The sequence below is a fragment of the Ctenopharyngodon idella genome, chromosome 23 (assembly GCF_019924925.1).
Source record: "Ctenopharyngodon idella isolate HZGC_01 chromosome 23, HZGC01, whole genome shotgun sequence".
Taxonomy (NCBI): Eukaryota; Metazoa; Chordata; class Actinopteri; order Cypriniformes; family Xenocyprididae; genus Ctenopharyngodon; species Ctenopharyngodon idella.
The window spans coordinates 10,471,910-10,616,088 of NC_067242.1; the positions used below are offsets into that span (position 1 = coordinate 10,471,910).

Here is a 144,179-nt window from a genome sequence, read left to right on the forward strand (position 1 = left end):
TCATGTGATTACACTGTAAAACCTAGCAGTTGTTCTAACTAATCTTTTTTAGTAAACTTTATTTAATGTCCAAGAATTTGTTGAACTTGCTTAAAACAATTTAGTAATCTTTCCTGTTTGCATGCTATGCTTTGTTACTCAGAAAATCCAAGTAAAAATTACTTGACTGGTTTGAGTACCATTTCGTCAAGCAAACAAAAAAAAAGAAAGGAAAAAAGGGCGGGGCAAAATGTTTTTAAGGCGGGGCAATTCTTAATAGACTTTTCACTTATTTCCTCCACTTCTGCAGTTATCTTTTTTTAGCTGCATTCACTCATTTTCTTAAAGTGATCTTGAATGTTAAATTATCAATACAACTAAAACGTTTGGGATAACGTCAGGTAAGTTGACCATAAATTCATGTTGATTTCCTAAAATTTCTTCTCACTGTTTTAGTGATTGGCGTTTCCTTTGGTTGTGCACTTGGAACTTCACCTATATTATTATAACTCTCTTCTAGTTGATTCCAATTGATTTCCAAATGGGAAATTACAGATATTTGTGGTTTCAAATGAAAAGACATATTAAATAAATTATATTACTTTTTAAAATCAATCTAACACTAAACCAATAACTGACTTAGACTTTGTGTTGAATTTTATTTTATTAGATCATATCACTATAACATATCATAAACACTTTTAAGGGGGTTGATTCCTCTCTAGTTGAGCCCATGCTTTGCAATCAACTTTGCTCGAGTCACACACAGACATCAACATTCAGCATGCAAAACACAACAATGTTGTTTTTTTTTAATTAATAAGACCATTACAATTTTATTTGCTGTCATTGTTGGGGTAATACTGACACAGGACAGCAAATAAAATTGTAAAATAAAGCCACAAACAGTAAAACAAAGCAATTACTTTATTTGTGCCACAATGCACTCTGGGAATACACTTCCTCAGATCACAGATAGAATTAAGTTGACAAAACTTAAATGGTTTAAGTAAGATCAACTTAATACAATTAAGTAAAGCTTACTTAACTGAATTAAGGCAACGAGTTTGCACAATTGAATTAAGTAAACTGAACAAATTTGTTTTTATGGTGTACAGTGGTTTAACCTTAAGCGACGAGAATACTTTTTGTGCACCAAAAAAACAAAATAACTTTATTCAACAATATCTAGTGATGGCCGATTTCAAAACACTGCTTCATGAAGCTTCAAAGCTTTATGAATTTTTTGTTTTGAATCAGTGGTTCGGAGCGAATATCAAACTGCCAAAGTCACGTGATTTCAGTAAATGAGGCTCCGTTATGTCATAAGTGTTTCAAAATTTCAATGGTTCATCACTGGGGGGCGTGACCTTGGCAGTTTGATACACGCTCCGAACCACTGATTCCAATCAAAAGATTTGTAAAGTTTCGAAGCTTCATGAAGCAGTGTTTTAAAATTGCCCATCACTAGATATTGTTGAATAAAGTCGTTATTTTTTATTTTATTTTTTTTGGCACACAAAAAGTATTCTCGTCACTTCATAACATTAAGGTTGAACCACTGTAGTCACATAAACTGTTTTAAATGTGTCTTTATCTGGGCATCTGAAAGCGTTAATTATCTTGCTAGCAATGCAGGCCTCACTGAGCCATCAGATTTTATTAAAAAAAAAGCTTAATTTGCATTTCGAAGATGAACGAAGGTCTTACAGGTGTGGAACGACATGAGGGTGAGTAATTAATGACAGAATTTTCATTTTTGTGTGAACCTACCCTTTAAGGTGAAGCACTGAAATTACTAACAGGAAATAAATAAAAATTTAAGCCACCTGTTTGTGAAGTACAAATCTGAAAAAATTCAGTGTGTCACCACGCCTTGAGGTAACTTTCAGAATGTGCATTTATTTCCCTCTATCAGACCAGCACTGCAGGCAATGCTTTGAGATTTCTTTTTTATTACAAATTGAGTCAGCATCCATAAACCTTCACATCCTCCCAGAGCAAAACATCAGCAGGATAGTCTGAGTATTTTTATTAATGATGAAAGATTGTGAAGCATTTCTTACTGTCTCTGCAGAAATTGCCAGGGGTGCAGGACAGTAACTGCTCGATTAAATGGTTGTATTTTCATAGACGCATCTAAGCTTTATGATCACCAGATCACTGTCTAGAGTCCTTAACGGATATGAGAAGAGGTTTCAGGTTTGTGATGCAGAAATAAGAGCCTGGATAAATCAAATGCGAGAGAAGAAATATAAAAAGACACCACAGGCGAAAGTAAACTTTTTGATGCACTGTTCACATTTATCATGTAACACAAGACTTCACACAAAAGTAGCTTTAATTTCAGCTCTCCTCATCTATCATTTTTTATAATTAAGTACATTCAGCTATGTTGAAACCTATAAGTCTGCTACATTTTAAGACCCTAGAAACCAAACCAAAATAGTGAGCAACTGAAACGTGCTTCATCTGCCTTGGTTTGAATTTGTGGGGAAAAATTCACATCGAAGCGTCTTTTACAACCAATGCAATAGCACTCCAGGGCATCTGTGTGATTATCTCTCAGTTTCATAAACCATTTCTCTAAACTCATAGAGTTTTTATTGTGTGTTTATTACTTTTAAGACAAATGCGTTGCTTTCTTTCACCATGGGAACATGAGTCCTGCAAATAATGCATTTCTTTCAGGCAATGACATTTCAGCAGCCCTTTGAAGAAGTGATCATGCATGTGTCCATTTTTCAGCAACAGACAGTCTTTGTAGTCCTTTGTAACATCAACTTTGGCTAAAGCCGTGTGGTCCATCAGGTTACAATTCTGTTCTGATTTTGGACCATTTTTAGTCACTGACAAGTCACCTTGTTTCTTTTTCCTTCATTACTGTTGAGACTTTGATCCTCCAACGATCAGATTTCGCTGAATGACAGAGCGGAACATTGAGCTAAAAGTGCCCAGCTGTATTTATTCAAATATCCATTTTCTCAGTGCTTTTGGGCTCAGTGGGGCTGTCAGTGCTAATTTTTAGGCCATGTTTGTTTAGGTTTATCTGAGGTTTGTCTCTGGGTGTGCGTATATACAGTATGTGTGTGGTGTATCTCAGGTGTGTGTGTGTTGTGTGCTAACTGAACTCTTCTGTTGTGTAAGTAAGCCAACCTGTTGTGAAACGCTCTGGCACTGATGCTCCCAAACCCTGCCAGTTCCACTAGGCACCAAACCAGCACCAGAGCCCATTACAGAAGCAGTGGAGTCATCCTGACCCCACCTATTTTGCCCTGCCCACTCTGCCACAGAAGATAAAACACGATGGCTCTGTTCCAAAACCTATAAGCTGCCTACTGCCTATAGGCAACATCCTAACAGCATGCTTACTGAAATGGATTCTCATAAGTAACTAATTTCGAATGCTTTACTTTTGGGGGTAACGCATTATAAGTACTGCGAGTTATGTAATCAGATTACTTTTTTCAAGTAACTAGTAAAGTAACACATTAATTTTAAATTTACAGCAAAATATCTGAGTTTCTTTTACAAATAAGTACCGCAAGTTACTTTTTTTCCCATGTATTGACTGACACCTCTCCTATCCCCATGTTGAGAGAAATCAAAAGCAAGCGCAGAGGCATTGTGTGCGCTGTGTAAACATGATGGTTATTGTAGTTCTAGACTTAGTTATTGTTCTAGACAAGGGCCTTTACATTTGCCAAAAATATATATTTTTTGTTTATTATTATTGAAAAACAAACAAGCAAGCCAAGCCCAAGCCCAGAAAAAAGTAACCCAAAAGTAACGTAACACATTACTTTCCATAAAAAGTAACCAAGTAATCCAATTAGTTACTTTTTTAGGAAGTAACACAATATTGCAACGCATTACTTTTAGAATTAACTTCTAACTCTGGTTCTACTTAGTTGTGTTCCTTATACAAAGTGCACAACTGGGTTGTTATTTCAGTTAGTATTGTTGTTTTGCTAAGCAAACAATGCAAAACTCTAAAGGCCCATTCACACCGAGAACGATAACTATAAATATAACGATAAAGATATAGTTCTAAAAATCGTTCTAAATTTAAAAGAATAGTAGAGGCCACACCACAGCTATAACGATGATACTGATATCGTTGGGATCATTTTCAGAACGATTTTTTTTCCAGCTGCTGAACGATGAAACACTGACAGCCAATCAGAATCCATTCTAATTTAAGAGCTCGCGCATTTAAAATGGCAGACGACATTTTGGAGAAGTTAATCGCCGAGGTCCAGAAAAAGCCACCACTGTTTGAAAAGTCAAACCCCCTTTTCAAGGATACATTAAAGAAAATGGATATGGAAAATAATCGGTCATACCCCTGGAATAAATGGTGAGAAGTATGAACGATTATGCCAGGCTAGCAAACAGAGTAAATAAAATTACCTCAGGTATCCAAAGCTAGTTTCGACAACATTGTCTAGCTTCCTTTAAAGTTGCAGTGAAATAGGCTAGGCGCTGTTTTTATTCCACTCTATTGACTTCGTCAGCTAAATTCACGGTTAGATTAGAAAGATTGCACTAGCTATTCACTCGAAATATAGCATGCCGAGGACATCTGCTGGTTAAAGCCGTGTAAATACAACAAGAACAGCAAAAAAATGAACACGCTTTGAAACTGCAGCGCGTGAGCTTACAGTAAACAGATTGCTGTCGTTCGTTGGTGAGGACGCAAATATATTGTTTTAGTTATATTTATAGTTATCTAATATATATATATATATATATATATATATATAAAAACATAATTTCGGTTTCATTTTTCTTTCTACAATATGCCTGAAAGTCATGAGATTAATCACAACTAAAGTTGTTCTATTGACAGACACCATAAACCAGCCAATCTGATTGGAACTTGCGATTTCAGACAGAGCTTGCCATTTTTGCGTGCAACATGAGTCAGAGAACGGACTGTGGGCGGTCCGTGGGTATGCCGTCTGAGGCTAAGACTAGCCAAACATTGACCCCTTGGTCATATCAGCGAGTGCAACATAAACAAAAAGTACCACTACCTCCCATTGTCTCATATCTTATACATTCACACACTCCTACATGTTCACAAAATTTGCTCGGATCACTAGTCAGGCTGACCTGTAACCCTGAAAGTAGGCTACTGCTTAAAATGTACATATGATGTAATGAAAACATTGTGTTTTTTTTTTTTTTTCAGAGACACCTCTCTCCTGCCAGGCACAAGAAGCACAGAGTTTTCCTTGTGTGGTTCGTATGTGGTTTGTGCTGAACTAAAACTCCATCTGGACAGCAAAGGCTCAGTGTGGGTGGAGCTTTTAGCATGAGATGTGTTAGGACAGCAGCAGTGGACTCTGAGTACAGACTGCAGTGGGAGTAGATGAGTGCCATTTCTGATTAATTTCTGAGTAATACTTAGACATCTGATAACACACACATACGCATTCACAACAACAACAATAACAGAACGAAGTGGCATAAACTCACATCCAAAATCATTATGTCTCATGGGAAGACGTGAAATGCTTAAAAAGTGGAGCAAAACAGTAAACAAACAAACAATAGAGATAAAAATAAAGAATACATAAAGAATTTAAGGATTTTGATTCCTTAACGATCCCATTTATGATACTTCTGGTAGCTACTTTTAATATATAATTTCAATAATACATTTTTAGTATAATGTGGAAACATATTTCATTTATTATTTAATTTTATGAATTCTAACTGATAAAACTCATAATGTGGAACTCATTGTTCTCAAATGAACAATCAGTCAATTAATATAATGTTTTAACTAGCCTACAACATTTGTACATTGTAAACTAGCCTACATTGTGTTGGATTCCTGAAAATGAACCGTTTCGTAAGAATCATTTGTATGGAAATCGAACTAAACTGGTCATGCTGTATGTTTTTGATTCACTATAAAGAATCAGTTTATAAGAGTCATCAGATCGGGAATCAGATTACACTAGCTGTGCTGAATGTTTTTAAAAATAACCGACCCATAAGAGTAATTCGTTCGGGAATCCAACTGTCCCAATGTTATCCCGCATGTCTGTTAAGTCCACAAGACCATAGGGTGCTCCATTTGTTATTTTAGGTTTCAGAAGGGTGTTTGCGAGCACCCCCTTTGTGGTCAATATCCGCCCTCGATGCTTTTGCCGAGCCCTCAGCAAGAATTCCACCCGGCGTTATGTGCGGACTTGTAGGAAGATCACGAGTGTTTAATGGGTTAGTTCACCCAAAAATGAAAATTCTGTCTTTAATTACTCATCCTCATGTCGTTCCACACCCATAAGACGTTTTTTCATCTCCGGAACACAAATTAAGATAATTTTGATAAAATCCGATGGCTCAGTGAGGCCTTCTTTGCCTGCAAGATAATTAACACTTTCAGATGCCCAGAAAAGTACTAAAGACATATTTAAAACAGTTCATGTGACTACAGTGGTTCAACCTTAATGTTATGAAGCGACGAGAATACTTTTTGGGTGCCAGAAAAACAAAAATAACAACTTTATTCAACAATATCTAGTGATGGGCGATTTCAAAACACTGCTTCATGAAGCTTCGAAGCTTTATGAATCTTTTGTTTCAAATCAGTGGTTCGGAGCGTGTATCAAATTGCCAAAGTCACGCATCCCAGTGGTGAACCATTGAAATTTCGAAACACTTATGACATAACGGAGCCTCATTTACTGAAGTCACGTGACTTTGGTAGTTTGATATACGCTCCGAACCACTGATTCGAAACAAACGATTCATAAAGCTTCAGGAAACAGTGTTTTGAAATCGCCCATCACAAGATGTTGTTGAATAAATACGTTTTTTGGCCGCACAAAATGTATTCTCGTCACATGAACTGTTTTAAATATGTTTATAGTAGCTTTCAGGGCATCTGAAAGTGTTAATTATTAATGACAGAATTTTCATCTTTGGGTGAACAAACCCTTTAAGTTGCCATTTGAGACCTTGTTTTGATTCACTAAAATGAACTGACTCATAAAAACCATTCACTTGTGAATCACACAACTTTGACTCTGTCGATTTTATACGGTATTCAGTCAGCATTGGTGGAAGAATGCACGTATAAGAATCAAACTTAAAAAAAGGTAAAACACAAACAACATATTAGTGATACCCATACGCTAAGTGTTGCAAGGCAAAAAAGTTTAATGGCCACGAATGGCGAAAAATGGTGTAGTTACCAGGCTAACGGGGTCATACAAACCAGCCAAACCTTGACAACATGAGAGTGAGTAAATAAAGACACTAAACTAAACTATCAACTATCTTTATCATCTTTTAGCGCATAAAAGAGTAGAAATAATATTTATGTGTTTATCCATATCTTCAATGCCTTACAGCAGTTATAAAAGGGCATAAAGTCTATACAACACAGTCCACATGGCAAAACATGTGGTTATATGACTCACAATGGAAGTTCCTCAGGGAACACAGAAGATAGAGGGGTGAGCGATAACATTTATATCATATTTCCCCCTCACTCCGAACAATCCAATTATTACCTCTTGCTCACCACTCATAACCATATTAGAGTGAGTTGTCATGGCAATGGAGATTTCCAATCAGCTCTCTCACATTTCTTGTCACATGGTAGATGACGATATTAAAGGGCAGAATTTATCACCGGGGGTTCTCCAAATCTCATCTGAGATTCAATCACGAGAGCAACAATAGCTTAATATTCTGTTTCATCTGGCTATGTCCCAGAATCCTCCGGGTCACCATTAGCGGGTAGACTGTGCACATTAATGGACCTGTCATACGTTATTTTTAATGAACCCACTGACATTTTTGGTTATGTATGCTTCTAACAGGGGAACCCAAGGCTAGTTATCGCACTTTTTACTCCAGTGAACACCAATGGGGCATGTTGTCACAGTGGAAAAACTAAAAGGTAACATACAAAAGCAGTTTTGTCCAACAAATATTGTTATAATTAATAAATTGTATACATTTACAACATGATATCATTAATCCCTTCCACATGAGAGATTTACCGTCTACCTGACATTGTGTTGAATCCTTTTATTAAAAATCTCATGTGACACTGTGTGCCAGGATTTGTAGTTATATCACTGATGCTGTAATCATCACCAAACAGATATGGCATTAAACAATCCTGCGCTGTGGAAATCTCCAGTAGAGACAGGTTTGCCTCTTGAATCCCGTATAATCCTGCAACCTGTCTGTGTTTATGTAAGAGAGCTGAAATACCTCCCCAAATATCTTCCTCGTGTGCGCACACGGGAACTGGCATCCCTCAGGTCGCATGGCTCAGTCATGCTGCTTCCAGGCCATAATGAGCCTCGCTGAGATGTGAACTGTGACAACAGCCCAAACCATTCCATTTCTCATGGGTGAAAGACAGCCTGGATGTAATACCAGATCTTTCTTGATGGTGTCTGTGGTCTTTCGGGACAAAAAATGAAATAAATAAATTAAATAAATCAAGTTTGAAAGATGTTTGCTACCATGAAATCATGGACAAACCCACCAGCGGCAAAATGACGATGAGAACCCATAGAAAGTTATTTCAGTTTTTTCTCCTGTTGCGGATTTTAAATTTTTGTTGTCTTGGACTCAGATAAGATGATGACCATTTGCAAGCGACCCCCTTCCTAAAATAAAGGCAGCTACTGTGTATAATTTAATGTGTAATGAAACATTTATACTGTGAAAAATATAAAAAATGTGTAAAATATTAGATTTTTTTTTACCCACCACTAAATACTTACAGATAACCTAAAACATAAAAAGAAACATAAAAATATTAACAGTCAATAGAATAAAATATTATCTTAAAATGTTATCTTAAAGGATTAGTTCACTAAAGAATTAAAATTTCCTGATAATTTACTCACCCCCATGTCATCCAAGATGTTCATGTCTTTCTTTTTTTAGTTGAAAAGAAATTAAGGTTTCTGAGGAAAACATTCCAGGATTTTTCTCCATATAGTGAACTTCAACAGTTACCAATGGGTTGAAGGTCCAAATTGCAGTTTCAATGGAGCTTCAAAGGGCTCTACATGATCGGTCACCTTGATTTTGCCAAGTAAGACATGTTCCTGGATCAACATATTTTGTTGATCCTGGAACAACATTCCTATCCGAAAATTTAGTCCCAACCCCTAAACCTAACCCTACCCATAACTTATCCCTAAAATTATAGTTAAATAACACTGTTGTGGAAGCATCTAACCCAGGTTGTAAGCCTAAACTTGACATAAACGTCCCTCAAATCTGATTGGTTGATTGGAATGTTGTTCCAGGATCAACAAAGATGTTGATCCAGGAACATGTTGTACTTGGCGAAATCACGTTCACCCTACAGGATCCCAGCTGAAGAATAAGGGTCTTATCCAGCGAAACGATCTGTCATTTTCTAAAAAAGAATAAAAATGATATACTTTTTAGCCACTAATCTTGCACTAGCTCCGCGATATGCCACGCACTACGTAATCATCGTAAATTGGAAAAGTCACGTGACGTAGGCGGAAGTACCGAGCAACGCGAGTGAACGTGCAAAGACTAAGTTAAACGGCCGTTAAAAAAAAAAGAAGGTAAACCACGATGTCAGACGATTTTGAAGTTGGAGTAGAAAATTAGATGGTAGCTGTTGGTAGCCGTTGAAGTCCACTATATGGAGAAAAATCCTGGAATGTTTTCCTTAAAAAACCATAATTTCTTTTCGACTGAAGAAAGAAACACATGAACAACTTGGATGACATGGGGGTGAGTAAATTATCAGGAAATTTTAATTCTGAAGTGAACTAATTATTTAAATTGGAGTAGCAATGTCATAAATAAATATCTTGTATTGACAATGCAAGAGGTGAGCACTCTGTAAAGTCTCCTCCAGCATATCCCAAAGACTTTCAATGAATTTAAGGTCTGGACTCGGAGGTGCCAATTAATGTGAAAATGATTCTTCATGCTCCTTCCCAACCATTCTTTCACAATTTGAGCCTGATAAATCTTGACATTGTCATCTTGGAATATGGCCATGATGTGTCTTCCTACATGAAAAGCTACACACTCCATCAGTTAGGGTTAGAAGAACTGTTGCCAAACATCTAACATCATAGAAACATAATGATCACTGCAATAATGATCCAATCATAGACTCTTAAGCATTTGCCTATTTAAATCCAAACAGTGACTTTTTTGGGGGTCGAGCAGTGTATTAGTATATATACAGGTGCTGGTCATATAATTAGAATATCATCAAAAAGTTCATTTTTTTATTATAAATTATTTTTAAAAATGAAACTTTCATATATTCTAGATTCCCTACATGTAAAGTAAAACATTTCAAAAGTTTTTTTTTTTAAATTTTGATGATTAGAGCGTACAGCTCATGAAAGTCCAAAATCCAGTATTTCAAAATATTAGAATATTTCCTAAGATCAATCAAAAAATGGATTTGCAAAACAGAAAAGTTCAAGTTCTTTAAAGTATGTTCTTTTGTGCACTCAATACTTGATCGGCAGGACATATTACAGCAAATGACTTGCTCCTAGCACAAATTACAGCATCAGTGAAGTGTGGCATGGAAGTGATCAGCCTGTGGCACTGCTGAGGCACTATTGAGCCTTCAGATCATCTGTATATTGTTGGATCGACTGTTTCTCATCTTTCTCTTGAAAATATCCCATAGATTCAGGTCAGGCATATTGGCTGGCCAGTAAAGCACAGTAATATCATGCTCAGCAAACCACTTGGAAGTGGTTTTTGCACTGTGGGCAGGTGCTAAAGTCCTGCTGGAAAAGGAAATCAGCATCTCCATAAAGCTTGTCAGCAGATGTAAGCATAAAGTGCTCCAAAATCTCCTGGAAGATGGCTGCATTGACTCTGCACTTGATAAAACACAATGGACCAACACCAGCAGACGTCACGGCCCCCCCAAATCATTATTGACTTCAGAAACTTCACACTAGACTTCAAGCAGCTTGGATTCTGTGCCTCTCCAGTCTTCCTTCAGACTCTAGGACCATGATTTCAACATGAAATGCAAAATTTACTTTTATCTGAAAAGAGGACTTTCGACCACTGTTCACTGTCCAGTTCTTTTTCTCCTTAGCCCAGGTAAGATGCTTCTGACGTTGTCTCTGGTTCAGAAGTGGCTTGGTAGTCCTTTTCCTGAAGATGTCTGAGTGTGGTGACTCTTGATGCGCTGACTCCGGCTTCATTCTACTCATTGTGAAGCTCTCCCAAGTGTTTGAATTGGCTTTACTTGACAGTATTGTCAAGCTTGCGGTCATCCCTGTTGCTTGTGCACCTTTGCCTACCCAATTTCTTCCTTCCAGTCAACTTTTCATTTAATATGCTTTGATATACACTCTGTAAACAGCCACCCCATTCAGTAATGACCTTCTGTGACTTACTCTCTTTGTGGAGGGTGTCAATGATTGTCTCCTGGACCATTGCCAAGTCAGCAGTCTTCCCCATTAGTGTGGTTTCAAAGAACAAAAGATACCTGGAATTTATACTGTAGGGATGGTCATTTAATGAAACTCAAATGTAAATATTCTAATATTTTGAGATACTGGATTTTGGACTTTCATGAGCTGTATGCTCTAATCAACAAATTTAAAAAAAAAAACTTTTGAAATGTTTTACTTTACATGTAGGGAATCTAGAATATATGAAAGTTTCAATTTTTAAAATAATTTACAATAAAAAAATGAACTTTTTCACGATATTCTAATTATATGACCAGCACCTGTATGTCAATCAAGATCTCAAGATCTTCCAAAACCAAATTACATGAGCTTTAATTTTATTGTGTACTCTTACCATATCTCAGGAATTGTCTCAAATGTGTCTCATCTAAGACAAAGATAAAGTGAAATGCTTAAATGAAACAAACTAAGAATACCATTAAGATATAGTTAACTATAAAAGAGCAATCTCTGAGCAATAACATCTTACTTTGCTCATTGATGATTCATATACAGTAGTCAGACAGATATGACATCATTCTTCTCATTTGATAACGTACAACAGTAAACTCCTTTATTTCTCTATTGAGCATGACAAACAATACATCAATACACTCTGTAAAAACAACAGCATAAGTGTGGGAGTAGTTGGCTTCAAGCTGAAGTTTAGATCTCAGTAACGATCTGGGCTGGGCACGAATTGTCCAGCTCACAAAACCAGAACTAGGTCAACCTGATACACTTTTACTTTAAAGTTGCATGAAAAGTATGTGAAAAACAATGCAGTATATTTTTGAATCCAATCCAGTTTATGTTCTTTTTCCACCTATTCCACACAAAAGCTTATTGTTTGTGCACTGTTACTGTAAGCAGTTTATTTGTTCAATTGCAGATCAAATTTCTGCATAAATTCTTTATCCTGCAACTGTATATTTTGACTTTGAGAACTGTTCATTTTTTTAAGCACTGCTAACAGAGATTTTGTAATAATCCAGTTGAGTTCTGCTGGATTTTGAATGCAAACATGAAACTCTGACTGAATTATTGATCAGCGAGGATAGATTCTGCAAACACGCAAGTCAGACTGTCCATCACACCTTCTCTCGCTTGATTTCCTCTCCACTCAAATCAGGTATCATAAGTTATGACACTAATGTACAGTATAATCACATTGGTTGCCATTAAATGGTGACTTGTGATTTACAAGACCGGGTGTTTCAGTTCAATATCCATGTAGCTGTAATGTAACAAGCTCGCTCTACTTATTAAAAGCCTGAGTTTGCAAACATTGCTAGGCTATTGAGTCTGCAGACCATATTTAAGCTGTAATCACTCAGCAATTTAAAGGAAAAGGCCAACTCATTTTAACATTTTAAAGTTTGCACCAAGTATTTTTCAACTTGAAAAATGTTTTACACTTGAATAAATTCATAAACTTTTCCCAAAAAGTCCATTTGTCCTGAAAAAATTATTTTCTTTCTTCTGAAACTGCAAGTTTAAAGGTGAAGTTTATAATTTCTGCAACACCAAATGGAATTTCAATAAAGAAATAAATGCTAATTTCCATACCAAACAGTCTTATATAGTTCGGAGATGGAAAAAGATAGCAGGAAAAATATAGCTGAATATGGAAGGTGGTCTGGCGGAAGCTAGATATTTTACTTTATAACTTGTTAAATATGGATATTTTTCTTACACAAACGCATTGCTTTGCTTTAGAAGGCCTTTATTAACCCCCCAGAGCCGTGTGGAGTACGTTTATGATGGATGGATGCACTTTCTTGAGCTTCAAACTCATTGGCCCCGTTCACTGCCATTATAAAGCTTGGACGCGTCAGAATATTTATTAATATAACTCCGGTTGTGTTCATCAGAAAGAAGAAAGTCATATACACCTAGGATGGCTTGAGGGTGAGTAAATCTTGGGGTAATTTTCATTTTAAAGTGAACCAATCCTTTAAGAACACTTCTATATAAGGTTCTATATATAACCTTTTCTTTTAAAAGTGTAGAGAGGCTATCCCCTGGGCCACAGCGGGAAAATGTGTGTCATCCTTTGTCCTGTTTTCAACAGCTCTGATTACGCATTTAACATTTAAAACGATGGCACGCACTTGATATTTCAGCCAAACCCACCATGGCACTTCCAGCAGGATCCTGACAGGCCCGGGGACAATGCGTCTCATTACCCTCACTTACCCCAGCAGGAGGGCATCTTCCCCCTCACAGATGGTTCAGGGACCTGGACGACGTCCACAAGCACCAGAATGGCCGAGGCAGTGTCAGCTTCCGGAACTCTGACCATCCGTCTTTTGACGTCTGTGGTCATGTCAACAAACCACGCTCTCCCACGGACATATGCATAGCGACACATGGATACATCCCGCACAAACACACTCAAACCCGTTTCAACAACAGATGACAGACACCCTATAGACCGCGGCTGATTTCTTGGCCGGATGTCATGTGCGACCCCGCTTGCATGCTTAATCACATTATGTAAATATCGTGTTTGTCGTGCTATTGTGCACGTTCGCTGGTATTAGGTTGTTTTTATGCTCCATCTGTCCTCTAAAGTCGCCCTATCACCACAGCTGGACTTAAAACCAGACTTTCATGGAAAAAACCCAGACATTTTTTCAGCCAATTTAAACCAGAGGCTGTATTGTGATTTCAAGGGAGGACATTATCTCCACACTGATGTTTAAGGCACCCGTACTGGAGCCGTGAGTGAGTCCTGGCTTTTTTAAGCGTCTGTAAGGTCTGACCTCAATCTCACCCTGAGGTCTCACTGCATTTTATAACTGTCAGCGAGTCTGTGCCATTGCTGGATCTACATAAGTCTCTGACGAAATTACATGCTTCTAAACCTTAAGCCTGCCTGCCATCATTTAAAAAAAATACTGTTTTTGGTGAACTTTTGAACGGCGACAGACAGACAGACAGATTTTCTATAGCATAAACACATTGTTTTTAAGCTTGATGCTAGAGATGCACCGATACTAAATTTCTCTGCCGATACCGATAGCCGATTATTCAAAATGATATCGGCCGATATCGATACTTTGGGGTTTTTTTTTAAGGAAAAAAAAAATCTCTCCCAAATAATGTTGCAAACTATACAGGGAACCCTCTTATTTGGTACACTACAATATTAGAGGTTACAATTAACAGCAGAGGTATTATATTCAGCTGCTATTTATTTTCAGATATAATAATTACACTCAAATAAAAACTGAAATGTATAAAACTTAGTATCACATAAGGTAGTTTTCATAAGCACTTGTCTTCATGGCAAATTTGCACAAACATATAATTAACAGTAAATAAGCTCCTCTCTAGTGTATTTTTTATATGTAGATAGCTAAGGAACTGTGAACATTGGAAAACATTCCTGAGGTAAAAGTGACATGATGTGACATATTGTTCACAAGCTGTTTTATTGACGTCTTTCCGCGGTTGAAACACAAATAAAGTGATTACATGAGACATGATACATTCTGGTAAGTTGTACAATATATTTCAACATACCTTTGATGTTCATTCATGTTTTTCGAGATATAACTTGTATTGAAGAGGAAGAAAAGACTCGCGCTCCGAGCTGCCGCCGAGGCATTACAGCGATCTAACACGTCACATTTAAGAGTGTCAAAACGCCATTTATTGTTAGAATTTCATGATAAAATGGACAGAATTTGTAATTTAATTCGTATCAGAAGTAATAAAGCACAAATCTATTTGCGATTATTGGATGGGAGGCGCTACAAATAATATTTGATGTAGGGGAAAAAACGCAGACCTGGCAACCCTGGCTTGAACTACGGGTGATTCTTAGGGTCAAAAAGAGCCTGCTTTAACGTCATTATTTTTAAACTGTTAATGCGTTAAAATTAAACATAAGAGTGATTTTCTTCACACACAGTATGTATGAGTTGCAGTCTGAACTTGTCTTTCCGCACCCTTTTGATTGACAGGATATAAAAGGCGCTGATCATCGGCAGTTTTTAAAAAAAATGGCAGATAGTGATAATAATAGCTTTTATCGGCCGATACAGATTGTTAGCCGATACATCGGTGCATCTCTACTTGATGCTCATGGCTGTGGATGCTTAAAAAACAGCAAAATGCACAATGGATTGCAGGTCAGTGATATACTCAATGATATGGAAAAGCAAACAACAATATATACAGATTTTTAGACACTTTATAATGTCTAGAGTAAAAATCAAATTTTTTCTGATGCATGCCTCTAAGAAAAAGGAGTGTAAATGGTGATTACAAGAGACCTACAGAGGAAAAAAAGCTGGAAAGAGGGAGAGAGAAAAAAAGAATAGGATGGCGAGAGAGGGAGAGAGTGAGGCATGATAGGTCGCCAGGAGAAGTGGCCAAATGCTTAACCCACAAATGTGAAGCCTGAATCTGTTCAAAGCATTTTTGGCTGGTCTGTGAAGGAAGCAGGAGCGTTTTGAACCAGGCAGCCAAAGAGGAGCTTTCTGAATGGGGGGAGGAGATGCAGTTACAACATTAGAAGTGATATTGAGAAGGAAGGTATTACGGGGCAGCAGTACCAACAGGAACCACAAAGTCTTCAATCTCTCTCTGAGAAGTACAGCGCAAGAGAGCGAGAGAGACTACAAACAGAATGAGAGATGGTCAGAGAAAGAGGCACAGATGGTTGCTGAAATGTGTGAGTGCTCTAGTTTAGGATGCCATTATTATTACGTGTCAACGATTAATTCCAGAATTGAAATTATGGCACCTGCTCATTTCTCTTTCTCCAACACAACTGCCTAGCAAGCGTAAAACACTTCCACGGCTTTGCATATTGGTTGCAGTTGTAGTACAGTAGGCAACATTGTGGAACATTTAAAAAAACATTCTATAAACAGCTAAAACCAACATACAACCAAATGTTTTAGAAGTGCAAATAGATACCTGGTTGGATTTGCTTTGGTTGTTTCAAAACGTCAGTATAAAATACTCAAACATATATTCAAAAATATACAAACTACAATGTTTCTGGAATATTTTATTTAGGTTTTAATGTATTCTATATGTTTCAAGAACATAGTAATATCAAAATACAACCAAGCCATCACCGATCAGGCATAACATTATGACCACTGACAGGTGAAGTGAAGAACACTGATTATCTCTTCATCACGGCACCTGTTAGTGGGTGGGATATATTAGGCAGCAAGTGAACATTTTGTCTGCAAAGTTGGTGTGTTAGAAGCAGGAAAAAATGGGCAAGCGTAAGGATTTGAGCGAGTTTGACAAGGGATAAATTGTGATGGCTAGATGATTTGGTCAGAGCATCTCCAAAACTGCAGCTCATGTGGGGTGTTCCCGGTCTGCAGTGTTCAGTATCTATCAAAAGTGGTCCAAGGAAGGAACAGTGGTGAACTGGCAACAGGGTCATGGGCGTCCAAGGCTCATTGATGCACGTGGGGAGCGATGTTGGATCGGACCACACGGGCCAGCCAGACGAGCTACTGTAGCTCAAATTGCTTAAGAAGTTAATGCTGGTTCTGATAGAAAGGTGTCAGAATACACAGCGCATCACAGTTTGTTGCGTATGGGGCTGCATAGCTGCAGACCAGTCAGGGTCCCAATGCTGACTCCTGTCCACCGCCAAAAGCGCCAACAGTGGGCACGTGAGCATCAGAACTGGACCACGGAGTAATGGAAGAAGGTGGCCTGGTCTGATGAATCACGTTTTCTTTTACATCACGTGGTTGGCCTGGTACATCGCTTATCTGGGGAACACATGGCACCAGGATGCACTATGGGAAGAAGGCAAGCTGGCGGAGGCAGTGTGATGCTTTAGGCAATGTTCTGCTGGGAAACCTTGGGTCCTGCCTGTTACTTTGACACATACCACCTACCTAAGCATTGTTGCAGACCCTTTCATGGAAACGGTATTCCCTGATGGCTGTGGCCTCTTTCAGCAGGATAATGCGCCCTGCCACAAAGCAAAAATGGTTCAGGAATGGTTTGAGGAGCACAACAACGAGTTTGAGGTGTTGACTTGACCTCCAAATCAACACCTCCAAACAAGTCCGATCCATGGAGGCTCAACCTTGCAACTTACAGGACTTAAAGGATCTGCTGCTAACATCTTGGTGCCAGATACCACAGCACACCTTCAGGGGTCTAGTGAAGTCCATGCCTCGATGGGTCAGGGCTGTTTTGGCAGCAAAAGGGGGACCAACACAATATTAGGAAGGTGGTCATAATGTTATAATATATACATTTGTAAGATAACATTATGGCAACATTATCACAACTTCAAATAAATGTTTTTACAACATGTTATGCTTGCTGGGTGAGTTCTCAGTTTACCTCAAAAGACCTTTTGCACGACAGATTTGATGAGCACGACATGTTCGTCTTCATTGGCTGATCTCCACTCATGTGGCTGAAATGTGACGGTTACATGGGCTGTCCAACAGTGAGAGTCATTGGCAGAGTTTATGGATTTGAAAACTAAATCAACAGAGCAATTATCTTCTGAACAGCTAAACCCTAAATCAAAAGCAGCACACACACACACAAAAAAAACCCAAAACCCTTTTATTAACCCAAAAGCATGCTGTTGTTGCACTTTACAGTTTAGACTAACAATGCAAAAGTGTTATGAGTATTTGCCACGTGGTTGTCATACAGTGTTCAGAATGGTATTTAATATTATACCTGCATGATTTGAGGTGATGCTACACTTAAAAAGCACCATGTTTTGGCAGAAAGCTGTTATTGGTAAGTGGAAACCCGCCATATTCCCTGTGGTCGGTGACGTGTAAGATCAACAGTTGTAGTTTCACAGATGTTAGTGGTGCATGCCCATCTCGTCTGTCTGTTTACAGAGAATAGCTGATTCCCTGCAGACCCATGCAAATTGAAACCTCATCAGATGTCCATGGCCGTACCCTGCTGCTCTGCTTTTTTCCATCGCATTTGCTTCTAAGTAGAAAATCATTGATCTGCGACATTTAATCTGATTTTCTTTTCTTTTTCACCCTTGATGTGCATGTTCACACTGAGATGGAGATGGGCTTGTTTTGCGCTCATATCTTAGGAATGTTCCTTGTTAAAGAGGAACACACACTTGACACATTGCAAAGGGTTAGCTCACCCAAAAATGAAAATAATGTAATTTATTACTCATGTCGTTCTACACCCGTAAGTCCTTAATTTACACTTTCAAACGCTTAGAAAGGTACTAAAAACATATTTAAAACAGTTCATGTGAGTACAGTGGTTCAATCTTAATATTATAAAGCGACGAGAATACTTTTTGTGCGCAAAGAAAAACAAAATAACGACTTTTCAACAATATCTAGTGATGGGCGATTTGAAAACACAGCTTCGAATCTTTTGTTCCGAATCAGTGATTCGGATCGCGTGTCAAACTGCTGAAATCAAGTGACTTTGGCGCTCTGAATCACTGAATCAAAACAAAAGATTCGAAGCAATGTTTTGAAATCGCTAGCTCACATCACTTGATATTGTTGAAAAGTCGTTATTTTGTTTTTTTGGCGCACAAAAAGTACTCTCATCGCTTCCTAACATTAAAGTTGAACCACTGTAGTCACATGAACTGTTTTAAATATGTTTTTAGTACCTTTCTGTGTACTGAAAGTGTAAATTAACTTGCTGGCAATAGAGGCCTTACTGAGCCATCGGATTTCATCAAAAATATTTTAATTTGTGTTCCGAAGATGAACATATGTGTTACGGGTGTAGAGCGACATGAGGGTGAGTAATAAATTACATAATTTTCATTTTTGAGTGAACTAACCCTTTAAGAATAAATGGTCAAGCAAATAATAAATGTATCAAAGTTTGTACTCTTCAGGATCTGGATTGCTCAGTCAGAGAAGGCTGAATATTGGAACTGACAACTTGGTAAAAACAAAATAAACAACTGAAGACCTGATGTACATTAAAAGTGGGGAAATTGTGATGTCCCATTCTTTGTATGCTGTAAGAAAACACGAGAGATGCCCTCTAGTGGACCTGAACGGTACACTGCATGTTAAAAGGCATCCAAGGAAGGGAAGCCAAGATGTATTGTAAACACAAAACTATAAATCTAAACATTATGTACTATACTGTATATCTAACATATAGCCTATAGAATTTACCATATATAGAATATAAATAGCCCCTTTCTCTGAATGTAACTAATATATATATATATATATAAAGTTAATAAAAATATACATATATGTCTATTATTAATTTTAGTTACTGCTACTGCTACTGCTACTACTACTACTACTACTACTAAAATATGATTAATAAAATAAATATTATTATTATTAATAATAAATATTAGCAGTACACTACAGTAGCTGTTATTTACTCCAGTTTGGTGTTGGGTTTCTGATCTAGGATTCCGTGACGTTGCTCTCCGTGGGTTCTCCGCTGAGGTGGGATTCAGAGCGGAGCTCAGCGCGCATGCTCAGAAGGGAGAGGTATGGTTGAAAACTCGCAGTCCATCGCGCTGAGCAGAAGAGGAGCAGCACAACTAAATGTGACTTATCTGAGCATCATCATCACATCTGCGCCTCCGGGGGAGAACAAAGACGAGACGAACTCTAAAGGAGCAAACAACGCGACCCGAGCCTCCCGGAGTGATATGATATTATTATTATTATATCTCTCGACGTGACGACTGTTTGTCTGCCTCTAATGTTTCCAACCCACTGAGACCAGAGGGATTTATTCCTTCTTTTGTTCTTTGCTTTTTTATTGACTATTAATAAAAGCAGCCAAAACGAATAAATACGGGTCATTATGGTTTTGTTAACACTGAATAATAGAAGAGGGTTGAATTGCTTGTGCGCGCAGTTCTTGCTGTGGATTTTATGTGCTGTGGACGGTGAGGAGCAGCAATTCAGTGTGGAGGTAAGAGATCCACAAGAGGAGATGATGCTGATGTCCTTCACATCTCTATGTACATAACAAACCCTGCGCTGGATTGAATATTTTGCATGAGAACTACTATGCAATTTAGCAGTTCAAGCTTTGCACGTTAATCTCCCCATAACACATCAATTCAAAGTTTATTAAAATGACAACAACACTAGTCGACAGTACGCAGCAGGAATGGATTATCTTGTTATTTCTGAGACTTGTTGGTGAATGTTTCCTATAATAGATGACTACAAGACCGAAGCAACTTAATTTAAACATATTAATGAAATCAGTATGTTAAAATATGCTAATATATAATGAGGAGTCTAAATTAGTGTGCATGTTACAGTAAGTTGTGAAGCAAATACACTTTTGTAATGCATTAGATTTACACATGACATGCATAACTTATATTCTGTTGCTACTTCAATCTACAGCTAATTTATTCAGAAACATAGTGAAGTGCTTGTTTAGTTGCACCTCTTGACTTATTGTGTGGCACACTTCCATAATTCCAGTCCTGAAGCTTGTTTATTCTCTTTTTCTGCTGCTCTGGACACACAAAAACACACATACATTGAGGTTTGTTCTATTGCCACAATCTGATTCACGAAAGGGCGGAATAAATCAACTCGACATGACTTGATATCCGGCCAGTAACCAAAAGAAGTCAACCTGTCATTACAGCCTAAATATTGTAACGGTAAACATGCTGTTACAGTTCAACTTTTCACTTTTATTAGAAATGCAGCAAAGAAAGCTTTCGCCTTTGAAACGTGCCAACATTATAAAAGTCCGCTGTGAATTTACAGTCGGTCAGAAGTTATGTTCAAATGAGACAGCTGTTTGTGTTGTTTGGAATAGTGAAGTGTGTTCAGGGCAAAGTTTTTCTCCATAGCTTATAATGACTCAAGCGCTGGATGGTGTTGCAGAGGCAGACCGCCTGTTTATGAGCTTGACAGTTGTGTCAGATGCCCTTTATGTCTTTAAGGAGCCTAAAATCTGTGGTAAAGCAAACAATGGCTTGAGACGCCTTAGATTTTCATCCCTGACAACTGTTATTCTTTCTGTCTCTCGGAAGATTGCTATTTTAGACCCTTTGAGATTAGAGGGTTTCTCAGGACAGTAGCAATTCTGTAACATTTTACAGTTCTGTGTACTTTGAAGTCTCCAGTCAGCATGTATTTAAGCATACCATCATATGAATTAGTATTTTGAGATAACTAAATGAGAAATCAAATCAACTCCGTACAAAGTTCTTTACTGGATTGACTTTGATTTCTTCTTTATTGATTCCTTCTTTAATGGCATCTGTGGTTCCATGAAGAACATTTAACATCCATGGAACCTTTCAAATGCGCAAAAGGATCTTAAAAATAAAGGAGGTTTTCACAGCGATGCCATAGAAGAACCACTTTTTGGTTTCCCAAAGAACCTTTCAGTGAACAGTTCCTAGAAGAACCATTTAAGAACCTTTTGTGAAGTGTAAAAATTCCATGGATGTTAAAGGTTCTTCATGGAACCATTGATGCCAGTAAAGAATCTTTTATTTTTTAAAGTGTAAAAGTGTTCTTCAGATTCAAACTAAGAAATGGTTCTTTTAAGAACTGTTCCCTCAAAGTTGTATTGTAGTACTCGAGACCTGTCTTGGTCTTAAAACGGGTCTTAAGACCATTTTTTGAAGGTCTTGTCTTGATCTCGACCGAATTTGGTCTCGGTCTTGTCTTGGTCTCAGACTAAAAGGACTCAGGATTTTATTTCAAGACCAGTCAAGACCACAACTGCGGGGATATCGCTAAATTGCCATTGCATTGTCTTTGTTAACATCATTAATTTGATTGGATGTAAAACCTCCTGCTTCAAATGCAATCAATAACTTATTTCTAATTTCATTTATTTTGTGCCGGGACAGAAATCAACAAGGGATTGCGTCAAAAATGTCACCAAAATTAATACAAATGCCCACAAAATTCAAGATACAACTGCAAAAAAGTACTTGTATAAGATTTTGATATTTATATTATAACATATGATATAATTAAGCAATATCACAAGAAAGAGGGCTGTTTTCACAAATATAAGCACAATTGCAAACGTGATATTGATTCTTTACAAATGTTCAATAAACAAAATTTTATTTTTAAAACATTAATCTCAACATTATTTATGCATTTGTAATTGTGAGGAGTGCTAGGTCTTGGTCTTGACTCGGCCTCGACTTGCCTTGGTCTTGGTCTCAACCCCCCAAAGTCTTGGTCTTGTCTTGGTCTCGGTTTAGGTGGTCTTGACTACAACACTACCTCAAAGGTTCTTTTTGGGAACCCAAATGGTTCTCATATGGCATCATTGAAAATGACAAAAAAGAAACCTTTATTTCTGAAAGAGAGTAAGGGATAGTTCACTCAAAAATCATTTACTAACCCTCAAACACACCCCAAATCTGCAGAAAATGTCTCATACAATGAAAGTCAATGGGTTCCAATGTTGTTTGGACCCCAACATTCTTCAAAATATATTCTTTTGCATTCTGCAGAGTTTGGAATGACATTAGGTTGAGTAAATAGGGGCTTTCACACTGGAGGAACCTTTTCATAGTTCCTAGAACTATTGGCTGAAGTACCCGGATTTTGCGGTGTTCGCACCGCAGGAACTAGGAACGATTTTAGTTCTAGGAGCTCCTTTTGGGGGAAATAAATTAGCTCTGAACCAGCACTATAGGAACTATCGGTGACATGAATGTACGTTGATTGGTCGACCGCATGTCAAACACCGGCACCCGGCACTTTTAAAAAGCCGTGTAAACATATTTACTTCACAAACAAGGAAAACAGTGATAACAGCATTTGCCGGTTTTCTGCATTGTTGTGTTCTTTTCTCCACCTCGATACTGAAAGTTGTCATAGGAGATTTCATCTCTTAGCCCCACTTTTTGCTCTTTCAGTTACGTAAATTATGCGTTTACATTCCATCTCCCTTATCACAAAACCAGCGATACACAACAAACACAGCTCAGATCACGGCGTCTTCCATCCATCGGTTTTTAGCGTTTGTAAATGCCGTGCGTAATGACACTGCTGTCGGACGCTTCACATTTCCTATTCCCGGTGCGAATGCAACCAGGTACATGGCCCGGGGGAGAAATTAGTTCTCGGGGAACTATCCTAGTGGCTAGTTCCTAGAACTGAGTTCCTAGAACTATTCGTTGCAAAAGCCCCTAATGATGACAGAGCTTTCATTTTAAGGTGAACTGTCTCTTTAAGAAAGCATTGTGTGATTCAAACAAACATTGAATCTGCCAGGGTAAAAAAAAACATAGAACAGACAGACAGAATGCATTTTCCACTTGTCTGATGTTATAAACGGACACTGATGTAAAAACATTGAAGTTTATTGGCGCGGTTTGGCTTGTATGCTCTGCTGGTGTGGCAGTGGCAGAGGTTTATATTGGTAGCTTCCCGAGCACACACACAAATACAGTGGCTTTTAGAGGGATAAGATGTGTTTCTGTCTTTCTAAATGACAGATCTGTGCGTTAGCCAGAGTTTAACCTAAATCTGTCCAGGTTTTGATGGCAGAGCATCGGTCGGCTGACATTATGACCGTCTCTGTGGGACTGAGGTCAGGAGCTGATTGGTCACTGGGCCACAGCATCATCTCAGTTTCCTGCCTGCTTGTATTCCACATGATTAACACTGTTTTACCAGACACATTTAACTAGTTTTATTGTGTTATGGTTCAATATCTATTCAAATGTACGATGTACACACTCCCAGTACAGTAGAAAAGGTCTCTCTCTCTCTCTCTTGCTTGCTCACTTTCGGTCTGTGTGTGTTTTGGAGAGAGACATTATTAATAGTGTGACAGACAGACAAAAGAGGGATTTAACTAGTGTGCGGCAAAGGCATTGAGGTGTGTTATAAAAGAAACCATTGACAAACTATTTGGTCTTTCAGAAAGCCAAATTATTAAGAGCTGACAATGGACATGTAATCTTTTCTTGGCTGTTCTCGCTCTCTCCATACGTATTGCTCTCTGGAGGTCTTTACAATGCTTTCAGTTAAAGAATGGCCTCCCAGAACCAGCCGAGAAGTTATCTCCCGGGGACACAACTGATTTATTTTTTAATTAAAAAGAAAGATTTATTAAATGGAAAAAGTTGTATTAATATAAATCGTTTGGATTATGGGGGCGTTATTTCATTCATTGTATAGATTTATGTCATCATGTGTCTTACGAAAATGCTGTAAAATAGCGCCAGAGCTGTCATTCTACAAAAAGTGACGCTGTGAACAAATAAAGCTCTGTCACACCTCTACAACAAAGCCGTATTCTCTGCAGAATGACATGTTTGGATGATGTTTGTCACTTCGTATAACATGATGTGTGTGTGAATAGAGTTCAGATAGAGTTCAGCCTCTGCCTTTCTATTGCAGTGTCTTTCATTTTGCTAAAGTTACGTTAAAAAAAGAGCGAATGTTATTTCTGCTGCCATGGTCACAGTGATTCACCCCAGAATACACTTGCATATGCACTGGATGTATAGGGTTGGGTGATATTTTTCAGCCTCTTGGTGATTTTCTATATATATATAGAAATAAAACGGTTAGTTCCTGTCCTTGATTCTGATTGGTCAATAGCTGTGTTTTATTCATGATAAAACACGGCTATGACCGCTTCACCCAACGGTTCTGTGTATCACTACACAACACCCTTAGCAACCACTCTTAGCAACGTAAACTGTATGTTCTCAATTGATATTGTTCATTGAAGCTTACTGTATTATGTAGAGTGTAGTGAGAAAGAGATTGAGTGAATGAGTTTATTACCTGCATTCAGATTTAGCATTTTCCTTCAGGTCAGTCCTATGTTCATAATAAAAAATCTGTTTAAATGTCTGCTGTATTATCCTGTCCTTTTAACAGTTAAGGGGTTTTCCCGTGACTGACAGTGCCATTTGTCAGTTGCGTCTTGTTCCGTGTTCACAACAATTCAGTCTTTTCAATGTAAAATTCTTCGCTACTGACTGACACACTCATAAAGACAGTCTTTGCCGCCATCTAATGGCGTAATAATGTAACTTCTGTTGCTGTTCACGGTCAGGGACTATTTTTTCCGGCGGAAGGAATGCTTTAGTGAAAGTTTACTTCATGAAAGTTGCATTGATACATATTTTTGGCTTTAATATTTGTATCGTGTGGTAACTGTTTTATGAAAGCAATAAGGTACTTACATATATATAATCACAATATTTATGTATTTGCTCTGAAGTGACCCAAAAATTACCATCTTTTTGACCATAAATTGCAATATTTACCTACAAATATTTTACTGAAACATTTTAATATATGAAAAACACTAAGCTGAGACTTTTTGAGTGACAAGTTATCGCAAATGAATTACTGATTTAAACTGATTCACATAGATAAATTGAACAAACTTAAATATTTAATATATTGTCTAGTAGTAATTGTATGCCACGACACCATTTTCAACTAAAAACAGAAAACGTTTTATGTGTTTTGGCCTAAAAACACAAACTTTTGAAAACAGTGCAAGTTTTTGTAAACGATAACGTTATCGTCTCCATGTAAACTACAAAAGCGCAAATTTGTGAAAACAGTCACGTCATGCGCATGTGTGTTACGCGTTCAGTCTATAGACGCGTAGTGTTTCTTTACAAAGTGACATCGGCAACTACTGGCCTAGCATGCACAATACAGCATTTTCAGTCATTTTCGCGGATCCGTGTGAACGGGGATCATTTTGACAGTGTTGTTGTCTACAAATGGAAAACGCAAAGGAAAAACTTTTACGTTTTTAGTACATCGTTGTTGTGTAAACGTACCCTTAAACTGTTTGTCATCTCAAATATTTCATTAATATTATATATATCACCCAAACCTATTTGTACATTGGGGTTGAACAATAAAATGCGGAGACATCCATGATGTACATGTAATGACACAAATAAAACGTTGAATTAGAGTTGAATCAATTCATTTAAGTGGACAGTTTGAACTGGTTTATGTTAATCAATTCTGACATTAATTAATTTTTCATCAAAAACACTATTAAAATACACATACCTACGAGTAAGGAATGCTTGTCATGAACTTCCATCAACATGAACATTTTTGAGTGATGACACAAACAAAACATTGAATTTGAGTTGAATTCATTCATTTAAATGGACAGTTTGAATTGATACATGTAAATGAATTGAACCAATTCTAATGCTAATGATTTTTTAACTAAAACACAATTAACACTCTCATACCGACAACTAACACATCTCAGACATTTCAAAAATATTAAGAATATCACCTAGCCCTAATAGTATGCCAGTGTTTTGGGATGAATAGGTCAGATTATAGGTCTATATTTAGATAATCTGTGTATCACATTATTCAGAGCCACGCTTTGGATTTTGTCACACTCAAACAAGCCACTTGCACATATAATACACACACATACTCTCATGCTCAGCTCTCAACGCAACACACAGCTTCAAAGAGAATACACAATGCGAAACTCATCCCATAAGCCCTTTGCTTTAACTTTATATGTGTACTAGAGGCATTGAGGTTGCGTCCTGCTGAGCGGCGAGTCCGTGAGGGCCCAGCTGCCTGGGTTCAGTTCTGTCTTTCTCACTGCCCGACAGATCCGATCACAAGAACCCTTTAAATAATAGAGCCATTTGACTTGGTCGGTTTTGTTCCAGAGTGCAACATTAAAGTCTCTTTTGATGGCTCATGAATGAACAGAAGCTCAAATGTTTATTAGATCGTCCCCTTCATCCTTCCAACTGTGTGTTTATACTTTTGCGGTGTTTATGAGCGGCACTTTCTGTCTTGAGGCCTTTTGAGGACATGAATAGATTGTTGACCTTTTATTAGCTCTTATATTTGTTAACAGTTGTTGCATTTATGTGTTTGCATGTTTGCATATGCATCAATGTGTGCATGCTTTCTATTCCTACATTGTGTCATCATGTGCATTTCCAGGAAAGATCGTAGTGCTCTGTGTTTCATGTCGCATGTTGCGTTCACACATGGTCTCTCTGATGTCAGTTTGGCTCTATACGGCGAGCAGATTTTCGCTGTGGAGGGGACGACACATCCGTCTGTTTATCTGTCAGAGTCTTGTGAGAACCAAAGCGCACCAGTACAACCCAAACACAGTCGCAAACCTAACGCGTGGTTCTGTCTGTATGCAATGCCTATTTCTAGCTTTCTTACTCCCCGGACGTTATTTTCTTTCTTTTCTGTCTCACTCATGCCGTCTCTTGCTGTTTTCCTTGGCGTAATGTTTGTGTGCCGAAAGAGACTGTTGCTCTTCAATCTTTAATGGCACGGGTGATTGCTGGTGTTGAACAGCCGCACATGACACTATCGGCCCTCTTGAGATGTTTGGGGTTTTCTATTGACACCGTAGGGACCTGGAAAAAATGTTCTTGCAGCTCAATCCAGTGATGACTTGATGCCAAGCTCTCTTCTACATAGCACAGACAATGACTACACTGTAAAAACTAACAGTGTGGTATTTCGACATGACTTGGCATTTGAAAATTACTTTTGTTGGTGTAACCGAAGGTAGCAGGTTAAAGGATTAGTTGACTTCAGAATTAAAATTTCCTGATAATTTACTCAGCCCCATGTCATCCAAGATGTTTATGTCTCTCTTTCTTCAGTCAAAAAGAAATTAAGGTTTATGAGGAAAACATTCCAGGATTTTTCTCCATATAGTGGAGAACGGGTTGAAGGTCCAAATTGCAGTTTCACTGCAGCTTCAAAGGGCTCTACACGATCCCAGACGAGGAATAACGGTCTTATCTAGCGAAACAATAGGTCAATTTTTTAAAAAATAAATAAAAATGTATATACTTTCTAACCACAAATGCTCATCTTGCACTAGTTCTGCGATGCACCACGCATTATAATCACATTGGAAAAGTGACTCATGACGTAGGCGGAAGTACCAAGCAAGTGTTTACAAAGCGAACATGCAAAGACTAAGTCAAACACATGCTTAGCATTTAGCACGCTAGAATGCGCCATTGCTAGTTATTCGTTTGGTAGCTAGCTAATACCCCGCTAGAAATTTTACGTTCCCAGAACATTCTCAGAACGTTCTTTTAAAGGTTGGGGGACGTTATTTAGTGGACCTTCAGGGAACATTCAGGACATTCTGGGAATGTTTATCGGACTATTATTATAGGACATTCTGTTAACTTCCGAAATGGTCTCTTTGTAAGGTTCTCGCGCGACCATAAAATAACCAAAATAGAACGTCCCCCTAATGTCATACCGGGAACGTTATTAAATGACCAACAGAGGACCATGTGGGAACGTTCTGTTAACGTCCCAAATGTCCTCTTTGTAATGTTCTCACGTGACCATAAAATAACCAAAATGGAACGTCCCCCTAAAGTCATATAAGGAACCTTGAACTGCAGCACTTTCATTACCAAAAGAGGACATTTTAGGAATGTACCTAATGTTCTGTAAAGGTTCGGTATTTCTGTCACCTTTAGAGAACTTTTAGGGAACGTTGCGCAAGGTCACGAGAACGTCGTCTTCTATGTGGGTACAACCTTATAACTCAGTCATATGACAAAATGATTGAAATTGAATGAATTAATTCTGTTAGGGAACTATTTCATGATGTTGAAATTATGTGAAGAAATTATGTTTGTTTATACATATACTCTTACGAAAATTAACCATGGTTTTATTACGAATAAAACCAAAAAAACATGGTTTTTGTAGTTATTCCATGGTAACCACGAACTAGCCATGGTTTTGCTACAAAAACTAGTTTAACTATGGTTTTGTTGTGGTTATACAAATGCCAAAAAAGCATAGTTTTACTATGACAAAAACATCGTTAATTTTCGTATATATAGGGAGAAATATGTTCTTTTAGATTTCATGAGGATCTGTTTGTCTGGAATACCCGAATGATTTACTACAAAATGTGCAGTACAACAGGAGCACACAGTGTGAAATACGGTTTTCCACAATGCACTGAACTTGACCTTCCATTTCAAGTGTGACGAATGAAATGGAAGCAAAGGCCACAATGGTAACATCTAATTCACATTTGTGACCATGGACCACAAAACCAGTCATAAGGGTCAATTTTTTTTTAAATTGAGATTTATACATCATCTGAAAGCTGAATAAATAAGCTTTCCATTGATGTATGGATTGTTAGGATAGGACAATATTTGAAAATCTGGAATCTGAGGGTGCAAAAGAATCAAAATATTTAGAAAATCGCCTTTAAGGTTGTCCAAATGAAGTCCTTAGCAATGCATATCCACTCACAAAAATACATTTTTGATATATTTACGGTAGGAAATTTACAAAATATCTTCATGGAACATGATCTTTACTTAATACCTTATGATTTTTGGCATAAAAGAAAAATCGATCATTTTGACCCTTACAATATGTATTTTTGGCTATTGCTACAAATATACCAGTGCGACTTATGACTGGTTTTGTGGTCCAGGGTCACATTTAATCAATCATTTAAAAAGTCAAAACATAAGACATTTCATACAAAATTGGATTAAAAATGCCACTCACTGATTAAACACGCAATATAATGAACAACAATTTAGCATACCACAAGATTTGTTGTCACATATACTATAAAATATTAGGCCATATACGGTACATACTGAGCAGTATGCTAGTATTCAATTCTGAACATGTAGCAACAGACACAAACCTCTCTCTGGAGGGAATGAACTGCGAATGAATGAAAATGTTTTGTTTGGAACTGGGTCGAGAGGTTAAAAGCGTGCTAGACCCGTTATAGAACCGTGGCATTCTCTGACATTTGGCCAAAACAGTCGGCAGCGGTTGATGGAGGGCATGAGACGGAGGGGGTAGCCATGGAGATCCCATGTGCGATATGACGGTTTGGTATGTGTCCGGATTAATAATTTAGTGCGTGTGAAAACGGATACCAGAGAGCGATAGCCCTTACCCACACACACTTACACTCACTTAAGCACAAGTGACGCAAGAGATCCGACGTGTCTGGTGTCACAGACAGCAGTTAAGCACCATTGTGTGAAAAGTTCCATTTTTAATATAAGCCACACTATGTGCTTAGTAGAAAAACACACATACATTTATGTATGTATAGAGGCAGCAAAACAGTTAAGGCGACTCGAATTGCATGCTGGGATGAAGGTTAAATCACGCATTAAAATGAATGAGCCTTGCAAAGCTTTCCAAACGCCTATAATCAAGTCTAATAATCTGGAAAAGCAACTAGCTTCACTAGGAATTGATAAAATAGTGACTGTTTTCACACAGGTTTCCTCAAACACTCCTCTTGTCTGCCATTGGTCACAATCCCACCCCAAACTCACCCCAATGGTTGAGCCAATGCTGCTGTTGCCGGGCTGGTCGGGGTGCTCAAACAAACAATATTTTGAAAGCGCCACAGAGCCAAACGTATACGATTTTTAACCTCTAAAGATGAACAAAGGATCTCAGGATGGAATCAGAAGTATTTCTGACTACCCAAACAACAGTCACTTATTTATCTGTAATCTATATTCCATCTGTACATGTTGCCATGGTCACATCCTCTCTCTGAGGATGTCTCATTGCTAATGAAGCGTTAGAACGGCCTTTAGGGTTCAGCTTTGATGTTTCTATGAGGCTAATTAGGCCTTGTTTGGCTTATTAGCTAGTGATCCATGAAACGCATCAGCTCTGAAAGTTCACTGGCGTGGTTCAGCAATCAGAGTGGAGTCAGGTCCACTCTGGCCTAAATCATATCATGTGTGAAGTTGGTTGACCTTTAGGAGTTCAACAATAGCTATGTTCCTGTGTTGTTATTGTTAATTTAAACGATTATCATTTATATCATTATTTTAGCTGAAATAAAACAAAATATAAATACACAAATTGATGGCTAAAAGTATAAAATAACAAATTGTACACAATCACAATAACATGATGATTAGTCACATGGCATTTACAGCTCAGGTGATTGGCTCAAAAAAAGTGCCTATGAGATATAGATATGGAAGCTTGTTTCCGCTACTGAATAAAAAATAAAAAAGGTAATTGCGACTTTTTATCTCACAGTTGACTATATGCAAGGTTACTTCCTGGTTGTCGTTAAGCCAGCTTGGGCATTTCCAGTGAACTGTTAGCTAATCATTCTGTACTCGTTGTACATTGACACAAAACCATCAGTGGTTGACTTTTTAATGTTGTATTCATATTTGAATGCAGTTATCACATTTACCTAATTTTCCAATAAACCAGTTTTATTGATTGCAATAAAGATGAAGCTATTTGGACCGTTTAAGAAATGCTGTGTCTGTAATTAGACACACACACAAATTTTTTTCCAGCACTTCAAATGTTATTTTTTAATGTGATGACCACAAACATTTTGTTCATCCTTCTGAGATTGTCCCCATTTGTAAAACCAAACATTTCAAAATGTAGGAAATCCAACATTTGATAGAAAACAATAAAAAAGACATTAATTACCACTGTAACCAGCAGGTGGCGGCAGAGTAGCATTTATTTGCATATATTAGCCATTTCCTGTAATAGTTTTTCACTTAGTTTCGCCTTGAAATAAAAATTAAACATTATAAAATGACTAGGTTTAAAAATACATTTTGTCAATGTGAAGTATGAAGTACTCACAAAATCTCATGAAAAACAATAACTTTTCTTGTGAATGAATTACACAGAAAGTGAGCACCGCGCTTTCCCTTTGAAGATGTCAGTCAGTGCAGCGCAAGCTCAATGATTTTGGCACACTTGTGAAAACTCACATTTTATTCAATGCATCTAACTGAAGTGCACAATAAATATTTAATTTTTGACGCTTTTTTTCACACGAAAGTGTGAAAGTGATGGTCGAATTGAGGAGGAACACTGAGGTACGTCTTTATTTATTTATTTATTTATGTCGTTTTACGTTTGAATGACTAAATTAATGCTATTCCTGACTGTTTAAGTGACTATATTCTGATTATAAACTAAGTATTACACTATTGATGCTCAACACACCAGCAAGTGACATTTCACCGGAAGTTTTCCAGCTGGCTTATATTATTGCAGAAGTTATAAAGAACGCTCCATGCATATAGTCAATTCTGACTTTTTCTCAAGCAATTGCGAGTTTACGTTTTGCAATTCTGACTTTTTTCTCAGAATTGCGTGATATAAACTTGCAATTTGAGTTATATAGGCCTAGTCAGAATTGCGATATATAAAGTCGCAATTGCGTGTTATAAAGTCAGAATTGCGTCATATAAACTCGCAATTGTGAGTTATAAAGTCAGAATTGAGTTATATAAAGTTGGAATTGCGTGTTATAAAGTCAGAATTGCGTTATAAAGTCGCAATTGCGTATTATAATAATAATTGCGAGATATAAATTCTGAGAAAAATACTTTTTTTCTCAAAATTGCGAGATATAAACTTTTTTTCTCGCAATTCCGACTTCTTTTCTTTCAATTGTGAGATATAAACTCGCAGTTTTGAGGAGAAAAAAGTCAGTCTTTCCCCCCGAATTTATATCCGGCAATTCTGAGGAAAAATGTCAGAATTGCGAGATGTAAACTCACAATTGTGAGAAAAAAAGTCAGAATTTTGAGATTATTAGTCACAATTATCTTTTAAATTGTTTTATTTCATGGCGGAAACAAGTTTCCGTACATACAAATCTGACGGCAAACGGTTCACATACTTCCAGAAAGTCCAGCAATAGCAGAGTAACTGTCATTGAGATGAATGGAAAGTCTTTCTCATTGACTAGTTTGCTATTCCAAACACAGCCATAATCATACATGACTGACATGAACACTGATGGGTTACGAGAAAAAAAAGAAGAAGAAAAAAAAAAACATTTAAAATAAACTGAGAACAACAGTTTCCAGCAAAAATAATAAACAGGGAATAAATGGGTTGGAAGATTTAATGGTATAGGTTAACGATCTGGGCTAATAACTGAAAGTTTGTAGGATTAAACCCCAAATTTGTCTTTCAGCAAGACACAAGCTTTAGTAGAAAATGTACAGTAAGGTGCTTTTGACAACAGCATCTGCCAACTAAATGAATGTCAATCTCACCAAAATATAGGATACCTGTAGGCCCAAAGCTCCTTGTTATTTGGCACAAAGTCCACATCCAAAGAGCCAACGTATCTTATGTCCTTGTTGTGGTTTTTAATGGCTCAAATCTTCTTGAAGCTGCACCAAATGTGCTAAGTTGTTCCAAATCCAAAACCACCTCAGAACACTCTCTCTCCCTCTAGAGGTCCCCTGGGGTAACAGTCCTCACAAAACCTCCTCCTGTCTTAAAGACACAGTAACTTAAAATAAATATGGCCAAATGCATAAGTCATACACCTTACCATATCACTGAATAATCTATAGCTGATCATTTCTCTACTAAAATAACATGAATATATCTGTCTTTACTGTATTAAATGTGTTTCTGCTCTGATATGAAGTGATTGGCAGAGAGGTGTAAGAAAACATTGACCTGCTGTGTGGAGCTCAGCTGTCTATCATGAGCAGATAAAAGAGGGCATATATCACAGGAAAACTGAAAGAATAAATCAGTTTAGACCAGTGAAGGATGAACCCTAAGAGCCAAACAAACATCTTGAATAATCCTTCTCTTTACCTTCATTCCTCCTGTGTTTCTTTTCCCTCACTAATTATATGACAAAGCAAATGCATAGTATGTGAATGTTTGAATGCCAGCTAGCATGCTATAAATCTTATATTCATTCAAGAGTGTGGTGTAGTACATTTTAGGACAAATCACATGATTTCGATATCGATAAATAAACCTTTTAAAACTTATTTTTCTCTAAACTTGTCTGTGGCCAGTTTGAAAACTCCTGCCCTATAGTAGACCACATAGGTCGGGAACATAAAGTCAACCAAAGACTATAGATATAGAAAGCTGGTTCACTGCTATTAGTTATGAATGGGAGAAACTGCAACGCGCAAAATGGTGGAATACGTTGCGCTTTCTAAGTAAAAGAGCCAATCGCTGATTGGTAAAGTCATTGCGTCACTGCAGCTGCCGTTAAAAGCTCCGGTTCCTGAGACTCGCACTTAGGACTACACATGTGCATTCCCAGACAGCAACATAGTGTGGCCCAGAACCGGCCCACATCTGGTACATGTGGATTACACACGGACCAGATGTGGGCCGGATCTGGGCCGACACTATGTTGCTGTCAAGATTGGCATCATCTAGCCTAAAAAATAAGCTTTTTAACGTTATTTGAGCGTAAGAAAAAACATTTATGGGACAGTTCATGTCAGATTTTCTTGCTGACTTGAAATATGTTATTTAATTGTGAATTCAGCAAGCAGTTTTTGAGATGTCAGAATTCCCCCATTCAAATAGATAGGTCTTGGTCTTGGATGCCCGAAATAGCTGCCCGGAGGCATTGCAAATATGGCCGCAGAGTAAACAGATTTTCCTTGAAAGGGACTTTAATGTCAGCCCAAATTAGCTATTTAGCCATTGTTTAAATGTGAAGTTTGTAATTTATGCTCCACTTCTGGCAACAGAATTGCACAAGTAATGATTTCAAACAAGTTTCCATTGGTTTGGACAAACAAATAATCCCACAACACTGGTTAAGCCAATGTTGTTATACCTAAACCAGTCAAGCCTTTCAAACAAACAGATTGCAATTCCGGTTGGTGCCAGAAATGGCACACTTCACTTTTAAGGTTACTGGTGCAAATAATACAGCCTTGCCAATACTTAACGCAATAATGCCCCATACCTCCCACAGATTAAATTGAGGTTCACTGTGTTTATTTATACTCGTGGTTTTTGCCAGGATTTGAGGTCTTTTGCAACCTTTGGGGTTTGTTTGAGGTTTTGAAACAAAGCCTGAAAATAGTTTGTCATTCTTTTTTCTGGAAAAATGTCCCTCAGCACGCTAAACAAATAGAGGAATGTGAAGTGTTGGGGTAGACGCTGGGCAGCAATAGCTGTGTTGCGTTGTGCAATCAAATAATAGCACCTCTGCACAATGCCACCCACGAAAACGTGATACATTTGCTGCTCTGGTTTTGTTTCCTCAGTCACTTCAGGTCTGTGCATTATGCAACACCTCATCACATATGTGTCTGTGAACCTGAACTACCATAGATCCCCATGGATCCCGATCCAACATCAAATTAGGTTATGATTTTTATTCATGAAGTCAGACTTTCAGTGCCAAATGCCTGTGCCAGGTAAAAGCATGATTCCTGTGCAGGGGAAAACATCTGAAGATAACAGATCACTGTTTAGCTAACAGCATGCTGTGAGTGAATGCAAATACAGGATATATTAGCAGAGTGTTACACTTTCCTGGCCAGACATGCCATCAGCCAGGGGTGAAGGTCAACCAGTAGGCAGAGGGAATTATGTGAGGAAATTCTGAATGTGATCGTCTAGTTGGCCGGTCTCTATGTGTTTTACTGTACATATTTTAGCTGACCCCTAGATCATATCTAGAGGAACATTTAAATGCTTAGATGTTGCTCTTTCATATCTCAGTAGATCTAATGGAATTCTCCATTCAAGTATCAACATTGTCAGATGTTTCTACTAAAATTTCTTTGTAGAGAGAAAAAACAGAAACAAATGAGACAGTTGCTGACATTCAGTAAGATTAAACTTGAAATTTGATGAGAAATGTTTGCGTTTATATTGAAATAGTTCTGATTGCAGACTTAAATCTGAGCACAGTTTGAGACATTGTTGAGATCTTTTCTGAAACTCTAAACACATTTACTAGGGTGAATGTTGTTATTGTTAACTAAAACTAAGATTATTTAAAAAAAAAAATGTTTTCAGTAATTGAAATAAAACTGATATAAAATATAAATATTAGATCACAAACCTTAATAAAAATTACAAATATTGCCTTGGCAGCTAACTTGAATTAAATAAGTTGAAGTACCAAAATTACTAAAACCGAAATAAAAATGATTTAAAGCTATACAGAAATATTTTTTAAAAAATAATAAAAATGACAAAATCACATTAAAAAGTACCAAAACTTAAAGGGTTAGTTCACCAAAAAATGAAAATTCTGTCATTAATTACTCATCCTCATGTCGTTCCACACCCGTAAGACCTTCGTTCATCTTCGGAACACAAATTAAGATATTTTTCATAAAATCCGATGGCTCAGTGAGGCCTCCATTGACAGCAAGATAATTAACACTTTCAGATGCCCAGAAAAGTACTAAAAACATATTTAAAACAGTTCATGTGAGTACAGTGGTTCTACCTTAATATCATAAAGTGACGAGAATATTTTTTGCGTGCCAAAAAAACAAAATAACGACTTTTCAACAATATCTTGTGATGGTCGATTTCAAAACACTGCTTCAAATCTTTTGTTTCAAATCAGTGGTTCAGAGCGCCAGAGTCACATGATTTCAGCAGTTTGACACGTGATTCAAAACAAAAGATTCGTAAAGCTTCGAAGCAGTGTTTTGAAATCGTTCATATAAATGAACGATTCATCTGTTCATCATATAAAGCGATCGAGTCTCTTCAGAAAATTTGGACTAAACCGCTCAATTCATTCATTTGGATTAGTTTTATGATCTCTTTATGAACTTTTTAAAGCGTCAAAATGATAGTCATGTAGCTGTCAATGGAGGGAAAGCCCTCAGATTTCATCTTACAGTTAAAAGTCTTTCATTAAGGTAGAGCTAATAGGGTAGGGTTATTGGTTGGGGCTGGATGCGCAATCATTAGCAATCGCCACCTTAACTTCCAGTCTGATGCTGCTGGCCTGGCGCTGCCGTCCTCAGACTGCTGTGACATGTGGTTCTGCAGTTCTGCAGTCACCTGACTGATTTAGTCGTTGATAGTGTTGCCACAGAAACGCATAATTCCCAGTCTGTGGAAGTGAACAGCTCCGAATAGAACGTCACGTGCTGTCATCTCGACATGGTGTGAACGCAGCATAACACACCACAGCTAATTATCCTTGTGATGCATAACACATAAAACATCTTAAGTGAATCAAGTCCTCTGATTGCTGAGTGTGTAATGAAGATATATTCATGTGATCTGATATATATTAAGCTTTCTGTCATGTACCTCACAGAACAACCTGAATTTGTTCTTTATTCTTACTTGGGCTTGATGAATTCTTAACATTCCTGGTAAATAACATAAAAAAACCTGTGTGGTGATGTGTTGAAGGACGTTTATGCATGCCTTAAACAACATTCAGCACTTTAAAGTATAAGTACATACTTGTGTATTAAATTCCTTAACATGATTTACCTACAGTAAGTAGATCGTGCTCGTGGATCGATTTCCTTGTTGACGTTCGTTTCAACCTATCAAACCTAATGGTTAGGGCTGTCATTCCCAATGATTTTAGGGGTGGTTTGGCTTATGATTGTTTGCTAGGAAAGTTATTCCATTACAAACAAACAATGTTGATCCAGGAACATGTTGTACTTGGGTAAATCGTGTTATGCGCTTTAATTTAGTATGTCATCAAATTAAGTTTGCCGGCTGCAGGACCTTTAAAAAACAACTACAATGGTGAATCTCTCATAGAAATGTCTAGATCATATTTCACCCCAAAATTAAAAGAAAAAAATGTGAAATTTTATTTAGCGTATGAAAATAATACTTTGCATATTTTGCATAAATATCATCCTCAATACAGTAATGCAAAAGAAATATCATTCTCATTACTGAAAGTGATCCACAATGGAAAAATCTGCTTTATTTTCTTTATGCAAATATAATTAGATGTCCTAGCACAGAAGGGAACTCAGCTGTATTTTATCAGTTCAAGATATAAGATATATATAAATATGAATATAACCCAGTTATATCTTTGCATGTTGGCTACAATGACTAATTTAACAGTTTTTCGTCCATCACTGACAATCGCTGTCACCGTTACTGACAATCGTCATTTTGGCTGCGTGAGATTCTCTAGCTTTGTTGTTGTTGAGCAACCAAAGTGCGAGCTGTTAAAGCTCCGCCCTCTTCTGGAGCAGCAGCTCATTTGCATTTAAAGGGACACACACAAAAACGATGTGTTTTTGCTCACACGCAAATAGGGGCAAATTTGACAAGCTATAATAAAATATCTGTTAGTTATTTTGAGCTGAACACATTCTGGGGACACCAGAGACTTATATTACCTCTTGTGAAAAGGGGCATAATAGGTCCCCTTTAATACTTTTATATCCTAACAATATCGGTTTTACAAACCAATAAAAATCAATCAAAATTCAGCAGTTGAAATTTGACACCAAAACAGCTGTACCTACAGGATGTATTAATTCGAGTGTGATCATTTTGATCCTGTTCTCCACATGCGCTTGGACTTGAATAACTGTAGCTTTTATATTCTCATGGTTTTGAGGTGAAATATGACTTTCTTGACAGTTTTTATAAGACTCACACCCCAATATCTTTTTAAGGGCCGGGTGACCTTAATGTACAGTAGTAATTAACCTCTCTTTTGTGCATATGTGTGTTTATATAGTGGACTTCTCTTTAACACAGCCAAAGTGACTTTAGTGAAGGGCACATTAGGACAGGGCTGTTCTTATATCTAGAGGAGATATCTGAGCAGAACTGGGTGATGATTCCCACACACACACATGTTGGTTTTCCATGTTTTATGGGGACTTTCCATAGACTTAATGATTTTTATACTGTACAAACTGTCTATCCCCTAACCCTACCCCTAAACACAACCCTCACAGAAATCTTTCTGCATTTTTACATTTTCAAAAAATATAATTTAGTGTGATTTATAAGCCTCATGGGGACCAGAAAAATGTCCCCACAAGGTCAAAAATGACTTGTATTACTGACATTTGGTCCCCACAATGTAGGGTTTACCAGGACCACACGCACACACACGCACACACATACTCACAGTGTCATGATGAGTGTTGTAGAGTTGTGATGCATTTGGCTGTTGGCTGAAGGCAGCAGATGGGTCAGCAGAGGATCCGTGTAAGCACTTCCTACTGCTTCTCTCCGGCATTAATGAGAAAACCACTTCAAAAACAAACTCAACGTTCTTTTTAATCTGCTAATGGCAGTAACGGTAGCAGCGGCCATGTTTCTACAGAAAACTCTGTCAGTATGAGTTAGCTCAGCTATGCTAAGATAATATAATTCTGGATTATGCATAGAATTTTAACTGGGTATATTAGTTGTTTTTCTCTTCCTTTCATATGCATTCACAAACAGCTGTCAGAATGAGTTATTTTAGCTATCCTAAGAAAAAATAATAATTATATTCAATTATATAATTATATTATATTAGCCAATTGTTTACATTGCCAATGTGTTTTCAGTTTAGTTGCGTACAAATAAATATAGTCTTTCTTATTAAACATTCTTATTATATGCAATTCTGATTGGTTGATTATGGAATTTTGCTATGAAATCTTTATTGAAGTAATGTGAAATGATTAAACAAAAGTCTCTCTCTTTTTTAAGGCTTGGCTGCAGAGGTATGGCTACCTCCCTCCCACAGACCCCAGAATGTCCGTCCTGCGGTCAGAACAGACCATGCAGTCTGCTATCGCTGCCATGCAGCGTCTTTACGGCCTTAATGTCACCAGTGAACTGGATAAGAACACCATAGAGTGAGTAGCTTTTACACTCTCACTAGCTCCCATATTGACTGATTCTGGGTCAGAAGTTTAAGATGGTGTTGTTCTTCTCAGAGACTCTTTAACATTGCTGACTGTGTTTACATGCACAACAAATTACCATAAGTGTCCTTAAAGGGATAGTTCACCCAAAAATGAAAATGATCCCATGATTTACTCACCCTCAACCCATCCTAGGTGTATATGACTATCTTCTTTCAGACGGACACAATTGGAGTTACATTAAAAAATATCCTGGCTCTTCCATGATGGTAGTGAATGGGGGGTGAGATTTTGAAGCCCAAAAAAGTGCATCTTTCCATCATAAAAGTAATCCATACGGCTCCATACGGCTCCATACGGGTTAATAAAGGCTTTCTGAAGCAAAGCAATGGGATTTTGTAAGAAAAATATCCATATTTAAAACTATAATAACTGGCTTTCGGCAACGGCCGTATGCAAGTCGAGTTCCGGCGGAAGAGTGACTTCTGACCCGACGTGTGACGTAGGATGTAGGAGTAATATAAGTTTAGGTGAGAGTAGACACCTCTCACCGGTCAAACAAATAGGGCTGGGCAACAAACTCAAGCTCTTCTTTTCTTATATCGAAATCCTCCGACATTTCTCTTTAAAAATACTCATTTTAGACTTCTAATTCGTGACCATAGTTTTGTTTTGCTCTATCCTCTGCGCTTCCGCGTTTGTCAGTACATCATGCGTCGGGTCTCGAGTTCACTCTTCCACTGGAACTAGGATGGCTTGAGGGTGAGTAAATCATGGGATAATTTTCTTTTTTGGTGAACTATTTATCCCTTTGAGGTGATTGACCCTGTTGAAAAGACCAATAAAGATGGATGCCAGTTTGGTTCCCCATCATGATGTGTCTTAGCTATAGCAATATCAAGGTCTAATACAATGAATGCAAAGTCTCTCTGGGTTAAAAACATCTGCCAAATGCATAAATGTAGATTTGAATATGCTGTACCACCAGCTAGATCAGTGTAAACCAGTCTGGACCAACTTGAAAATTTATGCTGGCCTATTTTGATCATTTCAGTAGGGTAAAGGGATGGGGAAATACCTGATTTCATTTCAGAAAAGGCTTCACAAACCGCTCTAAAACACAACATGATAAATGTACTGATAATATAAAATATATAGATCTGTATCTCTGAATATGATGTACAGCAGTGATTTCCAACCAGGTGTAGAAGACATTTTTCTAGTTTAGTGTTATTAAAAGGTACTTGAGCCTTTGTGATAAGGTTGAGGGGATACATATGACTAAAAATGTTGGGAAAGACTGATTTGTAACATCTGGCCGCTAGGATCACGGTGATTTCATAACTCTTATGTACTCTTTTTGTTTCCTTTTTGCTTCGGCATAGTGATATCACCATAAGGTGAGGCTGATTCTTCTCTTGTGATTTGTTTTTATACATTCAAAACTTGTCTGTTTCTCTCTCTTTCTGTGACCTCTATTGAAGTTGGTCTTAGCAAGATCAGATCAGAATAAGAGTGATCTGATTTACAGTATCATGGAATATATTAGTGGTAGTGGAAAGCATTAGATATTTGGCTTCTCTAGATATTGGAATGAACTGGATATTTAAAAAACATGGTGGTTTTACTACTACTAAATGCAAAGATACAAAGTAAGTTAACTATACCACAAGCATAGGTTGATATGACGTATATAAACTTTAAATTTCAAGGTGTTATTTCGGAATGCTAATTCATCAAGGAACATTTTAGTGTCATGTAGAGGCCCAGACAGGCTGAATGTCATGAGTGTGGAGCAATGCAATATTAATGAATCTACTTCTTTCTCTCTCTCAGCTGGATGAAGAAGCCACGGTGTGGGGTGCCAGACCAGTTCGGTGGTGCCTCGAAATTTACCGTCCGAAAAAGACGTTACGCCCTCACAGGCCAGAAATGGCAACATAAACATATTACATACAGGTGAGGTACAAAAGCACTTCTTTGTGTGTATGTGTGTGATATGAAATGCAGTTATTGTTTCAGCAAAAAAATCTTTTTGTCTCGTTTTCCAGTAAACATCTTTAAAACAAGATGAATTTACATCAGAAGCAAAATTGCATAAGATACTAAGACTTGATTTCAGAGAAAGTGTATTTTCCTCACTTCTCTTTTAAGCATAAATCTAACAAAATTTAGTAAGGGTTATGTTTAAATCAAGAAAAAAACTATTTGCCATTGGGGTAAGAAAAACACATTTCTCTGAAAACACGTCTTAATATTTTATGTAATTTTGCTTCTCAAGTATAAATGCGTCTTGTTTAAGGATGTTTAAATATGTTTACTGGAAAACGACACTAATACTGATTAAGAAAATGATTTTTGCCATTCCAGCAGCAGTGCTGCGATAATTATGCTGTCAGATTCTTCTCCCTCACCTCACTGTCCGCCTGCCAAACTCCCTTCACTCCCTAAATCACTCTGTCCAAACTTCTCATCTCTTCCCCTCTCCCAGCTGGCCTCACTCCCTCTGTGTTTACAAACCTTTATTGGAATGACTGCAAAGGATCAAGTTTCACTAAATTATTCAAACCAAGTTATTATCCAAATTATTTAAAGACTATATACACTACCATACTATTTAAAAGTTTGAGGTCAGTAAGATATTCCTATTTAAAATGAAAGGTGCAGTAGAAGATCTAGGAAATTCTAATGTTAGCCTGCTAGCATCGAAAGCATGAGATCCCACCCTCCCTGCAATTCGCCGTCCAAAGCCACACCTCCTCCAAAACACATGAACGCACACACACACAGCTGCTCTTGCCAAAGCAAGACGACGTTACCTCATGTCTCAAAGCACATAACATTACAATAATAATGAACATAAACAACTTAGAGAGCTTGTAACGGACTGCTGCAGATTCATTTCAGTGTTGATACTGTTGACATGGAAACGCATAATTCTAAATCTGAGGACGTGAACAGCTCTGGTTAGAACGTCACGGGTTTTCATCTCTTAATTGACCTTTCGCAAAGACCCGCCCTCCTTAGTTACTGTTGCTTTGTCCGACAAGCCATGGCGCTGTCACGCCACACGCAGTGTAAAATACATTGCGGAGCAAAGAGGATACTGACAACACGTCGACAGACAAGACAGAGCAGGTTACTTATGATATTAAACAAAGTCCCAGCTTTCAAATTGTGTAATTTTTTAAGAAATTCGAACAATAAAAACCGTTTTGTGGCTCTTTAATGTGTCGTGACAGATTTCTGCAGCGCCTCAGCTCAAGCGGCTCATGAACCGATTATCTCTTCCTACTACTTAATTTATATCATCAAATAAACATGAATGAACATGAGAAAGAAAGTCCACCGAGGATAATCTTCTAACTCCTGACTGCTTTGTCGGACAAAATGGCGGATTTGGCGTTATGATTGGTTAGATCGCCTGTCAATCAAACTCCTGGCGAAGGGTCAATTACAGTAGTTATGGTGTGAACGCAGCATAAGCTCGTTGTTTTGATTCGACTGTAAAATGTGGCTGCTGTTTGTTTGCGGTGCTCGTGACTGAGGTCTGTTCTTTTTAACTTTCTACTTATCTATTTAAGAGTCCTTTAAAAAAATGTATCACAGTTTTCAAAAAATATATTAAGCAGCACTCTTTTCAAATTTGATGATAAGCAGAATTGTTTCTTGAGCATCAAATCAGCATATTAGTATGATTTCTGAAGGATCATGTGACACTGAAGACTGGAATAATGATGCTGAAAATTCAGTTTTGCATCACAGGAATAATCAGAATCACATACTGCATTTTTTTTTTTTTTTACCTACATTGTTACAATTTGATTTATTCTTGTATGACATCAACAACATTGTGATTTGTACAGTATACAGTAGTTGTGAGATGTAGTATGCTAACATGATGCTCTCTATTCTAAATGCAAGATTTCTTTGATAATCCCACAGCTTCTGTTTGTATGACCTATATTCAAATATAACTACATTACATTTGCCTCAAAATAATCTGCCTGAGCATTGTGTGGAGGGGTTTGTGTAACGGTCGCGAAAGAAAAAGTGCCCGAAAAGCAGCCCAATACTGCTATAACATAACTAGAAGTTTAAAAAAAGTAGTCCCACCTGAAAATAACAGCTCAAATAACAAACATTCTTACTGAATAATTCATGTAAGTGCTTTAACAAAAAACAACAAAAAAAAGCCTCACATTTCTGCTTTTAAACTCTCCCGACCGTTTTGACTGTAAGCGTGTTAATGTAAGAGCATTTTTGCAAACTGATGGACATGATAAAATTACAAAAGACCATACCAGTGTACCAGCATACTTTGATATGATGTGAATCAAACAATATGGTCTACTGAGAAAGAAAGAGAGAGACAGAAAGACAGAGAGAGATTATGATTATGTAATGGAATGCAGCTTGGTGGCTTTAGGCAGGAGTTTAGAGCAGGAGGTGTGTGTGTATGTGTGTGTGTGTGTGTGTGTGTGTGTGTAGCCATGCTGACCAGATGGGTAGGCAGATGTTCCCTTCAGCACTCCCTGCTCTCTGTCTTGATCCAGACTGTACCACCCTTCACCTTCCCCCAACCCTGGATCATACCATGTGAGCACACACACACACACACACACACACACACACACACACACACACACACACACACACACACACATACCCCTCTCCTCATCCTCTCATACTATAACAAGCACAAATAGCATCACTGTGTGTGTGTGTTAGTCTGGGCTAATTGAGTTGGTCTCAATGCAGTCTGTGTTCTCATAACCACTGACACACACAGTCATTCACGTAACTGACATGGTTTCAGTATCGCCAGCAAAAGACTTGGAAGAACAAAGCGCAGTGTTGTGTATTCAGTGTCCAGGGGACTCTTTCGTGTGAGGCCTTGTGTTTACATGGGTTTAGATGGTATAATACCACAATTTTTATAGTAACAGCATGTGTAATGAACACTGTTGTTGCCTTTTGATTTGGAAAAAGCTCGCCTGGGCTGGGTAGAACATTTTCTACACCAGATAAAAACTTTAGGATATTTAGGATTCAGTACAAGCTCTGTGGACAGTGTTTGTGGCATAATGTTGATTATCACAGAAAATAGTTTTTTTTTTTTAATAGTTACAGTAATACACTTTCATTGAACATGTACCAAGTCAGCATCTTTTTAAAAATATGACTAGATTTTTAAAATATTTTATTTAACATATTATATGAATTAATTTTTTCAGTGGAAGTAAATCAGGCCAGAGTTGTGTGTGTGTCCCTTTAAATGCAAATGAGCTGATGCTCCCGGTCCGCTTTCCAGAAAAGGGCGGAGCTTTAACCGCTCATGCTTCGGTTCCTCAACAATAACAAAGCTGGAGAATCTCACGCAGCCAAAATGAGGATTGTCAGTAACGGTGTTCAGCCTTACATTGTTCAAACTAGAGTCGGACACTGATGGAGAGACTCAGGAAGAAGTTACAACTTTCAGAAATGCAACTGGACACTTCTGAATGGTTAGTGGATAAATTTACGTAGTTGCTGTGGAGTTGATTCAACTCATCGACTAGCATGTGCCGTCATATTAATCTTTTGTGCAAATCCAGCATTGAATTGACCCTTGTTTGTGAAGCAGTCCGACGTAAAATGACGGCATGGCAACAACACTCTACTACGACAACTCTTCCTCTTCTCTAAAGCAGCCCAACATGGCCTCACCCCCTTTGTTGCGTGTTCCCGGGGGCGGGGTTTATGTAAATTTTAGGGTTAGTGATGTCTCTAACCCGGGGAAGAAGCTCGTTGTAGTCCCTACCAGCCATTTGTTGTAGTCCTTAAAAAGCGATTTCTGTAAAAGAAAATATCTCCCTTTGCATTGAACTTTGCAGATGTTGTTTATGCTCAAACAGCAACATTACACACTAACTAAAGTTAAAAAAGTGAAATCATAATCAACCAACCTTTTAAATGTGTACATTTAATCATATATATATATATATATATTACATTTTCAAAACTTTCAAACAAGGCTTTCAAACTTCTATATTCTCAATTTAATTCTGAAAGGCACACAACCCTGTGTTGTATAATGGACAATATCCCTGCTGTTCGATTTTCCTAGTGGAAAGACTTCCTTCTAGTGGTGGTGGTGGTGTAGTCTAGTGGTTAAAGTGCTGGGCCAATAGCCAGACAGTTACAGGTTCAAACCCCAAAAGAGGTGATATATGAATTATAAGCATTGTACCCTTCTGACATACACTTAACCCCTACCTGTCGTTATATATCTACGCGGTTAGATTGTGGAAACGATTTCCACTGGCTCTGTTCATCAACCAAGTGCTTTTTGGCATCCAGACTTGATGCAAATTTATGCTCCTTTACTCAGTGATTCTTTAACATCTACTGAATCAATTCTGTATGTAGCAGATGAGAAGCACCGCTGGAAGTTTTGTAAGACACCTCACACTCTGTACAGCTAATAAGCAGTCTTCATGGCAGCTGAAAATCTAAGCCTGGAGAGGAAAAAAACTATCTGAAGGGTCATGAAGTTCAAAGACAGGATTATGATTTCTGGGAAGTACAGCTGAGAAAGAAAAATACATGAACAGTGGAAGCCAGATGTTGATCTAATAGTTTGCACTCGCAGACAGAACAACTGTATGAGGATGATATCCAAACCCCATCCTGCACCACCTGGAGGGAATGAGAGAGAAATAGAGATAGAGAGCTTAGGTTTCCCTGAGATATTATGTCTTGTAAATATTTTAAGAGGCACAGCTTTAATACAGTTTAAATTCCTCAGCACATTTGAGAAAACAGCTGCTACTGAGTTGATTGAGAGTTTTGGCTAATACACAGATACTTGCACAAAGTACCCAATATCATAAGAGTCAAAATCTGCTAAGGGGTAATTAAATGTAACAAATTATGTAAAAATATATCATCTTTTATTGGACAATTAAACAAAGTTTTGTCAAACTTTGATAATTGCCTTAATTAAACAACTGATAGTGAATAAACTACATTTTATAAAAATCACCCGTCAAGTTTAGGCTATATGAGAGTCAAATTGGACGACTACAGGGACTCATCTCAAGATCACTCATTTAATAGTTCATCTGTTGCCAAAATTATGAAAAAAGATCAGTGAAGAGTAGAATTATTGAAAGTATTCAAATCAGGATCGTCAGAATTGGAATAGTGCGTAAAAAATGTATGCACATGTTCAACTGGATTGGCGTTTATTCTTTTTAGCATGCAGTGTTAAGTATTTCACTAATTTCCTTGATCATTCCGATTCAATTTCAGCGAGTATAGAACAAATTTATACTTGTGTGTGTTATGTAGATTAGCCTACGTATGTTATCGTCTGACAGACAGCATGAAGAAGCCTCTTAGGCCGCCATTTTCTCCGTTCTTGAAAGCGATGTAGTCAAAACATCTGGTTGTGTGAATTTTCCAGGAAATGCGTGTACTCACTGGACCTTTGCTTATCGTAAATAGGCTACATTGTGCACGTTACTTTTTGTCCGACATCGATGTTGTAATATTCAAATGATGTGGATTTGAAAACAGATGGATCGTAAGGTAATAATTATTTATTTATTAACCGGCAAGTATTCAGTGAAGTGATTGATGCCCACGAGTGTGTTATGTCGATGTTTTTCCAACCGACAGCCAGCCAGACGGAAAAACAATGCTGAGCAAAGTTTATTTTTTAGTGCCATGACAGTAGCTTGGTAGTTTCATAATAGTGTAGCTTGGCTTTTTAGTGTGTGTGTCTGTGTGACAATAAAATGCGCTCTCGTGTAAAAAAAAAAAAAAAAAAAACCTCTCTCTATCATATGCAAGGTTGCCAGGTTTTCACAACAAAACCCGCCCAATTGCTACTCAAAACTAGCCCAAAACTAGCCCAATCGCGTTTCAGGGGGGTCCCCCGGTAAAAATCGCGTTCTGGGTTGTTGGCGGGATTCCCCTGGTAAAATAAATATCATGTTATGTGACTTTGTCATTTTTATTACTTTTTTAATATTTCTATTTAGCTTTATTTTCAGAACTCAAAATTATTATATTTCAGTTAGTTGCCAAGACATTTCTAATTTAATTTTTTATTTTTTTTTTTAATGCATATTAAGTGTTAGAGAATCTGATTAATTTCCGTGAACCGGTCTGTTTGGAAGGTTCATGTAAATCGTTTAAAAAAGAAATTATTCACTGATTTGAGTCTCCGCAAATACTTGTATATTTCAAAAGATTTTGCCCCTTTGAGTAGTTTCATTGTAGCTATAGCTTGTAGTGAACTAACTACTTTAAACTATGAGTAGCTTGTAGCCTGGTTAATATGGTACAGAGTTGTTTCTTCAACACTAACACCAACTTCAAATCACTACATTAGAAGTAGTTCCCTAAGAGCCCTACGGCAGCACAAATTCTACTACAAATTCACTCCAAATGAACCAGAGGCGAAAGAAAAATTGGTTTTGTCAGTCTGCTTAAAAACAAATTCAAAATGTGTTTGTACACATCTATAAAAAAAAATGAGGTTTGAAAATTGCCCACATCAGGCGGCTTCTCTAGTGCATTGAGCAGTTGATTATCCTCAGTAAGAAAATAAATCCTGTTTTCCTGTATGCCTCATATTTATGTGCAACACAGAGTTGTTTATTTGATCACTGCATGTAAAATTTACACTTTCTGATTGTTGTCATCTACTCTTTCCAGCATAAAAAACGTCACGCCTAAGGTGGGAGCGGAGGAGACCCACAACGCCATTCGCCGGGCGTTCGACGTGTGGCAGAACGTCACGCCGCTGCGTTTCGAGGCAGTGCCCTATAGTGACCTGGAGCGCAACAAGAAAGATGTGGATATTACTATCATTTTCGCCTCAGGTTTCCATGGCGACAGCTCCCCCTTTGATGGAGAAGGGGGTTTCCTTGCACATGCCTACTTTCCTGGTCCAGGGATTGGAGGAGATACACACTTTGATTCGGATGAGCCCTGGACACTAGGGAACCCTAACCATGACGGTATGTAAACCTGTTTATATTGGCTGTGTATAAACCCAGCTTTATTGGAGAATAAATCCCAGTTCTCTTAGAGCAAATAACTGTGTTGTCTTGCCCCTGCTTTTCTGGACTGCTCTAGAAAATCTTACGATATATGTATTTTGGTCACATTCCTTTAAAATGAAAAGCAACTAATATTTTGAGAGCTTTTTGAGAACAACAAATTGGTAGATTTGCTAAAGTTTATATAATCAGTTAGATCTGAAAGTTGGTATCAAGTAAACCAGATTTTCAACAGCAGAACATTACATTCTGCTTTGTTTTCTGTCTGTGAAATAATCAGTACTTATTACTTCTGGATAAAAATTCTGCTATTTTTCTGCTGCATCATAATTTGAGTTTTTCCACACTGGTCTATTACAGTATTGTTGTTTCATTGATTTCAGATTTACCCACCCCTAAACAGCTCGTAAAATCTAAAACAAACTGTGTACATACTGGTCAATGGTCTCTTCCTGTCTAAGTGGGCATTTCTTGACCAGACCAAACTGCAGTGTAGATCGGATGCTAAGCCAAAGTCTGTCATTGCAAGACCAGATTGTCTCTGACAAGTGTTGCCAGATTGCTCTAGAAAAAATAAGCAAACAAACAAACAAGCAAACCAAAAAGCCCAAAGTAAGCGACTCAGTTCAGTCCAAACATTTGTGTGGGTTGATGGTGTTAATTGTTGTGTGGGATAGTAACTATTTCTTCTATTCATCTGAAAATTTTGGGGGCAAAAATCTAATGAGCCCAAATGTAAATGAACCCTCAAAACTGCAAACTGTGACTTCACAGAAAAAAAAGAACATTAACTATGCAGTCGCTTAACTATGCAGACATGGCAGTGCAGTTTCTGACATCAAGTGTTCTGCATCAGAAAATATAATTTGTGCAGAACACACAATGTGGGAGCAGAGCCAGAGTGCTGTCAATCACTCTACAAGTACATCCATTACCTCAGATGTGTTACACTGCAATATTACACATCAACTTTTCAACCAGAAAAGGTTCTTTTTTATATACCAATGCCACAAAACAATGATAAACTTGGCTTGCAACCCAATGCTACACTTCAGGGACTTCACAGTATAACAATGGTAACTACACAACATGCTCATGACCAGTTCTGAACCCTTACTAACTAAGAACACAGACCCAAACTTGTTTCACATAATTCCAAAGTCTTAGCAAGCATTTGGACCCAAACTAGTCACAGCTGCTGATATACAGGGCTTGACAATGACATTAACTTTAACTAGTGGTTTTTCAAAGTTACTAGCAACTCAGCATTTTCACTGGCCACAATTTTGACATTGATACCATGGGGGGAAAAAAAAAAATAGATATTTTTAATAGTATCTCATAATTTGGCAGCAGGTACATTAGGCTGCTGTCACTTTAAGACCTGACACACGGATCCATTATTTTGTTGCACATTCGTTTTCTTTCTCAACTGTTTAAGTTCATTCAAAAATACTCGCCATTTTTACATTATTTTGTGTGTATTTGACTGTTTAAGCGCAATGAGCAGCAAAAAAGAACTCAATTTAGTACTGAAAGGCGGCTGTATATGTGCACACTTTGGGTGTGAGTACAAAATCTGTGGGAATGAGTAAAATTATGCGCAATATGACGCCAAAATTCAAGCCCTCTAACACCAACAATATTCATCAGGAGCAAATGAAACTAGTGAGTGAGGGGAGGCGGGTTTGTGTGTCAACTTGCTGTCGGAGAGATGAGCGAGAGAGAAAGTGCAGCTGGTATCATGTGTCTGTTCTGCGGAAAATGAGTATTGGAAGCGTTTCAGATATTTCAGTATAAATATTTATTGAAAAATCTATATTTTTGGCAAAACTATTGCCCTTAGTTTATTATTTCAGAGGTACGGTGGCCCAGTAGTGCACAACACAACAAAATTAAAAAAGCAAACATAAGTTCACAATACAACGAAATAAAGCCACAACACAACGAAATCAAGCCACAACCCAACGAAATCGAGCCACAACACATCGGAAATGCTCCAGACCACTAGGGGGCTCTCAGAGCTCAGTAAAGTTAGTTTTCCTTGGCACTGTTCTATAAAGTCGACAGTCTTACAAAGATATCAATACCATGATTAGTTTTAAGTATGTAAACATTGTATATCGACATGAAATGTTAATTCATAAATTATACATTTTAACCACTTGGTGGAATTGGCAGACGATCCCTTCATCATGCGCCGTGGTAGCGCGTCAAATCATTCACAGGTATAAATATGAAGCTATTGAGCATGTAGTTGATTTTGAATTAATATTTCATGTCGATATACAGTGGTTACATACTGTTGAAACTAATCGTGGTATTGATATCACTGCCGACTCTATAGAACATTGGCAAGGAAAACTAACTTTACCGAGCTCTGAGAGCCCCCTAGTGGTCGGGAGCATTTCTGTTGTGTTGTGGCTCGATTTTGTTGTGCTGTGGCTTTATTTCATTGTGTTGAGACTTGATTTCGTTGTGTTGTGGCTTGTTTCTGTTGTGTTGTGACTTTATTCTGTTGTGCTGTGAACTTATGTTTGCTTTTTTAATTTCGTTGTGTTGTGCACTACAGGGCCACCGTACAGATGCCTTTTTAAAAGACTACAATTGAAAAATGTATAAAATTCACCCCACCAAAGTAGGAGTGACTGCGTTACACATGCCACTGCTGAAATCCACATGCATTTGACAGGTTGGTGGGTGTTAATGTCAAGCCCTGTACATATATATATATATATATATATATATATAAACACACACAGCAACCTGCTACTAACCTCCCTTATCACGTCAATATGAAATCCATTTCCTCATCAGATTAAAAGTCATATTGTGAGATATAAAGTCACACTGTAACATTGAAGCAGATGTCATAACAAATGTCAGTAGACTGGGAAGATTTTAAAACGTGCAGAAGATCTTCATGCTGTGGAAATACAAACCGGAAGACAGAGCACAATATCATTTGTGAGATATAAAGTCACAATTACGAGAAATACAGGCAATTACGACATATAAAGTCACAATTTTATTATTATTTCTTTATCCTGAGGCAGAAACAAGCCTCCATACTTCAATATCCTCTCCTTCAAATCTAACAGCCCTCTCATCCTCCATTTCCCCTGCACTCATTCCCAGCTCTCTCTCTCTCTCTATTTTCTATATTTTCTACACTTGTCATCCTGCTATTATAGGTAGCCTTTAGGTATCTCTCTCTCATTCACCACATTTCAAATTGTTGCCATTTCTGCCATCTATCTTTATAATAGGCCTACTTGCATACACTCACAAACACCCACAAAGCACGTGGTCAACAGGAGACAACACTTCTGCGCCTCTGTCAAATCAATCCCCTGCCTGTTGCCGGGGAGGTGGCGGCTTGTTGCTGGGCGCAGTTGTGTTTGTTTTGTTGACGTGCAGTGAGGGATTACAGCTCTCTGAGGCCACCGTATCCTTCCTCACGTGGGCTGACACTTCCACTCTCTGGTTGTGGACATCCTCTACCTCCACCGTCTCACTGTCTTGTCAGAGAGTTCAGCTGTAAGTAGGTCAGACTGTGTGTAAAGCAGAAAGATTCTGGGAGTATAATAAGGGGGACACATCTCACAAGATGTTTAGTCTGGGTTAGGGGGACAAACTACACAGAAAAATGCAATTTTCTCCCTTGCGCGGTCGCTATTTTCAAATTCTTACCTTCTCTTTCAATTTTATCGCTCTGCATGGTTTCAGAAGCAGACACAAGGAACATTACGGCTGGGCTGTAGAACTGTGTGTGTGTTTGAAGGAGTGCAGTTAGACCTCACAGCAGGAACAATCTCCTGGTCTCATTCTAGGCTGAGAGAAAGAGAGATTGTCTGTGACGATAAAGGTGAAATACACAGAATAGAGCAATAAAACCATTTGTTTACTTGTACAACTGCAGCTACAGTTTAGCACCAAAACTGTGAGTAGATGAAGCTGTGTAGCTTCTATCCTTCTGCTATGGGCGTTGGGGTGCAGTGGTTGAAGATCTGGGGTGGTAACCAAAAGGTTGGAGGTTCAAATTAGCATGCCAAGTTTTGACTGGCTAGCATGGTCCCATTAGCCTGTGCTAGATGCTACAGTATGCGGTAAAAAAGCATCTTTCTCCATTGATAACCATTCAGAGTAGTTACAAACATTCAAAGTCAAGTGTCACTATTATTATTGCTTATATTTGAAACTCGAGCACAGTGGTTTTCAAATTTTTTAATGCCAAGGACACTCAAATATAATGATGGGGTTATGATATAATAAAGGGATCCCCTTCTTGAAATATAAAAGCATATACTTTTACACTGTTAGTACAAATAAATATTTCGTTTTCTAATATTAATTTAATATAAGTAAAATGTTAAGTGTAGCATTACAAAGACTTATTGTTTCCTAAATTAAATAAATGTTAAATTAAAAAGCAAATTATTCAAATATTTAATGGAGAATATTTGCTGTATTAAATTGACAGTATATATTGTTTCTTTTCTACCCACTGTTAATTTTAGATGTATAAACCTGATTTTTTTTGTATAGCACTTTTGACAAGAATTATGATTTTTCATCACTTCTGACTTTAGAATTACCAACTCAAATTCTGTAAATGTGTTAAAAATAATTTCATTAAAATGTATTTAAAATTTGTTTATTAATATCATACCATAACATGTTAATTGTAGGGCTGTAAAACAATTAATTGCATCCAAAATAAAAAAATTTGTTTACATAATATATTTGTGTATACTGTGTATATTTATTATGTATATATAAATACACACACATATATTTCAGAAATATTTACATGTAAAAAAAAATATTTATATATAATTTATATTGTATATAAATGTAAATATTTTATTTATAAATATATTTTTGTTAAATATATACATTTATGTGTGTGTATTTATAAAAATACACAGTACACACGTTCATTATGTAAACACAAACTTTTATTTTGGATGCGATTAATTGCGATTAATCGTTCGACAGCACTACACAAAATCTACACTGTAAGAATTTTTTTTTTGTAAAAATCAACCCTAAAACACAACACATTGAAGTGCATAATTCAAAATGGGGTAAAATACCTGTTAAAAATCAATACAGAAAATTCCTTCATATTAACACAATACATTGTGCCGTATTTTTACAGACTGAACCGGTAGTTTTATATCTAACATCCAATTCAAATCAGCCTTCGGCAAACAAGAACCTGTATGTAACAAGAAAACCTGTAATATTTCCAGCTCTCATACAGGCACCATTATATTTTTGAAAAGATAAGCAGCAAATGTTTTGTTTTTCACCAAAATGTCCCCGGGGAGGGGTACACACAGCCGAACAAGGATTCCGACGGATTCTAAAGTTTCCCGCACTTTAAAGTTCATGCGATAACATCGGCTACAGTGGAAAATATGGAACATTCATGTGGCTGCATTCATGCAGGAAATTAAAATTCCAGAGTGATATTTTCTCTCCCTCACCCAAATCAGGCTGAGACGGGGTCTGCTGTGTTGGAAAAACAATCGAGAGTGAGGAATGCCCTGAATGTTTCGTGAATCAAGAGACATGCTTAAATAATTCAAGAATTTCACCTACATTTCTGATGAACACATTTAGTCGCACGTGTTGGGCCGTCCACAAGAGCAGGCAGGAATTGTAGTGGATGTTGAAGGAAGAGTACGGAGGAACTGAACATCTGAAAAGCTCTGCAAAGAACAAGCTCTGTTGGAAGAGAATAACTAGAGATAAGTGTGGATGATACTATAAATCCACAGAGGAAGATTAACTTTTATACTGCATGTCCACATGGGTCAGCTGGCTATCAACATAGAGGAAGAGAATATTGATTACAGATGTTTCAAAGTTATATATTTTGAAAATCGACCAGTCAGTGGAGTAAGAAAACCCATATATATTCAGACAGAGAGACAAATAGATAGATAGATAGATAGATAGATAGATAGATTGATAGATTGATTGATTGATTCAACATTAATAATAATAAATGTTTCATTTGATCAGCATTTTAGAATGATTGCTGAAGGATCATGTGACACTGAAGACTGGAGTAATGATGCTGAAAATTCAGCTTTGCATCACAGAAATAAATTATTATTTTAAAATATATTAAAATAGAAAACAATTTTACATTGTAATAATATTTCACAATATTACTGTATTTTTCATCAAATAAATGCAGCCTTGGTGAGCATAAGAGCTTAAAAACATTTTTAAAAATCTTACCAACGACAAACTTTTCAATAATGTATATTATATTTTTCTATTTTCTTAGATTTTTTCCTATTTTTTTTTTTATAAACCAAATAAACATATGATAAACATATATACATAATCAACACAATGTTGGCAGTCAATAATAAAATAAGCAAATCATTGCAGAAGATTCACAATCCAATCGAAACCTGATAGATTCAACACATTATAGAAGTTAAATGCAAATGCGGTTTTATGTTGTCTTGTTGAAATCATTGCTGCATTCACGTTGTGTCAGAATTACTGTAATTATGAGATGACAACTCTGAGACTCTGAGATGTACGCGTCCTCAGACTCATTTCTATGGCAACTTACAACGGCAAAACAGATGCATGTGCGGCTTTGTTCTCAGTGACATAAAATCTTAATCACTACATGAATTTACTTCTAAAAATGTTAAAAAAATAAGCAATATTGACTATAATTAAAACGACAGAAACATGACAGAGAAGTCGGGACTTTCATAGTTCAACAAAAACATGTTTTTTTTTTTTTTTACCACTTGGAACCTCGTAACTATGGAATTTCCGACATTATAAATACAGCATCTGTCATGTGACCAGTCTGAGATGTCAATGCATACTCAAAAAGCCATAAACTGCAGCTAAAGAGACTGAACACACAGTACACACTTAATGTAATATGGCAGAATTAGCATTTATGAATAACCAATATGTGATTTGAATGTCCTGCGGTAACTGCGTTGTACTGTATGTGATCCATATCCTGTATATGTAAGGAGAGCGACTCATGCTGCTACACACCAGGCCTGCTCTCAAAATAGGCTCTCACCCACCGACTGGAGCATTAGCATTCCATGTGGGTAGCAGCAGCACCTTCCGCCGGCACAGCCTGCCTCTCTCTCTCTCTCACTTTGTCCCTCTCTTCCCATTCAAAATTTGCCTCACACAGCATTGTGAGTAAGGCTTGGATAACTTGACGTGTGTTTAAATACTGTTCTTAATCTCTCCTCACTGCTGTGAGTGTCTGTCTCAAAGCCACTTCCTCTGGATTAGGTACCAGCCTGTTTTTTACTCATGATTGTTAGCTTACTAAAGTCAAAGAAGTCTTTAAATACTGCCTTAGATACTGTCTTCCTTCTTATAAAGCAGTTTTATAGTGAATTTAGTGTAAAATTGAGCTCATAAATGTGGATTCTCTTTAACATTAACAGTACTGCGTTTTTGAGATGGTTTGTGTTCAAGGTCAGCATATATTAGTAAAGATGAAGATCTGAATTTGAAACAGGAAAAGCAGCGGTAGAGCCAAAGTAAAGGCCGTAAGTCTAGTCTAGACGTGAGAGCTGAACAAGAGGAAGAGAGGGGGTTTTGGACAGATGAAGAGAAAAGAGAGAGAGATGGCCGAGCAGCTGTTCTCTCCACAATGCTTCATCTGTTCATGGGCACCGGCTCATTTCTTCACACCCAAGAATGAACCTGAACCTGATCTCTCCTGGAATCAGACACGGCTAACAGAAGAACGCCAGGAATCTGAGTTCTCAGCGTTCTCCCTCTTTCTCCATTCCTGATCCAATTACTCAGCGATGGCTTTTTCGAAGGGCTAACAAAAGCCCTCTTGTTCTCAACTATCCCATGTTTTTAATCACCACTCATGTTGAAATGAAGACTAATAATGTTTCTCATCCATAATTTGCATTTCAGGAGGGATTCCTCTGAATTGCAGTTCAACTGTGCGTGCTTTATGAGCTGTGTTGATGCTAACCGCTAATGATTTTTTCCACTGTGTGTTCTTAGCTATGTCTGTTTACTGAGTACGAATCAGCAAGGGTCTGTTTGTGGGCTGCGTTAGCAATGTTAAGCTAGCAAACTGTAATGGATTGGGTTAGCAGAGAAGATCATTAGGCTGGTGTATTTGTAGGGTTTGCTAGCAGGGTGTAATGACTTGTGTTAGCAGGGTATAAAGCACAGAAATAAAGCAACAGAGCGGTGATTAGCATGAAACAGTTTCTGAGGACAACTCTGGTGACAAAACTAGCATATGCTGGTTAGGTATGTTTTGAAGCATGGCAGCTGGTTTGAGCTGGTTTATGTTGGTCTTTAGTTGGTCATGAGGTGGTTTAAGCTGGTCCAGAGCTGGAGCTAGTTGCTTAGGACCAGCTTAAACCAGCTCATGGACCAACTAAGGACCAGCTTAAAGGGTTACTTCATCCAAAAATGAAAATTCCGTCATTAATTACTCACCCTCATGTCGTTCCACACCTGTAAGACCTTCGTTCATCTTCAGAACACAAATTAAGATATTTTTGATAAAATCCGATGGCTCAGTGAGGCCTCCATTGCCAGCAAGATAACTAACACTTTCAGATGCCCAGAAAGCTACAAAAGACATATTTAAAACAGTTCATGTGACTACAGTGGTTCAACCTTAATGTTATGAAGCGACGAGAATACGTTTTGTGGGCCAAAAAAACAAAATAATGACTTTATTCAACAATATCTAGTGATTTCAAAACACTGCTTCATGAAGCTTCGTAGCTTTATGAATCTTTTGTTTCGAATCAGTGGTTCAGAGCGTATATCAAAGTCATGCCCCCCAGCGGTGAACCATTGAAATTTTGAAACACTTATGACATAACGAAGCCTCATTTACTGAAACCACGTGACTTTGGCAGTTTGATACACGCTCCGAACCTAGTGAGATGTACACAAACAATACAATCCACAAATCAAAGTAAAATTTTCTACTTTATATGCTGATAAAACTTAATTAGCAAACAATTTCAGAGGAAACACGGTGAGTGTCCACTTTGTTGATAACTGTACACCTGCAAAACAAATGCTAGCATTGCATATTTCATTTGGTTTCCAAATTGCACCTGCAAAGCTAAATTTTAAAATTATAATGAATTTACCATGAATCTGTGATTTTAGAAGTTTCAAAAACTATGTTCTTCATTGCCATCTTGGGATAGAAAAATAAGTGGAAATAGTGCAGATCAATGGCTTCAACAAAAGCATATGCCATCAATTGACAACCTTGTAGATCACAGTAGGACTGACTTTAAAGGTTTATAAGTCTCCTATATAGAGAATTAATGCTATTTTTACTTCCAGAACCAGACTGTTGTACATCTAAATGACATTCTAACATCCTCTGTGGAACATTGTAGTGCTGTTTCACACAGTTTTGTTCATGATCTCCATGTGACCGTGATGTTATAGTAGATACTACCCAGAAGCTCTTTGCGCACTCTGAAGAAAGAAATCGTAGGGGAAAATCAAACATGGTTCACTTTAAAAGAGGGGAAAGGCATTTCTCTCAAAGAAACCAGTTAGACCTTGGGCATTTACTGTTTTCTCTGAAATCCTGTTGACAATGCTGTAAGTGTGGGCCAGTGTAGCAGAAACAGATTTAACATTCTTCTAGACAGATTATAAAGAGGAAGTCAGTATAGCAATTGGTAAATTAATGAAATAGAGTTCTTGCCCTCTAATACCTGTGCTTTCCGTCTTTAGTTGAACAGGACGTTTGTCCCCCAGCAGAGAGGAAATCCGTATGGGATATAAAAAGGGTGTTACGTGCCCCAAGGGTATCCTGACTGATGTCTTTGTGTGCACGTTTAGATTTTCATTTAAAAGACGCCCAGTGCCTCAATGTCACAAACATCCACACATTCACACGGATCTTGCCTTACTGAATTGCTCTCCGTTCCCCTGAGAAACGCTGAGTGATGTCACATCCTTTGAAGGCTAATGAATCCTTGAAAGTTCATCAAGCTGTTCGCTGTTATTAAAATAATTTCCTGGCAGTGCACGTGGCAGAAAGGCTTGTCAATCATTCAGTGGTGTGGGATGATCCACTTTGACATTTCCCATCTCGTGTTTGGAATTAAGCGGATGGATCCATCATCTGTAATCAGAGCCCAGGTCTCTGGAGCCTAGTGTTGTGTGTGTGTCGGGCCGTGTGAGTAGGAAGTTCATCATGCGGCTTAAAAAGGCATCGCTCATTTCGCAACGAGCGAAACTGACATTAGAAAGAAGGTGAGATACAAAGAGAAAAGACTATGGGAACATTTTACTAATTCCCGCCTTCATGATGGAATACATGTAGCTACAGAAACCAATTGTTGTGTTTTTGTTCCACACAGATGTGTACCATGGTATTACCATGGACCTCATACTATTATAATGCCATGTTTTTTTGTTCATTCCCTTAGAAAAATGTACTATGGCAGTACAAAGATGGCAATACTATGGTACTTTGAAACATACCATGGTACATGAATTTCTGTGACAAAGTACTTATAAGGTCCATGGTACTACTATGGTAAATGCCCCTAAAATATGGTAGTACCTTTGAAGCGTTTATTGTGGTAAAATCATAGTATTATTTTAAGTGCTTTTGCAGTACCTTAGAGAAGCATGGTATAATAATATGGAAATCATTCAGTACTATGGTATATATCAATGAACCATAACATTGCCATGTTTTATTGGACATTGGTGATACCATAGCCTTCTTTTAAGTAACTTAGGGTACCATATAAATACTTAAATATTAATGGTAATCATTCAGTAGTATGGTATACTGTATGTGTATCAAGGTACCATGGTATCATCATGCTAATTTGGACATTTACAATGGTAAAACCATATTATTCTTTGAAGAACTTTTGAGTACCTTGTAAATACCATAATATACAAATATGGCAGTTATTCAGTAACATGGTACTGTATATATCAATGCACCATGGTATTACCATGCATTTTGGACATTTTACCATGGCAATCACATTCTGCTCTTTTAAGTAAATTAAATACCATGGAACATACGAATTTAATCCTTCAGTATGTTGTTGTTGTTGTTTTGGACATTTACCATGGAGTACCATGTAAATACCATGGTAAATGAATAATCATTCAGTGCCATCATATATATCAAAGTACTGTGGTATGAACATGCTTTATTGGGCATTTGGACACCTACATGTTAAGCATGAGTGAAGATAAGGTAATTCCCAGATTGATGTCAGTGGTCTTGACAAATTGAACAGTCTTTTCATGCCCGTTTCCCGTTTTTGTTTCCCATCACTTTGCTTTTCTTCTCCTCTTTTTGATGTGTGAACTTGCCTTTCAGCTGCCTGCTAATTAATCAGGGTCTCGGGTCTTACATAAGAGATGTGATGGTTCAAACACAGCTGTTCCTGATTGAAGTTCAGCAGGAGCATCTTGGGAGAACTGAGTCAGCTGATACTGTATGACACGCACACTTTACTTCACACATCACCAGATCTTTCCCACACTGGTTTTATCCTCCTCTCCTGTGGAGGGAGCAAAAATTAAAATGTATTTTTACATTTTATGAAAAAATGTAGGCCTAAATGCATGGTGTTTTGCTGATTTTTGCTTGAGCAGTTGCTGTGATGTTCTAAGTGGTTGTTGGGCCTTGTCCCAAATGGCACACTTCTTGTGCACTTGCAGTCTTGTGGACTTACAATGGCCGCCATATGCTTGTTGTCCTTTAAGTTTACAAGTCCGAAGGGTGTCCCATTTGTTATTTTACATTTCCGAAGGGTGCTCGCAAGCACCCCCTTTGTGGCCGATATGTGTGGACTCTGAGGAAGACCGTGAGGGCTTAGGGCTCAATTTGGGACAGAGCCTTGCTATGTGGTTGCTGGATGGATGGATAGATCCCTGCCTTAAAGTGACAGTTCACACAAAAATTACATTCTATTATTATTTACTCACCCTCGTGTCATTAAAAACCCGTAGGACTTTGTCTCTTCTGTGGAACACAGTTTCGTTTATAGGGTATTTGTTTGTTTTGATTCACTGAAAAAGAACTGGCTCATAAGAATCATTTTGAGTCATTTGTTTGTTCATATGTGAATCAAACTACAATGATTGCACTGGTTTCTGATTCATTAAAATAAACAGGCTCATAAGAGTTATTCAGTCACAAATCAAACTACACTGGCCGTGATGTGTGCTTTTGATTCACAAATTGACTCATAAGAGTCATTTGTTCAGGAATTAAATTACACTGGTCTTGCTCTATGTTTTTGATTCATCAAAGATTTCCCCCCTATTTTTCTGTGGAGTGAGCATATGAACTACATTTTTATATTTTATGAAAAAATATAACTGGTTGCTGTTCTGAGAACTGGCTCATAAGAATCATTTATCAATTTTCATTCACAAAAAAATGCTAACGAGAGTCATTTGTTCGTTCTAATTCACACGCGAAAAGAGTAATGCTCATAACAGTAGTTCGTTTGTTAATCAAACTACAGTGTTCACACTGTTTTTGAGTCACTAAAACGACTCATAAGAGTTGGCTCATAAGAGTCATTTACTCACGAATCAAATTACACTGTGCTGTGTATTTTTGATTCTTAAATTAACTCTAAGTATCTAAGTATACCGGTTTTGTGCTATGATTTTAATACATTTCTCTATCCTGGATTTATCCTTTATCCCTGAGAGCATAAATAAACTAAATTTGTATATTTTATGAAAAATTATTATGTTTAACTTTAATAGTCATGTTTTGCCAGTTTTGGGGTGGCCCAGGAGTTGATTAACAGTTGCCATGAGGTTGTTAGCATGTTGCTATGTTGTTGCTGGGTGGTTACACTCTTCCTTAAAGGGATAGTTCACCCAAAAATGAAAATTCTGTCATCATTTACTCACCCTCATGTAGGACAGATTCATTTCTGAGTGAACTATCCCTTTATTTCAAAAGAGCTCATCCAAGTCAGATTTCTCCTTAAAAGTCTAAGATTTGCCATTCACGTCTATAGCATAAACAGTGAAGGATGATTGATGCAACGAAGTTCTGAAAAACTGATCGCTCTAATTTCAGACAGTTCAGTTACAGTGCGGCCCACTTTCTATCATACAACAAAGTCTCTCTCTTGATTACATTCTTGCACTCCCGCCATCCTGTTAATCATAAATTCTTAATAACGATTCTGTGTTGTGTACATACAGTTTGTTTCCTTCTAAAATCCTACCAAACTAAAATTTTTCTCTGATAACAGAACTGTAACTGGTCTCATGTGTTTTGTTCGCTCAGTAGCATTTGGTCAATTGTGTATTTTGGAATGTTTCGCAGCCATCGGCTTTGATGCCGCAGAATTCTCCGGGGCAACGTTCCGTGCGCTGAAATAGACCGAAATATCCAGGCATGCAAAATGCATCATTTGATCTGCGTCTCCTGCGCCGAGCAGTTTAAATAAAACACAAGTTGACTGAATAAAAATGTGTCATATTCATTTGTGTCAGCAGATAAAAGATAGCGAGATGGAGTGCGTCACAACTGAAGGAGAAGAGAAAGGATAGACAGCTGTCTGTAGCTGCTGATGTGGCCGTCATGGGTGTGCTGTTCTCTGCGGTCCTCGTTTTCCATCGCATAACGTCTGCCTTACTTTGGTGTTTGGACTGTTTTCTGGCCTGTGGCGTAAGATCCTGCTTCCAAACCATCACGGGGCGAGCAGGGTGGAGTTTTCCATTTGTGCACAGAGGGAAGATGCTCAGTGTGGATGTTTGATGTGAGGGTGTGTAGTGACAGCATTCATACTGTAATGAATCCCAGCAGTAGCTGTGGTTTCTCTGGATGAGTTACTCTGGAGTGGAAACAGAGATGGATAACAATTACGCACACAAACAACCACACGCACAGATTCAGAAAGCAGCTTTGATTTTGACATATCATTATGCGTTCTGACACATACAGACTTTGCTGTGAATTTAGTGGCATTTTTTTTGTTTTAGATCATATACGAAGTTCTGTCATAAAACTCTAGATGGCACAGTCTGATTCTGCTTGCAATCATCATTCTCTATAGGGCACAGCTGATTGGTTACTGCTTTATCAGTAGCCAATGAGCTCGCTGATCAACCTTCAAATACTTGGTCAGCGTTTGCTGTAGCAGTTTGCAGCGCACTTTCAGAAACCCTCCACCTTCCCCAGCTCCACCTGAATCGATCTGCTACGGATAGTTAATGTATGCTATTGTATAGCAGCAGCATGTCTTATTTGCGACACTGAGAACCAACTCATGAGAAACATTTGGTCATTTTGAATCCCCAAAAAACCTGCTTACAAGGGCATTTGTTCATTTTGATCAGAGGTGTAAAGAGTACCTGAAAACTATACTTGAGTAAAAGTACAGCGAAAATGACTCCATTACAAGTTACAAGTCAACAGTTACAATACAACTTGAGTAAAAGTCTTAGAGTATCTGATTTTAACAGTACTTAAGTATTTTAATTGTACTGAATGTAGGCTCAAAAATGCACTAGTCCTCGACACCTAAGAGACGTGCCAGTGAAAATAAGAAACAATTGTTTATTAATGTAAAGTAGCCTTTTTTGACAGGTTTGGGTGAAAGGCAAAGGAAAACGCACAAGATAGAGTATCTTCAGTGCCCTTAGATGGCAATATTGCTTCTTGACAGCAGAAACAAACTGCTGCAGAAAAAGTTAGGTGCCATGCAAAATGTAATTTGTAATTGCATTACTCATCACAAATGTATTGGAGTAAAAAGTACATTTACTTGTTCAAAAATGAAGTCAAGTAGAGGGTAAAAGTTATCTTTGATACTCAGTACAACTACAAAGTAGCCAAAAAGATACTTAAGTACAGTAACTAATTACATTTACTCAAATACTTTACACCTCTGATTTTGATTCACTAAAAAAGAAATGACTCATAAGAGTTGGGAATTGGACTACAATGGTCACACTCACTAAAAAAAAGCCAGCTTGTAAGAGTCATTTGTTTGTTTTGATACAGTAAAAAGAATCCACTCATAAGAATTATTTGTTCGTTTTGATTCACTAACTTCAGTCAGACTACAATGGTCGCACTATACGTTTCACTAAAATTAACCAACTCAGAGACGTTTGTTCACAAATCAAACTGAACCATTTGTGCTGTGTGTTTTTGATTCCCTCAAATGAATCGAGCCATTTGTTTATATACCATCTTGATATCTTGCTCTATGTTTTTGATTTACTACAACAAACTGTCTCATAAGAGTCACTGATTCAGGAATCAGACTTCATTGATGTTTTTGATTGACTAAAAACACCAGCAACTCTAAGAAGTGACATCAGAGCATTTTAATGGCGTCTTAACCAAGATGTGGTACTTTTATCTGAAAGTTATTCCATCAATTTTACAGTAATTTGAATGGTTTTATGTGTGTGTTTTATGTGTATAGGGAACGACCTCTTCCTGGTGGCGGTACATGAGCTGGGTCATGCGTTAGGCCTGGAGCACTCCAACGATCCCACTGCCATCATGGCCCCTTTCTACCAGTACATGGACACAGAGAACTTCAGACTGCCACACGACGATCTGCAGGGCATCCAGAAAATCTACGGTAACATTCACACAGAACACACTAAATAAACCTGTGTGTGGCTCAAATCAGAACTTCTTAGAAACCACATAGCAACACTCTGGCAGCCATTCACACTTTCCTCATAAAATGTAAAAATCAAGTGCCTTATTCTTGTTCGTGAGATGTTCAGATCCTCTTTCCTGAATCCCATCCAACATCCAAATCAAATCCAATCAAACCACAATGTCGCACTGTTGATTCACTAAAATGGTCCGGCTCATGAGAGTCATTTGAGTCACAAATCAAACCACACTGGACACATTGTCGCTGCATTCGAAATCACGTACTGAGTAGGTAGGTACTACGTTTGAATTTGAATTTACTTTGCGGCAGTTAAAAAGTACACTCTATATAGTATGAATACGGGTAGTATGAATGAAATTCGGACGTACTATATCCACCATGTTGTTTTTGTCACGTGACCTACCAGAGTCAGTCACAGCCATTCATAAATCCTCTCCTGTGGCCTCATAAAGTGTACATCGAATGTGCACTTCAGAATCTCGCCAGAAGTTGTAGGTCATTTTTGCCTGCTGTATTTAGACATACTACACGTATTTAGACATGCTACTCTTTTGACGTACTGTTTTTCGCCTACTATACAGTAGGGAAATATTCGATTTTGGATGCAGGTTTTATCCTCTTTTCCTGTGTAGAGCATAAATGAACCACATTTTTGTTGTTAGCATGTTGCTATGTGGTATGGTGGGTTGCATGTAGCCTTAAAGGGACAGTTCACCCCAAAAATGAAAATTCTGTAATCATTTACTTATCCTCATGTCATTCCAAACCAGTAGGACACACTTTCCTCATAAAATGTAAAATCTAGTGCCTTATTTTTCCCTCTGTTCCTCCACACCAATCCAGAATAACATGTCAGTGAGATGTTCAGATACTCTTTCATGGATCCCATCCAACATCCATCCCTTCGGTCTTCCTCTTTCCTCCTCCCGACACAGGAAGAGACCGCGGAGGGTGGAGATACTCGTACTTCTTATGTATCACGCACACATTCCCAACTACATTCTCTCAATATCCATCACTCTCACCAGAGCAGATCTCTCGCTCTATATCTGTCTGTTTCTTTCACCCTGTGTTATGTAACGTGAAGGGCTGTAATCCTCGCTCTATTTCAGGAGATTTGATATCAGATAGTCACTCCTCTCTGTGGTCCTGTGGGCCGCTCACATCTCCAGAGGGGTAATCCTGTCAGGCTGCCCTCATACTTAAAATCATTCATTATTTTCTCCATTTAATCACCTATCCTTTCATTCTCACAGAGGATTTCTTGACCTCTCGATCTGTCAGCTCGTAGCGTTCTGTTGGCTCTTCCAAAAATCTGACGTCTTAGTTCATTGTGCTAACAGCTTGAACTCTTCCGCGCGGGTCAGCCGTCTGCTGTGATAATGAGTCCACAGATAATCGAGGTGTATGCTGGACTATAATTGATGCGAGAGCACATTATTATACCAACACTCCAGATGAATATTATAAAACCAATTATTCGGTCTGCTAGATTATCTAGCTTATTTTACCTTTATTTTTAAAATAATGCATACATTAAAAAGAAATATATATTCAATAATAAATGTTATATATTATACAATGCATGATAAATATGTGAACAAATATATACACAAATAAAAACATTTTAATTTATTAAATATTTTATTTATATTAAATATACAGTATAAATAAATAGAATTTAAATGTAAAATATAATCTAAAATAAAATATATAATCTAAAAAAATATTAAAATATAAATAATATATAAATTAATTATATTTGTAATAAAATATTTTTAAATAATATTATTTTTCAAGTAATTATTTATTATTATTCATTTAAAAAATCATTTATTGAATCATACATTTATTAATTTAGCCCTATTTAATTAATTTATTATTTTTTATTTAATTTATATATTTATCAAATATTTTTTTTATGTCTTTATAAAAGTGACAACAGAAATATGATAAATATACATATAGCAGTGTTCAGTAAGTCAATAATATTTGTTCACATGGCATTTAGCCTCTAAAACTTTTATAAAACAGCATCATGCTAAAACACATCATTCAATAAATCATTAAATGTATTATTCTTAATAATTCCGGCAAGTAATATAGTATGTTAGCTTAACTGTAGGCTCTTATAGTTTAGAGTCTAAATACTTCTTATGAGACCAAATTTTGCCATTTATAAGGAGGTTTTTTTGGCTACAAACACCCTTAATTGTGAAAAAAATCACTAGAAACTAGAAAACATTTGGTGTTTGATAACCCTCATCTCTCTCTCTCTCTCTCTTCAGGACCTCCAGATAAACTTCCTCAGCCCACGAGACCTCTACCAACGGTCCCACCCGCCCGCTCACATCCTCCCGCAGATCCACGCAAAAACGACAGGCAGACACGGCCTCCGCGAATACCAACCGGCGACAAACCAATGCACCCGAACGCTAAGCCAGACATCTGTGACGGCGGCTTCAACACACTTGCCATCCTCAGGAGGGAGATGTTCGTGTTTAAGGTAAGCTAACGAAAGAGACGTACAATATCTTTCTGAAACGCACAAAACAACATACAAACAGATTCTTAATTACTATGTGAATTGAGCTCATTTCAAGCTCCTGGTCTCATAACTGCCACTTTAACGCTGTGTTTAGAGCGCTGGCAGCCTCAGCTGACAAACACACACGTGGCGGCCGCAGGAAACGTTTCAGCCAACGTTCCTCCTCCTGTGTGTGGGTGTTTTCTCTTTGTTCTCTTGAGCTTGTGCTGAAGGAAAGTGACCTATTAGTCAGAGCCAATGAGCTTTTCTTTGCTCGCTGAACCTGAGAGCTGCCTTCAATGAATCCTTAAACCTCTAGTGTGAGAGTTGAGTGTATCAGAAGAGCTGAGCGTTAGCAATCACTGTGTGGATGACAGGGTGTGGATTATGAGGCTCTGACCCTACTAATGAAAGCTTGAACCTCACCAAGTGGAAAAAAGATAAAGGGAGGCTCATGGAAAGCAGATCAACTAAACTGTTTAGGTCTACATACAATGGAGGGAACAGCATTTTCCAATAACGTCTTGTAATTACATATCATAATCACATGTTAATCAGAGTACAAAAGTAACTATAGCAACAGAAGGCTACTTGAGTGTTTTTCTTCAAGATCAGTATTGAAGTACACAGTCAAAACATTTGTATTAATAACATTTGTAAATATATAATATATGAGCTCATGTTCTCATTAGGTTTTCAGAAAATCCATGACTGCCAAAGTCTACAAACTGAAATCAGTACAAAGATTTACATATCGCAAGTGCATCAATAAGGGAAAAAGTTACAAATCGATGTCCACTAACTGCCAAAAGAGGCTTGCGGGATATTAAACAACAGATTGAAGGGTTAGTTCACCCAAAAATGAAAATTCTGTCATTAATTACTCACCCTCATGTCGTTCCACACCCGTAAGACCAAATTAAGATATTTTTGATAAAATCCGATGACTCAGTGAGGCCTCCATTGACAGCAAGATAATTAACACTTTCAGATGCCCAGAAAGCTACTAAAGTCATATTTAAAACAGTTCATGTGACTACAGTGGTTCAACCTTAATGTTATGAAGTGACAAGAATACTTTTTGTGTGCCAAAAAACCCCCCAAAATAATGACTTTATTCAACAATATCTAGTGATGGGTGATTTCAAAACACTGCTTCATTAAGCTTCGAAGCTTTACGAATCTTTTGTTTTGAATCAGTGGTTCGGAGCGTGTATCAAACTGCCAAAGTCATGTGATTTCAGTAAACGAGGCTTCATTACGTCATAAGTGTTTCGAAATTTCAATGGTTCACCACTGGGGGGCGTGACTTTGGTAGTTTGTTACACGCTCCGAACCACTGATTCGAAACAAAAGATTCGTAAAGCTTCGAAGCTTCATGAAGCAGTGTTTTGAAATTCGCCCATCACTAGATATTGTTGAAGAAAGTCGTTATTTTTGTCACTTCATAACATTAAGGTTGAACCACTGTAGTCACATGAAATGTTTTAAATACATCTTTAATACCTTTCTGGGCATCTGAAAGTGTTAATTATCTTGCTATCAATGGAGGCCTCACTGAACCATCGGATTTTATCAAAAATATCTTAATTTGTGTTCTGAAGATGAACGAAGGTCTTACGGGTGTGGAACGACATGAGGGTGAGTAAGAATTTTCATTTTTGGGTGAACTAACCCTTTAACAATGGAAACTCCTTTAAAAAAGATTCTCTCTGAAAGTATAGTATGGATGGCACACATCTTGAGGAGATGCATATGAATAGAGACTGTGTTGTAACTCTCTGATCTCCGTGTGTGTCTCTGAAGGCCACAGCAAAGACTTACTGTGCTTTCGCTTAACACACAGCGAGTGTTTTTGTGTATATTTTTCTCTGTTTAAAAATAGATGGAATTCATTTGTCAGACTTTACAGAAAGTATCTTTTTTTCTGAATAGCCAAACTCTTGCTGACGTGTAGATTTATTCCACTTGAAGAGGGTTTTTGTTGGGCTCTAATCTTGTCACTTGGTCTCCACTCCCAGTTTCACAGCAGACGCCTCTGGGAAAACAAAATCTATCATGAAGGCTGTTACATTTCCTCACTTACTCACTCAGTCGCTCACTCTCTCGCACACTGTAAACTGGAGTAGTCTATCATCGCGGCTAGACAATAACACAAACATATTTCTGTGCAGTAAAACGCTCAAAGTCTGCCATCCAAGCTCTGAGGTGAAGCCTATCCACAGTAATATCTGTGTCAGCTTCCTCATGTTGGCGGCACATAGTTGTGGACCTGATTGGCTGAAGGATGAGGAGTTCGACAATTCAACTGTAGACAACAGAATTACACTGACAGATCCATAATCATCAGGAAAAGTTTGATACGAGGTCAGTCATCTAACCACTTGAAAATAAGGTCAATATAATAATTTAATTAATAATATTACATGTAATTCATACAAAGTTCTGTCATGAAACTCTAGATGGCACAGGCTAATAGGTCCTTAACTCAATCTGCTTGCAATCACATCATTCTCTATAGGGCACAGTTGATTGGTTCCTGCTATATCAGTAGCCAATGAGCTACCCTCCACCTTCCCCAGCTCCACCTGTATAGATCGGCTACGGATAATTCATGTATGTTATTATACAGCAGAAGCAATTATTTGAATTAAATGAAAATTATATATATTAAATAATAAATATTATATAATGCATGATATATGAATAAATAAACATAAATATTTAATATATTTATAATAAATGCACAGTATAAATATAATATGTAATAAGCTTTTGTTTTAATCTTAAAAATAAGCTTTTTTAAATGTCAAAATGAAAGTCTGTAGTTTAGTCTGTACACTAAATAATGCAATAAAAATAATACATTAAATAATAAATATTATATATTATGCATGATAAATATATTAATACATAAAATATGTATTTTGATTTATTTATAATATACTACATAAATGTAATATTTAATAAGCTTTTATTTATTAGTCTTAAAAATAAGCTTTTTTAAATGTCAAAATGAAAGTCTGTACACTAAATAATGCAATAAAAATAATATACATTAAATAATAAATATTATATATTATGCATGATAAATATATTAATACATAAAATATGTATTTTTACTTATTTATTTATAATAAATATATACTACATAAATGTAATATTTAATAAGATTTTATTTATTAATCTTAAAAATAAGCTTTTTTAAAAGTTAAAGTGAAAGTCTATACATTAAAGTCTATAAAATAATGCAATAAAAATATATAAAATAATGGAAAATATGTAATGCATGATAAATATGAATAAATATAAAGTATATAAAATATTTTATTTATAATAAATATACAATATATATATATATTATATAAAGCTTTTAAAAAAATGCCAAAATAAAATAAACCCTGTATATATATATACAATTTCTGCCAATGTAAATAAAAGCACACTTTGTTCTCTATCATTTCTCCAGTAATATATACCGCTCTCTGTAAGTATGTGTGTTTGTGTAGGAGAGAGTGTCTCACTCAACTGACTGCCTGTCTCCTGAGTGCTGGTGTTTGATGCAGTTTAAGTCTGTGCCCGGTGATAGATCTCTTCCGTCCAGTTCTGTGAGGAGAGTTTCACAGTCCGGTGAGGGATCTGTAGACTGTGAAACAGTGAGAGGCAGAGAGATAGAGGCCGATCTCCCAGCAGCAAGCTCTCAACCTGCCCAGCACCACACTGCTTGTGGTGCTTTCATCTTTCCGATGCATCTCTCCATCCCTCCATCTTCCTGCACGCATCCCCGTGTTCAGTGTTGGCTGGCTGTTACAGTGTGCATCATTTGAACAGGCTAAACCTCACTCTCACATGAGCGCTCTGCGTGGAATCCGTATTCACATCCTAATGTTGAAAACTTATGGTTTCGTCCTGAAAAATAAGACAAATTCAAATATTTCCCCTCCACAATATATGAATTAATCGATATATAGCTGTAGGGCCAGGAAATATGAGAAATGTAAAAATTCTGCTTCCAAAAATTCTGGTTCCTTAATCATTCCATTAACAATTAACAACCCTTTGAATCAGAAATTACATTGATTTAAGTCTGATTTAAGTTAATCTGAAAATAAAAAAATCTGTCATTATTTTTTATATACTATATACCCTATATACTGTAAGGAAGCTTAAGATTACTATAAGAACACTAGACTAAACTATTCTGATATGACAAGAAGTTCTGAGTCTCATAATTGAACAACGTGTGCTTCAATTTCTCTTATCCTACTGCCGCTTCCCTGTACTACAACATTATATTTAACATTTCACTCCTCCATGTTACTCAGCTAAATTCAAGATATTTTAAATTGAAGACAGTCCAACTTGTACCAGATAATGATCTCTCTGAGAGTGACTGTTCCTAAAAAATGAGGTACGGAGGGTCACATAAGGCACTCTCTCTTACAGAATAAAGGAGAATACATTTTTGGTCCGTGACCCATTTTTCAAGTTCCAAAATTCATGCAACCCCACATTTTAAGCCTACATTTTATGATCTCACAGATGCAATACAACAATATACACAAGTTTTACTATCATTTCTGCTGTTATAGGTTATCTTGATGCAAATAAACAAATACAATTATCTTAAAATTAAATGAATAAGAACGGTTGAAAACCTCTGGAAATATAACTTTTATAACAAGATTGACAATTCCTATTTTTTTTTTTTTTTTTTATGTAACATTGCAGTATTTATTAGGCCTATAAATGATTTATCTGTACACATTATTATTATAATTTTTTTTAAAGGGGACCTATTATGCCCCTTTTCACAAGATGTAATATAAGTCTCTGATGTCCCCAGAATGTGTCTGTGAAGTTTCAGCTCAAAATACCCCATAGATATTATAGCTTTTTTTTTCAAATTTGCCCCTATTTCGGTGTGAGCAAAGACACACCGTTTTTGTGCGTGTCCCTTTAAATGCAAATAAGCTGCTGCTTCCAGTCACTTTCCAGAAGAGGGCAGAGCTTTAACAGCTCGCGCTTCGGTTGCTCAACAACAACAAAGCTCACGCAGCCAAAATGAGGATTGTCAGTAACGGTGTTCAGCCTTACATTGTTCAAACCGGAGTCGGACACTGATGGAGAGACTCACGGAAGAAGTTACAACTTTTAGAATGAAACTGGACGTTTCTGAATGGTTAGTGGATAAATTTATGCAGTTGCTGTGGAGTTGATTCAACTCATCGACTAGCATGTGCCGTCATGTTAATCTTTTGTGCAAATCCAGACCCTCATTTGTGAAGCAGTCTGGTGTAAAATGACGGCATGGCAACAACACTCTACTACAACAACTCTTCCTCTTCTCTAAAGCAGCCCAACATGGCTTCACCCTCTATGTTGTCTGTTCTCAGGAGCAGGGTTTATGTAAATTTTGGGGTTTGTGATGTCACCAACCCGGGAAGAAGCTCGTTTTAGTCCCTACCAGCCGTTTGTTGTAGTCCTTAAAAAGCGATTTCTGTAAAAGAAAATATCTCCCTTTGCATTGAACTTTGAGCGTCGTAACTTTGCAGATGTTGTTTATGCTCAAACAGCAACATTACACACTAACTAAAAAAACTGAAATTCATGTGCACTCGTAATCTTCAATGAAAATAACTTCCCCTCCCTGTTGCAGCGACATCTCTTCTTTGATGACGTCTTTACTGGCGTGAGGGCGGGACAATCTGTCACTCACATGAGATTGACCAATAGCAAACCACAACCATCCAATCAGTTCCCATGGACAAAAGCAAGTCCCACCCTACATTTTTTCTTGTTCGAGAAGCCATTTCAGCCGTTCATATATACGTCACAATAGGGAAGGAAAGACTATCGCAACTTTCATTTCATGCTGACATTAAACATTTGTGTTTGTGACGGAGTCTATTTTAACACTGAAGCTATGCAACGTGTCCCGTGGCCTGTCATTTATCACTCATTCAGGCTGTATAGAGCTGGATTCAGACACAACAGCATGTCTTTTCTCATAGCCAAACACTAATGAAACGCAGATGAATGTGTTGCCTCCAGGGACCACACGTTTACTGGTTGTGCATATGTCACTGTTGTCTGTGTGGGCCTCCCTGTGATTACACAGTGCCAGTCAAATTTGTTTGTCTTTGGTTTTCTGATAGAAGAGGAGGATGAGAAAAAGTAGGAGCTTATACAGAAGCGAAGAAAAAGGTGACTTGTTGCCACAGTGCTGGAGTGTTGTCTTTGTGTTCATTTGCAGTTGCTAATGTGTTCTGAGTGGATATTAGTATGTGATTGCTAGGTGGCTGCTTACTGGACCAATTCACATTTGAGCTGTCATTCAAGTCTGTAGCACAAACAGTATGTGACAAGTTACACACCAAAGTTTCATTTGGGTTTGTCCAAATCACTAACCCGAACTACGAGCCATAGCATTAGAGATATTGAATTAGTAAACACCAAAACGCCTGTGATTTATCAGTTTAATAAGATTTCAGTTACAGTATTTTCTCCAAGGAGACAGAATACTACTTTCACTACCAAAAGACTCCTGCTGACTGCTGTGGGCGGACGGGAGAATGGCAGTTTTGATTGTGTCTGTGTAGTCATGTATGGTGTCAGATAATGGAAAAGGAAGAGAAGAACTGATTACACATTTATTGTATATTTTTTTTTATTTCAATGAAATGAATGTACTACATTTTAGTTCGATAATGTTTTTTATTTAATATTTTGTATTTTTAGGGGATTTTATGGTACTAAATTATATTTACGCTGTAGTTATAATCCATTTATTCAGTTTTTGAGCATAGACCTGTAACTTAAACTGTCATAAATTTTGAATGCTTTAGAGCACAGACTTAATTTTGATCTTTTTTCAAAGATGAAACTTATTTGAAATTGGAAAAAGTTAACAAAAAAGTTACAGAATTTTACATTTTATTATGAAAAATGTACAAAAATACTATTTTCAATTTCTATATGAAATATATATTTTCAAAAACGTTTTACTCTAAAACTGAAAGAAAATCAAAGCCATAAATCTAAACAAGTTATGTTCTAAATTTGAGCTTGATATCTCAAAAATTAGCTTTCAGTAAGACTTTTGTTTGGGCGCAGTACCAAAAGTTTTCACTAGATGAAATTCATCTCCCATTCATTTCCAAATGCAATTATTTTTGACCGCGAGGAGCACAAGCGTGACCGTTTTTTTTTTTCAGGACCATTTAACCTTTTTGAATCATGCCCATGATTTTTTGTGTGTGTGTTCACACAGCAAGTGCCAAAACCTTTACCAAGTTTCGTACCATTCAGATGAAATAAAAAATTCTAAAAAGACAAAACGTACAATTTTTCGGTCAAAAATGACCGAAGAGCATCAGAGGGTTAAAAAGTACAATATACAGATATACATCCACCACAAATCATGCATTTCCAGCACAACATCATTTCCATCACATCCCAAATGATGTATTGTGTTTAATACCATTAAAGGATTAGTTCACTTTCATATTCGTATTCTTCAAAAAGTTTACGCTGTATGTCCTACGCCTTCCCTATTCAACTTACGGAACGAACACAGCCCCAGTTACATTTTTTCCGTAAGTAGAATAGGGAAGGTGTAGCACATACAGCGTAAGCATTTTGAAGAATACGAAAGTACGGTTTTGGCGGAAGCACTTGGAAGGCGATCATTTGTTTATATAAAGCATATACTGGTTGTATTTTTTTCAAAAATGACCAATCGTTTCGCTAGATAAGACCCTTATTCCTCGTCTGGTATCGTTTAAAGCCCTTTGAAGCTGCACTGAAACTGTAATTTTGACCTTCAACCGTTTGGAGGCCATTGAAGTCCACTATAAGGAGAATAATCCTGGAATGTTTTCATCAAAAACCTTAATTTCTTTTCGACTGAAGAAAGAAAGACATGGACATCTTGGATGACATGGGGGTGAGTAAATTATCAGGAAAATTTTATATGAAAGTGAACTAATCCTTTAAATGATGAAAATGATACATAAATCAATTTTAGAATAAAATGGCCGTATTTTCGTCTTGCTTTGGTTGGATCAGTATCATAGCAAGCACTGCATGCATCCTAAATACACACTATTAAATAATATTTTTACACTTTTGCATAGCTTGATAAAATCACAGCTTGATTGGAAACGACAAATAAAAATATTTAATAACCACGCGTACAATCCTTTGGTCAGTGTGGAAATGACAATTCTAGGATTATTGTACAGTAGTATGAGGATGTTCATTTTAGTTAAGCTGAAATAAAGTAAAATATAAATAACTTCAACTAAAAAAAAAAAAAAAAAGAGAAATGTGTTGGCAACTAGCTGAAATAAAATTGTCAAAAATCTAAACTAAAATTAAAAACTAAAAATATAAATAAAAATAAATGCTAATTTAAAATATTAACGAATACTAGAATAGTATATAAATATAATACTACAATAACACTAGTTGGTACAAGATTTTTTTGTCAGAGGGAACAGGTGGAATTAATGTGGTGCAAAATCTGAAGAATGACGTCTCTGTAATGGAGTACAAAATAATGTCAGCGAGGAACAGGCGGGATTTACAGGCTGAAGAAGTGTCGTCTGAGTGCCTTACTGCAGGACAAAATGAAAGAGGTACTGATATACTGATGGTCAAATTACATGCTTCAATTTGCTACAAAAGATTAGTCAGGAGAAGCAAATCTGTGCTTGAAGAATAATGGAGTTGTCATTCTCGAACCATTATGTCATACTCAAGCTTGCTGTTAAATTGTATTCTGAGAGATACAGAGATACAGTGAAGTATCGCAGAACTTCTCATATAAAAAGATGCGGTTCTATAGATGCTATAGGAGTGATGTTGGTCAATACCATGTTCCAGCTGTGCTACACTACGCTAAATAATTCTGTTCAACAGAAGAAAAAAATAGAGCTTTGGAACGAATAGAGATGAAAAGCTTGGCAGAAAAAAAAAAAAAAAAAAAAAAATATATATATATATATATATATATATATATAATTTTAATTATTATAAAAATAAAAAAGTCATACAGGTTTGGAACGAATAGAGATAAAGCTTGGCAGAAAATGCGACTCGTTTATCCAGTTTATGAGGCGACAGGCTTGATTTCCCATCATCCTCTGTGGCAGCAAAAGAATGATAAAACACACAGATAAACATCAATTACACACCTAATGTGCATCCTTTGCTCTTTACTAGCACTAAAAAGCCTCCTGCGTCTGTCTGGAACTGTGAAAGAAAGAAAGAAATATGAAATTGCCCACAGTGTCTATTGACTTGAACGCACATCCCGTCATAATTTTGATTTCTGGACTCATAAGTAGGAACTTCCCAGGAGGCAACGATTGTTACAGCCACCACAGAGTGATGACGGAGATACTGTCTGTTTTGCCACCAATGTTTAAACAAGCTTTGGAGACATCAAAGCAGTGACATCAAAGCTGTAGATGTGTGACGGGGGATTTTCCAAAGCTGGAAGTGAGAGCAGCTGTGGCCGCACACAGTAGGTGAAGGGCAGGATGCCACAAATACAACTATTCCATGATGCCTGTTTGGGTTTGATTTAATAAAATATACATTTTTGGCCTAAAAAGAATGACAGAATAGCTGTTGTTTACAAGACAAAGCCTCTTAGAAAACCTCTAAAGCCTTGTATCGACCACTCTGTGCTCCAAAAAGACAACATGCAAAGCCTTATGGGAGCTGTAAGACCTGAAACGTGCCTAATGTTTCTTTATGTATTTTTTCTCTTTTCAATCATCTTCTCTCTATGAAGGACCACTGGTTTTGGAGGGTCAGAGATAACGCTGTGATGCCCGGTTACCCCATGCTCATCAATGTCTTCTGGAGAGGTCTGCCACCCAAGATTGACGCCGTCTATGAGAACAGCAAGGGCAAATTTGTGTTCTTCAAAGGTAAGATTTCTACACATTAGATCAACCTCTCTCAGCGGGGTTTGTTTACAAGCGTAAGAGGCGAGTTGAGTTCAGAGATAGTGAGAGAACAGTGTGAAGATGAGACTTAACCTCGTTTCTACAGAGAGGTCAACTGCTGTAGGGCTCTCACTGGTTTATCTACACCGATTTTCTGACTTGCTGGAAAGGGCAGTTTGCCTCTAAATATAACAACATTAGGAGTTCATCTAGTGAATACAGGAGAATGCATGTGCGTGAGAGCGACTCTCACAAAACCTGTCAAGAGCATGGGTCTTATTTTACCCAAAATTAAAAAGGAAAGACACATGTATTTTCTATTTTTTGTATTTCATATTTTGCTTATAGAAAATTAAGCTTATTTTTTTAGGATTAAGATTTCGGAGTGTCTATTTACACCAAGTGTAAATAACCCACCTTGTTGGCAGAGGCTATTTACACTAGCTCCGCCCACCATTGTCTGATTGGGCCAGACAAAATGACAAAGAATCCCAATGAAAACAGAATCAGTGGTGTGGAGAGTAAGGCGGGTAGCGTTCTCTCAAAGAAAATATTTAAAAAGTGGGAATAAAGCGTTTAACGGGTAGGGTTAGGAGTAGGTCTAAGGGATGATTTAGGGACTGAGACAAGTAATGTCCCAATAAGGCAGCATCCATTTAAGGTTTTTACTAAATATAATCACATATATTATTATTATTGGATACTGTTTTCTAATAGGCCTATACTACAGTCCACGAAAGTGCAAATAGTATTATTTGCTTATTACAAATAGCCATCACCTTAAAGGGTTAGTTCACCCAAAAATGAAAATTCTGTCATTAATTACTCACCCTCATGTCGTTCTACACCCATAAGACCTTCATTCATCTTCAGAACACAAATTAAGATATTTTTGACAAAATCCGATGGCTCAGTGAGGCCTCCATTGACAGCAAGATAATTAACACTTTAAATGCCCAGAAAGCTACTAAAGACATATTTAAAACAGTTCATGTGACTACAGTGGATCAACCTTAATGTTATGAAGTGACGAGAATACTTTTTGTGTGCCAAAAAAACAAAATAACGACTTTATTCAACAATATCTAGTGATGGGCGATTTCAAAACACTGCTTCATGAAGCTTTGAAGCTTAACGAATCTTTTGTTTCGAATCAGTGGTTCGGAGTGTGTATCAAACTGCCAAAGTCACGCCCCCCATTGGTGAACCACTGAAATTTCAAAACACTTATGACGCAACGAAGCCTTGTTTACTGAAATCACGTGACTTTGGCAGTGTTGCCAACTGCTTTCAATTAAAAGTAGCTAAAACTGGTAGCTAAATGACATCATAATGGCAAATCCACTGATCTACAGTAGTCAACATTTGAAGTGGATTAAAAAAGTTAATCAAAGTTGTCCTAAGAAGAAGGTTTTAGGACAACTTTGATGAAAGGTTTTGATCCAGTTCAAATGTTGGCTACTGTATATAAATATGAATATAGATCAGTGGGCAAAATAAGAATCTAGATAAGGTTTGTCCAAGAAGTTGCTAGATTTGTCCTTAAACTTGTAAATTAATAATGCCTTAATAAAAAAAATACTCGTATTACAGTATTCTTTTTTAAAAACAGTGTGCTTTAATGAACTATTTCACAAGCAAACGAAACTAGGCTTCATTTTCTCAAGTTGAATCAAAAGGGAATATTTGTATTGTCCGTAAAACAATATAAAAATTAACTTTTGAGTCCACTTTTGACTTTTTTTTTTATTATTTATATTTAGTTGTATCTGTAACGCTAACCTATGGCACTATTAGGCTTTGCAATCACATTATATGCATTACTGAAGAAAACAATACAGATCTCAATGTAATCATGTAGAAAATATAAGGCCTGAATATACAGAGCTGTATTATTCCCATAGGGAGGGAAAATGTGTGTGTGTTTGTGTACGTGTGTGTGTGAGAGAGAGAGAGAGAGTTGAAAATAGCTAAAGAGGAAAAGAAGAGGCTGGGCCAAATGAGATAATGACAAATACACACACACCTACACAAACACAGCAGTTTTCCACACGCTTTTGTTCCTCGACAACTAGACAAATGGTCTCCCGTGTTCAGAGAGCTTAATGAACCTTTTTAGCCCACCATGCCTGTCATTTTAATTATTTATTTGCCTGTACACCTCACATCTCCAATATCAGATCAGAGAGCAAGGGAAAAGAGAGGGATGGATTGAATTATGGATGGATGGAGCATTTACCAGTTGTTTCTGTGTTTTGCTGTGTGATTGTGCAAGCTTTCTGCATCAAATTTGTCACAGATATTTCTCCTAAAATTGTAAGAAATAAAGTCAGAATTACATTTAGATTTTTTACTATGAGGCAGAAATGAGCTTCAATAGTTTTCTCCTTAAATTCTTTTACTTAAGGATATAGAGCTGCTTTCAAACTACAAGAATTAAAACTGTTAAATTTAAATAATATACATAATATAGATAAACATTATAATAAGAAGATATTATGTATTATAATAAAATGGCTGCATATGAATATGAATCCGATAATATGGTTTTGATGAGAAATGTTTGAATTCACATTGAGGTCGATTATAAAGTCATCACGCTTGTGTATTACCTTCCCATGGGGTAGTACATACACAGTGTGTGTGGTCCATGTGGAAGCAAATAAACATTTTTTCACACTCATTGCCGGCAGAAAGCAGCACACAGTGAGAATCTTTTACACTGACCTCTCAGCTCTTAAGTAGGTCAGAAAGTATGGCCAAATCTGGAAGTTTAAATGTGTTGCTCTGGATAACATTGACCTCAAGCCAACATTTACAATAAAACCATCCTGTAATTTCACTTTCACAAACATACTCACACAATCACTGGCAAAACACAGACACAAATAAACAAACACACATACTAGAGCTCTCTTGCACTCATCGGCCCTGTCGGACGGCGCTGCTTGGCACAGAGAGACGCTGACCCCGCTGAGAGGGTCATGAGAAAGACCCAGGTGACGTGACAGGCATTTCCTCTTCCAGAGGAAAAATGACGAACCTGTCCTCCTCTGACCCCCTCGGACTCCAAACAAACCATGACAGCCCTTAACCCCGTCTACTGCCGACATGCATCACAGACGGTTTCCTGAGCTCAGAGGGTCAGCGCTGCACCCCTGTTCACCTCCCTCCTCTATTACCGACACTAAAGCACACTGACATTTTAAAGTGAAGGCATTAACATGTCAGGACTGAGTAACAGTGGCAGACGCACGGTCAAAGGCCCGGTCACGGTAATTAAAAGCAAACAGGAAGTGCCTGAGCTGTGAAATTGAATGTTTGGTTTTGCTGAGACAGACATTTATCTGGAAATGATGTAAATATTGGGGATTCCATATCAATAACCTCAGTGTCAGATTATCAGTGATTCAAGTCAAATTTCACTGGCACAAACAGGAAATATGTGACCCTGGACCACAAAGTCATAAGTCAAAAGTCACACGGGTATATTTGTAGCAATAGCCAACTGTATGGGTCAAAATTATTGATTTTTCTTTTATGCAAAAAATCATTAGGATATTTAAGCAAAAAAAAATATGTTCCATGAAGATATTTTGTAAATTTCCTACCGTAAATATATCAAAAATGTATTTTTGTGAGTGGATATGCATTGCTAAGGACTTCATTTGAACAACTTTAAGGGCGATTTTCTCAATATTTTAATTTTTTTGCACCCTCAGATTCCAGATTTGCAAATAGTTGTATCTCGGCCAAATATTGTCCTATCGTAACAAACCATACATCAATGGAAAGCTTATTTATTATGATTATGATGCATAAATCTCAATTTCAAAAAATTGACCCTTATGACTGGTTTTCTGGTCCAGGGTGACCATAATCATATGTGTCATATATATATATATATATATATATATATATATTCCGTAATACTTGTGTATTTACTGTAATATTTATGATTTATTATTTTATGTATAATATTTAATTTTTATTACTGTAATGCAAATAATAATAAAAACTGTACAGTATTTATATAATAGTAGTAATGGTAGTAATTGTAGTAATTGTCTACTGTCTTTAAAATGTACAGCAATTAAAATGTAAATTAAAATCTTTTTACTGTAATATTCTTAATGCAATATTACATTACATTTTGTATATACAGTATATATATATATATATATAGATGCACATACAAGTAAAATATATAAAATGGCTGTAAAATGGCTGTTTATTGTGCAGTTTTTACTATCAACATTTCAACCAAACAGCCATTACAGTACAATCAATCAAGGCATATTTTCCTCACTTTTATTCACTAAATGAACGCCAAGGAATAACACTATTTTTGTCAACACTCATACTAAACTCACAGGAAGAATCGTAATGCTATCAATAACAAAAAATAAATTGCCAACTAACAAGCGCATTAATATCATCAGAATATATAATCAACATATAGTCCAAATTCAACTTATCCCTCAGCCATAAGTGGAGCAACACTTGAAAATATCAGAAAGTCAAAGAGAATTTATAGAAGCTATGATTTACATTTTCTTCCTTTGACTGAGCTAAATCACTGAGCACTCTCATTTGGCCCAGTGAAAATGTTCCTAGGGCTGAATACTGTAATCTCCTGATTTCTCCTTTGTTCTTGTGCTTTTTCTAGGGAAGCAGTTCTGGGTGTTCAAGGACACAATGCTACAGCCTGGCTACCCCCAGGACATCTCAATGTTTGGAAACGGCATGCCAGCACAGAGTATAGAGACAGCCGTCTGGTGGGAGGACGTAGCCAAGACCTACTTCTTCAAAGGAGATAGGTATGTGCACAGCATGTGAGCGTTCATCTGTGTGTGTGTGTGTGTGTGTGTGTGTGTGTCTGTGTGTGTAACTTTCTTTACTTACCTATATGCAGGTATTGGAGATATAACGAAGACATGAGAACGATGGATCCTGGTTATCCCAAGTCCATCACAGTATGGAAGGGTGTTCCAGATTCTCCGCAGGGAGCATTTGTGGACAAGGCTAACGGTAAGATTATAATGTAGTCTTTAATGCAATTCATTCAAGTTTTTTAGTTGTTGGTCATTTTAACAAAACTTCGATATCAAGTTGGTACTGAAATTTTTAAAATGTGACGCTTTGAGCGCTGTTGAGCAGATTCGTAAACACCTCTGATTGGCCATTGTGTTCACGCTCTCAACAGATATGTCTGTGATTGGCTACAATGATCAACGCTTCAAAAACATGTTGTAAATAGACATCAGTAACACTCTTCACTGAGTGACCGGTCTGCTGATAGACGCCTGCTTTCAAACGCTCCCGCTTTCAAATTCAAACACTTCCGTGTGCTTTCAAACGCTCCCGTGCATTGATCATTGTAGCCAATCACAGATATATCTATTGAGCGTGTGAACACAATGGCCAATCAGAGGTGTTTACGAATCCGCTCAACAGCAATCAAAGCATCACATTTTTAAAATTTCAGTACCGACTTTTTTATCAAAGACCGTACTTTAGATAACACCAGTGCTCAAGCAGATGACATGAGTCTGAATCCGGCTTGCAACATTTCCCAATCACATGGCTTCGTCATCTTCCCATAATTTCCTGTTGTTTCTCCACTATATTCTGAATAAAAAGGAAAAGAATTGGGTATATTGTTACGACCCAAATTTGGGACCAACATAAAAAGCCGTTCAGAGAAAGGAAAAAAAACAGTTGCAGTAGCCGAGGAAAAAAATCTGAAAATGATATGCTATAAAAAACAACCAAAACCAACAAAGAATATAAACATATGCAAAACTTACAAGGACTGATGAGCTAACTAATTTAAAGGTGACCTATTAAGTCTCTATGAAGCCCCTCCTTCTGAAAAGCAGAATGTGCTCTGATTGGTTGGTTGGACAAGTGTGTTGTGATTAGTCAAACGCTTAAAGCTTGTTTCGGAAATGTCACGCCCTTTAACATAACTGCAAGTTTCAACACACTACTAACGCAACTTAAACATGCCTCGCCCCCATTTTTTTGCATATACCTTGGGCGGGAATTATTTAAATGAGGAATATTGTGAAGTGTTCGTTCCTGGAAGAAAACTCAAGACTCCAATCGAGGCGTTTCAGGGAGTTCAGAAACAGTTCTAACTGATAGAGAGTAACTCCCTTTGAAGTTGGACCTTTTTCCATGCAAAACAGCAACTTTACTCACTAAAGAAAGTTGAAAATGTAAAAAAGCATGATAAACTACAAACAGCCCATGCAGATATTATACCAGAAATGATTCCGCGAATCTTTTCTGTCCATTATGAAGCAGTTTAAAGCCATATCATTCTCACTTACACTGCCCTATTTTCATTGTGTACAAGAACACAGTTATGAAGGGTTGTGCATTTCAGGGCAAGTGTAATCTCTGTAGGGGCTCTCGAGGTGGGTACGTCTTGCATGAGTTCAGTCCATAGCTGCAGGCTCACAGGTCGACAGCCACACACATACCATCTGTACCCAGCCCCGGTGCCAGGTTTGCCCGTGGACGCAGGCGATCATCTGAGCGTGAAGGGTGGATTGATATTCCAGGGAAATTGTTTGGCTAACCACACTTTGAAAGCGATTGTGGGCTTTCTTTCAGCCCTGTCTCTGCACGTTACCCAAAAGGCCTCTGTGGGCGAGACAGAGTAGAGAAAATTGACCCTAATTATGTGTCATCATGGCCAGCCGATCATGGGGAGATCGGAAAGGACAGCTTTTTTCTTCAGCTCTAGTCCTGTTTTAATGCAAGTATAGATTTTACGATAACACAGTGGTGTTACGATGAGCCTTTCTCTTTGGTTTAGTGTCTTTCAAATCACACTGAGACCCTGTTCCGGTATGAAACATTTTTATTTCAGGGATTTAGAATCTTTATTGATCAGATTTAGTGGAGAGTGACAGGAAATTATTGGGGGGATATGGGATCAGGAAAAATGTCAGGTTGGAAATTGCATCACCCACATTTGCACCATGGCTCAATGTCTAATCCAGCAGGCCTGAACTTCTAGGTTTTGAACTTGGATAAAATAATATAAAATAAAATAAAATAAAAATAGGATAAAAAATAAATAAATAAATAAATAAAAATCATGCATCATAATGGTAGCAATATAAAATTCAAAATGAATTTTTTTGAAAATTAAAAAAAACTGAATATATAACAAAAAAAATTATATAAAATTTAAATATATTTTTAAATACTTTAAAAATTGAATTTGGATAAAATAAAAATAAAAAATAGGATAAAAAAAAAATCATGTATCATAATGGTAACAAAATGAATAAGTTTTAAAATTCAAAATGAATTTTTTGAAAATTTAAAAAAAAGCCTAAATATATAAAAAATATAAAATTATATAATTCTATAAAATTATATAAAATTTTTTTTTTTTTTTTTAATATTTAAAAAATATAAAAATAAAACCTAAATAAACCTAAATATAACAAAACTAAAAATCAACGGATTCAATCAAAAATCAAATGATTTTAAAAAATGTAACTAAATTTGAAAAAAATATAAAATTATACAAAATATAGTTTTCACATTTTTAAATATTAAAAAATATAGCTTTATGTGTGTGTGTGTGTGTGTGTATATACATATATATATACACACACACACACACACATATATATACACACAATTTTATATAAAATATATTTTTATTTATTTTAGCTATATTTTTAATATTTAAAAATGTGAAAATTATATTTGTTTCTGTAAATTATATATATATATATATATATATATATATATATAATTTTATATAAAATATATTTCTATATATTTACAAAATATATACAACAAATCAATACATTTAAATACTAATTTAGACATTTCAATATTATGTACAGTATGAAAAATGGATAGTCAGTTTCAGATTGCTAAAGATTATATTTACACGAACGCAAACGTAATCAAAAATGTAAACATAGGTGGAAAAGAGCATGAATTAAATATCCAATATAAATATAACACCATCTTACAAATGTCTCCTGTGTCGCAGGTTTCACGTACTTCTACAAGGGTAAAGAATACTGGAAGTTCAACAACCACAGGCTGCGGGTGGAGCCCGGCTATCCTCGCTCTATCCTGAAAGACTTCATGGGATGCGACCTCACGCCCATCGACCCCGACATGCAGCCGACGGATGACGAGGACGTCGTGATTAAACTGGACAATGAAGCCAGCACGGTCAAAGCCATCGCTATCGTCATACCATGCATCCTGGCGCTCTGCCTGCTGGTGTTGATCTACACCGTCTTTCAGTTCAAGAGGAAGGGTACGCCACGACACATACTGTACTGTAAACGCTCCATGCAGGAGTGGGTGTGAGTCAGACAGCCACAAGACACAGTGGTGTAAACACCCCAAACTTGCGGACTTTGGCTCTCGACCCGCGTCTCGCTCAAGGAGAACAGCGAGGGCCTTTGCTTTGATTCCCCTCTCCAGGAGATGAGGGGCGCTTTCCTTCCCGCCCACCCAAAACCCCCTTCTCTTCTCCCATTGGCCCCGGTGCACCCGCTGTAGGACTTGAGGGATTGCAAAAATCCCACGGTGCATTGCGACGTCTAGTGCCACTGTTCGACGTGGAAAACGCTGATTGCTATACCTTTAGGTTTTACAAGTGCACGCTGAAACGCGAAAAAAAATTAAATGATAACATCACAGGAGTCGTTTTGTTTTATCTTTTCAGATTTTTGCTTGGCTCCGATCTATAATTTATTTTCAAACAGAGATATTTACGATTCCCTTTAAAGCACTCCCAAACCAAATAAAGACTTTCTCTCCAAAGAGGATCTTTTTTCTTTTTCTTTTCACGAACTTTTTTTTTTTTTCCTTTTTCTATACGCTTTTATTTTTTCCCTCCCTGCTCGAAATATTTTGCAGTGATATGTAGTGGGGGAAGTTTTGACTGTTGTGGCAGTCTGTCTCAAAACAGGGGCCAAAATATTCTGCAATATTTTTAACAGCCTTAATTATGGATTGTGTTGTTTGCTTTTGTTTTAGTTTATTCGTTTGTTTATGAGCACCGCTTTCTTTGTCTGTCGGAAAGGCAGTGCAATATTGCTTTGCTCCCTTTGAGATCGGAGATCGTGGTTAACCTCATTTTCGCCAGGGGGCTGCACTGCAGGGCCGCCCGGCCGCTGGAGCAGGGGCGGGACTCCTTAACCTCTGCCTAACATGAAGCATATCAGTCAAAACAGAGGGAAGACCAAGCCACTGCAACGACGAATATTTTATTACGCTTTTTCCGTCCGACGGTGGAATTGCAACTGCAAAGGAAGTGCTTGAACCGTTATCGTGCTTAACGCTCACTCGTTTGGTCGTGTTTGCACGGACAGAGATTTGAGAATTCGTATCTTCCCTTTTTTCCGAAAGGTTGCTGTTCAAGCATGTCATCTCCTTCGGACTGCCTTGTTTTTAGGTCTGGATGGGATCCTAGAACCTTGAAGTACCAGAACCACCAGAGCAACTCAGGACAGCGCTTGATTCAAAAGTGTATGCAAGCATTCACATCCAGTCCTGTGTCTTTATTATCAACCGAGAAGAAAATCGAGGATATATCATGTAACGTTTCACCATTGCTTGTGATCGGAAGTTTCTGCAATTGGATCTGCGATATTTTTTTTACGGAGTCAGAACTCTCAGTTCGGTTCGTGTTTCGCAGTCTGACTCTAGATCGGTCCTTTGCGTCGAACGGATGTTTGAACATACAGTTATTTGCTTGCATTAACGTTTTATATGTTTTTTGTTTCGTTTTGGTACATTTGAACAAACCGAATGGACTCAACCTCAACTTTAAAGTGGTACTTAAAGTGCTAAGCTGTCATCCGGCACGTTTCCTTTAGACGCGAGAGAAAACGTACGCGATCTAAAGGAAACTATATGCGTGTTTCTAACAAGCAGTGTTTGAATGTGTGTCTGTATCGATGCTAGATTTTTTCTTTTTCTTTTTTTCCTTTTTCATTGTTTTAAGAAAAAAAAGGAAAAAAATGGGATATTCTTCAAGTTCATGTACTTCATGACTCGGTTTGGGACAAACCGTCCTGACAGACTTAATAAATTAATCAGTATATGATTAAAATGCCTTTTAGCGATTTGTTCACATTTACTGTACATACATATTCAGTCTGGGAAAATATGAACATCCACTCTCTAAACTTACAAAAATACCATGGTAATGCCATAGTATTTTAGTATGGTAATCATTCAGTACCACAGTATATATCAACGCACTATGGTATTACCATGGTACTGCCTCAGCTCTTTCCTTTCTTTCACTAACAAAAATGTAACATGGTATTTTGAACATGAGTACCATAAAATGGAATAATACCATGGTATTTTACACATTTGAGCATTGTACCATGATACTACCATAGTATTGAACATTGTACCATGGTATTTTGGACATTTTACTATGATGTTTGATCATGGTACCATAATACTACTACTACCATGGTGTCTAATATGGTATTTTGGACATTTTACCATGGTACTACTATGGTAGTTTGGACATACATGTCCAAAATACCATAGTAGTACCACGGCAAAATGTCTGTAATGCCATGCATGGTTATGTCCATGCCATGTCCAAAATACCATGGTAAAATGTCCAAAATACCATAGTAGATACCACAGTAGTAGTAGTAGTATTATGGTGCCATGATACTGCCATGGTACTGCACATTGTACCTTGGTATTTTGGACATTTTACTATGATATTTGATCATGGTACCATAATACTACTATTACCATGGTATCTACTATGATATTTTGGACATTTTACCATGGTACTACCATAGTATTTTGGACATGGCACCATGGTACTACTATATTTTAAACATTTTACTATCGTACTATCATGGTATTTTGAACATGGTACCATGCATTGTCTTCTGGACATTTGACATGGTACTTTTAATATGCACCATGGTACTACCATGGTATTTTAGACATTTTATCATGGTAGTATCATGGTATTCTGAACATATACCATGGTATTTTAGATATATATTATGGTAGTACCATGATATTCTTGGAAGTACCATGTAAATACAATGGTACATAAAATCCGGTACCATGGTATATTTCAAAATTACCATAGTATTACCATGGTACAACTACAGTACTTTTTTGTTAGGGTTCTAATCTTTTCTCTTGCGTACTCTCTCTCTCTCTCTGTGTGTGTGTGTGTGTGTGTGTGTGTGTGTGTGTGTGTGTGTGTGTGTGTGTGCGCGTGTGTGTGTACACATACGCATGATCGCATCTGAACATTTCCCAGAATCCCAGCCGATCAAACAAAAGTCAGCTTTGAAGAACTGAGAGGAAAAGGCAATCATTAAATAATACCAAAAATCGAGTATCATAAAGGTGGTGTGTATCCTGTGGTTATATTTAGCTAGTATGATAAGAATCAGAGCATAAAATATGAGACAGCGGTGAACAGAGGCATTTAGAACTCGCCAAGTGCGAAAGTAAACAGAGACAGACACGGCCCATGCGCATTCGGAGCGCTGGCATGGCGGATGAGTTCAGCTCGGGCATCCAACTGCCATCTATGTTCCAAATCAAATCTAGCTCAGCAAAATCACTGCGGCCATGATTACTGCGAGCATAACGACTAAGATGAGAGATTAAAGCAGTAAATGACCTGAATTACTGTCTGTGGAAAACTATGACTGTTTTTCATACGTTAATCACTCTAAACCGACCAGCAATGTTGACATGCAAAACTACATATTTTCAAAATCAACTATTTGGTGGGTCGTCTGAAAGACTAGTCGACTTGTTAGAGTTAGGATTAGGGTTCATGTCCATCAGACACCAATCAGATGTCTTAATGGGAGGCGTTCACATTTTTTGCATTTAAAAAATCTCTAGATGAAGCACAACAGGAACAATGCAGAGATCTCGAAATGCATTTTTCAAAACTGTTTTAACTTGACATGCCATGTTAAAACACAATGACAGAAAAAGGCGAGATGCAACGCAAGGCCAAAATTGCATTGTACACTACCATTCAAAAGTTTGGGTTTGGTAAGATTTTTTATTATTTTTGAAAGAAGTATCTTATGCTCATAAAGGCTGCATTTATTTGATTAAAAACAGTAAAAAATGTGAAATATTATTACAATTTAAAAAGAAAGTTTTCTATTTGAATATATTTTAAAATGTAATTTATTCCTGTGATGAAAAGCTGAATTTTCGGCATCATTAGTCCAGTCTTCAGTGTCACTTGATCCTTAAGAATTCATTCTAAAATGCTGATTTGGAAAATATTTCATATTATTATCAACGTTGAAAGCAGTTCTGCTGATTAACACACACACACACACACATATATGTATATGCATATGTATATATATATATATATATATATATATATATATACGAATATCTTTTTTAATCAAATGAATGCGTCCTTGGTGAATAAATGTATTAATTTTTAAATTTCTAAATGTAAACTCTTTCTGACCCCAAACTTTTTAATGGTAGTATACATAAAATATAAACAATTACAATATTAGTAAATTTAAAAAAATAATTTTTATTAAATTAATAAAAATATATATTCACCTCACAATAATTTTCTTTAAATTTGTTGTAGAAGGTGGTGAATTAGTTTTTTCGATGGAAGCTATGTTGAAAATCTAAATTACAGTTACCATGCTAAAGCTAAGTGTTCTAAAACAAGTCTAAATTCATCTTTAAACAGCAACAAAAATAATAAACCTTAAAGGAACACTCCACTTTTTTTGAAAATAGGCTCATTTTCCAACTCCCCTAGAGTTAAACAGTTGAGTTTTACCATTTTGGAATCCATTCAGCCGATCTCCGGGTCTGGCGGTACGACTTTTAGCATAGCTTAGCATAGTTCATTGAATCTGATTAGACCGTTAGCATCTCGCTCAAAAATGACCAAAGAGTTTTGATATTTTTCCTATTTAAAACTTGACTCTTCTGTAGTTACATCGTGTACTAAGACCGGCGGACAATGAAAAGTTGCGATTTTCTAGGCCGATATGGCTAGGAACTATACTTTTATTCCAGCGTAATAATCAAGGAACTTTGCTGCTGTACCATGGGTGATATTACGCATGATATTTCGGCCTAGAAAATCGCAACTTTTCATTTTCCGTCCGTCTTGTTACACGATGTAACTTCAGAAGAGTCAAGTTTTAAATAGGAAAAATATAGAAACTCTTTGGTCATTTTTGTGCAAGATGCTAACGGTCTAATCAGATTCAATGAACTATGCTAAGCTATGCTAAAAGTCGTACCGCCAGACCCGGAGATCGGTTGAATGGATTCCAAAAAGGTAAAACTCAACTGTTTAACTCTAGGGGAGTTGGAAAATTAGCCTATTCTCAAAAAAAGTGGAGTGTTCCTTTAACAAAGAATTAATTAAACTCATTATTTGAACCTATTAAACTAGTTTTTGCATGTCTAGTCGACTAGTTGTTCATCCTTTGTGAGAAATGTCAAACAGACGAGCGTGTAATGCTTATGTGTATTCGCTAAGAAGCTAATCTGTGGTTCTGTGTGTTTGGTGTAAGAACAGTGAGTCTGGTCTCTCTCTGAAAGTGTTCTGTCTAGCCGACAGAACTTGTGGTGCTAACTGGACTTACACTGGTGAGCGTTATCCTGTAATCTTTTGGTGCTGTTATTATTTTAGACCTTATGGACTTACACTTGATTTGACGATGGTCTGTGCAGGAATAATGTATTCGCGCTCATGTAGCACTAGCCGTGATGGTGCATGGATTGGTAGTTTAGTGTGTTAAACGCTATAGCGTATATATTTCCTGTGTGTTCTGTGAAGGCCTTAAGCTTAAGCTAAGTCAGGTGTCAAAGGTTGTGCCGCCCATCGGCTACATGTTGGTGCTAGACCCTGATTCATGTTTACAGATTCTGGAACTTTAGCAAGGATGTGGTTTTCTGTTTGCTTTGCGACATGATATCATGATCTCAATTCCTCAAACTCATCAGCATCTGTGCTATTCTCAGTCATCCTCATTGTCTTGTTTATCATCTTGCCATCCTGATTATGTTAAACGATTCCAAATGAAGGAAACAAACAAAGTCTGAAAAACATGTTTATACTTTTTCATTCTGTCTGTATTTCATTGATCAATAAACACATTTGAACATATTTCCCCTGAGCATTTTTGTGTTCATCTACCTGTACCATCATCATGTTTCTCATTTTCAGTCTGTTGTGCTTGATTCATTATGATTCATTCCTAGTCCAAACATCACTCACCCTCAGCTGTGAATATAACTGGTAAAAACAGAAACTAAGCTAAAAATATATATATATATTTTTTTGACCCCAAAATAAACGAATATATTAAAATAAATTTAAATCAGGCATGTTTTTCATGTCAAAAATTAAGACTCTGTGTGAATAGGCTTTTAAGATGTTGCCAAATCTATCCTCCAATCTTACACCATTTCCAGGTTATTTTTATGAAAACGTTCTATTTTGTAATGTAAGTGATAGACTTAAATAGGCTGTAAATATGCTGCTGTAATTACCAAGTCCTTTTAATTAAAGTGCTTAGTGTTCTTTTAAATTACATTATATATGAGATTTTGAAAACATTGATACATAATGTCTTTATGAGTGTCTTCAGGCAGATGTGCATCGATGCAGCCCTGCTAGGAGCCACAACTGCAGTGAGAGCTCATTATCCTCATTAGTCGGACTGTGCTAAAGTGATTCAAACGGCAGGAAGAAATTAGCTCCATTTCTCAGAATATTGACTTGCTCGTGGGGTTCATTCTACTCTCCACGCCTTACTGACTTTTCTGAAATATCAGAAGAGTCGCTCAGACAGAAACAGCAAACACCCACACAAGCTAACAACAGACAGCATATTTTTATACTATGCTTATTAAAAACTACATTTGTATGAATCGAATAATGACATGACCTACTAATTTTTGCAAAATGTGCAGTACAATAAAGATATTGCTGAGTGGAATACTGTAACCAACAAATCAATGCATTCAATCACTTTCATTTCCCGACAAGTAGGCCTGCCACATATTCAGACATTTTTACAAAACAACTGGATAAAAAATGCAATCTTGAATCTGTTCAGATTCATTTTTTAGCAGGTTACTTCATTAGTTACACCAGTAGGTGGTGAAAAGTGACTGATTTTTTTATGCCACAATTCTCTTCAAATGAAGCACTGAATCATTTGTTTAAATGATTCGCAAAAGCGCTCCTCATTTAATCCAGGTCATGGCACCAATGTAACCCCTCCGGTTCTACTCGCACCGCTCCAAGCAGGAATTGAACCGTCGTTTCCGGTATGGGAGGTGGGCGCCCTAACAAGAAAGCTAAAGTCCACAGCCTCTAGCATCAGTCGCTAATGCGCCTCTTGAGGTCAGGGGAGTGAGCTGTACTCGCACAGCTCTTACTAGCTGGCCTCCGTTACACTCACCCCCAAACCTCACTCCCATCCGGGTCACGGCACCAATGTAACCCCTTCAGTTCTACTCGCACTGCTCCAAGCAGGATTTGAACCGCCGCTTCCAGCATGGGAGGTGGGTGCGCTAACAAGGAAGCTAAAGTCCACAGCCTCTAGCGTCAGTCGCTAATCCGCCTCTTGAGGCCTGGGGAGTGAGGTTTACTCGCATAGCTCTTACTGTCTGGCCTCCGTTACACTCACCCCCTAAACCTCACTCCCATCCGGGTCACGGCACCAATATAACCCCTCCGGTTCTACTTGCACCGCTCCGAGCGGGTTTCGAACCGCCGTTTTCAGCATGGGAGGTGGGCATGCTAACAAGGACTCTAAAGACTGCAGCCTCTAGTGTCAGCCGCTAATGCGCCTCTTGAGGCCAGGGGTTAACATGCACAGCTCTTACTAGCTGGCCTCTGTTATACTCACCCCTTAAACCTCACTTCAATCTGGGTCAGGGCACCACTGTAACCCCTCCAGTTCTACTCACACCGCTCCGAGAAGGATTCGATCCACCGTTTTTGGCATGGGAGGTGGGTGCGCTAACAAGGACGCTAAAGACTGCAGCCTCTAGCGTCAGTCGCTAATGCACCTCTTGAGGGCAGGGGAGTGAGGTTTACTCGCACAGCTCTTACTATCTGGCCTCCGTTACACTCACCCCCTAAACCTCACTCCCATCCGGGTCACGGCACCAATGTAACACCTCCAGTTCTACTCGCACTGCTCCAAGCAGGGTTCAAACCTCTGTTTTCGGCATGGGAGGTGGCCATGCTAACAAGGACTCTAAAGACTGCAGCCTCTAGCGTCAGCCGCTAGTGCGCCTCGAGGGCAGGGGAGTGAGGTTTACACGCACAGCTCTTACTAGATGGCCTCTGTTATACTCACCCCTTAAACCTCACTTTAATCTGGGTCAGGGCACCACTGTAACCCCTCCGGTTCTACTCACACCACTCCGAGAAGGATTCGAACCACCGTTTTTGGCATGGGAGGTGGGCGCCTCTAGCATCAGTCGCTAATGCGCCTCTTGAGGCCAGGGGAGTGAGGTCTACTCACACAGCTCTTACTAGCTGGCCTTCGTTACACGTAGGTGCCGTATTGAGCTAATCCTAAACCCAATCCTAATCCTAACCCTACCGTCACTACAATATGTGAACAGTCACAAAATTCAAAATAACACCAGCTTCACAGACCCACTTTTGGGTTGTTATTTTAAATATATTAATCAAACTACAAGGGGTATCCATGTGCTTGTTGTATATCAGTCTAATGCATATTTTTTTTCTGTTACTCGGTTTAATTCATAATTCGTTCTGCAGTCATTAATCATGCTTCCCTAATAGTCCGATCACTTTTTCCACCTCCAGACATATCATGCATTCACCAACACCTTCTACAAACATCCTAAATATCTACTGACTTACTCAATGCATTAGAAAAGAAAACCTGATTAAACCAGTAACTGATTAGTCCACTCAGGGACTTGTGCAATATTGCATGTGGCCCTGCTAATGGTTCTAACCTTTGTTGTTGCTTTAATGATCAGCATTTAACTGGAGGCCTGCAGGCTGGAAACATGTTCTCTGGGAACTAATCAATACAAGGCATGGTTCACTTGAGTGCGAGACATTAATCAGTGGCAAACATCCAAACACAAATACTATATAATGGAGGAGTTTTTCATTCTACATTTAATACCTAGGTCAGCTGTCTTTCCAGAGAATAGAGTATGTGTTTCCAGGTACTGGGATTCTTCCTCCGTCTGTTTTACACATCCTGCTGCATCCTCTCAGCTCCCAGGAGTGATCATTTCTGCCTAATTTAACCTGCCACAGAGACGGTAGCTGCTGAAACATTTAGCTTACTTAGAACAGAGGGGAAAAAAGATGATGGTGTAAAATAGTAAGAATTAGGGATGAATGAAAGGACAGAATACAAAATAAAGTATTGAGGTTTTCAGGAGCAATGAGGTGAATAAAATGTTCTGATCAAATACTGCAAAAATCAAGCACCCTCAAGTTTTCCAAACCTGTATTACTTCTTCCACACAAGAAGAAATAGTTATTTCCATCAAATAATTATTTCCATCAAAGTTCATGACCATGCATGGATGCTAACGGTTCTTCATGGAACCATAGATGCCAATAAATAACATTTATTTTTAAGGGTGTGGCCACTATATTCCAAGTCATTTGAAGCCATATAAAGCTTTGTGAGAGGAACAGACTCACTTTAACCAACATTTAAGAAACTCAGTGGAAAAACTTGCCTTAGATACAAATATCTGAGTCAGTTTCAGGTTTGACTGATGTTCACAGCTGGTGTGTTCCTCACTATTTCCCTGGTGGTTCTGAACCAACTGGGGGTAAAACACATGAAGTGCTCATACACTTGTAAGTTCATGATCTCTAAACACTTTCCAAACATGTCAGAGTTGTTTTGGAAATAACTGGGCTGACTGATCTTCTGTGGTTTCCAACCTGAAGAAAAATGCAACAAGACAGCTGTTTAGTGTCTGAGGTTGCACTGTGGAAAAACATCAATATCACATTCATCTTTATGATTATCATCTTTCAAAATTACAGGTAAAAAAACATGACAATCAAAGTGTACTGCCTTAGAGTGTCTACAAGAGGTCCTAAACAGGTTAATACACTTCATTTCTAATGCACGATATGCCCCAGAGCTCTTATTGTATTTCAGATGATTCTCTCAGAAATATAATTTCCTTGACCGAAACTGCAGTGGAATGATAATTAATAACATGAGTCCGTCTGACAAAGCGCTACAATCTAATCTTCAGGAGATCAGCAGAACGAATGGGAAAGCAATTAATAGCACTCAATGGAGTCAGCATTTCCTTTTGTTTGTGGCGGGGTAGAATAAAATTTCTGAGTATTTTCACTTTTAGAACAGAGAAGCAATTTAGAAAGCTATTGTAAACCAAATCTCTTCCGAAAATAAGTAGATATAAAAAAGAAAGAGTTTACATATAACTCCCTTAAAACATACACTGTAATGAAGAAAAAAATAGCTATCCAAAGCTTAAAAAAAACACTTTAGTAGCTATTATAAAGTTACATTAGTAAGTATATTAGTAGGATTTTCAACATTTTTCATACCAGGGTCTCCCATCTACGTGACAATGTGTGGAACAATATTAAGCGTTGTGCTAAATAAAATATCGTGGTATTAAATATTAAACATCTTTCCAAAATGAAATAGTTTGTTTTTAAATTTTCCTTGTACTACAGTATTCTATCATCTGTTTAGGATAGATGTACAAACCTGAATAAAACATTTTGATATCAGACATCAAAAAAATTAAATTCATTAAAGGAACACTCCACTTTTTTTGAAAATAGGCTCATTTTCTAACTCCCCTAGAGTTAAACAGTTGAGTTTTACCGTTTTCGAATCCATTCAGCCGATCTCCTGGTCTGGCGGTACCACTTTTAGCATAGCTTAGCATAGAGTCAAGTTTTAAATAGGAAAAATATCGAAACTCTTTGGTCATTCTTTAACGAGATGCTAACGGTCTAATCAGATTCAATGAACTATGCTAAGCTATGCTAAAAGTGGTACCGCCAGACGCAGAGATCGGCTGAATGTATTCGAAAACGGTAAAACTCAACTGTTTAACTCTAGGAGAGTTGGAAAATTAGCCTATTTTCAAAAAAAAGTGGAGTGTTCCTTTAAATGTGTGTAAAACTGCATTAAATATTTTATGTATATCTTTACATGTTGACTTTGACAGATCTGAAAATACATTTTATAAGATAAAATAAAATAAAATAATAGAATAGAATAATAATAATTGTGTCCCATTTTTTGCACCTCCAGATCACAAAATGTGTTTGTACATTTTGTTTGTATTTTGGATTTTTTAATTGGAAGCATATGACAAAAATGACGTCATTGCATACAGTTGCAAGAAAAAGTATGTGAACCACTTGCAGAATCTGTGAAAATGTGCAAAATTTTAACAAAATAAGAGAGATCATACAAAATGCATGTTATTTTTTATTTAGTACTGTCCTGAGTAAGATATTTTACATAAAAGATGTTTACATATAATCCATAAGACAAAAAAATAGCTGTATTTATTAAAATGACCCAGTTCAAAAGTTTGTGAACCATTGATTCTTAATACTGTGTGTGGATACCTGGATGATCTACGACTGTTTTTTGTTGTTGTGTGATGGTTGTTCATGAGTCCCTTGTTAGTTCTGAGCAGTTAAACTGAGCTCTGTTCTTCAGAAAAAATCTCCAGGTCCCAAAAATTCTTCAGTTTTCCACCATCTTTTGCATATTTGAACCCTTTACAACAGTGACTGAATGATTTTGAGATCCGTCTTTTCACACTGAGGACAACTGAAGGACTCAAACACAGCTATTAAAAAAGGTTCAAACATTCACTGATGCTTCAGAAGGAAACATGATGCATTAAGAGTCTGGGGGTGAAAACTTTTGAACAGGATGAAGAGGTCCAAATTTTTCTTATTTCGCTTGAATATCCTTTCTTTTCATTTAGTACTGCCCTTCGGAAGCAACAGAAAATACTTGCATGTTTCCCGGAAGACAAATTAAATACAGTTTACCTTCAAATTCCAAATGTTTTTACCCCCCATCTATTAATGCATCGTGTTTCCTTCTGGAGCATCAGTGAATGTTTGAACCTTTTTTAAAGGTTGTGTTTGAGTCCCTCAGTTGTCCTCAGTGTGAAAACACAGATCTCAAAATCATTCAGTTACTGTTGGAAAGGGTTCGAATATGCAAAAAAAATCTGGAAAACTGAAGAATCTGCAGGACCTGGAGATTTTTTCTGAAGAACAGAGCTCAGTTTAACTGCTCAGAACAAACAAGAGACTCATGAACAACCATCACAAAACAAAAAAACAGTTGTGGATCATCCAGGTAACCACACACAGTATTAAGAATTAGTGGTTCACATACTTATGAATGGGGTTATTTTGATAAATTCAGCTATTTTTTTGTCTTATGGATTATATGTAAACATCTCTTATGTAAAATATCTTACTCAGGACAGTACTAAATAAAAAATAACATGCATTTTGTATTATCTCCCTTATTTTGTTAAAATTATTAACATTTTCACAGATTCTGCAAGTGGCTCACATACTTTTTCTTGCAACTGTAAATGCCTCAGAGAAGTTCTAGCATCATTTGTTTGCAGATATGTGTTTTCTAATGCAATTACATTCAGATATCTTCAAGTGTTGCTCAAGTGTTCAAATATTTGAAATCATTGATGTGTTCTGTATTAGAAGTGTAAAAAAGAAGAGAAAAAGGAAAAATAATGTATTTCCTCTACGAGGGATTTATTGAAGCTGACCTAGCACTCTTGATGCGCAGTGGTCTGTGAAGGAACCATCACTTCAAAAGTGGCTGTGGTGATACTTTTAAGCATATTAGTTCAAGAAGTGCACAGATGACTTCAATGACCTGCAGGGAACAAACAGTACTGACATTCTGTGAGGATGACGACTTTGGCTGCATTCACACTGCAGGTCTTGAAGCCCAATTCCAATTGATTGACTATATACAATTTTTTTTAAAACAAGCTTACAACATCTTTTAAAAGTGACTCTATCGGATATCTGCATGTACACTATACACTTGGCGAAACAACCAAAGGTAGATGTACTGCAATGACTCGCATTGACAGGGGGATATCCGATCTGTCCGCTTACATGGCAGATGTACATGCATGTTTCCGATTCATATCAGATTTATTTCCACATATGAAGGAGGCCTGAAACCAATCTGAGAACATCAGAATCCATATGTTTTTTTTTCTGCTTACACATTCATGGGTCATATTCAATCTGTGCCACATGGGAGGAAAAAATCGGAATTGGGTCACTTGAACCATGTAATGTAAATGCGACCTTTGTTCAGTTTAGAGGTTTTAGGCAATATAAGTGAATAAATACATTTAAAAAAAACAAATACACTGACCTATCCTGCAAAACATAAGTTACATTAAACTTACACAAACCAAAAAACTCTCAGATAAGTAGATATAAAATAGATCCAAGCACTAGATCTGCATCAACAGACTGACACGCACCTCAGAAATCATCTAACGTCGAATTAAGATGTTGGTTTGATGCTTTGTTCAATGCAAAAATTATTATTTTTTTAATTAATTATTTAATCATCTGCCAGTCAAACCTAACACATACTCGATGTAATCCGTAGCCACAAATATTCGTACAGTTATAGAGTCAAGGGAGAAGATACAGAGAGAAGACCTTGGAAGAGATAGCAATTAAAGGACGGAGAGAGAGAGAAATGATAGAGATGAAACTAAATGAGCAGTTTTAGACCTGTGGGGCACTAGACTGCTGTAACTCGTAATGAGCAAATCTCATTTTACAGTCATGTGAACTCTTTATCCTTGGACTGTATGGACATAAAGTAAATAGGCAAGGATAAAATATATCACGACATAAAAGAGGAGAGCGAACAGATGGATGAAATGCTTTTGAACGACGTGTTCCTTCCTGTTCTGTTTTTTTGTTTTTTTTTATCATTTTGCTGTAACAATGTTTAATGGGACTTTTTTTTAACAGGGCGCAGTGCTAATTATGGTACATAATCAACTGTGAATAAATGAACTAGATTTTTATATTTTCTGAAAAAACCTGATGCCTACTCAAGTAAAAGCCACTGCCATGATGCCAATGTGTTTGCCAGAACGTTGCTATGTGGCTGCAAGGGAATTCTGGGTGGTGTTCTCTGAGGATTTGTACTGAGCCGAATTGTATTTACATTACACCTCCTTTGCAAAAATGCAAAAAGACACTTACATATATAATTTATAAGTCTTGAATGTAACTTTTGATCAATTTAATGCATCCTTGCTTAATACAAGTATTCCCAGATCATCCCAGGGGTTTGTTCAAATCCTTAACCCCAAGTATGAGTAACCGTAATAGTGATTATCCCAATAGTGCATGGATCATGTACCATTTGCCCCTTAGGTTCAATGTGAATCATTCAGAGGACCAAGATAAACACTGTATTAGCTGGAATGAGTTTTCTTTAGGATAATGTGATCAGTTAATTGTACCTCTTGTGAGCTCAAGCAAACGTTACATCATTGATTTTCAATGACAGCAGGGTGGATCCGGGGCTCAATAGCATCATTTTGATGGCAGGGAGTAATTGTAAATTAGAATGGGACATTATCACGTTAATTTAATGAGACCTGGCCAGCGGTCGACTGGAATCTCCTGTGGTGCTCATGTAAATTACGTTAATATGTCTACCCGGGCCACCTGACGTTCAGACGAGCGGGTTGATTTATTTCTAATTTGTTTCACAACAGGAGAAAAACAGACAAAATTTCAGTCAAGACTTATTGTTTGGCTGTAGATGTGGGTCAAACTGAAACAGATTATGTTGATTGGAGCACAGGGGCCGCTGATGGGGAATAAATGAGAGCTGGTCAGAGGGTAAAATTAGGGGAAAATTATGTCGTCGTTTGATTTTCATGCTGTGAAGATTGCAAAATCCTACTGTGGACTTTTTATTAACATAATTCTGATCACTAATGAAAGAAAAACATCTTTGTATTTAGTAGAAATATGGAAGTATTACTACTGTCAAATTTAATTTTTTGTATACCTGATTCCTGGTGTTCACTTCGGTAAACAAGCCTCCAAAACTCGCTCTCAACTAAACTGTTGTACATCAGGGTTGTAGAAAAATTCAAAGCAGAAGAATTGGCTCTATCACTATCTATCTAAACTGTAAATAATTCTTTTTCGAAGTTGTAAATAAAACAGATTGGAGTACGTTTTACAAGAAATACTATTTCAGTTTTTCTACTTCAAAATTTCATGTTTAATTCAATGTTACTTGCAGTTTCTTTGCAATTGTTTGTGAAATTGTGAAATCTGTGAAAGCTTGTTTCCACCACTGAATAAAGAATAAAAAAGGTAATTGCGACTTTTCATCTCGCAATTCTGACTTTTTTTTCTCAGAATTGTGTAATATAAAATCACAATTGTGAGTTAACACTGATTTATACTTCTGCGTTGGACCTACGTCGTAGCCTCTACGCCGTATGCTACGCGCCGGTTTTCATTTATACTTCTGCGTCATTGTCCTCATTGATTTTTCTTTTTGACCTGAGGGAGGGGTTCTAACAGACCAATCACAGCACTTACGGTCTGCTAGAACCCCTGATAAAGCTTGATAAAGAGTCGCAACTGCGAGTTATAAAGTCAGTATTGCAAGATATAAAGTCAGATTTGCGAGATATAGAGTCGCAACTGCGAGTTATAAAGTCAGAATTGCGTGATAAAGAGTCGCAACTGCGAGTTATAAAGTCAGTATTGCAAGATATAAAGTCAGAATTGCGAGATATAGAGTCGCAACTGCGAGTTATAAAGTCAGAATTGCGTGATATAGAGTCGCAACTGCGAGTTATAAAGTCAGTATTGCAAGATATAAAGTCAGAATTGTGAGATAAAGAGTCGCAACTGCGAGTTATAAAGTCAGAATTGCGAGATATAAAGTCAGAATTGTGAGTTATAAAGTCAGAATTGTGAGATAAAGAGTCGCAACTGCGAGTTATAAAGTCAGAATTGTGAGATATAAAGTCAGAATTGCGAGATATAGAGTCGCAACTGCGAGATATAGAGTCGCAACTGCGAGGTATAAAGTCAGAATTGCGTGATATAAAGTCAGAATTGTGAGATATAAAGTCAGAATTGCGAGATATAGAGTCGCAACTGTGAGTTATAAAGTCAGAATTGTGAGATATAAAGTCAGAATTGCGAAATATAGAGTCGCAACTGTGAGTTATAAAGTCAGAATTGTGAGTTATAAAGTCAGAATTGTGAGATATAAAGTCAGAATTGCGAGATATAGAGTCGCAACTGCGAGATATAGAGTCGCAACTGCGAGGTATAAAGTCAGAATTGCGTGATATAAAGTCAGAATTGTGAGATATAAAGTCAGAATTGCGAGATATAGAGTCGCAACTGTGAGTTATAAAGTCAGAATTGTGAGATATAAAGTCAGAATTGCGAGATATAGAGTCGCAACTGTGAGTTATAAAGTCAGAATTGCGTGATATAAAGTCAGAATTGTGAGATATAAAGTCAGAATTGCGAAATATAGAGTCGCAACTGCGAGGTATAAAGTCAGAATTGCGTGATATAAAGTCGCAACTGCAAGTTATAAAGTCAGAATTGCAAGATATAAACTTGCATTTGTGAGGGAAAAAAAGTCAGAATTGCTTTTGTCGAGCCAACATTCGGAGTTTGTCTTGACAAACTTTGCCTTTCTAGTTAAATTTTTCTGAATTTCAATCCTATTTCCTTATGTTCAAAATCAAATAGCAATTCTGCATCCTACTAGCTACCTTTAAATTTAAAGGCATTCTCAATTAAATTCTGAATGGTTCACAATATAGCCAGTATATTTTTCTCATTTTTCCACTCTGTAGATGATCTCTAAAAAAAAAGTTCAGTAATTTTGCATCACATATGACATACTTCGCCAGTTAACTAATGCAAATCAGAGCAGATAATGAACCACACTCGGTAACTGTTAAGAGACGCTGAGGAGCTGTGCTCTGATTGGCTGCGGTCTCTGAAGTCTTCTTTATCAGCTAAGTTGACTCCTGGTTGTCTCGTTAATCGGAAACACACCAATTACAAGTTCTGAGAGGAAGGAGAATAAATCAGGAAAGTGTTTAATACTCATCAGACACGTGACAGGAGGAGAAACGTAATGATGATCACAGGAAACACTTGATTAAATAACTGTTTGCTTACCAGCAGATGTGACACGTCAGCACATTGTCCCCAACTTTACGGCTCCTGACGGTTCTGATAAATATTAGTAAACTGTGTGGGAGTGTCCTGACAAATTTGTCAGTTTGTGTGAAGACAGCATATCCGATAAATAAGAATTGACTCATCGCCTCATTAGTCATTGATTAAATATATTAATAGAGTTGACGAGCCTGTTTATCACATAGACAGTTTGCTGCTTTCTTGTTTTCAGAAGTTCAATCATTATTGATTTACCTGCTCGTGAAAGCAAAACTCAAGTTAACAAGAAAATGAATGCAGGGACTTATGGGACTGTGAGTAATGAATGTTTTAGGTGTATTTATCATTTCAGGTGACGTGTTACTTACATTTCTGATTGACTACTGACTTTTTTTATTTAAAAAAATATTTTAAAATATACTTAATATAATTAAAATACACATTATTATTATTGATTATATTTGAATCAAATATTTTTTATGTTAATTATTATTCATTTAGTTTTTTTTATCCTCAAATAATAATGATAATTGCATCCTTATTTTGATATTACAGTCATCAAATGGACCTTATTAGATATGATTTTTTTTTTTTTTTTTTTTTTTCCAATAAAATAAAACTGTGACCGCCACATTTTCATCAGCCTGAGATCCGGAAGTACATTTTCCATTTATTTTCTCCCTAGGCATTTTGAAAAATTATTTCATGAACCAAAGAATACAAGATGAATTATTACAACATTTGATTCGAAGCAGAGGTACTGTAAAATCAGGAGAAAAAAAGAAAAAAGAGGGATGAAAAAAATGAATTTATCCCAAAAAGCATTGCAAATGACATATCAGAATCAGCAAGAATATTATATAAAAGTGTTGACTAGAAGTCATTGACTATTTAGAAGTATCCAAAATATTCAATATTACTAAAAATGAAATTGCTTAATGGAATAAATAAATAAATTTTGTGCAGTGCATATGTGGATGGGTGTCAACAATACACTCACAAACACTGCAATCATTGCTTCAGGGCTCTACCATTCACTTCATGTTCAAATCCTCTCAGCATCTGTAGCTACGGGCGTCACAGTCAGTCATTTTAATTGACACTTGTTGCGTGTATGAAAAGGTCTAAATTGCTTCCCCTGAGATGCTGCCAAAGATGGATGATATCACTCTTACCATTATTAATTTCATTCGCTGCTTTTCCCCATCAGTCAGCTTGTAGGTAATTAGTCCTGTTGAGAGAAAGTGCAAATCAGTAAAAAAAAAAAAAAAAAATCAGTTGCAAATGGGGCAGCTGTCTGTTTCTACATGCAGGAGACTTTGCATAGACCATCTGACTCACCAACACAAGCTCGCAGGAGAAAGTTTCTCATTTCACAGTGAATTTGCCACATCAATGAGAGCTTCAGAGATCAGCCACTATGAGACAGCAGGTCATAAAAGACTGAGCCACAATGATAAGAGAGATTGAGGCCACATACAGGCCATATGCAGTATCTGAATCATTTATTAACTCACTGCATACTATATATACTTTATACCACATTCTGTTTGCTAAATATTGTATTTATTAATATCATAATCATTTTAATAGTACCATTAATAAGGTTACACTTTATTTCAATGGTCCATTTTAGACATTCTAAGTAACTTTGCAACTACATGTCAACTAACTCACATTGGAGTATTAGTAGACTGTTAGGGTTAGGTGTTAGGGTTCAAATTAGTAGAATAATTTGACATGTAGTTGCAAAGTTACTTATAGTCAGTAGAATGTCTGTTGGGGAACCATCACAATAAAGTTAGCAGATATTAAGCAGACAGTCTACTAATACTCTAATGAGAGTTAGTTGACATGTAGTTACACAGTTTCTTGTAGTCAGTAGAATGTCTTTTGGGGGATAATCACAACAAATTGTTACCATTAATAATAATAATAATATTGTTTTTAATTTATATTATAATACCGTATGTAAAACATTTGCATATATATATATATATATATATATATATATATATGTGGGTCAATGACCTGACGGGTCATTTTTTTTTGTCCAAAGGCCTTAATAATAATAAAAAACAAGGATATGACATCCAAAGTATGTAAGGTAGTACAACTAGATCACTTTTATTGAATCCAAAAGCTTTTAATTATATTTTGCTACATATAAAGATATTTTAAAGATTTTGAAGGATCAAAAGGTCATTTGGTTTAACCGTCCAAAGGCCAATACAGACGTTTCATTTGTGATTAAAATATCTTAAAATGTAATAAATGTATATATTTTTTATTCTGGCATGATTTTATAACATCATATATCAACATAGTGCAAAATGGTATTATGTCCAGAAAAATGAATTTCATTGATGTCATTCGGAGTAACCAATATAAAGGAACCATTTTGGATCAAGTTATGCGATCAGTATCATGTGACAGGATGTGACATCATTCAGACACCTGCAAAGGGCCACATGTTCATGAAGCAAAGTAACTAACTCTCTTTTAACCATTTGAAAAATTCATGTTTTGACTTGCTCATACGCATGTCCCGAAACAGGTCATTCGGTACAACCATTATAAAACACTGAAAATGTTGTAATATTTTAAAAACTTGTACTAAATATAAAATGTATGATTGTCCATTGTGTGACCCATGCTGGCAAAATGAGTCGCAATGAGCAAATTTTCAAAAATGAGTTACTGTTATTCTCACAATCTCTGTTAAAAACCTTTTAATGATGTATGATTTGTCGGAAACAGAACAAATGACTGAGCTACACCTGTTTGAAGTTGATAGAGTCAGCAAAGTCCATTTGAGAAAAATCCAGTTCACCTAGCATACCATAAAATCCCTGTTAATAACACCTAATTTGGCACACACACCTTGTCAAAACCAAATATCTATAGGAAAAACATATATTCAACTTTTTTTCAATATTTTACTTCAGTATTTCAAGTAGGACTACTGTAATTCTGTGTATACGTGTATATACATATGTCTGAGGCGTCTTTGTGCACGTGCTTCATTGGTTCAGACTCTTGCCATCAAAAATTAGCGATGAATATTCACAAAGTTGGAATGCTGTGCTTTAAAATGATAACAAACCTGAGCTGAGGGGAAGCGCGAGTGGTGAAGCGAGCAGAGAAAAACGGCATTTTTCATGGTCAAAGGAAAGGTACTCCTCTTAGAAAACATACAAATAAAGATACTTTTAGATGTTTAATTGCTATTTGAAGCATTTGGATTGCTAGACGAGGGCTTAACTCATTTTTGTGAAAACCTCAAAATCGACCAAAATCAACATTTTTGACTTGTTTTGCCTGTAGCTCGTAATTAGCCCGTGCGCATTCTGACTCATTTTGCCAGCACGGGTCACATATATCACCCCATGACACATATCCAAATCATCTCAGTGAAAGGCGCTCAGTAAATGAATGTCTCGTTGAGTGCAGTGGGACATCCCAGACCATCAGCAGGTACAGGAAGCATGACATTAATGCACTCCTGTCATGTGTAGGATTGTCCTGGGAATGTCAAACCCAATCACACAATGAAGACACACTCAGGCACACATGAGAAATTGAATTTGCCTTGATATTGTAAAAAAAAAAAGCATCTGTTATACTATAAGAACATGATGCAAGTTTCAGAACGCAAGACTTGCAAACCCACAGCAAAACACTGCTTTTCATTTTCACAAAAAGGATGTTTATACAGAAGCAGCAGCAAAAAAGGGCATGTTTAGTCTAATGGTCAGAGAAAGGGTGAAAAATGGTCATGAAAAACTAAATGATGCAATAAACTTGACTAATACACTTTGGTGCAAAACAAAACTTTACTAACATTATAAGTGGTCCTCAGGAGAAAAAAAAATGAAAATAAAAACGTATGATGTCATATGATCCCAGCTGCAAACAACCACAATCACATCTCTACCAATCTCAAAGCATAATTGCACAGTAATTTCCATAAGAAGAAATGAAACTGCTGGCAAGATCTCTTGACCAAGGAGTAGCTCACTTTAGTTTATGGCAAAATTTATTGTTTTTATTCTTCTTTGTAAAATGTGTACAACAAATAGCGTTATTCTAACTGAATGTACATCAACTACATTAGCATGTTCGAATCATTTTTCAGATTTATCAACAAAAAATAATTACATAAATATATAAATAATAAAACAAACATATAAAAAGGAAATCACATTTCGCTGAAAGAAAATCTTTAGAAGGGCTGTCAACAGATTAAATTTTTTTTTTAATCGCGATTAATCGCACTTATCGTGAAATTAAGCATACACCATTTATCTTATTTAACACGTCCATTTTGCCACCATTGCCTATATCCAGCAAAGTAAACCATCAGATTGAAGTGTGATTCTCACAAAACTGTATTTTTCAGCTTTTTTCAAGGTTAATTTAGATGTCTTTCCAAAAAATAACCAAATATTTTTTCATATAATTCATACATTTATGTACACCAAAGCACCCATGAAAAAAATCACAGCAAAAAAAAAAAAAAATGTTTCAGAATTCACAGTGTATAGTATGAGCAACAGCAAAGAGCTTGTTTACATTTTAGACGAGTCAAGTTGCAATACTGAACAGGACCACATGGAGATGCCAAAAAAACCTAAACCAACCACCTTGACCTGCATATATACTAAAGTACACAGCAAAATACACAGGACAAATCCAAACATTATCCTGAATGTGTGTGAAAACAACGTGAATGTACTGCAATGTGTCTGTGCATAAATACAATGTGCGATCAGTGCGTCGAGAGCGCTCATACATGATTTGTTTGCCCGTCAATATAACAGACTCGTGCGTGCTTAATGTACGGCTCCTGTACGTCACCGCAATCGTCTTTACTTTGATTGCAATCCTCATCCATCAAAACTTTCATAGCAAGAAGCTGATTTGCTTTATCCAGCCGAGAAACATCATCTGACCATACAGCGGTGGGATGTTTCGATGTTTCGTTCAACAGGAACAGCGCGATGCAGGAGGGCTCACGCTCTTCAGATACAATGACAGAATATGACAGAGAGTTCGTGTTTTAAAGCGAAACAGACACTGGAATGAATAATTCTCTCTGCCATCTCTGATATTATCAGCATGGACTTTAAAGGGTTAGTTCACCCAAAAATGAAAATTCTGTCATTTATTACTCACGCTCATGCCGTTCCAGACCCGTAAGACCTTCGTTAATCTTCGGAGCGCAAATTGAGATATTTTTGTTTAAATCCGATGGCTCCGTGAGGCCTACATAGGGAGCAATGACATTTCCTCTCTCAAGATCCATAAAGGTACTAAAAACATACTTAAATCAGTTCATGTGAGTACAGTGGTTCAATATTAATATTATAAAGCGACGAGAATATTTTTGGTGCGCCAAAAAAAAAACAAAATAACGAATTATTTAGTGATGGCCGATTTCAAAACACTGCATCAGGAAGCTTCAGAGCGTTATGAATCAGCGTGTCGAATCCGCAGTTCGGAGCGCCAAAGTCACGTGATTTCAGCAGTTTGGCGGTTTGACACGCGATCCGAATCATGATTCAACACAGAAGATTCATTACGCTCCGAATCTTCCGGAAGCAGTGTTTTGAAATTGGCCATCACTAAATAAGTTTTTTTGTTTTTTTTTCTGCCGCACCAAAAATATTCTCGTCGCTTTATAATATTAATATTGAACCACTGTACTCACATGAACTGATTTAAATATGTTTTTAGTACCTTTATGGATCTTGAGAGAGGAAATGTCATTGCTCCCTATGTAGGTCTCACGGAGCCATCGGATTTAAACAAAAATATCTTAATTTGTGTTCCGAAGATCAACGAAGGTCTTACGGGTGTAAAACGGCACAAGGGTGAGTAATTAATGACATTATTTTCATTTTTGGGTGAACTAACCCTTTAAGATCATCTAACTGCGTGACGTAAATTATGTTATGACGCAATTTCACATGCTTACGTAATTTTTTTACGTTAAATTATTTTAATGCTTTAAGGATTTTGAATTAATCGCATGCGTTAACGCGTTAACGTTGACAGCCCTAATATATATACAGTATATATTTGATATATCCGAATGCATTGTGGCAATGAAAAATTATTAATTTGTAAATAAATAAATAAATTTAATTCTGTTTTTTTCATATTTTGGGTGAAATATGGGCATTTTTTTTTTTTTTTTTTTGTGAAATTCACCCTTTTATCTCTTTTAAAGTGACTGAACAATAGTGCAGAAAATTACTGATAAGTTAAGAGAAATACCAGAGCTTGACAAAGATACTGACAGAAATAAACACTGACAGTCCTGATAAACGACAGACTACAGGCTGTAACTACGTTTGCTTGGGTCTCTGCAAGCGGTCACAGGCGGGGTTTTTTTTTTTTTGTGAAATTCACCCTTTTATCTCTTTAAAAGTGACTGAACAATAGTGCAGAAAATTACTGATAATTTAAGAGAAATACCAGAGCTTGACAAAGATACTGACAAAAATAAACACTGACAGTTCTGATAAACAGACACACTACAGGCTGTAACTACGTTTGCTTGGGTCTCTGCAGGCAGTCACATCAGCGCTGATGTTCCCCTGGAGAAGCACAATGATAATTTCTCAATAATTCAATCTTCATCAGCTTTACAAGAAACTCCCACATGACCCATTTTCCCATACGCCTGTTCTCCACACCTCTGAGTTCATTATTGTCCTCCACTTAAAAGCCTTTTGTGTTTTCAAATTTCTTCTAAAATCCCTCTGACACTCCTCTCACCTCCCTACACTTCCTTTCCGGCTACAGAAGGAAAGATAACTCAGCTCATGGAAGCAGGACGTTCCCAGTCGTGCGCTGTTGGCAGGCCAAAGAGACGGCAAACAGTCATCTGTGTTTGTGTGCACTACAGAAGCAGACAGAAAGAACACACCGGCCAAGGCCCAACAATATTTTCCAAAGGAGATGATTTTGTTTTCGTTTTGTGGCCTCTGAACCATTTTGCTGAGGCAACAGAAAGGGAGGATAGACACAGTGGCCGCTGGCTTTAAAGGTTAGGCCCGGTTTGGAAGGTGTGCTGTGGAAATGAGGAGGAAGAGGAACAAAGAAACAAAGGCGGTGTGCTGATGCCAGACTGGAAATGATGAGTCAAGCTGGGAAACAGGTCAAATGTTCCTGTAAATGAAACAAGGGAACTCCGGACTCACATTCACTTAGTCAATCTCACACAGTGCACAGGAAACACATGGATAGTTCTTGGATAGTTCTTTCACACAGATGTAGGTTATATTCATCTGTGATTCCACAGAATTAAATTTCATCAGTGCTTTAATATATGAGATTTTCGTACCTTAATATCAAATGTCATCATAATATAACCACATGCTGACCAGTTGAGTTTAGCTCATGCTAAATAATTAAAAAGAAAATGTTATATCAGTAAGTCACTGCCATGTAGCCTCTGTACAAAATTCTTTTCATGCGGTGATCACTACGGCCACAACATAGGCAAAATAAGCAGCGATATGCTATCAATCAATGCGTAATAAGAGACAGCTCTGTTTAATGACTGTACAGATGGTAATCCTGTCAGAGGATGGTTTTAGATGTCATTAGCAACAAATAAATCATTCAAAGACATAACCAACCCTTCCCTCCAGGGTGGGATCACATGTCCTACTCAGAGAGAACATAGAGGGTGGTGGAGGGGCTTCTGATGAAGGGAAGGTGGACTGTTAAGAAAAAGACTGGTGCAGTATGCCTTCTAAGACAGAATCCTGACCATCATGAAATATAACAAGTGACTGACTTTGAATGCTCTACATATGTACACCACATAAAAAAAAAAAAACCACCACTGACACAGGAGTCTCCACTCACAATTCGTTGTTCTAATATGCCTATATATCTATTTATATTAGAACCATTTATGAGTTGATTCTCTTGTGTGGTTATAGTGAGTTGTGTATTTTTTTGTATATATATACTAGGGGTGTAACAGTACACGTATTCGTACCGAAAATGTTTGGTGCACGTCTTTTGGTTCTGTACCGACGAATACAGAGTTGTAGCCCATTAACAACTTTTAACCACCAATAATCGCAATAAGCTCTGTGTTTTGTTACTTTTGATAAGATACAAAGTCCATCCTTCAAATTATGTCCATTTTATCAAGAAATTCAAACAATAAATGCTGTTTTGTCGCTCTTTGAAGTGGCGTGACAGATCGCTGTATGGGCGCCTCAGTTCAAACGGCAGCGCGGAGCGCGAGTGAACGCGATCATCTCTTTCTCTTTAATAGTTACAGAATAAACATGAATTAGCATCTGAAGGTATGTTGAAAGATGTAGTACAACTTATTGAAACGTATCTCGTGTAATCACTCAGTGTTTCAACCGCGGAAAAACATCAATGAAACAGCTTGTAGTCAATATGTCGCGTAGCCTAGCATTTACCTCAGAAATGCCATTCAGTGTCCGCAGTTTGTTAGTTCACTAGAGAAATTAACTCTTTCGATACATATAGTCTATGCACTATATTAGCCTATTCATTATATTTTACTTAACCTGTCTTGTAGAGCTGCACGATTAATCGTAAAAAGATCGCGATCTCGATTCAAGCACCCACGCGATCCTACTTTATTAATGACAACGATTCTCCCGCGTCTTTGACAAAATCATACCGGAACGTTCAAATCTGTGTTCGTGCTGCCAGAGCCAGAGAGAGCCGTTTTGAATCACACATTAGTTATTTCTGTTACAAATATTCACATTATCACAGAAGTACTGAGATATAAGTTTTAAGTTAGTATTTAAAAACAGATGTCTACGATAGTGATCAAAATAGAGCAAACTACCTTTTGAAACGAACTTGGCACGTCAAATAACGGTTGTATCAATTACATCTAATTCCACTAGGTGGCGACAACTGACTGTTAAAAAATGTATTTGTCATTGAATCGTTCATTCAAAAGATTCGTTCAAAAACAATGATTCATCCAGCAATGAAACAAGTATTTATTAAAGAGTCATTGAATTCATTCAAAACCATTTTTTAAATAATTCATTCAAACATTTTCCAGCAATTAGAGTCAGCAATTTATATTTTATCAGAACCTCTAGTAAATTACATTTGATTAAATTTACATTTATTTTGTTTGGTTGTATATTCAGAATCGTGGGAGAATCGTGATCTCTATTTGAAACCAAAAAAACGTGATTCTCATTTTATCCAGAATCGTGCAGCTCTACTTTCTTGATTATTTAATGTATATGTTTAGTGTATGTTTAAATAAATCTGTCATGAAAACAAGTTATGACGGCCACTGTGTAAATGAATATATTTTAACATCGAATTATAGAAACAGATTTAGAAGTTTAGAATTTTTTTTTAAATTTTTTTATTTAAAATTGGATGTACTTTTTTTTTTTTTTACAGTATTGCGTTGTTCACTTAGTGCAAGTTAAAAATATATATTTATTTATATGATTTTTTACATTAATAACACACAAAATATTTATAATTTTATACATTTATTACTTTTTTATCATCAATAAATTTTGCACAACCAGTCAATTATCTTTTTCAATATATGATTTTCAATTATCCAAAAAAATCATATATTATGAACTGATGATATCCCAAGTTTAAATCATTTCTGAAAAGAAACGAGAGTATTTAGTTCACATTTGCATCTTGTAAGTGTTTTGAAAAGTTCAAGAGTTTATAAAAATTATGGAGCAGAAACGTGATTGGTGAGGGAAAATAACAACATAACAGATGTTCTGATAACCATCAGATTGTGTCACCTTGTGATACAGTGATACAAATGCCAACTGATGCATATTTAAAACCTCAGTGAACCCTATCTCTCAGGCCGGCGGATGCCACGATGGCGCAGCACATATGTGAGGTGGACAGCTAAACTCCTTACTCAAAACAATGGAGGTATCGCTCATCCTGAATAAGTGTAAGATATTCATGCACACCTGCTGACCTTAAGAAGGAGAAATTAGAGCTCTGGGTTATTGCAGCTCTGACATTTGTGAAGAGCCTTATATGTAATGTGACTGTAAGCTGTTTTAATGTCAAATTTTGATTGGGCACTTGTGTTCAGAATTTCCACAGCCTGATGTGAGTTTCGCAAGTCTAAATGAGTCAGGACAGGTGCTGTGTTTGTTTATCTAGGTATCATAGTCGTATCATGACAAGTTGGAAATGCATGACTAAGTCGAGAACATGTGAAAAGTTTCAGCCTGTAGAATTCCTTCATTAACTTTCCTTTGTTCGTTAAGCAAGCGAGAGAGAGAAGGAAATAAGAAAAAGAGGCAAAGTAAAGACAGATATGGATGAAACTCAGTATGGTGCAAAGTACACAACATCGTGCATTTCATTTCACATCTTCCCTTGATAAATGTCTCTCGCATGCATTCTTCTCTTAAAGAGCAGTGTAATGTTGTGGAACAAACCTTCACGGGCGGCACAAAGTGCCCGGCGCTGTCGGTTAGATCTGCTGGGGCTGGGTGGCAGATGGATTGATTGTCTGAATACAACTGGCCAGCTGCTCGCAGACACCAGGCACTTTAAATCAACTTGATGTCCTCATGTTTGAAGCTCAAAATCAGCCACAGAGCTGTAAAGATCCTCACTTCTGCCTATGAATGCGTTCAGATGAGGTCAGCTTGGGAGATCTGGAGTGTGAATGAGAACAGTACAGTTAATAGAAAATATACAGAATGATAGAAAAAATATTTGTTACACTGATTATCCAACCAGCACATGGATGAAATGATATTTTCAATGAACATATTTAAAATTATAAGTCAATAAGTCGAACGTTCAATGTAATTTTATTCATAAAATTAACAAACAACAAAATGAAATTAAAGCCCCTCACGGACGACTGCTGCACAAACATAAACAAAACACAACATGCCTGTGCTGCGTCCGAAATCGAATACTTCTCTACTATATAGTATGTGAAAAACAGTATGCAAACAGAGTAGTATGTCCGAATTCATAGTATTCGAAAAACAGTAGGCGGATGAAGAGAACTACTTACGGCGAGATTCTGAAGTGCGCATTCGATGGACACTTTACTATCCCATGAGGCCACGGAAGAGGATTTGTGAATGGAGTTGAAGGGACGTAACTGATGCTGGTAGGTCATGTGACAGTAACAACATGGCGGATGTTTCATTCCAGATTTTCGTCCAGATTTCATTCATACTACACGCATTCATACTATATTTTTCAACGGTTGTGAAGTAAATTTAAATTCAAATGTAGTACCTACTCAGACCTATGTGATTTTCGGACACAGCTGTGGTCTTCTCTCATTGTCGCTCCTCTGTAAGAACCTTGAGGCTGGTGTGATGCACAGGTGACACTCATTAGCATTTGCGTTACTGGCCTCGTTCCGTTCCCACGGCTCTCGGCCCCGCCCTGCTTCCCACACCAATATTTACATTTAAAAGTGTACTCCCACATTTTCTCTCAAAAAAATCCTGTTGCGCAATGAATCTTAGGCTAGGCTGCGAAGGATCCATCCGTTCTATCCTTTGTGGCCTAGGAAACGAAGGCTGCATTTATAGGCCGCATTCGAAGGAGCCTTCGAATTGGAACAGCCTTTGTCGCGCCGCTGTGATGCATTCAGCCTTTAAATGCAGCCTTCGAACAATGCAGCTTGTATTACATTAGAAATTAAAAATTTAAGTAGGGCGCATTGCATTATGGGATACAAACATTCCATGCAGTGTCTGGTTCCAGTACAGCTTTCAGGGTTTCTATGCATACAGAAAATTGTCATACTGTGCACGAAATGCATACTGCATACTTCAAAAATAGTATGATAGCATGCTATTTGTGATTGTAGGGTTTAAGGGTGAAGTGTAGTATTTGAGGGTAGCCTGTTATGCATGATAGTGGTGTACAGTGTGTGAAGCTAGTGGTTAGTGGGTTAGTACAGTGTGTGGAGTGCAGATGGCTGCATAACAGGAGGTTTAAAGGTTCTGGCAGAAGAGTGAGGAGTATAAGCTTTACAGCGTCTCATATAAACTGGTACAGTATCTTATAAAGTCCATTCTTTTTCCTGTGAGATTTATAGATGGGATTTTATATCTCGCCAGATGTGCGTGGTTGTTTTAGAAGCGAGTGGTGCTGAACACACAGATGAAAGCCAAAGATGAGCTCACTGACAGATCTGGATGTTAAAGAGAGGCAGGGTAGAATTCTGGCCTGGTTCGGCCCGTAGGGAGAGAGACAGAGAGTTGGATCTCTAACAGGTGGCTAATCTTCAACTGTGCTTCGAGAGAGTAAAGAACCAGCACAGCGTATCCCAAACATTTCACCCCGTTTCACCCCTTACTAGCTACAACACAACAATTATTGTTGGTCATTTTATTTTTCTGGTTTAAACTGGTTTAAATCTGGTTTAAACTTATTTACAGTGTAAAAAGTGAATACAAATTATAATTATTGGGGTCAGTAAGATTAAAAGAAATTACTTTTATTCTTTTTTTACTTTTACTAGTACTTTTATTGTGTGACAGTGACAGTGAAGACATTTATAATCAGTGTTGGGGAAAGTTACTTTTAAAAGTAATGCATTACAATATTGCATTACTCCCTAAAAAGTAACTAATTGCGTTACTTAGTTACTTTTTATGAAAAGTAATGTGTTACATTACTTTTGTGTTACTTTTTCTCACCTGGGCTGGACTTGCTTGTTTGTTTTTTTAATAACAACAAAAAAAGTTATATTGTTTTGCTGTAAAATGAAAAAGTAATTTACTAGTTACTTGAAAAAGTAATCTGATTACGTAACTCAAGTTACTGCATTACCCCCAACACTTTATATTACAAAAGATTTTTATTTCGATAACATATACTGTTCTTTTGAATAAATATTAAGCAGCACAACTGTTTTTAACATTGATAATAATAAGAAATGTTTCTTGAGCAGCAAATCAGCATATTAAAATGATTTCTGAAGGATCATGTGACACTGAAGACTGGAGTAATGATGCTGAAAATTCAGCTTTGCATCACAGAAATAAATTATATTTTAAAGTATATTAAAATAGAAAACCATAATTTTAAATTGTAATAATATTTCACAATATTACTGTTTTTAAAGTATTTTTGATCAAATAAATGCAGCCTTGGTGAGCATAGAAGAAAATCTTAACGACCCGAAATGTTTGAATTGTAGTGTATAAAGCATTTTTGAGGTAAAGTGAGCTTTCCAGAGTTGGGATGTAGAAGATGAAACAGTATCTGTCTCGAAATGTTGTACCTGGTGTAAGTTTGTACCTACTCTTATGGAAAAACTAAGCACCTAAATGGCTGCCAGCCTCCAGCCAATCACAGAAAACATTCAAAGTGCTTCAAGGTCTTTACCTCTCTCGCGCTCTCTCTCGTGGGCCAATTGCAAACAAATACTGTATGTTTGCATTACAGAGCAATTTGTCCTTGGTTGCCATAGGGACAGCAGATCCCTGTTTGTCGTAGATGACCTCATGCAATGCAGCGAACGGCAGAATTAGGTCGGAATTATTAGCACATGCTCTGGTCTCCTGACAGAGTGCTTAAAATTGGCTTGGGACTTCAACAAGTGCTTCAGTACGGCATCCTTCCAGCTAATTATAAATAATTACTGGACAGAACACCATTCTAGTTATCATTTATGAAGGTCTACATACTGTAAGAAAAAACCCAAGAGATGGAAAAAAAAAAAACACTAAAGACTAAAAAATGGCTGCTGAGTGATTTGGAGCTACACGAGCTTTAGTTTGTCAAGGACTCGTGTCAACTCTCCTTTTAAATGCAGTAACCACAATTTAGTGGGCAAAAAGCAACAATGACAACCTTTTAAAAATCTGTATTTTTTCACTATATTAAATGCAATTGCATCAAAATGGGCTGATTTCACTGGCAAGAGTTTATCTTTGCTTTTTGAACCTGGCTTTAACCTATGTTTAGATTTCTGTCCTGGAAATGCATGCAAAAAATCATAATGATCATTTGCATATTTAAACAAGATTTTGTAATCAATGTAATCAATCAACTTGGGGTGTTAGGTGACATCTATTCATTTTTGGGTTTTTTTTATCCTACCTGGGGTGTCCTGCCTTAATCTAAACCTCATCAGTCCACAAAAGAACAAACTGCACACTAGAAAAATGGAATACTAGAAACATTAATATAGGTAATATATGAAAAAAGACAGGCTTTGAAGGGAAGGGAGTGTGTGTTCCTCTCTTTTCATTTTCGTTCTTGGAAAATAATCCTTTATCACACCACTCCTGCTTCTAACACCTGCGTCGGTGGAATCTCCATGTCTTCAATAATCATCCCTCGGCCCTCCTGATGTTGGCCAGTGTCCAGGCTCGCAACAGTGGCTAAGGGTAGACGCGCGTAAATGGAACATTGCTGGCAACGTGTGATGAGCCGCACCTGGTGCCCATTGAGCCTCGACACTGTTGCCATAAATTCACTATTGAGACTCTCCTCCAGTGAAACTATACCACCATGAGTGCATGCATGAGGTGCACTTGAGGTTTTGGAGCAGATGATGATAATCATCATCATCATCGCCAGAGTTGCTAAACATTATGTACGCTGAGGGAACATTTGGAATGACATACTACCATTCCACTCATACTATTATTGCAGTATAAACACTGCACACAGAATTAACTTTTTAGTATAGAGAACTATTTGCAAATGTAGCATGCAACCAGAACAGAATAATGTGCAAACTGTATATACTGTAAAGAATAGTACAATATACAAAGTCCCACAATGCAACGGGTTTGACTAGTGCCACCTAACAGAACTGCAAAAATGAATCTCTTACTTAGCTGTTGTCTTATTAAGCTGGGACAGGAGCTGAAACTATTGAAAATTATGTATATACACAGTCATTCCTACTAGCCACACTTTTTGTATATAACATTTTTCAATTGTAGTCTTTTAAAAAGGCAACTGAATTACAAATCATTTTACTCATTCCATTTTTTCACTGCTTATTGCGCTTAAACAGTTAAATACACACAAAATAATGTCAAAATGCTGGTCTTGGAGAGAATTCACGTAAACACAGTCTGTTATGTTTTAAGTGAACGTAAACAGTTGAGAAAGAAAACGCATGTGTAACAGTATAATGGATCTGTGCGTCAGGTCTTAAAGTGACAGCAGCCTAATATACTAATTACCTGCTGCCAAATTATGAGATAATATTAAAGTCCCCCTGTTGTCAATAATTGTATCCCTTAAAACTAATCTTTGATCACCAAAATTACATATTTAAATGTTTTTTCCTGTGAAAATGTTTTTTTTTAATGTCTTAAAATAGCTTGAATGTAACTCTACACCCTTGCCTCATTTAATATACACAAATCTATGAATATGATAATTAGCCCCGCCTCCACTCACTCGCACGAGCTTAGACAAGATCCACTCAGTCAACTTACTGAGGTAAACGCTGCACAATGGTAGTGCTTTTTACAATGTCGGTAATTAACACATACACATAATGGTAATTAATATGATTAGCGTTTTGCCTGATGTTATCAAACAGCTAATAATGTGCTGCTAATGTTACACAAACCATGTTCACATTCGCGAGTCAGACAGCTGCCTTCTAACAATCAGTGTCCTTAGAAACGCTTTGAACAACTCAGAACGTCAGTGGAGAAAGGCATATAGTTCATCATAACATCGTAATATGCATCATACACGCGCTATATTGCCAAATATACCCGATTATTCATATCAACAGAAAAATATACTGGGATAAACTTCTTTTGAGACTCCCTTGCATGATATGCTAAAGCCTGCCGGAACGTTGACGTAATTGGTTACTAGGTAGTTTGTGACGTCAGCAATTTAAAACTGGTTTGAGACTGTCTTTGGTTTACTGCAGTTTTAAAGAGAAAATACTCAGCAATGGTGTTGACTTTTGAATGTGCACATGGTTTGTCTTAAAGCATGTTAAAAACACCAGATAGACATATAAACAACATTAAAAACTTGATTTTTTACCACAAGGGGACTTTAAAAATATCTAAATGGCAGTTTTTCGCCATGGTATCGATGTCAAAATTGTGGCCAGTAAAAAAGCTGAGTGGCTAGTAACTTTGGAAAACCACTACCATAATTCCATATGGAAATTATACATATGATACATCCTATACATCCCATAACTTGAACTTTTTATACTTACTTTCTTAAACATTATGGATATAATCATTTCTTTCATCCTATGAATACTTGTAAATTCCTAAAAAGCTTGTTCCTGGGAGATGACCTGCTAATTTCAAATGTACATCAAGCGAATATCTGCTGTGTACATCATGGAGGCCTTTCGGGCTTTGTTGGCACTCCTACCTGAGTTACTGCTGGACACATGCCTTTAATGGAAGCAACAGCGAGGTATTAATGAGGACCAGACATCTTCCTTCAGGAAAGAGCACCTGATCCATGAAGAAGTGCAGAGTGACAAACTGCCCTGCCGACAACACACTCTCCAGAGAGTCAAGTCCTGCATCTGTCAGACTGGAGAGAGATGCAGTTATAGACACAGAACAGCTCTATATCTGAGCTCAGATAAAAGCACATGAACTGCTCCCACATTGTTTGCCATATTGTTCTTATGAAGATCTATTCCATGTTACAAGCACAACTTATAATAAGACTAATCTGGGCAGTGACAAAAAATAGTTTCACATTTCTTAAAAAAAAAATAGGTGCTTGCCTGTGCAAAAAATGCTGCTAGGATGTTGTGGGTGGTTGCCAAGGTGTTGCTAGCCTAGGATATCCTGGACCGTCAAGCAGTGTTATTACAGTACTATAACAGTATTTATTACTGAATAATATGAAGTCCCATTTTTGACTGTAGCACAAACAGTGTGGGTTTAATTACGCACTGAAGTTTAATAGTTGAGAATAAAGGTTTGTTTAAATCCCTACCTTTAATTTAAAAAAGTACCACTAATGAAGCTAAATAAGAAAGAGTAAATAAATACAATCAAATCTGATTGCTTCCAGCTGGGCATTTTAATCCGACTGCACCAGCATGCACAACCCGAGGGATGTTTCCTGCACGGGAACAAAATTAAGTTTGAGATTAAAGTATATTTCCAATGAAGAATCACCATTGTGTATATAAATGTAGGAAAGGAGCCAAGAGTGAAAGCGAACACTTCTTTATCTAAATAATTCTACATTATTTTCCCCCTCCTCTTGCTATTATTGACTTAGAGGGACAACAATAAATGTGTATGGAGAAAATTAGCACAAAGGCGGGTTATTAAGATTTGTCTTCCTTTGTTTCTCTAACTTTTTAATTATTTTTGAATCCTTCAATGGAGTTGAACTGCGGGGCTGCTGGTAAATCAATCTCTCTCTGTCCTTCTTTTCTCATTTGTAGGCCCTGGTGCATTACCCACTGCTCCTCATCCAAGCTCCTAAATGACTGCCTGACTTTGCATTTCCAGACTTAATGAACAAAGAAAATATTGAATTGGGAACTTTTGTCTGCACCACAATGCTACTTCTCCACCAACCCTGACCCGCCTGCTCATAAAATGTGGCGGATTTTCCCTTCAAAGTACAAAAATAGAAATTTAGAGTAAACAGAGCTCAATGATTGCTATGAAATATTGCACTGTGTTGAAAATAACTTACCAAATGTAGTTTTCTTTCCTGTTAATATAGAACATATCTAATAGACTGTCCCTTTTCTTCAATTAGCCAATCAGATTTAGTTTGCTTGTGGTTTAATATCAGCCATAAACCATGATTTGCTACTTGAAGGTGGTATGAGGGGGAGGGGCATTCGCATTCGAGCATGTGATTGGACAGAAATCTGTGTAGTACAGGATGAGTCATCAGTATTTTCCTGGAAGAGAAAGATTACATTTTAACTCTGTATATTTGCAAAAAACAAAATATTTTTTTATCAACATTTAGGAGTGTACTAGCAGATGATATCAAAGCTAACAGACATAGACCACAAAGACAATTTTAAAGGGATAGTTCACCCAAAAATGAAATTTCTGTCATTAATTACTCACCCTCATGTCGTTCCACACCCATAAGACCTTCGTTCATCTTCAGAACACAAATTAAGATATTTTTGATGAAATCCGAGAGCTCTCTGACTCCTCCAAAGACAGCAATTTAACCACCATTTTCAAGGTCCAGAAAGGTACTAAAGACATTGGTAAAATGTCGTGACTGCAGTGGTTCAACCTTAATTTTATGAAGCAACAAGAATACTTTTTGTGTGCAAAAACAAAAATAACTTTATTCAACAATATCTTCTCTTCTGTCATTCTCCTATGCTGTTTTCGAAAAAAGTGCACAAAAAATCTTTTTTTTTTTAAAAAGAAACTTTTGAATGGTAGAATACAGTATTTTATTAATTTTAAATAAAAGTATATTGACATCATTCAAAAGTTTCCCACAATGCCTTCACACCTGTTCATGTAAATGCTAGCAAACACTGAGCTTAAGCACAATAAAGTTAAATCAATGTGAACACATGACTCATTTTTTTCTTCATTGAAGGATGGTAGAGATGGATGACAGCACATCAGAGGAGTAGGACATCAAACGATGACAGAATCTAAAAATACAGGAAGTCTCAACCTTCCCTGATATGACGCATAATGGAACTTGATATGACCAGAACAGATGGGACTGAGTCATATGAAGAACAGTAATCAAGACAAGTGAAATCAGCATCACAAAGTGACCAAAATTATTCATTTATGGTCATTCATCATCTTTCCAAAGGAACAAAAAAGAAAGCCTTGTATTGTCTTTAATCTGCACTGTTACAGAAAGAAAATACCACTGATTTGCGTTTCAAGAGAAAAGAGATGCTAAACAATGGTTGACGACATGTATTCAAATATAATAAATGGCGTGAGACTTATAGACATAGATGATAAGCATCTAATGGTCTGAGGAGGACGGGGAGGGGCAGATGGATTCGCTGGGTCTTTGCTGAATTTGAATGCGAGGTATTTGTGGTGATGGTGGAGGCAGCATGATGGATGTTCTGCAGGCTACAGAGGTTTTGGTCTGGAGGGAGACGGGCACAGCGCCAGGATAATTGCATTGTTTATCCATTACTATTTCCGTTCATGTCAGGCAGAGGGAAAACAATGGTGGATGTCACCGAGTGCGTTCATGTGTGTTTGTGTGTCTGCGAAATATCGGCTTCCTGTTGTTTGGCAAACATTAATTATGAGGTCATGAGACCTGTGGTAAATGAAGCTGAACATTGTAAAACACCTACGGCACATTTACCAGTTACTGTGAGAATTCCTTTTCACTTTTTTAGCATTCACAACTATTCCCAGACAAAGACAGGCCAAAGTACTACCATAGCTTTTGGATATATTCTTTAGAAATACTGTCTTTGGAGATTTACAGTACCATGACTTTTTGAATATATACTATGGCAATACCATGTCTTTGGAGATTCACCATGATACTACCATGGCTTTTTGGATATACAATATACTATGGAAATACTATATTTGTTAATAATTACAATTGTAGTACCATGTCTTTTTGAATGTATACTATAGAAACAATGTTTTATGAGGTTTATTATATTACTACCATGTTTTGTATTCACACCTTACTATGGAAAAACCATGTTTTGGAGATTTACCATGGTACTACCATGGCTTTTTTGATATATATGATGACAATACCATGCTTTAGACAAACTATCATATATTTTTGGATAAATATTATGGCAATACCACAGTTGTGGAGATTTGCCAAGATACTACCATGGCTTTTTAGATATACGGTATACTATGGAAATACTGTTTTTGGGTATGTACAACTGTATACCATGTCTTTTCGAATGTACACTATGGAAACACAATGTTTTATGAGATTTACTATATTATTACCAAGTTTTGGATACATACCTTATTATGGAAATACAATGTTTTGAAGATTTACCATGGTACTACCATGGCTTTTTGGATATATATGATGATAATACCATGCTTTAGACATTTACCATGGTACTATCACAGATTTTTGGATAAATATTATGGCAATACCACATTTGTGGAGATTTACCATGATGCTACCATGGCTTTTTGGATATACAGTATACTATGGAAATACTATGCTTTTGGTTATGTACAATTGTAGTACCATGGCTTTTTGAATGTATACTATGGAAACACAATGTTTTATGAGATTTACTATATTACTACCAAGTTTTGGATACACCTTATTATGGAAATACCATGTTTTGAAGATTTACCATGGAGATTTATCATGGCTTTATATGATGACAATACCATGCTTTAGACATTTACCACGGTACTATCACAGATTTTTGGATAAATATTATAGAAATCCCATGTTTCTGGAGATTTACCATAGTATTCATTGACGTTCAAATGGAGTATTATGTAAATACCATAGTTTTGGACATGATACTATGGTAACACCTTGGTTTTTGGACATGTCCCTTGCATGGCACATTGTTTTTTGGGAATTTACCATGACAGTACCATTCCTTACAAAAAATACTGTGACAGTAATACTATAATGGTCATAGTATACTACTGAAACTCATGTACAGTATGTATTTACATGGTATCCCAAGGACGTTCAAAAATAACATTGTACTACTATTGAAAATGTCTACAAAACCATGGTATTCTTTGACATACCTAAGAGTACCATGTAAACACCATAGTTGCATTGATTTTGGGTTGCACTTTATTTTACAGTACGTGTACTTACAGTGTGCTTACCTAAGAAAATATAGAGTAATATAAAGTATCTACATGGGTTAAGGTTAGGTTTAGGTTGGTTCAGGGTTGTTACCTAGTTATTACCCAGTTATTGCAATTACTATAATAAGTACATAGTATGTACATTCAGAACAGGACTGTAAAATAAACTGCTACCTGATTTTGTTTTGGATATATACCATTTACTTATAAAAAGCTTCAAAGTACCAAGGTATTCTTGGAAATACCTCAGAGTACCATGAAAATACCTTGGTAGCAGGTGCAAAGGAGAGATCAGAGGTCATTTGAAGCATGTCTGCACACATTCCTCACATCATCTCTAACATCTGTTCTCTGTGGTAGTCACGTGACCTTTTCCAAACAAATGCACTAAATGGAAAAATATGCATGCTCCGGCTGCCAAAATATTGCTGTGAATGTTCACCTGCAAGAGTATTATTATATTAGCAAGTCAAAACCATGACAGAAGACTTAGAAAACAAACTTAAAAAAACAAAATCCCAAAACATATAGCATCCTGCTGAGACGTTTAATATGACCTGTTTTAGTGTTTGTTTTGTCTGGAGTTACTTAATAAAATTAAGCCATCAGGATGATCAAAACCAATCAATCAACCACAAACATTAGTTTACATTCAGTCACCAAATCACAGAAACCCTGCAGGGTCAGTCTTCTAAGGTCAGAGACAAACATCTAAGGACAGACGTAGACTAAATAACAGTTTAAGGTTATAAAAAGAATTAGAATAGCTGTTTTGCTTCAGGAAACTGAGATTAGCCATCCCCAATGGGGGCAGTTAAAGTTCCTTGAACCTAAACAAACTTAAAGTATTCTAGGCTTGGAGTTTCCATACAGATTTATTAATTTAAGGCCTGTCAGACAAGAGTTGACACAAGGCAGCAGCAAAAAGTATTCAGCTTAAGAACTAAATCGCTAAATAAAGTTTATAGTATGCATGCGAGACATGGTAGTCTGGTTGATACGACACAATAATTTAAGATCATTTTGTAATCTTTACTATATATGTTGATGTTTGAAATACTTTTTCACTTGCTTGCATTATGATTTCAAAGCTTGTCTCCAAATATTCACCCAGATGACTTCAGGGCTGACATGAGAGCATAATATTAAATGCATTCACACAGTAAACTGCAATGGTTTGAATGGCAAATGAAGGGTTTTTTTGCCTATTTGTCACGGACATGAGAAGCTGTGACAGGAAAAGCACAATGCTTCATACGAAAGATATAGCAATGTCAGCAGAAGTCAGTGATGTGGCTGGATCTTTGCGGCCACCCACAGGTTTGAATCACCCTTGACTGGGCTAAGTAAACGCACCTGGGGATCATCCCGTTTTGTCGATCCAATTGGGTTTAATTGCATCCTTGTGTGTCCATATTTTCAATCCCTCATGGCAGCTGTACGCAGAAAATCCCTGCATATTGTCAGAATCTAAAAGCTTTTGAGAAGAAGAAGGTGAAGGATTATAATGTTTCTCAGTATCTGTGTCTCTGGAGCGGGTGTCAGCTGTAGGATCCAGAAAACCACTTCCAGCAAAAACAGAAGATAACAATTTGGACAGGACTCTGAATGTGCTCAGAAGCCTGGTTTTCTTCATGAAGGCATCAGATATGTTCAGAATCATTTTGGGCTTGCATGACTACTCATGTTTATTAGTTGACTAGGCATCCGTAAAAGTAGTGTTATTCGCAGCAATGACGGAGAGTATGAGAGAATGACAGTTTTCACGCAGCTTTAACTGTCATAAACTTAAAAAAAACCCCCACAAATGCTCATAGCGTGTCACCTGATTTATTTCAGGGCAAGAATTTAAGCTTGTATTTGAACATCAAATTAGCTAATAAACCATCTGAGGTGTCTAAAGTATAAAAGCGGTTTGCTTATAACCTACTTTGTGGACCTGTGACAGGGTTGCTAGGTTTTCACAATAAAAACCCACCCAATACTCAAAACTAACCAAAAACTAGCCAAATCACATTCTGCGGGGTAAAATCTGCATTTTTGGCAGGGTTCCCCTGGTAAAATTCGGATTCCAGGGACTAAATATCATGTTATTTGGGGTTATAATAAAAATAAAATAAAAATGAAGGGTTTTGTATAATATTTATATTTAAGTTTTTGGGCAAAGAAATTCTCACCCTTCTCTCACCAGAGGCCAGTTGCATAAACATAGCTGCTAAGTTAAGACTGTGCTTAAAGGGATAGTTCACCCAAAAATGAAAATTTGATGTTTATCTGCTTACCCCCAGGGCATCCAAGATGTAGATGAATTTGTTTCTTCAGTAGAACACAAATTATGATTTTTAACTCCAACCGTTGCAGTCTGTCAGTCGTATAATACTTGTCAATGGTAACTCCATCTATAAGGGTCAAAAAAACATGCACAGACAAATCCAAATTAAACCCTGCGGCTCGTGACGACACATTGATGTCCTAAGACACGAAATGATCGGTTTGTGCGAGAAACCGAACAGTATTTATATAATTTTTCACCTCTGAAAACACCACTATGTCCAACTGTCTTGCGCATCCGGTTGGTGAGGTCTGAACGTGGTCTGACAACGGAAGTGATGTCTCGCACTCATTGAAGTATAAGCGCGAGACATCACTTCCGTCATCAGAACGCGTTTTTAGACCTGACCAACTGGATGCGCAAGGCAGTTGGACATGGAGTTTTAGAGGTGAAAAATGATATAAATACTGTTCGGTTTCTTGCACAAACCGATCGTTTCGTGTCTTAGGACATCAATGTGTCGTCACGAGCCGCAGGGTTTAATTTGGATTTGTCTGTGCATGTTTTTTTGACTCTTATAGATGGAGTTCCCATTGACAAGCATTATACGACTGACAGACCGCAACGGTTGGAGCTAAAAATCATCATTTGTGTTCTACTGAAGAAACAAAGTCACCTACATCTTGGATGCCCTTGGGGTAAGCAGATAAACATCAAATTTTCATTTTTGGGTGAACTATTCCTTTAAGAACTAGTCTGACCAACTAGCAATTAGTTAGGGCCAATCAGTCTTACTTTTCGGATTCAAATTAGACCAATCTACATCTTGTAAGACTCTAAACAGTTTATGCAACCAGGCACAGATGGCAGAACTAGTAGTGTAGTATTTTCAAGCCCTAATATGATTGTGTTTGTATTTGTGTGTATGTTTATCTGCTAAAGTTCATATGGACTTCTTGGATTTCCCAGTTACTCCTCTTCGTCCTCTGTTAAAAGTCCATTTGCCTCTTCCTGGGTGAACACCATTGTAAAACAGAGCATCGGAAAGTATCTTCCTCTGAGGGAGAGACAAAGACAGAAAGAGAGAATATATAAATTTTGATGGCATCATAATACTATAGATTTTGTATTGCATTTTCACAAAAGGTTGTACATTTTAAACCATAAGACATACAGTTTGTGCAATGAGGCTTGTCAATCATGTCAACACTAGTTAGAAGTACTTCTAATGAATGAGTTTCATGCAGAACAATGTCTAATCAGCTCAAAAAGGGCTGTAATTAGGGTTAATTTAGGATAATTGAGACATTTTTCCAGACATTTCAGTGGTAAAAAGTGTTCCAGTACCAATCAATTTGGTAAATGTAAGAAAAAGGCCACATTTTTTGAGAATGCCTCTAACACCACATGTTCCGCCGCAACAGCTTGATGCTGTCTACACAGGACAGGACAAAGCGACCGTTGCAAATCCATTTGTTCTTCATATGAAAAGCAGTGCTTTGATTACATCTGAAACAGAGCAGGGTATCAGTTTAGAGTTTGGGATTTGTTGTGTCACATTCTGTCGCATCCATGTCTTTGTCACATCACGTTGCGCCGCTCGTGTCCGGTGTAGACAGTGTAATGTAACCAGATGCATAATCAAAAATCATGTAGGAAAGACTGACTTACAAATGAATTTCCATGCTTTTTCATATTCATAATCAAGTGAATATTTCATCCTCTAAATAACTCATATCAACCCGGTACTATTACAAACTGCTTCAAGACTTGGGTTGAAGATCCAAAAGCAGCTTTATTAGGGACAATCCAGAATTTAATCCATATAACAAGTAAAGGGTAAAAAATACTGGCAAACAATCCAAATGAAATGCAGAAATGCGGTGTAAGAACATACAAGACTTTGCAAAGACTGACAGAAAACTCTGGGCTTATACAGGCAGGGTTAACAAGGATAATGTGACACAGCTAAATGTAATAAATTATGGGAAATGCAGTTCATCAGAATGAAACTGTTGATTTCATTGAAAACTCAACATTTTTTGTGGTCAGTATGCATCAGATAGTCACAACTAAGGTCACACTGGCTCTGAGGTGTGTTTTGGGCAAGTGATGTCTTTACAGTCATTGCTTTTCTGATCATTTTATTGCCCTATTCTTTTTTCCCCATTATTCTCTTTTTCTTATTGTTATTTCAGCAATAAATTCTGAATCAAGTCCAACAACAGGAGTGTTTCTATTTTCCATCAGCATAATTTGCACAGTGCCATGTGTTTAGTATCAAGCCCATAAGTCATTTTAAAAACCTCTCATCTGACACCCCTAAATACATGACACAGATTGCAGAGATTTACTGTGTCTGCTTGAAGACAAATGAGTCCGTCCAGAGACAGACTGTTTACAAGCCGCTGGTGTTTATACATATTTTGTACATTATCTGACTATAATAGTATTGTTTGCTTTATGCTACATGGCCAAAAAAGGTTAAACAAAAACATGGTCATCTTACACAGACGGTAAACACACACTCACCTCGCCCTAAGGAGTTTGCATGATTTATGTTCATTAATTTATGCCTTTTGTTTTCCTACACCTCATAGCTCACTGCCATGTTTGAGTTTATTCAGATCTGTTTCATAATTATTATCAGAGACTCCAGAGGTACTTTGAGAGCATAATCCAATAAAGTATATAATGAGAAACCATTAAAGTGACTTACAGTGCACTTATTGCAGTGTAAGTCCACCTAGAATTAATTGAGGTTAAGTGTCTTGCTTAAGCAATAGCTCATTTAACAATGTAAATTTGGTCATTTACTAACCCTCATGTCGCTCATGTATATTTGAACTTGCCTCTTGACACTTTGTGTTACTGTAGGTTTGATGTCAATGATGTCAAACGCAACTGGTTCTCACAGAACCAACTGCAATGCAGCAAATTTTACATTTATATTTATTCATTAAGTCTGTGTCCCCAGAATGTGTCTGTGAAGTTTCAGCTCAAAATACCCCACAGATCATTTATTATAGCTTGTCAAATTTGCTCCTGTTTGGGTGTGAGTTAAAACATGCCGTTTTTGTGTGTCCCTTTAAATGCAAATGAGCTGCTGCTCCCTGCCCGCTTTCCAGAAGAGGGCGGAGCTTTAACAGCTCGCGCTTCAGTTGCTCAACAACAACAAAGCTGGAGAATCTCACGCAGCCAAAATGACGATTTTCAGTAACAGTGTTCAGCCTTACATTGTTCAAACCGGAGTCGGACACTGATGGAAAGACTCAGGAAGAAGTTACAACTTTTAGAAAACAACTGGACGTTTCTGGATGGTTAGTGGATACATTTATGTAGTTGCTGTGGAGTTGATTCAACTCATCTTGTTTATCTCAAGTTTATCTTTTGTGCAAAACCTGACAAAAAATGTCGAGCACTATACATAGCGTACCTGTTTGCCAAACAGAGCCATACACACCAGGCTAATGTTTATGATTGCTATCAAATGCTGTGAACGGTCTAATATTTTTTCCAAAATATCGCACGGACAAAAACGCTCCTTTTTCAGCAATCGAGCTTGCCAGGGTGAACTTGCAGGCTATCCAAGCTAACGAGACTCTAAATAGTGTTCTGTGCTCCTCTGTGCAGCCAACGACAGAACAGTTAGCATGCTTTGCTCAAACTTTTGCCATGGTGTTAGAACTGGTACACTGTTGTTGCTTGCGAAAACAAAATGGCGGCACCGTGGGTGGAGACATGCAGATTAAAGGGCGCTAATATTATAATAAGATCCCCTTCCTACGTCACTAGGGGAACGAAATCTGAGCAGGTCATTTTTTCACATGCTTGCAGAGAAAGGCTTACCAAAACAAAGTTGCTAGGTTGTCCTTTTTCATGTTTTCTGGGTTGGTAGATGCACCGAGGACCCTATTACAGCACTTAAACACGGAAAGATTTTCATGATGTCCCCTTTAAGGAGGCGCTTACAAATGAAGAAACAACAAATTTTTATTTACACTACTGTTCAAAGTTTTGGGGTCAGTAACACAAAGAATAAGTGGAATCAAATTAATGCATATAGGACATTTCAAATTTATTTATATTACAGAAGTCATGTACCCCCCTTAATAAATCTTTTACCACATACAGTACGCACTAATTACACTACTTAATGACGCATGCTTTCCTTTCTTGTCTTCAAATATGAACTGAATATTTCTATAATCATCCATATTCAAGAAAAATAATGGGAAACCTCACTCTTAATAGCTTATCTGTCAGATTAACCATTAAACTGAATAATCGTTGGCTGCCGAAGACCAGCGACTATTTACATTAACCTATTTTTCCTGCCTGGTACCCTTGATGGAAGCAAACTACTCCGGGAACAGATGATACAAGCTCCAAATCACATCGCAAAAACAGTTTGAAAAATGTGTATGTGTGTTTTAATAAAGGGTGTGTTTCTGTTGGCCTAGTATATGCTGTTCGTTGAGTGTAATGATGAGAGAATGAGAAACAGGTGTGAATGCGCATGGGGCGAAGAGTGGGGTGAGGTCACATGACTCCAGGGAGTTTAGAAAGGCTGGATCTCATACAAAGTCAGTCAAGGAGTATGTACAGTACTATACGGAAGATACAAAGAATGACTGCATCCTAAATCGCTTCCCATCTTTCCAAAAACATGAGATTAGGAGTAGTGTGTGCCAAATCATAGAAATATGCCTGGATGACTTACTATTGTGGTGGCATTTTGAAGTGAGCATTCTTATTGATCTAATATTGCCCACAAATCTTCGCACTACAGCATCACTTTGTTTTTTCTCTGATACCAAGTACTTACCAAGGCCAATACTGCTGATACTGATGCAAAAAAAGCTATTTTTCTTTAAATTGGGTAATTATAGTCATTAGACATTATTATTATAATTATCAGGCTGCTTAACATTAATGAATAAAACTACTTTAAATAAAAAAAACTTAAAAATAAATGTCACAAAATAATAAAATTACAAAATATCACAAATTGCCTAAAATTAAATGATAAATATAATAAAAATTATAAAACCCAATTTAATTCAATTGATCATTTTGGATTAAGTTTCTGATATGCATAATATAATTATAATATAATAAGCATTTTGTTTCTATTATATAACAATAGAAACAAACTTTAGTTATATTTTATTTTACATTATTATAATTATATAACACTAAAAACAATAATAAACATCAGCCACCAGAAAAAAAAAACTACATAATAATATAATATTATTATAAATACAAATTAAATATTTGCAAATGCTTTTTATCCTCAGAATGACGTAGTTATGGGTCTAAATGGCCTATACCAACCATCCAGTCTCTGACTTAATGGTATGTGAATTGGGATGCAGCTTGGATCTCATGCAGAACCAGCCAAGGAACATTTTCCATATGTAATATAAAGGAGTGATATTATGTTGAGGTAGAATATAGACGGATTAGTATTTGACACTGCAGCCTGACAAGCACGTAACCGTAACTTTAAAGCTACACCTGAACACGAGCTCCCGATGGCACAGTTACATACTGTGAGCGATATAGGCACATCTGAAACACATTTATAGCGAGCGCTTCTGAGGATCAGAGCACTTCACTGGGAAATGTTTACACACAGGCACAAAGCGTCAGTCTCTCCTGTTTATAAGCGCTGGGAGCTCCATACAGCTCCATGGACCACACACACTTAGAAGATCTTCACTAGACCGTGGAATCTAGGAAACCTGCTTGCCAGTGAGGAATATTTGAGTGTCACGATTAATGATATAAGACATTTCCACAGGAAATTAAATGAAACAATATTTCTATAATAAATAACCATGTTGTAGGGCATATTTTGGGTGAATTAAATAGAACTGACAGGTACTTCATCTCATCTGATTACTCTCTATTTTTAAAATGGATGCAAACAAAAAAAAATACAATTATTCAAAACAAATGAATGATAGATCTGGCATCAGTGCTAAAACAGCTTTGTATTATGTAATACTTCAATTAAAATCTTTTTAAAAGAGGCAAACTAACATATAAAATAGATAGTTTTGACTCTAGATTTATTAATGCAGCAACTCTGCTTCACGTTATACCCTTAATAACTAGCTTTTCCTTGTCTTGACTTGTCTGGGACCAGCTCCATGTTTTTTTGTCATTCTCAAGTATAAATATCGTAAAGCAGTCCTGCTCATTTTCATAGTGTGAAAATGCCTACCAAGGTATAAGCAATCTAGCAAAAACTCTACCGTTTGATTCATGGTATACACCGTTAAACTGTCCAGCCCTATATGTGAGGGCAGAGCCAAAATGGAAAGTTGCTTTTACCAGAGAGGACCGGACCATGCTGTGAAATATCAGAGCGCGTGGTTCTCTCACGCTTGGCAAATTGGCACGCGAACACAGAGACGGCAATGTCTGGAGTCTCTGAGAACAAAGTCAAAGTTGAACGGGTGTCTGGGAGTAAGTACAGCTTATACATCTCACAAACTCACTGCTTGATTTTGGGTTTTTTTGTTGTTGTTGTTTTTTTGGAGAGTGTTCCAGAAGGGTTTGGCACTATAATTCACTCTTCTGGGCATTCTCCATGAAACAACACACCCTAAAGAAGGACACACATCGTATTATGGGTTAAAGGGTCAAAAAGAAAAAAAGAATAAGAGAACAACCTTCTCATGTTCCCATTTCTTCATCCTCTCCTGTGTCAGGAACTCCTTCATGACTTCCTCCTACACAAAGAAAAACATACATGAGAAACAAAAGCAGCAAACAGCCCTCAAGGCATCTGCAACTTGCATTTTATGGACTATGCTGAAAGAACACTTAATTTCCCAGAATGCTCTAATACGATACGAATGAAATTACTCTGTTGTGTGACTATGTTCAATTTCTTTTAGGGATGCACTAATATATTATAATTCTGGCTGTCCAGAAAAGAAAATATATCAAAAATACAGTTATTTCCGCTGAAAATTCAATGAAAAAACTTTTAATATTAAATATATATGAAATAAATAATATACAAATAAATTGATAATTATTTTCAGATTTTTTATATATTATTTATTTTTAACAATTTTATAATTTTTTATTTGCATTGAATTATCTATAATAAAAATAATACAAATATTATAATAATAATAATTGTTATTATTATTATAAATAATAATATCATATATTATAATAAACAAATACAATTTCTTTGTTTTTTTCTTCCAATTTTGACCAATATCCTATATACTGTATATACAGTATACTGCCATTCTAATTTAAATTCATACTCAAGATCCTGTGGGATATGGCCAATTGAATTTAAATTCACACTTATTAACTAAAAGAGAGCTTATTCCTAAATTCTTTGCTCAGTGCTGTTCATAAGGGTCTTTTAAACACTGTTCTCCAAATTCTTCTTTTTTCGTACCTCACTGAGCTTTCCACACATTGGTTGCGCTGTCTGCAGTATAAGAGAGGTGGTCACTGAGTCCAGACCTGTGCATGGGTAAATAAACCTCATTCAGATAAACAACAGAATACAAAACCCGTCCTAAATTATCTGATGACTGATGACAGACAAGGCTTAAGCTAGTCCCAGACTAAAATGCTTGTTTGAGCTGTTTTAACTGAAAGCAACTTGTACTGACATATCTTAAAATATGTCAGTGTCATTGTTTTGTCTCAAGATGCACACACCAGTAATGTTTTTTCTTTTATAAAAGGTACTTAAATGTCCTAAATGAACTAAGGCCTAATCATGGGTTAATCTAAACCTTGTCTGTAAAACCAGGCCAGTGTGTGTTACTGCAGAGTTTAAAGCTATTACCTCTGAGGTGTAATATCGTGATAATTCTACTCTGCGCAGGTAGTAAGCAGTAAAGTGTAGCGACTGACCTTTAAGACATTCCGGTTGAATGATTCCACCATGAACTTCAGTGGCAGTGATAACTGTACACGGGGAGGGCTGGTTCAATAGGATGCTGACCTCTCCAAATGACTGCTTTGGACCTAGTTTACCAACTAACACGAATCTGATCCTGCAGCCCTGCAATTCACACAGTTTCACTCTTTTTTACTGAACAAAAGTACATTAAACACTATCTACACTATCATTTCTGACAGAAAAAGAAGTAAAATAAGAAAATGCATAAACTGATGTTTCTTTTCAAAGTATAACTGTATGGCCCCTGTGCATATAGAAACCTCAAGCTCATTTTGATACCTTTTTGTCAACATTTTTTATCAACGATCCCACGTCCTGAAGGATGTTACATTCTCCACGTCCAATGAAGGCCACAAATGGACAGATCTTTCCCTCCTTCACCAGCACTGTAAATACAGATTTAAGAATTTGCTTAGGCAGGAAACAACTTAAATTATAATTGTAATCAATAAACAATTTCAACAAACATATTACATAAGCATGCTTTCCATGTTATTTTACAATACCCAGAATGCATGTGGCACACAGTCGCACACTTTTGGAATGTATGGAGCACCTGGATGATCTACTATATTTGCCGAAATGTGCAGTATGCAACCAGAGTACACTGCATGGAATACTGTACCCCACAATACAATGCGCTCAACTTGACTTTCCATTTCCACAGCGATAAATGGACCAGAAGCAATATCAACCTCAAATTGTAACATATTTTTCTTAATTTATTATTGTACTGAACTTCCAATTCATTTTATAAAATGTTATTTAAAAAGCAGAAAAAAATAAATAAATATTGAGCACTATTTGCTAAATTAAACAACTATGGAAGCTTGAAATAAAAATAAAAAAGGTAATTGCGACTTTTTATCTCGTAATTGCGAGTTTATATCTCACAATTCTGACTTTTTTCTCAGAATTGTGAGATATAAACTCACAATATCAAGCTATAAAGTCAGAATTGTGAGATATAAACTCGCAATGTTATTTTATTTACATAATTTCGCAATAATGTCCAATTGTGAGGGGAAAACAGTTTATATCTTGCAATTCTGACTTACAAGAAACAATTGCAAGTTTATATCATGCAATTCTGACTTTATAACTCGCAATTGTGAGTTTATATCTTGCAATTCTGAGAAAAAAAGTCAGAATTGCGAGTTATAAAGTCAGAATTGCAAGATATAAACTTTTTTCCCCTCACAATTGGACATTATTGCGAAATTATGTAAATAAAATACAATTGTGAGTTTATATCTTGCAATTCTGAGAAAAAAAAGTCAGAATCGCGAGTTATAAAGTCAGAATTGCAAGTTATAAAGTCAGAATTGCATGACAAAAACTCGCAATTGCGAGAAAAAGTCGCAATTCTGACTCTATATCACACAATTCTGACTTTATAACTTTTTATAAGAAAAAAAAGAATTGTGAGATAAAAAGTCGCAATTACCTTTTTTTATTTAGTGGCGGAAACAAGCTTCCATAGACAACAACTCAATACTGTTTTAGATACTATTTTTTAACATACTGTGCAGTATGCAGCAAATGGTACACTAGTATTTCATTCTAAACACAGCCATACACTTCAATTCAGTGTGAAAGCACCCTTAATTGTCTGTCGCACACTGCATCAGGTGCCATGCAAAAGCAAGGCATTCCCCGCCGTAATAAATGTAAACCAGAAGAGACCCAGGCAGAAAAGAATGAGAAAAAAAGATACAGACTATTTACGACAGAAGTAATCTATGTTTTGGCAGCAGCCCCAAAAGCGGTGGATTATTTCTTATTGTGACAAACCTGAGGTTGGTTTGTGGAGGTGAGGATTAAATTGATTTACAGTGAGCCTTTAACATCAGGGGGAAACACTGTATATCAACTTTGACAGGTAAATCCCATCTCTGTGAAGCAGGGAGCAGGACAAGCAGAGTCCATTTGTCTGGCCGGTGACAGAACCCAGGCCTCCACTTCAGAAGTGTTTGAGGCAGGAGGAAGTCGTGTTTCAACACCGAGTTTTTAATCTCATCCTTCACACTCTCCCTCTTTTCAAAGCAAAACTGCCGTTACTATATTATTCGCCCACTCCGCATGTCTTCGCAAGCCATTAAAAAGCAAATGTCTGGATCACTTGGGAAATCACAGCAGGCTCTGGTACACGCCGTTTGTCTTCTTAGATGAACACGCCGCAGTCACGCCTCCTCCCGCAGGGCATTAACATCCAGAGTTCTGCATTTCTGTACTGCACAACACAATTAGTCCTGTGGAACAGCATAAAACTGTTACTCTGTTACGTAACTATACTCTTTCAAAAGCAGATTTTCTTTCCATACGTCGGCAGTATTACTTTAAAAATCCCATAGTGATAAGAACCAAAATATAGAATTTTAATAAAAAATATGCAAAATACAGTTTTTTGGCCTCTAAGAAATATTCATGGTGGTATGCTTTCTCAATTCACCATCACTGGCAGGAGTGGTAGTTAATTATGGCCCATATACCCTTTAAATACATTGGCGTTTATGTTTTTTGCATTACTTCTATTTTTAAAAAATGGGCCCAAATAGGAAAAAAAAAAAAAATATATATATATATATATATATATATACATATACACTAAATTGCCAAAAGTTTTGGGACACCTGCCTTTACGTGCACATGAACTTTAATGACATCCCATTCTTAATCCGTAGGGTTTAATATGGAGTTGGCCCACCCTTTGCAGCTATAACAGCCTCAACTCTTCTGGGAATGCTTTAGGAGTGTGTTTATGAGAATTTTTGACCATTCTTCTAGAAGCGCATTTGTGAGGTCAGGCAGTGATGATGGCGAGAAGGCCTGGCTCGCAGTCTCCGCTCTAATTCATCCCAAAGGTGTTCTATGGGGTTGAGGTCAGGACTCTGTGCAGGCCAGTCAAGTTCCTCCACACTAAACTCGCTCACCCATGTCTTTATGGACCTTGCTTTGTGCACTGGTGCGCAGTCATGTTTGAACAGGAAGGGGCCATCCCCAAACTGTTCCCACAAAGTTGGGAGCATGAAATTGTCCAAAATGTCTTGGTATGCTGAAGCATTAAGAGTTCCTTTCACTGGAACTAAGGGGCCAAGGCCCAACCCCTGAAAAACAACCCCACACCATAATCCCCCCTCCACCAAACTTTACACTTAGCACAATGCAGTCAGGCAAGTACTGTTCTCCTGGCAACCGCCAAACCCAGACTCGTCCATCGGATTGCCAGACAGAGAAGCGTGATTCGTCACTCCAGAGAACACGTCTTCACTGCTCTAGAGTCCAGTGGCGGTATGCTTTACACCACCGCATCCGACGCTTTGCATTGCACTTGGTGATGTAAGGCTTGGATGCAGCTGCTCGGCCATGGAAACCCATTCCATGAAGCTCTCTACGCAATGTTCTTGAGCTAACCTGAAGGCCACACGAAGTTTGGAAGTCTGAAGCTATTGACTCTGCAGAAAGTTGGCGACTTCTGTGCACTGTGCGCCTCAGCATGCGCTGACCCCGCTCCGTGATTTTATGTGGCCTACCACTTCGTGGCTGAGTTGCTGTTGTTCCCAATTGCTTCCACTTTGTTATGATACCACTAACAGTTGACACAGGTAGAATATTTAGTAGTGAGGAAATTTCATGAATTTACTTATTGCACAGGTGGCAACCTATCACGGTACCACGCTTGAATTCACTGAGCTCCTGAGAGCGACCCATTCTTTCACAAATGTTTGTAGAAGCAGTCTGCATGCCTAGGTGCTTGATTTTATACACCTGTGGCCATGGAAGTGATTGGAACACCTGAATTCAATGATTTGGAGGGGTGTCCCAATACTTTTGGCAATATAGTGTATACATGCACAAGCCATTCAAAAGTCATATGTTTTTATAAGAATTTATTTATTTTAGCAAGGATGCATTAAGTTGATCAAATATGACAGTAAAGACTTTTACATGTTACAAAAAAATATTTTTTCAAATAAATGTTTTGTTCTTTTGAATTTTCTGCTCAAATAATCATCAAATAATCCTGAGAACTATCATGGTTTGTATAAAAATAGAGCAGCACAACTGTTTTCAACATAATATTAAGCAATATTCAACAAAAAAATTAAGCAGCAGAACAGTTTTCTACATTGATAATAGTAAGAAATGTTTCTTGAGGACCAAATCAGCATATTAGAATGATTTCTGAAGGATCATGTGACACTGAAGACTGGAGTAATGATGCAGAAAATTCAGCTTTCATCACAGGAATAAATTACATTTTAAAATATATTCAAATAGAAAACAGTTATTTTAAATTGCAATAATATTTCACAATATTACTGTTTTTACTTGATCAAATATATGCAGCTTTGGTGAGAATAAGAGATTCTTTCAAAAACATTAAAAAAATCTTATTGATCCCAAACCTGTGTTCTTATAGCCTGTAACTTCAAAGTGAAAGTGATAAAACTGTGAACTGATCTACATCCTATGATAAAATCAGAAGTCAAGGGTAGAAGATCTCTTTAAAGAAAAAAAAATAATTTATGTTCTGGGTGATTAAATGTTACCATAAACATTGACGCCATCAGTAGATATTCTCTCTGACTGGGTGGGCCAAACAGCAACAGATCAGTAAACTTCTGCACAGATAATCAAAAACAGTCATGCTGGACTGGATGTTTGGACTGCAAGTCCAGCCATGGAACATGATGTAAAGAAAGATGGCTAGAAAAACCTGGACTTGACTGGATTAATAGCCTAGGGGTGGCAGTCCAGGCCAGAGTGAATGAGAACAGGACAGCTGTGGACGCAGGGTGATGCAGTCCAGCGCTGGAGAAAACAGGCTTTTGTTTGGCATGATCCTGCTGTAGAACAAAAGATATTACGGTTTACAGCTCATGTCTCTGGAGGGGCAAACTGAGACGTCCTGAGTAGCCCACAGACTGATGAACTAATGGAGCAGTGATTTCACTTCTGATCTTCAATGACATGTTTATTTAAGGGGAGAAACAGAAAAAGACCGGGGGAGAAGGGAGAAAGAGACATGAAACCATTGTTACAGTGGGCCAAAATCAGTTGACACAACTATAGTTAGTATGGAGATTAATCAATATACATCTGTCCACACTGTGCCCATCATGCCCAGTAAGTGTTCCTCTCTCTGAATCACCTTTAACAATCTCTCTACACAAAAACAACAAATTATTTATGCTATTTTCTTAAGTTTTATTCTCTAGTTTCCAATAAAATATCTTAATATCTTTAAAACAAGATATTTACTACAGAAACAAGTGCAGTTGGGTGCCACTAAGACGGAAAGACTGTAACGGAAAGGAGAGTGGTAAAGGTTTGAAGTTTGTGGTTTAGCTGACCTGTCAGACAGCTAAACAAGGAAGTGCAGTGGCCTCTGGATTAAGGCTGTTAGGTTATACATCACAGTCAGGAGGAAGTTCAAATGAGGACAGTGGCTTTGCTGAGGCAGGGTGGTCACGGGTTGTTAGGCGGTCAAGTTTGGTCCACAAGGAGTCATCCAAAGGGAAAACCCATTAGTGGTTTCCTCCTCTGCAGGCTTCCCGAACTGGGACGCTAGCACTCAATGAGTACATCATGTTCACGTGTGAATCATCGTCATTTCTCACACCTGTCAGCCGTGTTCACATGTTGTGCTGCTATCCAAGGTGCTGAACAGCGTGCAATGTAAGTGTAAAAGTGCATGAGTTCACACCGCACCATCACCTCCAAACACACACACTCCACTGAGCTTTAAAGATCCCCTATTATGATATTTTAAAGGTTCCTAATTCTGTTTTGGAAGTCTCTTACAATAGGTTTTCATGCATCCAAGGTCAAAAAACACTTATGTTTTTTCATATTATACATGGCAGCATCACCTCTTTTCTCACAGTGTCTGAAAAGGTTCGATAAAAATTCAGTCTCTCTAAACGCCTTCTTTCCGAGAGACTACTCTGCTCTGATTGGTCAGTTTGCCCAGTCTGTTGTGATTGGTCTACCGCTTACAGCATGTGTTGGAAACAAAACGACCATATCTACATTTTAGCTCCGGAGGCTTTCTTAGCACTTGATACACAGTGATACGAACAGTAACGACGGCATCGGTTTTACCGTATCAATTATTATATAAAACTAATACAAAATATAATAATAATAAAATTAAGTGTTTAAAAAAAATTTATGAAATCACACCCTTCCTAATTAGAAATTTTCCAACCCATCAGAGCTGGAACAGTTCAGGAGTACAGATTCTTAAAAACGTTTTAGCGTGAGACAATGAAAAAGAACAAAGCATTAAGCAACGGCCAAAAATGTCAATTTAATGACTTCTAGAGCCACATTTTTAATGTCTGTTCAATTAATTACTCATCTGCCACAACGTTTGAATTATCTTCATTTGGCAAATACTGACAAGCCATTATCTATGATCATTATTTTATTTTATTTACTTCAGTTTGATCTGTAATCAATTGACAGGCCTAGTGTATTTATTCACAAAAAACTTGTGTTATGCCAAGTGACCATGTTGATGATGCCTGTTGGATGAAATACAGCATTTCCTGATGAAGTTGGTTCAAGAATAGCCACCCCTCTGCCATCTGAAATGATCAGGGCTCTCGTCCATCCAACAGCTGTCGGCTGCACACTCAGATAAGAGCCAATCAATCTCCTCTCCCACACACCTGTCTTCCTCTCTAATCACATCTCGTTCCATAGGTCTCTCTCTCTCTCTCTCTGTCTGATAAAGAACAGCCATGATATGATAGCCCAACCCTCAGCCAAGCCGGATAAACTGTGAGCGCTGACACATACAACCAGGTTTCATTCTGCAAAAAACAAAACCCTAGCGCATTGGGTCTATACTAATAGTTATGCAAGTAATTTGTTTGTAGTTGTTCAAATTAAATAAATTCACCTTAACACATTTCAGGTTTCTTGCCTGTGATGTGCCCTGTTCTATTATATTATATTATATTATATTACAATATAAATACATAACATTATTGTATTCGATATTTTAGGGGTCTCAATTTAACAGAGATATATATATATATATATATATATATACACACTTGAAATAAATAAATAAATATTTTAGTGGTGTCAACATGTCAAACTACTAATTATTGCTAATTAACTGGCTAATTATTTAAAATATAATATCTGTATTATATAATATCTATATTATACTACATGTAATAAATATTAAAATATATATTATATTAAATTCTTGAAATAAATAAATAAATATTTTAGTGGTGTCAACTTAACATGTTAAACTGCTAATTAAATGGCTATTTATTTAAACATACAATATCTGAAATATATAATATCTATATTATATTATATATAATGAATATTAAAATATATATTATATTAAATTCTGGAAATAAAGAAATAAATATTTTAGTCAATATGTTAAGCTGCTAATTATTGCTAATTAAATGACTAATTATTTAAAATATAATATGTGTATTATATAATATCTATATTATATTATATATAATAAATATTAAAATATATATTATATTAAATACTTCCAATAAATAAATAAATACATTTTTTAGTGGTGTCAACTTAACATGTTAAACTGCTAATTAAATGGCTATTTATTTAAAAATATAATATCTGAAATATATAATATCTATATTATGTTATATATAATGAATATTAAAATATATATTCTATTAAATTTTGGAAATAAATAAATATTTTAGTCAATATGTTAAACTGCTAATTATTGCTAATTAAATGACTAATTATTTAAAATATAATATCTGTATTATATAATATCTATATTATATTATATATAATGAATATTAAAATATATATTATATTAAATTCTGGAAATAAATAAATATTTTAGTGGTGTCAGCTTAACATGTTAAACTGCTAATTAAATGGCTATATATATACATATATACACACACACACACACACACAATTATTGGAGTTAGATATTAGCGTATGAATATGAATCATTTTGTGTTTTGAGTGTTTGCACGTTTTACACAAAAACCCATTCGAAGATGTGGTCTAGCATGGAATGATCTCACTTAGAAGTGTCTTGAAAGAAAACAGACTTGCTTTGTACTTAAAAGCTGAAGCCTTTCATTAAAAAGGAAGATCCGAATGAAGACGTATAATTGGAGGGAGGATAGGGATAATGGGATGCAGCCACGGAAGAGGAGAGATTCCGGCAACTAAATAAAGATTTCAGCCATGATAGCTGATCTCCGCCCAATATCTCACTGAAACCACAGCACACCATATGCCTGCTTGTCAGCTCCAGGACAGGAACTGAGATTGAACAGCCTACCAGATTTTGTGTTCAATTCAGATTCATTCACGTGCATATACAAAGTCTTTCGATGCGTACTACAGCTCAAGTTTACTGAAATCAGACATGCAAACACAATTTGAGCACTCCCGCAATGACACACACATAAACATATGCACCTAAATGAATATCTGGGTTTCGATATTTCCCAAATGAGGTGTAAAAGCAGCCGTCCTGGTAATTAAAGTCAGCTGTGTGGGGTAATGGAGCAGCTTGTATTTTTCTCTAATCATATTCGAGTGCTCTCCATCCATGAACACATTTATTTAGGGGCAAACGTGTCGAGTATCGAACTAAGTGAGGAAAACCATTATGCCATCCAGGTGCTAAGCATCAGTCAACAGAACAAAACTAAACTAAAGTGTGTTAGAAGTCGCCGTGATTCATTGTGACAGAACATATTCAATCAAGACTCCCACTTACCTTGATTAGCAGGGAATGTTTTTAGCTGAATGCTGTCGACCAGGTGGTTGATGGAGAGCTTTGGCCAGTGAAGGTACAGCTGGCAACCCTGGATCAAAGACACTTTAACTTGATGGTCCTGTGCCAGGATGTCCTACAAATAACAATAGAGGACATTGTATCATTGGTGGTATAATTTTAGGACACATACAGTAGCTAGGGATGCACAATATATCGGTACCATCGGTATCTATCAGCAATAACATATCAAAATCTATCATGTAAAATATATGTGCATCCCTAGTTTATGGTTTGCAAAGGACATTTGTCTTCTGTGTTATATGAGGTATCACACTGCCGCACCTTTTTTACTTTCTCGTAGCCAGAGCGAGATATTTTGAGAATCTCGCAGGTCTCGAGTGTCAGGACACACTGGATGTTATTGGCATCTCCATCTACGGCATTTGCAAGTTCACAGGATCCAAAAGAACCTCCGGCTGCAATCTAGACCAAATTCAGTACACTGTATGAAAACCTTTTCAAAATGTTGTTCAAGAGGACAGAACTCAGGGACTTTATTTACTTTTTTACCATATTTACTTAACTGACTCTGCACCAGGTTGGTTACAGTTTCTAGTTTTGACAAGCTTCACTATTGGATGCAATAATTTTGTGTGATGGAACAAACTGCCACATTAGATTGAATGATTTCTACTAGTTTTCTTTAAAGAAATGGTTGAATTAAGCACTTAACTATACATAAATATTCTGCAATATTACTTAATTAAGGTAGGCCTATTGTGAACGACTGTGACCACAACATTAAAAATGAACGTTAAATGAAATTACATAAATTTACCAAGTCAATCCAAAAGAATCACACTTTTCTAGTAAAGGGATGTTTTTGTCCAGCTGATGAAAGATAAAGGAAAAAACATTGACAGCCAATCAAAATTTATCCAATTTGAAAGTGTGCACTGCAAAATCATAACCACAGCAGCACGCTTTGAATAAACATAATATTATCGTCCATTGGTGTTGGTGCTAATACAGTTATCATTATAGTTTTCATTCTTGGTGTGAGCAGACCTTAACTGTATAGCCATGGCCATAAATGTCGTGAAGTTTGCTGCTTCAGTTGCTGTGGTGTTAATTCACATTGTTTCTAGATTATTGTGCAGAGTGATCAGAGTGAACTTTATCACAAAAACCCAAATTTCACTGTTTTTGGCCCTGACACAAAATTTCCAGCTAACATCATTTCATTAATCATATCATCAGCACATGGGAAAATGTGAACAAGTACTAGTCAGGATTGGATTATAAGAGCAGACTGATTGCTATAAAAGAAGTGCTTCGAATCATTGTGCTCTTGTATTGGTTACTTCCAAAGAAAGATGTGCAGCCATCATCACTTTGCATGTCACATGCAAGGAAATTGCAGCAAAAAATATTGCACCTGAAAGAACCATTTACCGGATCATCAAGAACTTCAAGGAGAGAGGTTCAACTGCAGTGAAGAAGGCTTCAGGACATCCCAGAGTGGATGGTTAAGGAGTCATGTCACCACCAGTGCAGAACTTGTTCAATATTGGCAGCAGGTGGGTGTGACGCATCTGCACGCACAGTGAGGCCAAGACTTTTGGACAATGGCCTGGTGTCAAGAAGGCAGCAAAGAAACCACTTCTCTCCAAGAAAAATATCAAGAACAGACTGAAATTCTGCAGGAAATACAAGGATTGGACTGCAGAAGACTGGTGCAAAGTTATTTTCTCAGATGAAGCCTCCTTCCAACTGTTTGGGACATCTG

At 36.9% G+C, this 144,179-nt stretch overlaps 2 protein-coding genes across 4 annotated transcripts in view; one reads left to right on the top strand and one right to left on the bottom strand.

Annotated features, from left to right (window-relative positions):
* The first annotated feature begins 19,886 nt into the window (after positions 1–19,886).
* LOC127506131 (matrix metalloproteinase-16-like) lies at positions 19,887–87,401 on the top strand. 3 transcript variants are annotated; one of them, XM_051882270.1, is made up of 11 exons: positions 19,887–20,363; positions 39,899–40,047; positions 41,442–41,456; positions 41,893–42,015; positions 48,766–49,070; positions 64,592–64,753; positions 67,087–67,304; positions 77,131–77,269; positions 81,957–82,107; positions 82,203–82,318; positions 85,320–87,401. In XM_051882270.1, the coding sequence occupies exons 1-11, from the start codon at positions 20,253–20,255 to the stop codon at positions 85,646–85,648; spliced, it is 1,818 nt and encodes a 605-aa protein (XP_051738230.1). In that variant the 5' UTR covers positions 19,887–20,252; the 3' UTR covers positions 85,649–87,401. The 3 variants fall into 3 exon arrangements, with proteins under 3 accessions (XP_051738230.1, XP_051738231.1, XP_051738232.1); XM_051882271.1 differs by lacking the exon at positions 41,442–41,456 and having other exon boundaries at positions 19,888–20,363; XM_051882272.1 differs by lacking the exons at positions 19,887–20,363; positions 39,899–40,047; positions 41,442–41,456; positions 41,893–42,015 and adding an exon at positions 42,264–44,655.
* A 39,008-nt stretch (positions 87,402–126,409) lies between these two features.
* Positions 126,410–144,179, bottom strand: part of cnbd1 (cyclic nucleotide binding domain containing 1) — a 43,283-nt gene continuing 25,513 nt past the window's right edge. Inside the window, exons 7-13 of the mRNA XM_051882061.1 lie at positions 142,733–142,873; positions 142,391–142,523; positions 133,909–134,015; positions 133,581–133,731; positions 133,114–133,181; positions 132,362–132,421; positions 126,410–126,732 (exon numbers count right to left, since the gene is read on the bottom strand). Of these exons, the coding sequence (XP_051738021.1) occupies positions 126,619–126,732; positions 132,362–132,421; positions 133,114–133,181; positions 133,581–133,731; positions 133,909–134,015; positions 142,391–142,523; positions 142,733–142,873 (774 nt within the window). The 3' untranslated portion in view covers positions 126,410–126,618. The remainder of the gene's footprint in view (positions 126,733–132,361; positions 132,422–133,113; positions 133,182–133,580; positions 133,732–133,908; positions 134,016–142,390; positions 142,524–142,732; positions 142,874–144,179) is intronic.

Bases quoted from the DNA above. Each gene is read 5' to 3' on its own strand.
- LOC127506131 (XM_051882270.1), top strand. From the start codon at position 20,253: ATGGTTTTGTTAACACTGAATAATAGAAGAGGGTTGAATTGCTTGTGC. The intron at 64,754-67,086 runs GTAACATTCACA...CTCTCTCTTCAG, and splicing joins GGGCATCCAGAAAATCTACG to GACCTCCAGATAAACTTCCT. The intron at 67,305-77,130 runs GTAAGCTAACGA...CTCTCTATGAAG, and splicing joins GGGAGATGTTCGTGTTTAAG to GACCACTGGTTTTGGAGGGT.